The 130,053-nt window shown below is 37.4% G+C and overlaps 1 protein-coding gene and 1 pseudogene across 1 annotated transcript; both read right to left on the reverse strand.

Moving 5' to 3' along the window:
• Positions 1–32,276: 32,276 nt before the first annotated feature.
• Positions 32,277–35,206, reverse strand: LOC120234425 (annotated as a pseudogene).
• Positions 35,207–53,016: 17,810 nt separating this feature from the next.
• Positions 53,017–120,845, reverse strand: SDHAF3 (succinate dehydrogenase complex assembly factor 3). Its single transcript, XM_039236265.1, has 2 exons — positions 120,532–120,845; positions 53,017–53,910 (listed from the first exon to the last, which is right to left on the reverse strand). The coding sequence occupies exons 1-2, from the start codon at positions 120,703–120,705 to the stop codon at positions 53,707–53,709; spliced, it is 378 nt and encodes a 125-aa protein (XP_039092196.1). The 5' UTR covers positions 120,706–120,845; the 3' UTR covers positions 53,017–53,706.
• Positions 120,846–130,053: the final 9,208 nt, after the last annotated feature.

A 130,053-nucleotide genomic window follows, 5' to 3' on the forward strand; every position in this document is an offset into this window, starting at 1 on the left:
AGATTCCCTCCTTCTTCTGAATTTTACAAATTATGTTTGAAGCAAAAAGTATACTACACTCTGATGTGGTTCTAAATGTATGTAAAGAAAATATTTAAGACAATTACATTTAAATGGGGGAGAGAAAGAGAACCTAAAAGGAAGTAAGCTTTTTGCATTGCACGCCAATTGGTAAAATGATTTCATTAGTAGATTGCAGTAGTTATGTATATATAATACCTAAAGCAACCACTTAAAAAGCTATACAAAGAGATGCACTCAGAAAGAAAGGCAATTCTGTAGGAGATAATCTTTTCCATACATAATGCTGGAGCAACCAGACGTCCAGGGGGCGGGGGGGGGGAGGGGAAGGGGCGAGGCCTTCACCTAAATTTGATACCTTATACAAAAATTACCTCAACGTGGATTATAGACTCAAATGTAAAATGTAAAGCTATAAAACATTTAAGGGAAAAAAGCATAGACAATCTTTGGGACATAGGGCGAAGCAGAGTTCTTAGACACAAAAGCACAGTCCATAAAAGGAAAAGTGGGTAAATTAGACTTCATCTAAATTTAAGACATCTGCTTTGTGAAATACCCAATGAAGGCACAAAAAAAAGGGTAAGCTGCAGAGTGAGAGATAATATTTACAAAACACTTATCTGTCAAGGACTATATAAGAACTTTCAAACTCAACAGTAAACTAAAACAAATAATCTAATTAGATAACAAGCAAAAGATATAAACAGACGTTTTCCTCAAGAGGATATAGGAATGGCCCAAAAAAGCACAGGAAAAGATATTCACCATTAGCCATTAAGGAAATGCAATTTAAAGCCACAGTGTGAGGTATCACGACCTAACTCAGAATGACTAAAATAAAAAATGCTGACAACCCCAAATGGTGGTGGGAAGCAGAGAAACTAGAGCACGTACACATTGTTCTTGGGCATTAAAGCAGCATAGCCAGTCTGGAAAATAGCTTAACAATTCTTAAAAATTGAAAATGCTGCTATCATCCAACATCCAACATCCAACATTTGCACCCTGGACGTTAATTCCGAGAAATAAAAACATATGTTCACACAAAACTCTTCTCACAAATGTCCTCAGCATCTTCATTTGTGATAGCCCCCAACTAGAAACTACCCAGGTGTCCTGCAGTGGCTAATTAAACAAGTGTGGCACATCCACACCATGGAGTAATACTCGTCAACAGCAAGGAACAAACTATTGACACAACAAGCTGGATGAATCTACAGAGAGTCATGCTTAAGTAGCAAAGTTAATCCTAAAAGGTAACCTATTATAGGATTCCATTCATACACCATTGTCAACATCGCAATAGATGAGTAGTTTCCAGGGGTCGAGAAAGAAGTGACTTGAGAGAAAAGTGGATCTGACCGTGAAAAGGCAACATGAGAGATCTTGTGGTGACAAGATTGTTAGGCATCTTGACTGTATCAATGTCAGTTTCCTGGTTGTGATACTCTTCTGTGGCTTCGCAAAGTGTCACAACAGAGTGCAGGGCACATGGGATCTCTATTGTTTCTTAGAACTGCAAGTGAATCTATAACTATCTCCCCCAAAAATGTTTAACTTCAAAAACTTATGCCAAGGGAATAACTGGCCAGAAATGAAAAATTCCAGAGGAAGCCTTGCCTTCTTACAGTCAGATCATTTTCCTCATTATTTTGGTGAATTTTTACGAAAGTATTCAAAAGCATTCCATACTTCACCAAAGAGTTTGAGTATTTTGAGAGCTATTTCAGGAGGTCACACCACTGCCTTTCAAAGTAAAGTTGTAGCCTTCTCAAAGAAGACTTTCAGTGGCAGTCCAAGTAGGATAGCACTTCTGGTAAATGGGACCTTCTTATTTTAGTCTATTTTGCTGACACAAATGGTGTCCCCCTTCTTTCTTGAGAAAGGAGCCCTCATTCATTTACCTTACTAGTACATTTTTCCCTTGCTAATTATTAAAAAGACCCTCCCAAGTGGACACCATCATGTCTTAGCAATTAGTAATCTTGGGTTACATCCAGGAGGCTTTAAACAGTTTAATCCTCATTCTTAGAGAGGAGGCATCTTCCTCAATTATTATTCTTTTCCGCGGGCTTCTACCCTCTACTTAAGTTTCTTTTTAACTCCCATTCACCTTCCAAATGACAATGAGCTACTCTTATTGGTGAAAGGAGTAGGGAGCAGGCCCTGGTTATTCATGAGAAAAATAAGTGCAGCCCGGAAACAGTGACAGATCCTGTTTGTCATGTCCCTTCATCCCTTTGAGAGCTTGACATGTTTTTTCCCATGACTCTCTGCCCGGACCCTTTCACTTGCAGAGAAGTCTCATAGTCTCAGCCTCTGAATTTTATCTCACTGTATTTCTTTTGATGCTTTGCTCCCTACTCTCCCCTTCCCCTTTATTTGAACATTCATTATCTCACACTGCCCGGAAGCTACTCAGAAGCTCTGGGCTTCTGTGTGGAAACATAGCTTCAAAGCCCTTTGAAATCTGGAAAAAGTTGTCCATAAATTCAGGCAGAAGTGAAGTTCTTATGGGGTCCCTGCAGCAACATTTCGTATGATGAAGAGTATTTCCACCGATACTTCATGGGCAACACGCATGCTAATAGTTCCAGTAGGAAATATCTTTGCCTTGTGCCATGAAATAACAGGTAAACTACTAAGTACAAGTAACAGAAGGAAGGGGCTTAGTCTTGAAAATGAATGTAGTCCTGGGGCGCCTGGGTGGCTTAGTCGGTTAAGCGTCCGACTTTCTCTTGGGTCATGATCTCGCGGTTCGTGGGTTCGAGCCCCGCGTCGGGCTCTGTGCTGACTGCCAGCTCAGAGCCTGGAGCCTATTTCAGAGTCTGTGTCTCCCTCTCTCTCTGACCCTCCCCTGCTCACGCTGTCTCTCTCTCTCTCCTAGAAATAAATTTTTAAAAAAAATTAGAAAATGAATGTAGTCTTAAAATGAATAACAGTTTCTTTCACAGATTGATTCTCATTAGTGCTTAATTGGTACAAACTACACTTCATAGGAAATAAATTTCGAGTTCTTTACCACCTCGCCGCTGATCCACACTTCCTCCTCCAGTACCAAACACACTGTCTGTTTATATTTTTCCTTTCAAAAGAATTGTGGTTTTGCTCTAATAATAAAAATATTATCCAGTCCTTGTAATAATTTAGTGGTACAAAGGTATATAACATAAAACTAAGTCTTCTTTTGACTTCAGTTCCTTTTGCTATGTTAAGTTGACTTCATTCCTTCCTCTATGTTTAGGTAAAAACGTGTATATACACAAATACATGGGTTTTTGCATTTCTATCATTAGCATACTGTTGGACAAATTTCTTTTTCACGTAATACACAGGAGATGATTTTCCAAGTCAATCTTTGGACCATATATCATATATCACATATACTATCTACAGCGTTCCTTTTAAAAGATGAGAAGAATCCTCACTCTGCTAGAAGAAGGCAGAATAGGTCGGTTTGAGGGCTGCTGTGTGCCTGCCAGAAATCTAAACCTATAGGATTCATATTTTCAGTTATAGATGCTTCTCTGCCTTTGGTGATGATGATGAAATACAGCTTATGAAGCAAAGCTCTTAGCTCCCTGAGAGGTGCTGAGGACAATGAGAAGGAGTAGGCCCTAAAAACTGGAATAAAATTTATAACTTTTAACGTATAATCATAAAAATAGTGGCCACGATGCACTGAACATTTACTATCTCATAAGCACTGTGGTCTGCAATTTACATAATATTCTTGAATCAACCCTATGAGAGGGCTGCTGTTATTTCTTCTCTCATTTATAGATGTGGGGATGGGACTTTGATCAAGGTTAACTGGCTGGTAACTGGTAACACAGAGGTTTTTCACTGGTTAAAAAAATGTAATCATACAGAGAATTCAGAGTTCAAGAGAAAAAACACCTATCCTCTTCATTCCAACTACAGTTGTATCCACCAGAGGTAATTATTTGTTTTTCTCCCTTTTTTTGGTAATTTTATTTACTATTTTGTTTTGTTTTTTAATTTTTTTTAAAAATTTATTTCTAGGAGAGAGAGAGAGAGAGACAGCTTGAGCAGGGGAAGGTCAGAGAGAGAGGGAGACACAGAATCTGAAACAGGCTCCAGGCTCTGAGCTGGCTGTCAGCACAGAGCCCGACGCCAGGCTTGAATCCATGAACCGTGAGACCATGACCTGAGCCAAAGTCAGACACTTAACTGACTGAGCCACCCAGGTGCTCCTACTATTTTGTTTTTAAACAACTTTATTGAGGTATGGTTGACATGTAAAATGCTGTGTACATTTATTATATACAACTAGATAAATTTGAAGAGAAGTACACAGCCATGAAGCCATCATCATCGTCAAGGCTATAAATATAGCCATCACCTCCCAGTGTTGTCTCTCATCTATTTATTACTATTAATTTTTTTTTAGTGGTAACACTTAATATAAGATCGACTTTCATAGGAACTTTTTATTGGGTAGAGTTGACACACAAAGTTAAATTAGTTTTAGGTGTACAACATAACGATTAAACAAACCTGTCTGTTCTGCTATGCTCACCGTGAGTGTGTAGTTACCATCTGTCATCATAAAATGTTATTACATTACCATTGACCGTATTCCCTAATCTGTACCTTTATATCACTGTGATGTGATTTATTCCATAACTGGAAGCCTATATCTCCCACTCCCCTTCATCTATATTGCCCATCTTCCCACCCCTCTCCGACATGACAACCATAAGTTTGTTCTCTGTATTTATGGGTCTGTTTCTGCTTTTTGTCTTTTTTTTTTTTTAAATCATTTGTTTTGTGTTTTAGATTCCACATATAAGTAAAATGCTGTGATAGTTATCTTCTCTGACTTACTTCATTTAGCGTAATATCCTCTAGGTCCATCTATTTGTTGAAAACAGCAAGGTCTCTCTTTTATTTTAATATCTGAGTAATACTTCATTGTACATATATTAATAGACACGGGTTGCTTCCATAATTTGGCTATTATAAATAATGATGCAATAAACATAGGGGTACATATATCTTTTCGAGTTGTATTTTTGTTTTCTTTGGGTAAATCGTCAGTAACAGAGTTACTTGGTTATATAGTAACTGCATTTTTAATTTTTTGAGAAACCACCATACTGTTTTCCACAGAAACATGAAGGTTCCTTTTTCTCCACATCTTCACCAATGCTTGTTATGTCTTCTTTTTGATTCTAGGCATTCTGACTAGTATGTGATATTTCATTGTGGTTTTAATTTGCTTTTCCCTGATGGCTGGTGATGCTGAGCATCTTTTCATGCATCTGTTGGCCACCGTATATCGACTTTGGAAAAACGTCTATTCAGATCCTCTGCTCATTTTAATCAGATTTGTTTGTTTGTTTTATTGGTGTTAAGTTGTAGGAATTCTTTATATGTTTTGGATATTTGCCCCTTATCAGATATATCATTTACAAACATATTTTCTCCCATTCAGTAGGTTGCCTTTTTGTTTTGGCAATTGTTTCTTTCAAAGCTTTTTACTTTGGTGTAGTTTTAACAGTTTATTTTCATTTTTGATTCCCTTGCCTAAGAGGACATAACCATAAATAAGTGGCTGAGACTGAAAGAGTTTGCTGCTTATGTTTTCTTGTCAGAATTTTATGGTTTCAGGTATTACATGTAAGTCTTTCATCCATTTTGAGTTTAGTTTTGTGTATGGTGTAATAAAGTAGTCTAGTTTCATTCTTTTGCATGTAGCTGTCCAGTTTTCTGAAGACTATTGGTTGAAGAGACTGTCTTTTCCCTATTGTATATTCTTTGTCATACATTTATTGAACATATAAGCATGGCTTTGTTTGGGGCCTCTCTATTCTTCTCCATTGATCTTTGTATCTATTTTTGTTCCAGGACTCTACTGTTTTGATTACTACAGATTTATAGTATATCTTGACATCTGATATTGTGATTCTTCCAGCTTTGTTCTTCTTTCTCAAGATTGCTTTGGCTGTTCAGGGTCTTTGTGGCTCCACATAAATTTTAGTAATATTTTCTAGTTCTGAGAAAAATGCTGTTGGTACATTTTTAGGGATTGCATTAAATCTGTAGATTACTTTGGATAGTATGGACATTTTAACAATATTTGTTTTCACAATTCATGAACATGGAATATCTTTCCACTTGTTTTTGTCCTTTTCAATTGCTTTCATTAGTGTTTTTATAGTTTTGAGTACTGGACTATTCCCTCCTTGGTTAAGTTTATTCCTAGGTATTTTATTCTTTTTGGTACAATTGTAAAAGGAATTGTTTTCTTAATTTCTCTTTTTTATACTTAATTATCAGTGTATAAAACACAACTGATTTTTTAAGTATTTTATATCCTATAATTTTACCAAATTCATTTATTACTTCTAGTAGTTTTTGTGGTGGAGTCTTTAGGGTTTTCTATGTATAATATAAATATTATACATAAAAAATATGTATATGTTTGCAAATCTGCAAGTAGTGACAGTTCAACTTCTCTCTTAACAATTTGGATGCCCTTTATTTCTTATCTGATTGCTATGGCTAAGAATTGCCACATTGTATCAAATAAAAGTGGTGAGAATAAATATCTTTGTCTTGTTCCTGATCTTAGAGAAAAAGCTTTCAGTTTTTCCCAATTGAGTATGATGTTAACTGTGGGTTTTTCATATACGGCCTTTATTATGTTGAGGCGTGCTTCCTCCAAATCTGCTTTGTTAATGTTTTTGTATGAATGGAGGTTGAACTTTGTCAAATGGTTTTCTGCATCTATTGAGATGATCATATAATTTTTATCTTTCCTTTTGATGATGAGGTCTATCACACTGATTGGTGTAAGAATATTGAACCATCTATGCATCCCTGAATAAATCCCACTTGATCATGGTGAATGAAGCTTTTAATGTGTTGTTAAAAGTTGCTTGCTAATATTTTGTTGAGAATTTTTGTGTCTATATTCATGAGGGATATTAGCTTGTAGTTTTCTCTTTTTACAGTTTTGTAGTGTCTTTTTCTGGTTTTGATATCAGGGTAATGCTGGCCTCATCGAATATATTTGGAAGCTTCCCTTCCTCTTCAGTTCTTTTGGAATAGTTTGAGGAGAATAGGTATTAACTCTTCTTTGAATGCTTGGTAGAATTCACCGGTGAAGCCATCTGGCCCTGGAGTCTTGTTTGGTGGGAGTTTTTTGATTACTGATGATTTTGTTACTGGCATTCTCTCTTTCAAGATAAATAAGCATTTAGTGGCACCTGAGTAGCTCAGTCATTTGAGTGCCCCATTCTTGGTTTTGGCTCAGGTCATGATCTCATGGTTCAGGGGTTCAGACCCTGCATGGGGCTTTGCACTGATGATGTGGAGTCTGCTTGGGATTGATTCGCTCCTTCTCCCTCTGCCCCTCATACTCTCTCAAAAATAAACAAACACATTAAGTTTAAGAAATAAAAAAAATAAAATAAAGTAAAATATTAATAAAAAATCTGAACAGACCAATAATGGATAAGGAGTTTGAATTAGTAATAAAAAACCTCCCCACAAAGAAAAGTCCAGGACCAGATGGTTTCATGAGTGAATTCTACAAACATTTAAGGAATTAACACCAGTCCCTCTCATTCTCTTTAAAAAAAAAAAAAATTGAAGAGGGGGAGCCTGGGTGGCTCAGTCAGTTTAGCATCTGACTTTGGCACCGATCGGGTCATGATCTTGGGGTTTGTGAGTTTGAGCCCGCGTTGGGCTCTGTGCTGACAGCTAGCTCAGAGCCTGGAGCCTGCTTCAGATTCTGTCTCCCTCTCTCTCTGACCCTCCCCTGTTCACACTGTCTGTCTGGCTGTCTGTCTCTCTCTCTCTCTCAGAAATAAATAAAACATTTTAAAAAATTGAAGAGAAGGAAGTACTTCCAAGCTTATTGTAGGAGGCCAGCATTACTCTCATACCAAAGCGAGATAAGGAGACTTCAAGAAAAGAAAGTGACAAACCAATATTGTAATTTGGTCTTTTTTTCTGTGACTATAGATGTAAAAACCCTCAACAAAGTACTAGGAAACTGAATTCAACCGCACATTAAAAATATCATATAAAGTGACCAAGTGGAATTTACTTCTGAAATGCAAAAATGGTTCAACATATGTAATCAATAAGCGTGATACACCACATTAACAGAATGAAAGAAAAATTATGTAATCATCTCAGGAGGTGCAGGAAAAAAAGGTATTTGATAAATGGTTGCTATTAATAATGAAACAGTTTCCATTTCTGTCTGTGAATGATGTTACTGTAGAGAAGAGTTATGGAATTTTGTATATGCACTTTATATTCAGTCACTTTAATAAATATCCCTTGATTTATATAGTTCTTGTGTAAAGTCTCTACAACTTCACAGAGATATAGTTTTGATTAGCAAAAGAAAGCATTTATCTCTTCTTTTTCAAAAATTATACCAATGATTTCATCTTCTTATTGTACTTTCTCTATCCTCCAGTGATATGATAAATTATAATGCTAATAGTATTTTCTTATTTACATGAGAATCTTGAGTCTTATTAAATGTGTTTGGCATCTTTTGGTATAATTACATAATCTCCTTTTTTTTCATGTTGACAGATATTTTAATTTTAGACCAATTCTACTGAGTAGTGTTATGTAGAATTTTTGCACATCTGAATGAAATTCATCTATAATTTGCTTTTCTGAACTATTTTCATCAGCTTTTCTATTAAACTTAAATGATAACCTCATGAGATTGTTGATATTTCATGCTTAGTCTGGAATGATTTAAATCACATTGAAATTGGCTATGAAACCATCTGATTCTGGCACCTTTATTTATTTATTTAATGTTTATTTTTGAGAGAGAGACAGTGAGCAGGTGGGGTGGAGAGAGAGACAGACTGACTGACTGACTCTGAAGCAGGCTCTAGGCTATGAGCTGTCAGTACAGAGTCTGACACAGGGCTCAAACTCACTAATCATGAGATCATGACCTGAGCCACCTCCTGACATCTTTTACAATGAAAAATCTTTATTCTCTTTTCCATTTCTTTTATTATGATTGATTCATTCAAATTTTTAACTTATTTTTGGAATAAGTTATTCTAACTTATACTTTTTAGCAAATCATTATTTTATTCCACATTTTCACATCTGTTGCCACAAAGTTTCAGGTAGTACAGTGGTATTTTAATCCCTTTGATTCCTGTGCTTATTTCCTTAGTTTCATACTTACGATCTTGTATGATTTTGTTTTCTCTGTGCTATTTTTCCTTCTCAGGTTTTTGGGAATATTATCTATTTCATTTTTTAAAGTCTTTATATTTATTTTCAATTCCTCCTTTTGTTCTATTCCTGTGAATTTCAGCTTTTATTTCTTATTACCATCTCTTTTAGTTGTAGAATTACTTTATTGTCATTTTTATTTTTCTAAGATGGATACAAAGTTTTTTTATTTTGGTATTATTTTTTAATACTCAAGGCTTTTCAAGCTACAAATTTTCCTCTAAACTACTATAGCTAGGTCATATTGATTTGAGTATGAGATGTTCTCCTTTCCACTGCTTTCTAAATATCTTGTTATTCCAGTTTTAATGTCCTCTTTCATTCAAGAATTATTTAAAGGATTTTTCTTTAATTTTATGAAAGTTTTTGTTATCCTTTTTTAATTTCTAATTTCATCATGTGAGGATCAGATCATACAACATGCAGAACTCTCAATTTTATTTTAAAAATATTGTTAAGACCTTCCATGTGGTCAAGTGGAAATTTTATTGTACAAAGAATTTATGCTATATTGAATTAAAAATTCTATTCCTATCTATTAAAATTTTTTATTTTTCTACATCCCTGCTTATTTTTTGTCTAGTAGATATATTTTATGCTGAAAAAAATACATTAAAATTTCTCACCGTTACTGTGCTTTCATCATCTTAACCCTGCATAGCTAATAGTGGATACTTTATATATTTAGCTGCTTTGTCATTTAATGGATACAATTCATCGGTGTTAAATCATTTTCATAAACTACTTGTAATGATGCCACAATGTCTCACCTTTCCTGATATTAATATAAGTACTCTTGTGTGGGGAACATATTAAGTCTGGGACGTTTGATGAAACTATGGCATATTAACACACAAATTATAAGACTTCTCATTTTCCCAGAAGATTCATTCAATTTCTTTAGAGTAAGTCTCTCATTTTTGACCTGGCTATATATTTCTTTCTCATTTACACTTCAAGAGTTTGGGAATAGGGTTATAGGAAGATATCTTTATTGGTAAATTGTTCACTTTGTCAGCCTCACTTTTCATTTCTAATCGGTTACACCTATTAAACCTGAACCAGAATCAATATGATGTTCTGAAGGGCAGAGAGGAAGGGAGGGAAGAAGGAAGGAAATCAGTCTGAGGCCATTGGTTTGCTTAGGAAAGTTCAAGATCTGGTGTATTTTGTATTCCTAAGGGCACCAGGTTGACAGAAGGCCAACAGGGGAAGATGGAGGGTTTGGGTGAAGGGTCAGAAAGATATTTGCTCTCCATAGGACCCTCATTAGAAGACTTCCATGGAGATTATCAGTTGTCCCAACCCTGTTTTCTGAGACCTATCTGTTCATAATGCAATACGGAGGCAATCAACAATGAGACATAAAGGCATATTGATTTCTATCAAGTTGTAACAATGGAAAGATGGAGTCTTCTTATGGTTCCATTATTGGCTGTGGGTTCCTATTCAGAAATAGAACCTAGGGGTTAAAAGCATGAATTTTGACGTAGACTTCTTTGACTCAAATCCCATTGTCATCATTTAGCAATTGTATTAACTTGGGCAAGTTGCTTAACCTTTCTAAACCCCATTCCTCAATTTACAGAGAAAGGCTATAATCATTCTTCTCAGAATTTTCATGAGTAGTGAATGATATAATGTTCTGTGTGTAATACAGCACCTGCTATCCAGAAACCTCTTAATAAATAGTAGCTGTAATTGCTGCTGTTATTAATATTGCTGCATAACATCATCGTGCTCCTGTTTTCTCATCTCAAAATACAGTGGGTAGGAGTTAATTTAATTGTTATCTCCTTGGAAATGTGTGCATGTAGATTTACTCTGTCAGCCTTCCTGGCTTAGGTTTATTTAAATCTATATTAATTGTTAAGATTGCATAGTTCTCGTCATCTGACCTGGTATTAGTTTCATCCTACTACCAGTTCCCTGCCGTGCCCCATGCTTAGCACTTACTAATTAACCCACCCAACACTGAGAACACCACTCCCAGAGCTCTACTTCCTCAGCAGGAATAGTGTGCTACACTTTTGTGAAGAGCTTACACCGTGCTCTGACTCTCAAGGAACAAGAAAGTGCTGGGGGACCCATTGTTTTAGAATTACAAGTGAACTCTGAACTTTTATAAACCCCACACCAAGCACATTAAAATGTTGACGGCCTTCCCTAAGAAGGTGAAAACATTAGGGGCGCCTGGGTGACTTAGTCGGTCAGCGCCGACTTTGGCTCAGGTCATGATCTCACAGTTCGTGGGTTTGAGCCCTGCGTCAGGCTCTGTGCTGACAGCTCAGAGCCTGGAGTCTGTTTCAGATTCTGTGTTTCCCTCTCTCTCTGCCCCTCCCCTGCTCACTCTCTGTCTCTGTCTCTCTAAATAAAATAAAGACATAAATTTTTAAAAGGTGAAAAAATTAGATTTAATTATTTATGAGATGACCATGAAATATTTTAAATACTAATAGCGAGCACTTAACTGAAGTTTGTGAAGAAAGGAATGAGATTCAAATAAGTTTAAGAAAAGTTATAGCAGGGGCGCCTGGGTGGCTTAGTCAGTTAAGCGTCCGACTTTTGCTTAGGTCATGATCTCGCGGTTTGTGGGTTCGAGCCCCGCATGGGGCTCTGTGCTGACTGCCAGCTCAGAGCCTGGAGCCTGTTTCAGAGTCTGTGACTCCCTCTCTCTCTGACCCTCCCCTGCTCACGCTGTCTCTCTCTCTCTCTCTCTCTCTCCTAGAAATAAATTTTAAAAAAAACATTAAAAAAAAGAAAAGTATTAGCAAAAATTACAGAGATATGAACTTTGTATCATACTCATGCTATTTGGATTAACACATCAATTACTCTTTTCTTTTTAAAAATGCTCATATGCGTGTGAGTAATATAAATATGAAGACTGATCCAAAAAATATGCATATCTAATCAGAGTTTATTGTAGTAGGCAATAGTCATCAGTCTTGTCTATACTTTCAGAGCCCAGGGCTCATGCTTCCATCACATAGTAAAACCAGCACCTTATGGGAGTCCATGCAACCAAATAAAAAGAAAATTGGCTTTCGTGTCATGGCCAAATATGACTCTATGACTTATTACCTTGGTGACTTTTAGGCATGTTTATATTTCTTCTCTATAAAACATCCCTAGTTACTTCATCTATAAAATATCCTAATGCCTTAAAATATCACTGCGGTGATTGGAAGTAATGTTTAGAAATGGCCTGGAATATGTAAGACACTTAAATGTTAGCTACTACACCCAAAGAGTAGCATCATGTCAATACTGATGTGAAGTATATTTACATTATTACTTACATGTATGTATTGTAAAGAATTAACCTAGTGCAAAGACATCTGGAAAATATCCTATGTAACAAAAGTGTGTTTGTTTACCTGGGGGCTTTGGTACACAAAGAAGTCCAACAGTGTGACTTAGAATAGGGACTTTTGCGCACACAATATTAGCTCAGCCTTCCAATGAGGTGGAAAATAAGATTGGCCATGTGGACAGTCAGCCAGGTCTGTGTGATCAATAAAACCTCAGGACACTGCAGTTGGGGTGACCTTCCCTGGTTAGCAGTACATACATTGTTTGCCAGGAAAGTTAAAGCCATCTGAGACCTCGGAGAGCAAGCAGAAGCCCAGATTTTGAACTTTCCTGGACGCTGCTCTATGTGTCTCTTCCCTTGGCTGATTTTAATGTTTCCTTTTGCTGTAATAAACTGTAGCTGAGAGTGTAACAGATTTCAGTGAGTTTTATGAGTCCTTCCAGTGAATTATCGAAACACAGAGTGGTCTTAGGCATGTCTGAACTTGCAACTGAACTTGTAAGAAGTGAAGCGATTCCATGTAATGTTTCCTAACTTTGCAAATTGCTTTGCAAATTCTCTATAAATACAAGTTATTCCAAATAAAAGTTTATTTAAAAACAAAACAAAGGAACAGAAAACCCCTAGCATTACAGAACCTGCTCTGTTGTAAGAAGTGAAGCGATTCCATGTAATGTTTCCTAACTTTGCAAATTGCTTTGCAAATTCTCTATAAATACAAGTTATTCCAAATAAAAGTTTATTTAAAAACAAAACAAAGGAACAGAAAACCCCTAGCATTACAGAACCTGCTCTGTTGTAAGAAGTGAAGCGATTCCATGTAATGTTTCCTAACTTTGCAAATTGCTTTGCAAATTCTCTATAAATACAAGTTATTCCAAATAAAAGTTTATTTAAAAACAAAACAAAGGAACAGAAAACCCCTAGCATTACAGAACCTGCTCTGTCTAGATAAAGCAGAAAGGATAATACCTAAATCACCTTAACATAGGATATTACGTGAAGGATTCTTAAAGCTAAGGAACAAAGCCTCAAACCACCTCATGAAATTTTACTGCACCCACGGGCAACTTTACCACTGGGGCTGCTTCTGCCTCAGAAACTCAACCTTGTAGAAAGTTAAATACATACATACATACATACATACATACATACATAGTAAATAGACTAAAAAATAGAAGTCCCATTTACAGCATCCCAATCAGATATAGTAAGTCAGTTGCAAAGGAAGCTTGGGAATTGAGTTCTGACATCTCCCTTCGGAGACGGATGACTGCTTTTGTGAAAATGAAAAGATGTATAACCAAGTTGACGACAGACTAATAATACCAAAGAGAAAAAAGAGACTGTGACTCTAACTTATTCCTTCATGGCTAGAAAGATATTAAATCAGTGGAGAGGTCCAATCAGCAAATATAAAAGTAATAAGCACTATTATTAGTTTAGCATCTCTTATGTACCAGACACTTTATATAAACCAACTCTAAACTTTCTAACAGCCCTGGATGGCAAGTATTATTATCCTCATGCTATGAAAGATTAAACTGGAGTCAGAGAAGTTAAACATGACCAATATCACACAGTAGCAGCTCTGACTGACTCCTTACTCTCTCCATGCTGTTACTTTCAGAAGTTCCCCAGACCGCCTGAAGCAAAGGAAACATTTCTACATGAATTGTTATACCCAGATCGCAGTATCCTCAACGACCAGAGACCACCGGGGAGACAGAGTCATGCATGCAAAGGCAAAGGGCTTTATTACGGGCTGGAGCTCGGGCTCCCAGACCTCACCAACGCAGTGGATCCATGCTGAGAGCCCTGAACAAGGGCAGAGTAGGGTTTTTATGGGGTTTGTGACGGGGCAGTTACAGAAGTTGTGGCATGGGAACAGTGATCCAATCATAATTATACAACATCATTGACAGTGGGTTTGACCATACACATTGTCTAGAGTATTCGTTACTTTTGGCGGGATCCAATTACAACGTTTAGAATCCCTTTAAATTCAACCAATCACAGAGCGAGCCTAGGGTCTTGTTCGGCGACTAACGGGTTAACTTTAACATTAGGTTGAACAGGGTCCTATCTATAGTTTCTATCTCCAGGCCTCTCCCTTAGTAATGCGGAGGGTGGGTCGCTGGCCTTTCCTGATTGGGTGTTGCAAGGGTGGTTTCTCCTGCCTTGGGCAATGTGTCACTGCCTGATAGTTTCGGGGAAGCTGGAACTTACGCCTTCTAGTTTAGAGGGGAAACTTAAAACCTGTCATGGAGTCAGTTTGGTTTAGACGTTTAGACTTGTGTCCTTACAGAATAATGTCGTAAAGTATATTTAAGGTTTAACCGTGTTCAGTTTTCCTTGAAGAATGATTTTCATCCTGAAATCCCAGTCAGTGCCATGTTCCAGGCATCGTAGTAGATGCCTGACGCCAGGCATAGAAATATAGGTAGAAATAGAAATAGAATAGAAAAAAAATAGAAATGCCTTACGCCATGTAAATGCTAATGAACAAGGGGTCAAGAAAAGTTTCCACTCAGAGATGGTTGCAGAAGTGGGGAGTGTGAGACAGGGGACTTCAGACATGGGGGATCAAGAGGGTCTGTGTGGCTTCAGAGACACTGTAGAGGTTCACCTTCCTGAGGATGGGATGGCTGAATCACGCCAACGGTCTGTTATTAATATCTCATCTCGTGGAGACTGCCAGAGGGTCTGATGATACACAGTAAAAAACGCTGCTCATTTTTTAAACTTCCAATAAGTTTATCATTAGGACGTTGTATACCTTGGGAATTGCCATTAGGTTTTCTGCCAGAGATTTAAAAGACCTACGTCTGTGTTCTCACCGAAATATTATTTGGGAAGGTTATACATTCCCAATAGAAAATTCACATATGGGAGAATAAGAAGGTAGCAGGGTAATTTCTTTGTCTGACTTGCCACATTTAAATTTCACTTTCTAATCATCCTTGAAGATTTCAATGATGTGGACTTGTTTTTGCATAATGTGTGTGGCATAAATGGTTCAGTACCCATGAACAATGCTTTCTTTAGTATCCAAATGAAAGCGTACCGAGTGACAGATTTAAAATGCAAATTGGGTCATGTGACTCCTCTTTTTAAATCCCTTCAATGGCTTTCCTTTTAGAATAAAATTCACTCTTTACCACAATGGAAAAGAAAAAACTGTGCTTGCCTTTATTATTTCTTTTGACCTTGGCCTTAGAAGTCTGGATGAATTTATCTACACAGCTCTACAGCAGTATAGCTCATTACAGACAGCCAGGAAATACAGTTCAATTTAGTTAAATAATCATTAAGTATCTATCATTTGTTAAATTTGCGGTAGATGATGGGGATATAAATTTATATAAAATATGGACAATTCTGCAGTCTGGTGGGGTCATGTGTGTGTAATTTGGCTCCCTTTCCTTCCCTATCTCCTTCACCCCTCACCACGCTTCCTCTGATCACCTCCCCCCCCCCAAACAATCCTTGTCTCAGGGTCTGGGATATTAATCTATGTATTCTAGAAAAGTTAGGAGGAAAGAGTTAAAATCCTCATTTCATGTTTCAGAAAATGAATTTTTTCCCTTTTTCACATATGTAAAATTATAGGTGGTAAGAATCTCGATTTGTAGATATTGGGACAGAAAACTATAATATAACAACCAGAACACAACTCTGGGCATCCATCAGCACGATGTGGTCTTTGGGCAAAATTGCCTTCTTTTCTCTCGCCGGAGCCTTCTTCCCCACTTCTGAGACAAGGGAACTGCAGCTTCAGGAAACACATGACCGTCTTTCTGTCCTTGGCCTCTTGTGAGTGTCAGAGCAAGCTCTTCCCCAAGCTAAGTACATGCCCCTCTTGGCTCCCATTCTCTCTGCTTATCATGTTGTCCTAACTGGAGCAAAAACAGATTTTTTTTTGATCAAAGTTTTGATCAAAACTTTGCACTGGGATCCATGAAGGATTCGTGGTCACAAGTTTCTGATCACCTACTAGCTATAAGTAACAGTGTCATCCTTGAATGGTTTTAAGCGGGGGATGGCACTTGAATCTTATTTTACAAAGATCACTCTCGAAGCCAGACTGGAACATGGAATGAAGGAGGGTGAGAATCGGGATAATAAGCAAGGAGGCCACATGTAATATACCAGGTTAGAAATTTGGGGCGCCTGGATGGCTCAGTCGGTTGAGTGTCCGACTTCGGCTCAGGTCATGATCTCACGGTTTGTGGGTTAGAGCCCTGCATCAGGTTCTGTGCAGGCAACTCAGAGCCTGGAGCCTGCTTCAGATTCTGTGTCTCCCTGTCTCTCTGCCCCTCCCCGCTCATGCTCTGTCTCTCTCTGTTTCAAAAATAAACAAAAAAACTATTAAAAAAATTTTTTAAAGAAAGAAATTAGAAAAGGCCTGAATTCAGGGAATGAAGCTGGAGACTAAGAGATAGACTAAAGCAAAATAATAGTACAGGATTCTTGGAGCAGTGGCAGCAAATACAGTTGCCTCTAGGTACCACAGGCATTTGGTTAAGTCAAGTTTTTGTTTTGCAATTGAGACTGAGTTCTACAAATGAGAAGACTATTACAACATACAGGCATCTGTAACTACTTCAAATGATCTCTGGAGCTGGGCTATGAATGAGTTTTGTAGAACCCAGGAACGACTGAATATATTGACGTTACTGTGTGTGCGCACTTGTGTGGGGAGACAGTTGATAGTTTTACAAATAGTCAAATAGTTTCCAGAGCCAAAAGACAAAGTTTTAGCCTAAGAAAGGCAAAGAGAAAGACTTCATGCCATTCCCTCTCAGAGAAGCTTGTGAGTGAGCGGGGAGTGAATGTTACAAAGAAAGCTCTTTGCAGGCTTATTGAGAATGAGGAATGACTGAGCCCTGAACAGGCAAGATGCTGTGAAGATTTTGGTCAATGCAGAAAGCAAAGCCTGGAGATGAAGGCAGGAAAAGTATTCAGCAGTAACTGATGGGGAGAGTTCAAGAGGAGAGGCAGCATAAAGCTTTCTCAAGTCTGTGTCATGGCTTCTGTCAGAGCTGACTGAGAAAATTGACCCAGGCCCCAGACTTTACAGAATGGGTTGTTTCCAAATGGGGAGGTAAACAGAAGAAAAAGCATTAGTGGCTCAGGTGTCAAAATGACCAGAGAAAGTGTTATTTTTCGGGGCTACACCTGTCCCCGAGGTGCTTTATGAAGTTTACAAAGCCTCCCTGCTTCATCCAAGGGGGCGCCATCTTGAGGTAGGGCCCACAGCTGGGTGGATTCTAAACCCCACACATGCCCTCAGCCGGCTTCCCTTGTAAGAGCCCCACCTGAACAACTGTACACATCCCCCCCCCCCACACACACATACACAGACATTCGGGACAGCATGTCAGCAGCTCTCCTGCCTCATGCTTGTCACCTTCCCTAGCCACCCCATCACCCCACACCAGCTGCCCCCAGGCCCCTTCCCCTCCCCCACCATTCCACCCTCACAGAGCCACCCAGGTATTCCCCACACCCTTTCCAATTTCTGGAAAAAAAGCTTATCCACCCATCTTTCCCTCTGTGTGACATGCTGCATAGAAAGCTTAAGACATCTTCCCAGCCTCACCCTCTCTCAGCACCATTCCTGTTACGCTGTTCTCTGTTGTCCAGGTCATCCGTCACTAAGGCTTCCTGATCTCTCTGGGGCTTCTCTTCCCTTTTTTTTTTCTTTTTTAGATGTTTTATTTATTTCTAGGAGAGAGAGACAGCGTGAGCAGGGGAGGGTCAGAGAGAACGGGAGTCACAGACTGAAACAGGCTCCAGGCTCTGAGCTGGCAGTCAGCACAGAGCCCGACGCGGGGCTCGAACCCACGAACCGCGAGATCATGACCTGAGCGAAAGTCGGACGCTTAACCGACTAAGCCACCCAGGCGCCCCTTCTCTTCCCTTTTCTTAGTCTACCATCTTCCTCCCTTACATCACCTCTCTCTCTCTTTTGCCCTCACGAGGTTTACTTTCTTGCTCTGTCAGGACTTTTTGTTTATATTTGTTGCTTTCTCTGTAGAATCAGGAGCTTAAAGTCAGACAAGTCTGGAGATAAAGTCACGTCACTGTGAATGTCACCGCTCCACAGTTGTCTGGCTCTGCCTCATGCTGTTCTGCCAAAACTACAGAAATGATTCCAAATGATTCCAGGACCTGAAGAGAGTAGCTGAGGTGTGTCATGGCAAGGCCCCTTTGCTACCTGTTGAAAGCTGCCATTGTCTTCCTCAGCTGTCCCAACTTAGCCAGGTGTTATTTTCCACCATTGCTGGGACCCCCATAGCAGCGTTTGCATCATGGCCCCTACCTAGGGTAAGGCTGACAATGACTAAATGTCACAGGTACTGATGTCTGCCCAGAGGATGCCATCTGCCATCAATGCCAACACAATGCTGCAAACACCTTAGACTTTCAACATCTCCTCATCCTTTTTATTATATTCCCATACTGTCCTCAGGAATTAACTTGCTCTTCTCTTGTTATTTACTAAAGTTATTAGAATGCAAGCTGCTAACATTTTGGTAAATTGTCAAATTAATTTTACTTAATATGAAATAACAGTGAATATTTATTATTCTAATATCTGGATCAGACCTGTGTAAAGAGTAAATGCTATTTCATTCCACTGACAATTATAAAGATGTCTGCCAATTAATTTTCATTCATTTAACAAATGTTAGAGTTCTAGGTGAGAGATACTTTGATATCACTTTAGATAATAATGAATTTCCATCTATAGGGTTTTTTTTTACATTGTTTCTGTAAGATTCAACTTACAACTGCTATTTATTAGAGTTATCTGTGATCTTAATTCTAAATCAGAATTCACCTATAAAAAGATGGCATGAAGGACAGACTACATCCTCTGTGGAGTTTCCCATAAGATCTCTACTATCTGTTAGGGGTTGAATTTGTGTCACTCACAAAACAAATGTTGAATTCCTAAGCCCTGGTACTTCAGAATGTGGCCTTATTTAGGAACGGAGTTGGTGGTGGTGTTATTAGTTAAGATGAGGTCGTAATGAAATAGGGTGGGTACTTAATCTAGTATGACTGGTGACCTTTTTTTTTTTTAAGTTTATTTATTTATTTTGAAAGACAGAGACAGCACAAGTGGGGGGGGGGGAGGAGCAGAGAGAGAGAGAGGGAGGGAGGGAATCCCAAGCAGTTTCCATGCCATCAGTGCAAAGCCTGACATGGGGCTCAAACTCACAAAACTGTGAGATCATGACCTGAGCCGAAATCAAGAGTTGGACACTTAGCCAACTGAGCCACCCAGGTGCCCCACTGGTGTCCTTTCAACAAGAGAGAAATTTGGACACAGACATGGAAGGAAGAGGGCTGTATGAACACTGAAGCAGGAATGGAACTTTGCTGTCATAAGACAGGCAATGCCTGAGGCTACCAGAAGCTGAAAGAGGCAAGAATGGAATTTTCTCCAGAAGTTTTGGAGCAAGCATGGTCTTCCTGACGCCTCCTTCAGACTTCTAGCCTCCAGACTGAAAGAGAATAAGCTTCTCTCATTTTAAGTCACAGTTTGGGGAACTTCATTACAGCAGCCCTCGCAACCTGATATACCATCCAAGAAATAGTTCTGCTCATTCATTTAGTCAACAACCACTCATTAGGTGTCCACTACTGTCCTTCCATGCTGAGGGCTAGGAATGTGGAGATGAATGGCATGATCTCCACTTTCCAGGAACTCACAATGCCAGGGAAGCACGGTTGGGGGGGGGCGGGGGGAGGGAGAAGCAGACCCACCAACCACCAGCACTAGACTAGGGGATTCATGGAATAAGATAGGGATAAGGGCCAAATAGAAGAGTAAACATGTGAACTATGGCTAAGGTGATTGAAGAAGACTGCACAGAAAAGGGGCTTTGTGGCTAAATCTGAGGAACAAGTAGGTATTCTATAGAAATGGGAGGAACTAGCTTTTCAAATGGAAGGAATAGTATTAGGAAAGGATACCATCATTATATTTTATTGCCATGGCCAGTTAAATTATTGTCTACACTCAAATCCACAGAAATAACCTTCTATCCATCATATGCTCTTTGACTTTTGATATTACAGGCAGTTACTCTAAGGTGGCCATTTCTTGGCTCAAAACTGATTACTCTTCTGTCAAACAGAGTTTTACTCTGAGTCATCTGTAAAACACCTTTAAAAATACTATTTTAAAAATGTAGGGGTGCCTGGATGGCTCCGTGGGTTAAGCATCTGACTCTTGATTTTGGCTCAAGTCATGATCTCACCAGTTCATGAAACTGATCTCCGTGTTGAGCATGCTGACAGTGTAGAGCCTGCTTAGAATTCTCTGTTTCCCTCTCTTTCTGCCCCTCCTCCACCTGCATGTACTTGTGCATCTTCTCTCTCTCTCAATCTCTCTCTCTCTCTCTCAAAATAAATAAATAAACTTTAAAATAAAATAATAAAACATTGATGTTACTCAGGTATTGTGAAGCAAACAGAACAAGAGGCAATTGGTGAATACATGCATAGTTTTTTACACTTCCCAAGAAGAGGGGGCTTGCTGCAGGGGCCACATAGGGAATCCCCAGTGTAGGTCAAGAGGCTGAGAGAGCCAGAGAAAAACATAAGCAAGGACCTTAGTTATGGTTTCCATGGGAGAAACAAGCAAGGCCAGGTAAGCAGGTTTAGGGTTGGCTGGTTTGGATAATGTCATCGGGCTCTGTGGTGTACGGGCTGTCCCTGGTCATCTGGCACCTGGCTGTGGGGTGGTTAGGGCAGGTAGATAAAGGTCCAGAGGGAGAGCCAGAGAGAGGAGATGATGTGTGGGAGCCTCTGGATTAGTTTGCACCCTCCTGGATTTACTGAGTTTACTGTTAGTAGGAACTGGCTAGCCCTGAAAGGGCTAGACTCCCCAGGATCAACGAGTCCTCAAAATGTCGAAGCATCAGAAATACAGAACATAAAAAGGCATGATTAATACAAATAGCTCTCTTACAACTGAGTCCTGTTTAGATAAGGTGCAATTCTGCTTCCCAAACTTTCCACTTGAAAGAAATTATTTTAGCATTAAATGTCTTCTAGAAATAATAGGATCCCAAAGAGAGATGAGTGCCAGCCAACAGTTTTCATTGCTGAGACACACTGAGCCTTCGTGCGCTAATAGGACTAGAAGGGGACCCTCGCGTTTCCTTCTGTGTAAAAGGCAAGTCACAATGAGTAGCTAACGAGTCACTTGGACTAAATGAGTTCATTTATGTCATGTCACTCCGGCAGATTGATTCATTGGCTTTTCATGCGGAGCTCCAAGAGAACAATGCAAATTATTTCCACAAATAGAAAGGCACAATCCAGCTATCTGAGGAGTGTCTTTAGCAAGCTTATTCCTTCAAGGAATAAGACATTTTTTCTTTCTTTCCTTTATTCCACTCCCTTCTTCCTTACTTTCTTAGGGGGGAAAAGTGTCTTGAAAGTTAAAAAGGCAAAACTCTAACGTAAGTTCAGATTCTTCCTAGGTGTTTGCAACCATTGACATTGTTGGGGATATTGATCCTTAATCTTTATCAGCTACTTTTGATTTGCCAAGCACCATGGTAAGAGCTTCATAAACGGGACCTCATTTTTTTCCATTAATATCTCTTTGGGTTAGGCACTCTCACTCACTCTCTGGTGTTGGAAATTTTAAGAAACCCTAGGTTTAAAGATGTTAGGTAACTTGCCCACAGGGACCCAGTTAGAAGAAAGCGTGTGATAGAATTCGAAACTAAGTCCATCTGACATCATAATCCAGGTTTCTCACAGCTGTGCTGCTTTCTTAAACTTAACGTTCATAGAAACCACTCAAAGATCTTGAAATGCAGATTCTGATTCAGCATGCTTCAGTAGGGACCTGTGATTCTGCATTTCCAAAAAGCTCCAGCCGATTTCCAGCACAAAACTCATTTTTAAAAATGAATACGCTTTACATTTTAGAGCAGTTTTTCAGTTAACAGAATAATTTCACAAAAAAGTATAGAGTCCCTTATATGCCCTCTCCCCCAACACATAGTTTTTCCCCTTATGATTAATATCTTGTATTCGTGTGGTATATTTGTTACAATCAAGGAGTCAATATTGATTATCATTAAGTAAAAGTCAATAGTTTGCATTAGGGTCACTTTTTGTGTCGGACATCCTATGTATGGGAGATGATACCATCACCTTCAGACCAGACTCCTATGCTGGAGATCCCCAGAGTCCTCACCAGATCTTCTGTCTCCCCAGCATCTGCCATTTATCTTCATGTGAGCTCCTTTGTTTTTCTTCTGAAAATAAATTTTTTTTGTTCCTCATGTCTATGTCAAAAGGGAGAAAATGGTGGATGGAAAAATGGATGACAGTAATCAGTTCCACAGGTGTTTGTTAACCTCGCAGTTCCACTCGATATTTTTAGTTTGAGATGTTTCATATAGAACTCCTTTCTCCTGAAGCTTTGTCCTTTATGTGTCCAGCCAGGTGGGACAGCTGCCATAAAGGAGGACAGGACACTTCAGGATTACAGGAAACCTAGCATTTTCCAGGGCATCTAATTCTAGCTCCTCCCCTTACCCCTTTTCAGCTGCTGCTCCCCTCCTTGCTAAAAATAGCACCATAATGTCCAGTTCCTCCTGCACAGTCTGGTTTTGCTTCCATGCTCTCCTGGGGCTGGCCTGGCTCGCTCTGGTAGAAAATACAGCAAACCCCATTAAATTTGAATTCTGTATATTCATTGGATTCATTTAGTATGTCCTTTGGGGCTGACTAAAAATAACACACACACACACACACACACACACACAGAGAGACAAATATTTTTATGTGAAAATCAAATTTGACTTACTATCCTGTGTGGGGTTTTTTGGTGCTGTATGTTTTGGTTTTTTGTTTTTTCTTTGTTTTTTTTACCTAAATCTGGCAACACTACCTCTAAGATATCTTCCCACCTGCTCAACTATCACCCCACAGACCAAGTGTTTCATCTTTTGCTATGACCTGCTCAGCATTCCTTCCCAGATGGACCCACTCTCTTGAGTTACTGTCCCTATTTTCACTCTAATTCCAGAGTTGACGAATGAAATGTTCTGTCCACTTTTTTTCTGATAAAACAGTAATCGTAGACCTCTATTAATTTTACCCCTGTCCTTTTCATGTCACCAAGGTACACATCAGGACAATCCTTAAACAGAAATAACTTAGTGGAGGAATGTTCTTCCTACTTAGTTTTAGAACAATGTGATGATAGAAGCACCATCATCTTCCGGGACACAACCTCACCTTTTAACAGCTATACTTAGAAATCTTTCTCCAACTTTTTTTATTTTGCCACTTTAATTTGCTTCAATTTACCTCACTCTTTTTATATTGTAGAGAAAGCACGAACCAGGAAGAGGAGTAGAAGGAGAGAGAGAGAGAGAGAGAGAGAATATTAAGCAGGTTCTATGCTCAGTACAGAGCCTGATGCAGGGCTCAATCCCTTGACCCCGGGATCATGACCTTAGCCAGAATCAAGAGTCAGTCACTCAACCAACCGAGCCACCCAGATGCCCTAAGTCTTTTGATTTGATGCAATCTGGAAGCACTCTTTTTTGGGTCCTTTCTTTAATTCATTAGAAACAAGACACTCTGGGGGCATCTGGGTGGCCCATTCGGTTAAGCATCTGACTTTGGCTCAGGTCATGATCTCACTCTTCATGAGTTCAGGTCCCACATCGGGGTGTGTGCTGACAGCTCAGAGCCTGAATCCTGCTTCGGATTCTGTGTCTCCCTCTCTCTCTGCCCCTCCCCCATTCATGCTCTGTCTGTCTCTCTCTCTCTCAAAAATAAATAAGCATTTAAAAAATTAAAAACAAAAAAGATACAAGACACTCTGTGATGACAAACTTACTATCTTTTCTATATTAGAATTTTTGTTACAGCACTTTTCAAGCTAAAATAATAAAATACAAAATATTTGCTCAGCCTCAGGCTTGATGAGGCCATCATCGTCCAACCTCAGGTCCTTTTCTGAGTGTAACAAGAATAGGCCTGTGGACCTCTGGAAGGTTTGGAATTTGTTTTTATGTCCTGGAGGTTGACATATGAAGAGATGGTTTTTGTAATTGTTTTCCCCAGAGGTTGCTAAGGTTTCACCGGGCTTTTCTGGCTTCCCCACATCTTTTCCATCCCCTGACAATAATGGCTCTCAGACCTTTTCAGGTAAAGGCATGTACTGGTCTCTTCTATCATCACATTGTTCTAAAACTAAAAGGAAAAAGCCAAAAGAGCTGGTGGTCATATTGAGAACTAAATAATTCAAGACCTGTAACCTATATTAGTTTCACAACTATGACGGTTGGGAATTAGGGGGGGACATGAAGAACTGTGAAAGCAAACACTGGACTACAAAATCCTGAATGTACAAGCTTTATCAGCTGTGTGTCCAACTACCCAACGGAACTGGGTTTCAACTGCACAGAAGGGAGGCAATTTATCATGAATGTCTTGTATAATAGCTGTGTGCTGTCAGATTAATCATCCACTGTGTTTGCTACACCCATTTTCCAAATTCAATCCCATCCTCAAAGGCAGAAGGTAAACTGCCTCTGAGAAATATCCTAAGGAACTTGCCAAAGTTTTTAATCTCAGCCCTGTAACCTGGACTAAATGACTTGACACAACATGATCCCAATGCATTAAGGTTGTAAAAAATGTGCTAAACCAACTTTAGGGTTTTTTGGGAGCCACCGCAGTGAGGTGAATATCACCTGTCAGAGGATTTTTCATTTCTACATTAATCATAGAACTTCTCTCAGTTCTGCTTCTGTAATCATTATGCTCTTTCAATGTCTTTCTAAAGTTTATATCATTCTAAAGAAGTAATGAAATGAATAGAGCTTTACCATTCTTCCGGCAAGGATTTAAACAAATTTATGAGAAAAGCCAAGCCAGATAGAGAGATTCCAAGGTAGTTCCTTTAAAGGTTTTGACTTAGCAGGTAATAAAATGGCGTTTCTCTTTACTATGACTTTAGGTCACATTGAGGCAGTTTCATTTTTACCTCAATAGTTAATGAATGCCACCTGACACAATATATTGTGTGTGTAAAGTATACACACAATAGTATGTAGTGCTGTTTTGTTTATAAAAAATATTCTTTTTCTGGAAATCCAATGTGTCCAAAACAATTAAAGATCGAGATTTTAACGTTGTGAAATTGAAGGTTATGAATGTGAATTAAAGCCAACTGACATTTATATAAGTCCCATTAGCATAAGAGCAGGAAAACTACTTTAAAAATCTGAAAATAGCACAATGATGCATAAGAGCTAAGGTTCTGACGTGGGATGGATTTTTCATTTAAAGGCCTTAATTATGCACGGCCTATTTATGTGTCCTCCATGGTGCTAAAGCTCAGTGAATCTGGAATAGATTTGCCCCAAATTATGGAATTGTATAATGTTACAGCAGGACTAATTGCAAAAGCAATACAGTCTCCAAAAGTCTCTTGTGGCAGAGAAGAAAGTTGAAAACCTCACGGGGTATGTGACTTGTCCAGAGTCACAACTTGGGTCAGATGGTTTAGAGGCCAGGCACTAGACCCCCAGGCCTTTAGCACTCAGGCAGTATGTGCACTTCTGTGCTCTGGTCCAGGCAACGTCCACCCCAACTGTCTTCTTGCTTGGATTCCTGGGCCATAGATCATGGGAAAGCTGTTTCCCAAGCTTCCTTTCAGTCAGGATTCTACACATGACCTGGTGAAAGGAAGTAATTAACAGCTGGACTGAAAATCTTCCTCCGGCCTCAGAGATACTTGAGTATGGTTAGATCTTCCGTTAAACTTCTTGAAATATCCATTGTGGTCCGTTGAGGGAGCCAAAAATGTTCCTAAGTATGTTGTACTTAGCTGTGAAAATTATCTGTTCTAGAACTTGTACTTTATGGACATGGACTGTAGCTGCAATAAACAGTGGGAGCTCAGCACACGACCTTTGGGGCTCTAGGTGACTAGCAAAGTGTTTAGGCTCAGGGATTCCGAACTCTGTGGCTTCCCTAATATTGAGCCTTTACTATATGCCAAGTATCACGCTAGGCTCTGGTAATTCAACAAAGAGCAAGACAGCTTTTGCCTTGGTGGGGTTGGAGACTTTGGACCAGGCATTTTCATGAGGGAAGATGGGGGAAAGGAAGAGGTAACATCACCTACAAGGGGATGCAAATTGGTTCTTGGCAGAGTGAAAAAATTATGTTTTTAAGCCTGTAAAGCACAGATATACATGCAGTAAATAAACAGATACACACCGTATATGTGGTATTAAAACTTTATGGGAGAGTAGAGTGCTTCTGAACAAAATGCCTAGAAAGGTGCTTTGGGGGAGGTGGTATTAATAATGGGTCAAGAGGGGCACCTGGGTGGCTTAGTCGGTTAAGCGTCCGACTTTCGCTTAGGTCATGATCTCGCGGTTTGTCGGTTCGAGCCCCGTGTCGGGCTCTGTGCTGACTGCCAGCTCAGAGCCTGGAGCCTATTTCAGAGTCTGTGTCTCCCTCTCTCTCTGACCCTCTCCTGCTCATGCTGTCTCTCTCTCTCTCTCTCTCCTAGAAATAAATAAAAATATAAAAAAAAAAAAACAGGTCAAGAAACACTAATATAGACAATTTATCAAGCAGTTTCAACACAATGTGATAAATGCTGTAATGAACCAAATGGTCCATGAGAATGCAAAATAGAGACACCTAACCTGGGCTCAAGGAGACAGGAGGACTGCCCTGCAGGCAGCATCTCTGCTGGGGCCCAAATGGCAAGTGAGGGCCAGAAAAGGGGTAGCAAGGCATTCCAGAGTTGAGAAAGAAAGCCTGCCACATTCATGTAACTGCATGATGTTCACAAACCTCACCAGAGAGTTAAAGTTGGAAAATGGAAAGGCTAAGATGAGGTTTCTACTCTTACCCACACCAAGTAACTCATATTACTGCTACTTCTGAGTGTGGCCCAAAGCAATAGAAGGCTCTGCAGCAAGTCAACACTGCGATGCAAGCTGCTCTTGGGCCTTACGACTTGGCAGATCCAATGAGACACAAGATACCTGTGACAAATAGGCATGGCGTGTGAGTCTGTGGTAGGCGACGAAAGAAGAATCACAGCAGAGAGCTAGGGGAAGTTGAAGCAAACCCACACCCTCTTCTGCAGAAAACTGTCCTTTTGAGAAACAGTTTTTGGCTTGCTACAGGTACTGATAGGTTAAATGCCTAACCATGAGATATCAAGTGACCCTGTGAACTGAGCTGCCAATACAAAACTGGGTGCTGACTCATTGAGCCATAAATTGAGTGTATTCAACAGCAGTCTATCAGCAAATTCCATGAGTAGATGGTTCAGACTTCTTTGACACCTACTTTTATTGCACTACCTCTTTTCCCCCAGTCCATACGTAAGGCAGCATGAGAATTCTTATGACAGTTGAGAGAAAAACTCAGCCATGGTTTACGGGTGTTGCTGCACAATATTCTAGCACCAACCAGAGGTAAATGGCTGCAGCATCACAATCCTTCTCAGGGCTGGCAATGAAGGGAAGCATTAAGGGAAAAAATGTCCCAGTGGGCAGTTTATTTGATTATTCACTGTGCACCAGATGATGGACCAATGTAGGTATCTACATTGATTTATGGGCAGTTGTTAACCGTTGATCTCAAAGATGATCAAGGACTTGGAAAGGGCAGACAATATTGGAAGACACCCGACAGTGAGGTCTGGGGAAGAAATATGAGGATTAACTTTTGAGAATGGGCAGAGAATGTGAAAATATTTTTATGCCATGTTATTGGTCGTCAGAAAACATCTATTGGAGGGGAGGTTCTCAGTAATCAGGTGAAATGTCGTGGAATGTAGATGTCAGTCAATCCCCTCCCCCAGTCATCCCAGGGCTTGCTCAACGGGTCCATTTGCAAAGTGGCCATGGTGGCAGGAACAGAAGCTAGACATGAGCTCAGTGACACTGACTTCCCCTCACCAAAGCTGACCTGGCTCTCACTGCTGTTGAGTGTCTAATATGCCAACATCAGAGACGGATGGTTTGCCAGTATTGCCAGGTATTCCCCAGAGGGACCAGATAGACACCAGTGGCAGATTAATTACATTGGTTATATGGAGGAGACAGGAGTTTATTCTCATTCAAATGGACATGATTATGGACAAGAATTGACCATCCCTGTTTATAATGTCCTGCCAGCAATACAATTTGTGAACCTCTGAAATGCTTCATTCACCATCATGATATTATGCAAATATCCTTTCTAATCAGGGGGCTCATTTCAGACCAAAAGAGTTACACAATGGGCTCATGGGTGTCCCAGTACCTGTCATGTGGAAACAGTTAACCCAGCTGAAGACTCAGCTATGGTGCTATTTGGGAAATGATATCTGGAAAGGACAGGATTCTATTTTACAAGATGCCATTCATATTTTGAATCAGAGACCAATAAGTAAAACAGTCTCTCCCACAGTTAGAGAACATGGGTCCAGGAATCAATATATGGAATGTGTTCCCCTCACTATTAATTATCCACATGGAGGGGCGCCTGGGTGGCTCAGTTGGTTAAGCATCTGACTTTCAGGTCATGATTTCATGGTTCATGGGTTTGAGCCCTATGTCAGGCTCTGTGCTGACAGACACTTGGATAGTCTGCAATAGTCTTCCCATCTCCAGACCTATATAACCTCAATATTAGCAAAGTACATTTTGCCATGTAAGGATATCCTTCCGTCCTGGGGATTAAAGTGTGGACATTATTGTGGGCCATAATTCTGCTTATCACAAAATATCTACTAGATATTTATTAGACTACTGCTGCTATTCCCTTTCTATTTTCTTCATTGTGGGTGGTATGTATAACATAGTTTATTAATTTATACTTATTTACTGTAGTCTTGGGAGGAAAAGGAGGTAAATGGATGAGTTTAATTTGACATCTAGAATCAAAAGTCTTGGGGCGCCTGGGTTGCTCAGTCAGTTAAGCGTCCGACTTTAGCTCAGGACATGATCTCACAGGTTTGTGAGTTTGAGCCCCACATCAGGCTCTGTGCTGACAGCTAGCTCAGAGTCTGGAGCCTGTTTCAGATTCTGTGTCTCCCTCTCTATCTGACCCTCCCCTGCTCACTCTGTCTGTCTCTCTCTCTCAAAAATAAATAAAACATTAAAAAAATTTTAATTATTCACATGCAGAATTTCTGCTTTCTGTCCATACAACTTTAGGTTTTCCAGTTTAGGAGGGGAAAATGTTTCCATTAGGAGACACAATGACGGTTCTGTTGAATTAGAAATTAAGACTCCCACTTGACCATTTAGAGCTCCTCAGGCTACCAATTCAATAGGTGAAGGTGGGTTTAAACTGCTGGCTGAGATGATTATCCCTGATTACTAGAAGGAAACTGGTTTGCTGCTATACATTAAAACAGGGGAGACTACATGTGAAATCCAGGTATTTGCCCAAAAATGACAGGTCCTTTGGAGAAGCAGTTCCATCAGGAGTGAGGATTTAGAACCTGTCACCAATTAAACTACTTTGACCTACTGAAGTTATGGCTGTCAGCACGGGAAATGTGGGATGTGTAGAAGAAGAAGGAAGTTATAATATAAACAATAGTCCTGTGACTAGATATAGAAACAATGACTAATGGCTATATAAATTTTCTTCTTTGCTGATTATATGAATGGAGGTATGTATATTTGTAAATACAAATTTATCCTTCTCTTACATTCCTTTTATTTATGCAAGTTTTGTTGGCAGTTAAGTTTACAATTTAGTCTTTAGGCAATTAAATGTCCAAATGGAATTGTGACTGAATTTGAGGAATAAGTATTACAGCCCAGAGATAAAAGGTGTGATTACTAATTAAATTGGATGCATTTATTTATTTTTATTTTTTTAACGTTTATTTATTTTTGAGAGAAAGAGAGAGAGACAGAGCATGAAGGGGGGAGGAGCGGAAAGAGAGGGAGACACTGAATCCAAAGCAGGCTCCAGGCTCTAAGCCATCAGCACAGAGCTCAATGCGGGGCCCGGACCCATGAACCGTGAGATCATGACGTGAGCTGAAGTGGGACACTTAAGCAGCTGAGCCACTTAGGTGCCCCTGGATGCATTTATTGTTGAGGTTTTGGATTCTCATTTAGAGAAAAGGATGAGAACGTCTTCATTTGTACAAAGGATGGTTACCTTGTTGGATGAAAACAGAGAGCTGTTTTTGTTGTTGTTTGGGAGACAAATAGGCACAGAAAGGACATGTGTGTACTGATTACCCAAAGGGATGGGTTTTGCCGGTTATTAAGTTACTGTCTGTTAGCTTCAAACCCGCTTCTCTATACCGTTTGTGATATTGAGGCTGGGGCTCTACAAATCACATTTCTGCTTTGCCAGAGGCTTCGTTAGGTTCTGCCAATAGGGGGTGCCAGGAAACTACATAGGAGGGAGAAGAGGCTGGTCCTTCCTGTCTCTTACTGTTTGCTTCTTACTTGCTCTCTGTTCCTGTCAGTGACACCCCAGCCTCACCTCTTCCCTCCAGAAGTAGCAGCCCCGTGTCCAACGATTGCAAACTATCCACCTCACACACTCTATCTCAGAGACACCAGCACCAGCTGCCCGCTGCCTTCTCTGCAGCGGTCTTCGCTTCAGCCGCTCAGGTACCACCTCTAAATTTCTCAAGTTTGATCACTTTAACTTCTTCCCTTGTTCCTCCAGCCCTCGGATTAATAGCTGCTTCTTTCATTCTCTGCTCTGCACTCTCTTGGCATTCTCTTTTTGCTTTGACAGCTGTTCAATAACTAGTTAACAATTTTTTTTCCTACATAACTTATTTTTTACTGAAAGTAGCTTACATTCGTGATGGAGGCTTTCTAGGTTTTGCCAGACATTTTAATGTTAAAGGTTAAATGATTTTTACATGCAAACAGTGTGACATTTCCCCCACATGGAATCACTGATTTTAAAAAGATCACATATCACATAGGTTATTTGTCCTTTGTAATTGAAAAGCTAACAGACCCTCTAGTTATATTTCCCCCCAAACCACAAACTGAGAGTATCTGAGTCTCTAGCCAACACACTCAAAGTTGAGGATTAAAAATGCAAAACTAAGTCCTTAGATCTAATTAAGGGACCCCTGCTACATCCAGGCTCATCAATACCAGTGGTACTCCTTGACTCCAGGAAGCTGGAAGACATCCTAATAATCCCACTCAAAAGTTTTACCTCAAGTAGCCTTTTTCCAGATTCCAAGTCATGAATAAAGATAATACGTTGTTAATTATATTTCAGGAAACTTTTTGCAACTTGTTTTATTTACAATGCCAACTTTTAAAAGGTCATTAAACTAAAGTTACCTGGCAATAAACTAAGAGGAAATCATTTTTCAAAGAGAGGGAAATCCCAAAATGTCACCTTCTATAGAGAACCCACAGTTGAGTTTTATTCAGAGTAGAGAAAAAAGAAACTTTTGATCATACTAGAAGACACTCAGCCATAAGTTTGGAATCTGTACTCAAACTACGTACGCAAGGGGCACAATATTCTGCTAAAACAACCAATTTGCTGCTACATTTGTCTACAGTTTGTCTAATATTAACAATTGTAAATGAAGCAGTGCGACTAGTATTTGGAACGATCCTTACAGTAGTACAACGTCAGGCATAACATTTCACTGATCTCCACACCACTGGTTCTCTTTGCGTACCTGGGCTTCCTAGTCTTCAGTAAAGTCATTTTTGATATTGAAGGTCTTGCGAATCTCCTCAGGAGTTTTCCCCTTGATCATATAGGCAACTGTCTTGCAATTATCATCAAGCAAACCTTTAGTGTCTACGTAGTTCGCGGCCAGAACAAGTTCAAAAAGTGTTCCTTGATCAACTTTCAGGAGTTCTTGGTCCCAAAGAGGGATATCATCTGTTCCCTTTTTTTTTTTTTTTTTTGTTCTCATCATCCACAGGAGGAGGGGAGTCATCCTTGAATGACCATTTTTAATACTGCTGCGTTAGCATTTGGTAGAGGAACTGGGTCATCACCCCCTTCATTATCCATTCCCAAATCTTCCAGCCTGGTCTTGAGAGTCACAGGCCGTTTGGCAATTTCTAAATCTTGCTGAGGTGAGAAATTAACAGAAGTTACAATTGCAAAGTGCCTAAATTTACATCGTTCATCATCCCTTTCCCTTTGTTTTAAATAAAACTTCGAAAGGGGAAACATTATTTTCATTTTGTATCATCTGTTCCCTTTTTTTTTTTTTTTTTTTGTTCTCATCATCCACAGGAGGAGGGGAGTCATCCTTGAATGACCATTTTTAATACTGCTGCGTTAGCATTTGGTAGAGGAACTGGGTCATCACCCCCTTCATTATCCATTCCCAAATCTTCCAGCCTGGTCTTGAGAGTCACAGGCCGTTTGGCAATTTCTACATCAACTTCAAATATCTCTTCCATCATAACTCTGCAACTTAACTGAAGGCACGGTGCTCGACCTCAAGGAGACTGCGGGCCCGAGGCTAACAAGAGCAGGGCGGCCTCAACTACGAGAAGAGAAAGGCAGAAAACAAGACCACTCAATTAACAATTCTTTATATTCAGTTCTTTTAGTGATGATGATTGGTGTGGTTTCAGTCCCCTGACTGGCCCCTAACTAATACAAAAATAAATAAATAAATAAATACACACACGAGCACGCGCGCACATACACACACACGCTGGCTCACAAAGCCTCTTACAATAACCGTTAAGAAATTTGGACCTATTCTCAATAAAATGGCATTGAAAAGTTTTAAAACCAAGAACAGTCAGGTTTGGACTTGAGAAAAATTACCCTGGCTGCACTCTGGGGGATACACTGGAGAGGTCAATACTAGAGGCATTTAGGAACGGATCACAGCAATCCAGATGAGATGGTGGCTTGAAGTGAAGAAGTGAAATTGATTTTAAAAATGAAATAGGAGCTGTTAGATAGGACCAACAGAACTTGGTGCTGGATTGGATAAAGCTAGAGAAGCAGGGCAAGAAGTATATTTCGTTTGAAATTGACGAAGAGGAAGTCAGCAAGGTTGATAGTCTCTGTTAATGACAGCTGGGTAATTCGATTCATAGAAAAGAAGCCCAAACACTGAGGGTAAATCAGGTTTAAGGCAATCAAATGAATTTGGTTTTGAATTGTGGTCTTTGGCTCTTAGGACACGTAGGGGTGGTTAGATTCACAGATCTGTAGATCAAGAGAAATAGATTGACCTGGAGACAGAGATTTGGGAATTAGCAAAATCCATGGTACAGAGGAGAGCCAAAGGAGTTGATGGAGCACCCAGAGAGAAAATGGAGCAAAAAGACATCTAAGGCTAAAATCTTTGAACAAAATGTGAGGATGTTTCATGTGGTCCTTAGAGTAAACAGGTGTATTTCTCTCCATTCCTGAATTTGAAAGCTCTGTTCAGCTTTAGGGCCCATTTGTGTGACCTCAGGACCTCAGGAAATTCACTGTATAGTCTCTGCCTTTTGAGATAGCTGCTATCATCTCATGTTCATGCCAAGCCATCAGTGTCTCCCTGCCTTGGGGACTCTAGTGAGGACGCCCTGTTTGTTGGCATAACTACTAGGTGGCCAGTGTGGGGCACTCTTCTAGGAGGAATTGATGCAGAGGTGCCTCAAAGCATGATGAGAATCTTGTGAGCAAACTAAGACCCTCTAAGAGAGTAAGACCACTGAAAAGCAAGTGGCTAAAGTGTCACTTGATGAGGACATGACCAATAACTGCTGACCCAACGGGGGACCCGTCTATCACCTTTACCAGTTCAATTACATTTGCCTTTGGGAGGAAGTGTAACAGTATGGTGTGTACATGCACAGGTGCTAGCAAACTAAAACAGTTGATCCCAGCTCTTGCACTTAGCAGCTATCTGACCTCAAGCTAGTTATTTCACTTCTAGAATTTCAGATTATTCACCTATAAAATAGAGAAAATAATACCAGCCTAAATCACAGGAGAGTTGACGTTTAAATGAGAGAATCCATATAAAGCCCAGTGCCTGGAATAAAATAAACACTGTGTGTTAGCTGTATGTGCTAGATATCAGTTTATTGCCTCTCCTTTCCAAAGTCATCCTGAATACTGGCTCTGTGCTAATAGAGATTTAAAGACTTCTTTGCAGTGAGCACAGTATTAAGCTTTGTCGATGGAGGGTTATTGCAAGAGGAGGGATTTTGCTCCCTGGTACCAGTGTGCCATTTTTTGCTTCTTGCTCCTGCTGCATAGATGTCAGCGGGACAGGGTTAGGGATATCCAGGGGTACCCTGTCCCAGCTGCACACCCAGGATATATTGTCTCTTGTCAAGCTTGCAGCCTGGCCGGGACCCGTGAAACTTCACATGGCCCTCCTGCCATAGACCCTGGGCATCCCAGGCCTCATGGCACCTTGCCCACAGATCGGCTTTTGATGCCTTGACTCACTCTGTGTGCTGCTGTCAGCCTCGACCCTCCTGCGCTCTCTGTGTTGTTTCCCCACATCCTCCAGATCTGTATAGCGCATACCCCAGGCCGCTCACTGCCCTGCTGGTGACCGGGATCCAAATACCCCAACTTTCTCTGCAAGCCCATCTACCGGCCTCAGCACACCCACCAGAGGGGAGCTTCCTGCTTCCCAGCAAATAGACTACTCCTAGCCTAGGATAAACAACAGGCATCTCTGCTGTCCCAGCAGCTACAACCATACCTTTTCCAATGAGTTCTGAATACCAACCTTGGGGAGGGCCCCCCATTCCAACTCAGTCTTTCCTTGGATACTCTCCATCAGCCCTAGTGTTTCCTGTAGAGTTTTCCTTAGATCTTTTCAGTTACTTTGCGATTGTGTTTAATATTTTTTTTTAATTTATTAGTTTTTATTTTTTATTTTTGAGAGTCAGAGAGAGACAGTGTGAGCAGGGGAGGGTCAGAGAGAGAAGGAGACACAGTATCTGAAGACAGGCTCCAGGCTCTGAGCTAGCTGTCAGCACAGAGCCCGACGCGGGGCTCGAACCCACAAACCGTGAGATCATGACCTGAGCCGAAGTCAGACACTCAACCGACTGAGCCACCCAGGCGCCCCTAATACTTTTTTACATTAAGCCTTCTATATTCAAATTAATTGTGATTTTGGTTTCCAGAATAGATCTTGACTGAGGCACTATTTTTACCTGTTATTATTTTATTCAACAAATGTTTACTGAATTCTTGCAATGTGGTTGGTGCTGTTCTAAATTCTGATGAAACATAGGGCACCTGGGTGGCTCAGTCGGTTCAGCATCCACCTTCGGCTCAGGTCATGATAACATGGTTGGTGGATTCGAGCCTCCTCACATCACATCGGGCCCTGTGCTGACAGCTCAGAGCCTTGAGCCTGCTTCAGATTCTGTGTCTCCCTCTCTCTCTGTGCTCTCACCCCCGCCCCGTCGCTTGTACACTCTCTTTGTCTCTCTCTCTCTCTCTCCCCAAAATAAATAAACGTTTAAAAATTTTTAATAATAAATAAATCCTGTGAAACGGTAATGAATAAGACAAAATCCCTACACTTATGGAAATTGCATTCTTTTTAGAAAGCCAGATTGGGGCAACAGTTAAATGATGTGAGATGTTTCTTTGTCTCTAGAAGACATAAGAGGACCCTCACATGCTTCATGAAGCCTTGAGATCAAATTCACATCTCCTCCCTACTTTAGAGAAGGTGGTGTAAAATATCAACTAATATAAATCTAGTCCATTCAAATGTTTTTAACATAATCTTTTTTTTAACCATTTAAAAATCACATGGCTATTGAGTGAGCTTGTGTTACAGGTTCATTGTAATATCCATTTTAAATTTACATTTTTACTATTCTTATATCTTGGTGCTTGTTTCTCTTTTTAGTCATCTAGTGTGAGGGGCAGCATTCAGTAGATAGCCTGTGACTATAAGGACACAAGTCTAAACGTCTAAACCAAACTGACTCCATGACAGATTTTAAGATTCCCCTCTAAACTAGAAGGCCTAAGTTTCAGCTTCCCTGAAACTATCAGGCAGTGACACATTGCCCAAGGCAGGAGAAACCACCCTTGCAACACCCAATCAGGAAAGGCCAGCGACCACCCTCCACATTGTTAAGGGAGAGGACTATAGATAGAAACTATAGATAGGACCCTGTTCAACCTAATGTTAAAGTTAACCCGTTAGTCGCCGAACAAGACCCTAGGCTCGCTCTGTGATTGGTTGAATTTAAAGGGATTCTAAACGTTGTAATTGGATCCCGCCAAAAGTAACGAATACTCTAGACAATGTGTATGGTTAAACCCGCTGTCAATGATGTTGAATAATTATGATTGGATCACTGTTCCCATGCCACAACTTCTGTAACTGCCCCGTCACAAACCCCATAAAAACCCTACTCTGCCTTTGCTTGGGGCTCTCAGCACGGATCCACTGTGCGGGTAAAGTCTGTGAGCCCGAGCTCGAGCCCATAATAAAGCCTTTTGCCTTTGCATGCATGACTCAGTCTCCCCGGTGGTCTCTGGTCGTTGAGGATACTGCGATCTGGGTATAACATGACTTTGCAGATCGTTATTATTTTAAAGTTGCCCAGAAACAATTATTTAACATTCATCTCCTATCAACTTTTACACTGAAATGTTTTGAAACCCTGAAAAGGGTGTGCTATTTCAGATATTTAGCATTGAACTCCATTATTTCTTTGCCAAAATAGTACAGTCTTAAAGTTTATATAGAAATTATACATATATTAAAGCCCACAATGATTGCTAATTGAGCCAGCATTTCTACATGTTTCTATCAGAATTAGAGGTATTCAAGGCACAAAACTAGTTGAAATAAGTAGATCTGTGTTTCAAACCCACTAATCTTGAGAGTTAAGATGCATTTCTTGATCAAATAAATTCTAAAAATGAAAAGGTAAAAAATGTGGTTAGACTAAACTTATCAACCCCTTCAAATTCAATAGTTGTAGATGAATCTAGTTGACATTACAAAGGTCCCATAATCTTTTCTCTATCAGAGCTCTTACTAAAGAACAAATTAAAGACCAAAGAGAAAATGCAAACAATCTTCAAGTGTTTACTGCAAAACTAAGTTTACTTGAAACACATCAACATAAAATAGTGCCAAAGTCTAAAAAGTAAAGAGCTTTAAAAAAATGAAAGCAAGAAGTGCAAATACAAACATAACCCTTATCTTTATTTTCCTTCTCAAACCAGTGTGTTCCTGCCTTATGTCTCGAACACATTTATAGAAATGTTATGAAAAAATTGAAACTGTAGAGAGTTGGATTATGCTAAAAGAAAGAGGGAAGCTACTCATATTAGATGAAAGGAAACCTGTGGTTGAGCCTTACTAAAATAAAATGATTATTTTCTTTATTGAATAATTAGGGTGGGCACCAGATGTATTCTGTAAAATCTAACATCATAGTTAGTAGTGAAATGCTCTGTTGTTGTTTTTTTTAAACAAGGCCCAATATGCCATATGTTAGGGGCAGAGAGGTCAAGAATAATGGTAAACATTCAAATAAACCTTACCCAATCAAAATATAAAACATTGTCACCCAGGATCCCTAAAGACCCGATGTATCCATTCCCATTCCTAACCTTTTTCACTCTGCTAGAGGGAACCATCCTAATTTTTGTGACTATTATTTTCCTGCTTTTCTTTATAGTTTTACCACCAATATCAGTATCCGTTACAGTATTGTTTCACTGTGCCTGGTTTTGAACTTGGTACCAATGGATTCATGCTATGCATGTTTGGATTTGACTTATTTCTTTCCATTGGTATTATAGTTATGAAGAGCTATAGTTCATTCAGTTTCATTGCTGTATGTTTATACCATAACATTTTATCCATTCACTATTCATTGCTGTATGTTTATACCATAACATTTTATCCATTCACTATTTGAGGGACACTGGGTTTGTTTCTAGTTTGGGGCTGCTAAAATAATTCTTATATGAGCATTCTTGTATAGTAACCTAATCTACAAATGCACAAGACGATCTAGTGTACATATGTTGGAGTGTTTTGTGGGTTGTAAAATAATATTAATAACAGTAATAGCAATAACAAAGGTAGAAAACACTTTATATTATTTATTAGGTTCTGGATATTGTTCTGAGCATTTCAGATAGATTAACTCATGTAATCCTCACAAAATAAATCCCTTGAGGGCAAAACTTAGTTCTTGGAGCAAGAGATAAGAGAGAAAAAGTCTTACTCTTTTTATTTATTAAGTCACATGCTCAAGGTCATAGAAGTAAAAAGATTGGATTCAAATCCATGTGCATGGCAAGCAGAGTGTGTACTCAACCACTACATCATAATGCAGTGTATTTATACAATATAAACATCTTCAAATTTGTTAGAGAATGTCGACCTGTTTTCCAAAGAAGTTATACTAATTTAAACTCTCATTAGCAGGATAAGAGAGTTTCCATTACTTCCAATCTGTCTCAATACCTGTTATTGTCAGCCTCCTTAGTTTAGTCAATCTAACACTTGTGTGATGCAACCTCATTGTGATTTATACTTGCATTTCTCTCTTGAATTTTCGTATTTGTGAATTTCTTGTTCAAGGATTTCCCCCATTTTCTATTGTATTTTATAACTTTCTTATTGCTATATAGAGTTCTTGAGATGTTCTGTATACTATTTCTTTGAGCATTATCTGTGATGCAACAGTCTCTTCATACTCTGAGGTTTACATTTGCACTCTTTATTGCTTTTGATGGAAAAAAGTAACTTGTTTAGATATGTTCACTTTTTTCCTTTATAGCTAGAGCTGGTTGTATCTTTAAAAAATCCTCTTCAATATTCTTTATATTGTGTTCTTATAGTGTTGTAATTTTGTCTTCAAGATTTTGATCTTTAAGAAACCTACAACCAATTTTAGGTCCCAAAGAAATTTTCCCTGCTCAATGTCCCACAGCCATTTGTTGAAAAGCAGGCCTTTCCACCCTTTAGGATGGCACCACCATTGCCATAAGCTAAGCCTCCATATAATAAAATACTGCATTATCTTCATAACTATAGTTATAATGTATTTCAACATCTGGCAGGCAGGGTAAGTTCTGTTACGTTCTTCCTTTTAGACAGTGCATTGGCTATTCTTGGTCCTATGCACTTCCATATACATTTTAAAACATGCTTTTCAATTATAAAACCATTTGGGGGCTCCTGGGTGGCTTAGTCAGTTAAGGATCTGACTCTTGGTTTTGGCTCCGGTTATGATCTCATGGTTTGTGAGATCGTGCCCCACATAGGGCTTTGTGCTGCCAATGTGGACCCTGCTTGCGATTCTCTCTCTCCTTCTCTCTCTGCCCCTCTCCCATTCTCGCTCACTTGTTCTCTCTCTCTCAAAATAACTAAATCTTAAAAAAAAATTGGAATTTTGATGAAGATTGCATTGAAACTATAAAGCATTTGGGAATAATTATGAGGTTTACGATTCAAAATCTTCTAATCTTTGAGCATGGAGTACCACTTTTTTAATGTTTCTTTATTCATAAACATGATGCAAGTTTACAAAATTTACTGTATATTTCTAAATAAATCTTTAATGAAATTTAAAAAAATGAAGTATGCCAAACGTGAAGATGTTGATCTGCTAGCCATCAGGATATTAGTGAATTTAATAATGTACTCAGGATTTAGCCTTAGGAAAAAGGAACTTTAATATTTTAAAGAATTCTGCCTGTCACTTATTACTTGAGAACCTGGCAATCAGAACTTTATACAAATGTAACAAAGTGAGCAAGAGAATGCCACCTCTTCAGAGTCTATAAGTTAAATTTCAGAATTTTCTATATAGAGTTTTGAACATCTTTTGTGAAATGGCTATGTAAGTGTTTAATAATTGTTGGTATTATTTTGATAATATTTTAATAATTTTCCACTTTCTGTTGCTGCTATATAGAAATGCAATTGATTTTTGTATAGCAATTTTGGCATCCAACAAACTTGTTAAATTCTTACTCATTTTAATTATTTGTAATATCTTTTGATGTTCAACATATATATTAATATTGTCTCCAACATAACAGTTTTGCCTTGAAAAGCAGTGATGACACACATTCTTGTCTTTTTCCTAATCTCAAAGAGAAAGCTTTCAAGGATTCATCATTTATGTTTTCTGCAGATGTTTGGCAGAAACACTTTAATTGGATTGACAAAGTGCCCTTTGTATCTTGTTTGTTAAGAGCATTTTTATCATGAATAGATGTTGAATGCTTGGCAAACGCCTTTTTAAAAAGTTTACTTATTTTGAGAGAGAGAGAGAGACGGAGCAGGGGAAGGGCAGAGAGAGGGAGAGAATCCCAGGCAGGCTCTGCACTTCAGCCTAGAGCTGGATGCAGGCCTTGAACTCCAAAACTGCAAGAAATGACCTGAGCCAAAATCGAGAGTTGGTCGCTTAACTGACAGAGCCACCCTGGCACCCAGCAAATGTTTTTATGCATCTAATGAGATGATCACACTTAAATCTCCTTATACTCGATTATGTGGTGGATCATATTTTTAAATGTAAAAACAACTTTGTATTTCTAAAATAAACCTGACCAAGTCATAATGAGTCGTCCTTTGCTATATTTGTTTTACTAATGCGTAGTTTACAATTGTGCATCTATATCATAAGTGAAAATGGCCTGTAATTTCCGTTTCTTGTAGCATCGTTTGGTGTCAGTTATTCAGTGGTCTCAGAGGTCACAAATTATCCCTCTCTTTCTCTTCTTTGGAAAAGCTTGTTTAGGTCCTTGAATATTTGGCAGTATTCACCAAAGAATTATGTATTTCCTGAGTATTTGTCTATACTTACCAAAAAAGGTGTTCAGGCCTGGAATTTTCTTTCTATAAATATTGACACAATTAATTTAAAAGCTATAGAACCATTTGTTGGGGTCTATTTTGGTAAATTACATATTTCTAAAAATTAGCCCATTTCTTCTATGTTACAAATGTATTGGCTTTGAGTTGTTCAAAATGCCATATCTATTTAATGTCACAAAAGAAATGGTTATGTCCTCTTTTTCACATCTGGTATCACTCCTCTCTTTCTCTTAATCTGCTTTGCCAGAGATTTATTTGTCACTGAAAAAAGTTTTTCTCAAAGAATAAACTTTTGATTTGTTACTTTCTGCTATAATCTTTATTTCATTTGAGGCTATTTTGTGCTCTCTAATTTATTAAATAGATGCTAGATGCTTCTTGTTAATATTCAGTCTTTCTTTCTGCTAGACACATTTAAAGCTATCACTCTTCTGCAACTTCTGTTTCTACTACAGCCTGTAAGATTATCAAGTATTTCACTAGTGTTCAGTTCCACATATATTTTAGGATCTATTAGAATTTCTCTTATTTATTTATTTATTTAAATGGTGGTTAGTTAACATACAGTTCAATATTGGTTTCAGGAGTGGACTGTAGAGATTCATCACTTCCATTCAACACCCACAGCTCATCATAACAAGTGCCCTCCTTAATGCCCATCACCCATCTAGCTCACCCCCCCAGCCTCCCTCTGTCAATCCTCAGTTTGTTGTCTATTATTAAGAGTCTCTTGTGGTTTGTTTCCCTCTCCTCTCTGTTTCCCCCATTCTTCCCATATGTTCATGTTTTGTTTCTTATATTTCACATATGAGTGAAATCATATGGTATTTGTCTTTCTCTAATTGACTTATTTCACTTAGCATAATACATTCTAGCTCCATCCACTTCATTGCAAATGGCAAGATTTCATTCTTTTATATGGCTGAATAATATTCCATTATACATATTATTCTAGTTCTGTGAAAAATATTGATATGTTGATAGGGATTACATTGAATCTGTAGATTACTTTGGGTAGTATGTATCTTTCTACTTATTTATTTCATTTATTTGTGTTGTGTTTAGTTTATTTAATCAATGTCTTACAGTCTTCAGAATACAGGTCTTTCACCTCCTTGGTTAAATTTATTTCAAGGTATTTTATTTTTTCTGATGTGATTGTAAATGGGATTGGTTTCTTAATTTCACTTCTGCTAGCTCATTTTTAGTGTATAGAAATGCAACAGATTTCTGTCTATGGATTTTGTATCCTGCAGCTTTTATTCATTTTTTAGTTCATTTAGTAGTTCTAATAGTTTTTGTTGGCATCCTTAGGGATTTCTATATATAAAATGGATGACTTTTTTTTTCTTGCCCAAAAAGTCCCCTGTCTGGGACTTTTAGTTCTATATTGACTAAAAGTGGTGAGAATGGACATCCTTATTTTGATCCTGCTCTTAGAAGAAAAGCTTTCAGCTTTTCACCATTGAGTATGATGTTAGCTATGGATTTTTTATACATGGCCTTTATTATGTTGACGTATGTTCCCTCTAAACCCGCTTTGTTGAGAATTTTATCATGAATAAATGTTGAATTTTGTCACATGCTTTTTCTGCATCTATTGAAATAATATGATTTTTATCCTTCCTTTTGTCCGTGTGATATATTATGTTGATTGATTTGTGGATATTCAACTATCCTGCATTCCTGAAATAAATCCCACTTTATCATGGTGAATGATCCTCTTAATGTATTTTTCAATTGGTTTGCTAATATTTTGTTGAGGATTATTACATCTGTGTTCATCTGGGATATTGGTCTGTAATTTGGGGGGGTGGGTAGTATTTTTGTCTGGCTTGGGTGTCAGGGTAATCCTGACCTCTTAGAATGAATTTGGAAGCATTCCTATCACTTCTATTTTTGGAATAATTTGAGGTTATGTATTAACCCTTCTTTAAGGTAAAATTTACCAGAAAAGCTATTTGGTCCTGGCCTTTTGTTTCTTGGGAGTTGATTGATTCAATTTTGTTACTGGTAGTTGATCTATTTGGGTTTGCTATTTTTTCCTGATTTAGTTTTGGAAGACTGTATATTTTTAGGAATTTATCCATTTCTTCTAGATTGTTCATTTTGTTGGCATATCATTGTTTTTTTACTTTTTGTAGTGGTCTCTTATAATCAGTTGTATTTTTGTGGTTTCTGTTGTAACCTCCCTTTTATTTTTCATTTTATTTGAGTCCTCTCTTTTTTCTTAATGACTCTAGCAAATGTTTATCAATTTGTTGATCTTTTCAAAGAACCAGCTTTTGGTTTCATTTATCCTTTCTATTGATTTTGTTAATCTGTCATTGATAGCCACTATGATCTTTATAATTTCCTTCCTTCTAACTTTGGGCTTTGTTTCTTTTACTTTTTCTAGTTCCTTTAGGTGTAAGGTAAGATTGTTTATTTGAGATTTTTCTTTCTTGAGGTAGGCCTGTATTACTATAAACTTCCTTCTAAAACCACTTTTATTGTGTCCAAAAGTTTTTGGACTGTTGTGTTTCCATTTTCCTTTGTCTACGGTTATTTTTTATATTCTCCTTGTTTTCTTCATTGACCATTGGTTGTTTTATAGAATATTGTTTAGCCTCCATGTATTTTTATTTTTTCCAGTTTTCCCCTTGAAATTTATTTTTAGTTATACACCATGGTGGTTGGGAAAAAATGCATATGATTTCAGTCTTCTAAAATTTACTGAGATTTGTTTTGTGGCCTAACATGTGCTCTGTCCTCCAAAATGTCCCACGTGCCCTTACAAAGAGGTATTCTGCTGGTTTGGGGGAGGAATATTCTGTGTATATTGGTTAAGTCCATCTAGTGTAACAAAGCATTCAAAGCCATTGTTTTCTTACTGACTTCTGTCTGCATGATGTATCCATTGACGTAAGTAGGGTGTTGAAGTCCTCTACTATAATTGTATTGTTCTCAATTTGTCCCTTGATGTCTTTAAGTATTTGCTTTATATATTTAGGTGCTCTTATTTTGTGTGCATATTTATGATGGTTAGATCCTGCTGTTGGATGATCGTTTTATCATTACGTGGTGCCCTTCTTTGTCTCTTATTATAGTCTCGGCTTTAAAGTCCATTTTTTCTAACATAATTATTGCTACCTCAGCCTTTTGTTTTTGTGGATTGTTTTTGTTTTTGTTTTCTTTGCTTTTGTGTGGAGTATCTTTTTCTATCCTTTCACTCTCAATCCTTATGTGTCTTCAGCTCTAAATGAGTCTCTTGTAGGCAGCATATAGACAGGTCTTGTTTTTTTAACCAATCATCCTATGTCTTTTAGTGCATTTAGAACATTTACATTTTAATTTCTAATAGGTGTTTGCCATTTTGTTAACAATTTTCTGGTTGTTTTTGTAGATTTTCTCTTTCTTCTTTTGCTCTCTTCTCTTTTGATTTGATGACTACTTAGTGTTGTGCTTGGCTTCCCCTTTCTCCTTATTTTTTTGTGTATCAATTATAGGTTTTAGTCTGCTATCAGGAAGTTTATGCAAAACCTCCCATGTTATAGCAGCCCATATTAAGTCGATGGCTGCTCAAGTTGGAACACATTCTGAAAGCACTACATTTTTACTCCCCCTTCTACTTTTTATGCAGATGATGTCATGCATTACATCTTTTTATTTTGTATATTCCCTGATTTTTATAGATGAAATTGATTTTCTATTTTTGTGTTTTAACTTTCAGGCTAGCTTTATAACTGATTGATCTACTACATTTACTGTAAGTCTACTTTTACAGTAAAAACTTTTCCTTTCTTAATTTTCTTGCTTCTTGTTACAGCCTTTTACTTTCCTCTTAAAGACGGTTCTTTACCATTTTGTTTAAAGCCAGTTTAGTGGTGATGAACTTCTTAAACTTTTGCTTGTCCTGGAAACTCTATCTCTTCTTCAATTCTTCTTTTTAAATTTTTTTTCATGTTTTATTAATTTCTGAGAGAGACAGAGACAGAGACAGAGACAGAGACAGAGACAGAGACAGAATCTGAAGCAGGCTCCAGGTTCCAAGCTGGCTGTCAGCACAGAGCCCGCCATGGGGCTGGAACTCTCGAACGGTGAGATCATGACCTGAGCCGAAGTTGGATGCTTAACTGACTGAGCCACCCAGGCGGCCCCTCTTCTTTAATTCTTAATGATAATCTTGCTGGGTAGAGTATTCTTGATTGCAAGTTTTTCTCTTTCAGCACTTCCCTCTGGTCTGCAAAGTTTCTGCTGACAAATGGGGTTCCCCTTATATTTAACTGTTTGCTTTTCTCTTGCTGTTTTTAAGATTCTCTCTTTATCTTTAATTTTGCCAATTTAATTGTTATGTGCCTTGTTGTGGACCACCATGGGTTCATCTAGCTTGGGATTCTTTTTGCTTCCTAGACATAAATGTCTATCCTTCCCTTTTTCTCAAAAAAGGGAAGCTTTTTTGACTGTTATTTCTTCAGATAAGTTTTCTGCCCCTTTCTCTTTTTCTTCTCCTTGTGGGGTGTCTGTAATGCATATATTATTACACTTGATGCAGTTGTAGAGGTTCCTTAACCTGTACTCATTTGTATGTATATATGTATGTGTATATGTATGTATGTTTGTGTCTTGTAGTTACTTACTTATTATTTTGCTGCTCAGTGTGGTTGCTTTCCACTATCCTGTCTTACAGACTAGTGATCCATTCTTTGTCCTCTAATGTGCTGTTGATTCCCTCTGGCATCTTCTTAATTTCAGTTGTATTTTTATTTAAAAAAACTTTTTAATGTTTATTTACTTTTGAGAGAGAGACAGAAAGAGAGAGAGAGACAGCACAAGTGGGGGAGGGTCAGAGAGAGAGAGGGAGACACAGAATATGAAGCAGGCTCCAGGCTCTGAGCTGTCAGCACATAGTCCCAAAGCAGGGCTTGAACTCACGAGCCGTGAGATTATGACCTGAGCCAAAGTCTGATACTTAACTTACTGAGCCACTCAGACGCCCCAGTTATTGTATTTTCAAACTCTGACTTGTTCATTTTAATATGTCCTCTTTGTTGAAGTTCTCATAGAATTCATCTACTCTTAAGTTCACTGAGTATCTTTATGACCATTACTTTGGACTCTTTATCAGGTAGACATCTCCATTCATCATCTTTTTCTAGAGTTTTGTCTTGTTATTTCGTTTGGGTTACATTCCTCTTTATCCTCACTGTGTCTGACTTACTGTGTTTGTCACTACATATTAGGTAGATCAGCTACATCTCCTGGTCTTGAAAGCAGTAATCTCATGTAGAAACCATCCTGAGGCATCCAGGCTTGCAATCCCACCCTGTTCACCAGAGCCACGCATTCCAGGGGTGTCCTCTGTATCGGCTGTGTGTGCCTTCCTATTGTGGCTGGGCCTAGACTGCTGCAGGTGGCAGTGGACAAGGCTGGCCTTCAGCCCAGCTGTTAGTAACAAGCTATGACTGCTGTTCATGTACTTGTGGGCAGGGCTTACCCTGGCGTGGCTGACTGAGGGGTCCAACTGCATCAACTTCCGGCTTGCCGATGGGGAGGAAGGCTAGCTCCTGGCACAGCTCAGGGAGAGGTCCAGCTGTACCTACTGCATGTACAGATTGGTGGGGCTAGCTCTCCCCTCCCTGGAGCAGGAGGCACTTTAGAGCGGTGCTTGTCTCCCCAGTGGGGCTGCGTGCCGGGTGTGGCGGCATGCCAGTTGCTCGGGGAGAACATGGCTCCCGACTGTAGCTGCCCACTGGGTGTGGCGGGGGCGGGGAAGCTGCTTTGGAGAGGTTGCTGCCAGGCTGGGAAGGTTGGGTGTGGTGGATCCTCAGTGAATTGCTGGTGTGGGGCAAGTGGCGCTAACAAGATTGACAGTGTTAGAATTGGTTTCTGCAAATATGCTGCTAGCTAGCTAAAGGAGAGCAAGAAAAATGGTGCCAGCTGTCAGAATTGCTGAATAATGAGGAGGAGGCCACTAGAGAAATGGTGAAATCTAGGCTGAATTACAGAATTTTGAAGTGGTAAACTAGTTATTTATTAATGTTCATTCACTGATAAGGGAAGAAAGTTTGTTTTCTTTTAAATGTTTATTTTTGAAACAGAGAGCATGTGCGCAGGGGAAGGACACAGGTGGAGGTGGGGGTGAGGCAGAAATCCCAAGCACTGACAGTGCCGAACCCAACGTGGGGTATGATCTCATGAAGCAAGAGACCATGACCTAAGCTGAAACCAGGAGCTGAACATTAAACCTACTGAGCCATCCATGATCCCTGAAAGTAAGTTTGTTTTTAAATAAGTTGGAAATGCCAACTCGGATTTCAAATAGAGATCTGAAGTTCAAAAATGAGATTTAGGTTGGTGTTACAGATGTAAGAGCACAGTTAATATTTGTAGCAATGGATGTGTAAAGAGTCCTAAAGATAAAATCTCAGAGAACACCATTATTTTAATGTTTATTTATTTTTAAGAGAGACAGAAAGTGAGCGGGGGTGGGGCAGAGAGAGAGGGAGACACAGAATCCAAAGTAGGCTCCAGGCTCTGAGCTGCCAGCACAGAGCCAGATGCGGGACTCGAACTCACAAACTGTGAGATATGAACCTGAGCTGAAGTCAGATGTTTAACCGACTGAGCCACCCAGGCGCCCTGAGAACAGCATTATTAACAACAACAACAAAAAAAAAGTAAGAAAAATTACAGCTATAAAGGAAAGTTAGGCAGTACACAAACCAAGCAGGAGTGGCTTATTAAGTTTTTACATTTCAGTACAGTTAACATGTAAGATTATTTCAGGTGTACAATATAGTGATTCAACAACTCTATATATTACTCAGTGCTCATCGGAAGTGTACTCTTTAATCCCTATCATCTATTTTACCCATCCCCACACTCACCTCTCCTCTAGTAGCAATCAGTTTATTCTCCATAGTTGAGTCTTTGTGGGGTTTTTTCCTTTGCTCTTTTGTTTTCTTTCTTAAATGCTACATAGAAGTGAAATCATATGGTATTTGTCTTCCTTATTTGCATAGCATTGTACTCTCTGATAAGGTTTTTGGGGGTGATAGTGGGACTTGCGGGGTCTGGAGCCAACGACCAAGAAAGAATTCTTGAAGAAGTCTGTGGTGCTAAAAGGTGATTTTATTGAAGCAAGGGGACAGGACAGGACAGGAAGTGCTGCCCCAGGACCATGAGGAGAGATTGATTTTCTACTATGGAGTTGGGGGAGGTAAAGTCCAGGGGACGTTTCCAGTGGGATTTTCATACGCTAAAGAAGACTCACAGGATACTGGAGGCCTAGCTATTGTCAAGCTAGGGTTGTTTTTCCTTCTAGCAAAGTATTAGCATTAAAACAGTAGGCGATCCTGGAGAAATGTTTTACTTCGCCAGCCTCAAATATTTGCCAATGGGCTGCAAGTTATAAGGAACTTTAGTTCTATCTGCCATTTCTTTCTGCCTTTGTTTCCCACATCACTATGGAGGGCGATGGAAACTTAGGTCCTGCAGGACTATGGTCTCTATCTGTTAACCATTTGATTTTCCCCATCTCTTTGTTCTTGGGCAGCCAGGAGAGCCCAAGGAATATCTCACATATCCCACCTGGTGGGGGGTGGGGAGTTGCAACCTGTCAGCTTATGCTTCCTCATCACTCTCTAGCTCCACCTATGTTGTTGCAAGAGGCAAGATTGCATTCCTTTTTATGGCTGCATAATATTCCTGTGTGTATAACAACTACATCTTTATCATTCATCTATCAATGGACCCTTTGGCTGCTTCAGTTTGGCTGTTGTAAACAGTGCTGGAATAAACACAGGGGTGCATGTATCCCTTTGAATTAGTGTTTTTGTATGGAGGGAGTGTAAATACCCAGTAGTGGGATTACTGTATCATGATCATAGGATCATAATATCTCATTGTAGTTCTGATTTTCCTGATGATCAGTGATGTTAAGCATCTTTTCATGTGTCTGTTTGCCATCTGGATGTCCTCTTGGAGGAATGTCTGTTCAGGTCTTCTGCCCATTTTATAACTGGATTATTCATTTTGGGGGAGTTGAGTTTTATCAGTTCTTTATACATTTAGATCCTAGCCCTTTATCAGATATTTCATTTGCAAATAGTTTCTCCCATTCAGTAGGATGCCTGTTAGTTTTGTTATTCCCTTCACTGTGCAGAAGTTGGGGTTTTTTAAAAAAAATGTAGTCTCAATTGTTTATTCTTGCCTTTGTTTCCCTTACCTCAAGAGACACATCTAGGAATATGTTGCTACAGCCAATGTCAGAAATTACTGCCTGTGCTCGCCTTAAAAGATTTTTATGGCTTCAGGTCTTACATATTGGTCTTTAATCCATTTTGTTTATTGTTGTGTATGGAGTAAGAAAGTGGTCCAGTTTCATGTACCTGTCTTTTGCATGTAGCTGTACAGTTTCCTCCCACCAGCTGTTGAAAAGACTATCTTTTTCCCACTGCATATTCTTTCCTCCTTTGTTGTAGATTGACAATATGATCATGGGGTTTCTTCTGGGTTTTCTGTTGCATTGATCTGTGTCTTATTTTTGTGCCAGAGTACACGTCTTTCACCTCCTTGCATATGGTTTTGATTACTATAGCTATGTAATACCACTTGAAGTCTAGAATTGTGATATCTATGGTTTTGTTTTTCAAGATTGCTTTGGCTATTCAGAGTCTTCTGTCTTACATTACAAATCTGAGGATTTTTTTAATTCTATGAAAAATGCTGTTGATATTTTGATAAAGATTGAATTAAACCTATAGCTTGCTTTGGGTAGTATGGGCATTTTAACAATATTCCAATCTGAGCATGAAATGTTTTTGCATGTCTTTGTGTCATCTTCAATTACTTTTATCAGTATTTTATAGTTTTCAGAGTACAGGTCTTTCACCTCTTTGCGTAGGCTTATTCCTAAGTATTTTAATAGTTTTTGGTGCAGTTGTAGGTGGGATTGTTAATTTCTTTTTTAACAGGGTGAAATTTCTAATTTCACCCTGATGATGAGTGATGTTAAGCACTTTTTCATGTGTCAATTGGCCATCTGGATGTCTTCTTTGGAGAAGTGTCTATTCGTGTCTTTTGCCTATTTCTTCACTGGATTATTTGTGTTTTGGGTGCGGAGTTTCAGAAGTTCTTTATAGATTTTGGATACTAACTCTTTATCTGATATGTTGTTTGCAAATATCTTCTCCCATTTCATTGGTTGCCCTTTAGTTTTGCTGATTGTTTTCTTCGCTGTGCAGAAGCTTTTTATTTTGATGAGGTCCCAGCAGTTCATTTTTGCTTTTGTCTCCCTTGCCTCTGGAGATGTGCTGAGTTAAGAAGTTGCTGCAGCTAAGTCCAAAGAGATTTTTGCCTGCTTTCTCCTGTAGGATTTGGATGGCTTCCTGTCTCACATTTAGGTCTTTTCATCCATTTTGAGTTTATTTTGTGTATTGTGTAAGAAAGTGACCCAGGTTCATTTTTCTGCATATTGCTGTCCAGTTTTCCCAACACAACTTACTGAAGAGACTGTCTTGTTTCTGTTGGATATTCTTTCCTGCTTTGTCAAAGATTAGTTGGCCATATGTTTGTGGGTCCTTTTCTGGGTTCTTTATTCTGTTCCGTTGATCTGTTTTTGTGCCAGTACCATACTGTCTTAATGATTACAGTTTTGTAATACAGCCTGAAGTCTGGGATTGTGATGCCTCCAGCTTGTTTTCTTTTTCAAGACTGCTTTGTCTGTTTGGGGTCTTTTCTGGTTCCATACAAATTTTAGGATTGTTGTTCTAGCTCTGTGAAGAATGCTAGTGTTTTGTTTCTGTTTGTTTTTTTTTGACAGGGATTGCTTAATTTCTCTTTCTGCTGCTTCATTATTAGTGTACAGAAATGCAATAGATTTCTGTACATTGATTTTATATCCTGAAACTTTACTGAATTCACTTATCAGCTCTCATAATTTTTTGGTGGAGTCCTTACAGTTTTCTATATACAGTATCATATCATCCAAGCAGGAGTGATTTAAAAGCTGTGAGGAATAGTTAATACTATCAAGACTCAAGATAACATATCAGTCTTGCACTGATTAGTAGCCTACTGATTTTGGCAAGTGAGTGGCTACACTTGAGCATTAGAAGAGGTTAAAGAAAAAGGTTACAATGACATTGAGGGTATTTGCTAAGTGGCTGAAGGAAGTGAAAGATCACAGAAAGGAGGGCACACTGAGATAGGAATGAAGACAGTGAAGGAACAACACTGAACAAACTGATGGTCAGAACACTAATGAGTTCACAGTTAACACTGTTTCTTGCAGTGCTTCCCAGACTTTCTCAGTTTATACACTTAGTGTCTCGGTATTTACACAGCATACCTACAGCAAAACTAACAAAAACAAACAAACTCTAGTTTATTACACAGCCCAACAATTTAGTAAGTTTTTATGGTCTAAAAATTTAGCACCTGCAAGACACAATGCAGCTTTTTAAACTCTGTAATAATATTGAGTATTTACATACTGATTTTTGTGTGATACTTTTATCACAGTAATCACTAAAAGCACAGCTTCTCAAAGATATGTCACCAAAATGAATGGTGCAATACAGTAGTAAAACTGTGAAATACCTCAAGCTAGTAATTTGTATGATGTCCAATAAATATGGCTGTGATTTCCCAAAAAAATTTTCTATGGGTGGTGAATAATGCATCAGAGAACAAATAGTTACTAGATATGTCAGCCATATGGATTATAGTGTTAAGGTAACCAAAATGATAGCAAAACTTGAGATGGAGAAGTATGAGCCAGTTGCCTAAGAAAATGAATAGGGAAGTATAATTAGAAAACACTAAAAGTTAAAGAGGATTCTTATATGAGGGTGGCCCAGTGATAGGTTGAAAGAGACAACAGGAGTGGACCATACATTACTGTGTATGTAAAAGGATCCATAGCTCCCACTTCACAAAACACAGATTTCTATAAACTAGGAAGGCGAAAATATTGTAAAGAGTTTGAGGATGTGATATATTTGTTCATGATGAAATGGTTCCTAAATGCATAGCTAGATTTTAAACTCCTTGGAGGGCAAGAGCTTTTATCTTATTAATTTCTTGTATTCCTGGAGCCTAGATTGATTACTGACTGACCACCTATCTTTCGGTAAAAGACCAGCATCAACCTCCAGATTGACTCAGTGAGGAATATTAAAAAGGACTGAGGAGTCTGGCAGCCATACACAAAGAAAAAGCCCAACCCAGCAAGAGAGAGTAAGTATGAATCAATTTTTAAATAGTTGAATAAACACAATAGTATCTGAAAAATGATCACTTCTGAATCTCAAAGTAGACATACATACCTAAACTTACAAGTGTGTAATTTTTATTTTATTTTTAAACATTTATTTTGTTGTTTATTTTTGAGAGACAGAGTGTAAGTAAGGGAGGGGCAGAAAGAGAGAGAGAGAGAGGGAGGCACAGAGTCCGATGCAAAGCCTGAACCCATGAACTGTGGGAACCCATGACCTGAGCCGAAGTTGGATGCTTAACTGACTGAGCCACCCAGGTGCCCCACAATGTGTAATTTCTAAAAAATTAAACATTTAAAACACGTGAATGGGATTACCACTTGATTTTTTCCGTTTATAACAATACAAATTTATGAAAGTGTTTTTATCTCCCCAACAGTGAGGCAATAAATGAGATTCTAAAGGTAACTACAAATTACATAATTTAAGGGGTCACTTGTTATTAATAAACACTGCACAATGTATAATACTGACTCTTAAAACTTCTTTTTAACCTTTCATTGTATATAAACAATGACTCAGGGAGAAGGCATATTTACATGAATTATCTATACATGTATTATTAAGACAGAAATGAAGAAACTTACAGGATGACAGTCCATGTAGGTAAATAATAACCTTGCTGGAATTCCACATCTGTCGTTTTCATAACATACTTGTCTGTTGAAGCCAAAGCCATAAGGCTAATGCTTGAACAAGAACAGCATGAAATTTTTTAAAAAATGGACAACTCTGTCCATTTTTGAGTCATTCTTTCTTGTTTAGTCAAAAAATCAAGTCCCATCCAGCAAGTACTGTTACCTCAATCATATGAAGTTTGTCTACTAGTCACATTGACCTACAGATTGTAGACAGCATTAATAAGATCCCCAAATTAAAGAATATTTTATGAACAGTAGGCATTCCAAAGCCTAAAAGCTGAAAAATACATTTTTAGAAACCCTAGGAGTTAAAATAAGGGGTTCTGAACTTAAAATGCTGAAGCTTTATTGTATAGACTAAAATTCTGGTTTCCTAGATTCAGTGACACTAAATTGTCTGTTAGGTTTAGTAGCTTCTTGCATCAGCTCCTGCAGCTGTCCAATCTGTTCATCACGAAAGTCATTAAGTTTTTCTTCCGGTAGGGCAGCTCCAAAACATACTCTTTCTGCTGAATTTTGTTGGTTTTCATTAGTTTGTTGCCATAGTACTGCTGCATATACCTAACAAAAGACCAAGAAAAATGAAGGTTATAGATATAAAATTAAGACACATATTCACTCTTTTAATGTTAGAGGACTTGAAAAATTCTAATTCCAAGTCAGCTATTTTACTCCATCAATGAAGATGCAAGCAATATAGATGTCTTTACTACTCAAAGATAATTTCAAACATATCTTATTTTTAGCACTTTAAGAGTATTCATAGATTTTTAGCAAAGTTCTTAACCTGGAAATCTGGGGACTGGGAGTGGCCCATAGATAGATTTCAAGAACATGCAGAGACCACCCAAAAGTCATACACTACATTGTATTCACACAAGCAATGCAGATAGTTCTGGGCTATAACTCTTCAGACTTATAGCTTTGAAATCTGGGGCTATCAAATTTTCAAAAGTGAGTCTTAAAGACTTAAAAGTGGGTTGCAAAATTCATTGCTAATTTCCTTGCTCTCAATTAAAACACTAATTTTTTTAAATGTTTATTTCTGAGAGGGGGAGGGGCAAAGATAGAGGAAGAGGGAGAGAGAGAATCAGTGCAGGGCCTCACACTATGCTCAAACCCATGAACCATGAGATCATGACCTGAGGCAAAATCGAGAGTCAGATGCTGAACCTACTGAACTACCCAGGCATCCCAAAACATTAATTTAAATCACACTAGAGATAAGGGCACCTGGGTGGCTCAATTGAGCATCCAACTTCCGCTTGGGTCATGATCTCATAGTCTGTGAGTTCAAGCCCCGTGTCAGGCTGTGCTGACAGCTCGGAGCCTGGAGCCTGCTTCCGATTCTGTGTCTCCCTCCCTCTCTCGCTCGCACTCTCTCTCTCCCTCAAAAGTAAACATTAAAAAAAATTTAAAATCATACTAGAGAGAAAGCTTTCAAACCTTTAACTTTTCTGTATTTAATAATAATCTTCGTCAGGAAAAAAATTCTACATTTTTCATGCTCTAATTTTTCTTTCATTCAATTAGCATCTTCAGCCTAAATAGTCCAGCTACTATTATCTCACACAAACGATACCTTTTTAAAGCAGACTTTTACTCTATATTTTAATCAGATGGTAACAATGTATTTTAGTTCATGACATTAAAAGATTATATGCACCTTCTGGGTGGGTAGATAATGTAGTTAACGCTATATAATGCCACTACCTCTGATTTAAGATAATTAAATTGCTTATAACTGCTAGATTGCTATCATCACCAAAGAAACCAATCCAAAACACTCCAAAGCTTTACCTGTACTGAAAATATTTTCTTCATGTTTTACAGAACTCTATTTCATATAATAACTGAAAAAACTTGCACATACCCCAAGCTTTATCAATCCCACCTCTAAGTATATGCCTTAGAGCAGTGTTTCTCAACCTTCACAGTATTAACAAATTGGCTAATTTGGACAATACTTTGTAGTGGGGTGGATGGGAGTCTGTTCTTGCACTGTAGGTAGGATGTTTTAGCAGTATCTCTAGTCTCTACCCGATTCCAGTAGCATTTTTTAGTATAAAGACTGAGGGGAGGTATGTCTCCAAACATTGCCAAATGTTCCCTGGAAGGCAAAACTGACCCAGGTTGAGAACTATGGTCCTAAAGAAACTTTCAAACCTGTGAATGAGTAGCATAAGAAGTGTGGTGTTACTCGTTAAAGCTAAATTTGGAAACAATCTCATTGCACTTTTCAGTAGGAGAAAGGACAAATACACTAAGGTTTGTTCAGATACGTATCTTTTCAAGAATCAGCTCTTGGTTTCACTGATTTTTTCCATTGTTTTTTAAACCTCTATTTGATCTATTTCTGCTCTATTTCCTTCCTTCTACTAGGTTTGGGTTTTATCTGTTCTTTTTCTTGCTACCATCGCTGTATGGTTAAGTTCCTTTAGATTTTTCTTGTTTCTTGAGGTAGGCCTGTATGACTATAAATTTCCCTCTTAAATTGCTTTCATTGCATCTCAAAGATTTTGGACTGTTGTGCTCTCATTTTCATTTGTCTCCATGTATTTTTTAAATTTCCTCTTGATTTCTTTGTTGACTCACTGGCTGTTTAGTAGCATGTTGTTTTGTCTCTATGTGTTTGTGTTTCTTCCAGTTTTTTCTTGTGACTGATTTCTAGTTTCATACCCTTGTGGTCAGAAAAGATGCACGATATGATTTCAAGCTTCTGAAAATTTTTGAGACTTGTTTTATGGCCTAACATGTAAATTATCCTGGAGAATATTCCATGTCCACTTGAAAAGAATATACATTCTGTTGTTTTGGATAGAATGTTGTATATAAAAGTCCCTCTGGTCTTGAATGCAAAGCTACTGTTTCCTTATTAATTTTCTGCCTGAATGATCCAGCCACTGATGTAAGTGGGGTGCTAAAGTCCCCTACTATTATTGTATTATTCTCAATTTCTCTCTTTATAACTCTTGTTATTTGCTTTATTGTATTTATGTTTCCAATGTTGGGTGTGTATTTATAATGGCTGGGTCTTCTCACTGGATGATCCTTCTATCGTTACATGGTACCTTTGTCTCTTGTTACAGTCTTTGTTTTAAAATCTATTTTATCTGATATGAGTATTGCTACCCCAGTTTTTTTCTTCCCTTTTACATGGAATGTCTTTTTCCATTCTTTCACTTTCAGCCTATGTGTCTTTAGCTCTGAAGTGAGTCTCTTGTAGACAGCATACAGATAGGTCTTGTTTTTTTTTTTTTTTTTTTTTAATCCATTCAGTCATCTAATGTCTTTTGAGTGGAGCATTTAGACCATTCACATTTGAAGTAATGATTGATAGGTATGTATTTATTGTCATTTTGTTAAACTGTTTTCTGGTTGCTTTTGTAGTTCTCTGTTCATTTCTTCTCTTGCTCTTTTCCCTTGTGATTGGTGACTTTCTGTGGCGATCTGCTTGGCTTCTTTTCTCTTTATTTTCTGTGTGTTTCTCTTATAACTATTTAGTTTGTGGATACCATGACATTTATATATAACATCCCAAGTATAAAGCAATCTATATTAAAATGGTGGCCACTTAGGTTCAAACACATTCTGAAAGAACTTTTTTACTCTCACCTCCCCAGTTCATGTAAATGTTGTTATACTGTACATCTTTTTATTCATAATTTCCCTACTTGCAATTAGGACCTTTTTTTTTTTTTTTTTTTTCCCCTACTTAAAGAAGTCCCTCTAACATTTCTTGTAAGGTTGGTTTAGTTTAGCTTTTTGGGGGGAAGCTCTTTCTCTCTCTCCTTGCCAGATAGATTATTCTTGCTTGTAGGGTTTTTTCCTTTCAGCTCTTTGCAGGCCCAAAGGGAGTGACATGATACAAAGTTTCTGCTGAAAAAATAAGCAGAGGTTTTATGGGGTTTCACTTGTATATACCTTTTGCTTCTCTGTTGCTGCTTTAAAATTCTCTATCTTTAACACTTGACATTTCAGTTATCGTGTGTCAAGTAATATGGACCTCTCTGGGTTTATCTTGTTTGGAACTCTCTGTGATTGCCTGTTTCTTCCCCCTTTTTCCTTCTGGGATCTCTATAATGTGAACCTGCACCTGATATTGTCCAAGACATCCTTTGATCTATCCTTATCCTTTTTTACAGTTCTTTTTGCTGTTCAGCTTGGGTGCTTTCCATTACCTTATCTTCTGCAACATTTCCTCTGCATCCATGAATCTGTTGATTTCCTCTAGTGTATTTTTCATTTCAGTTACTGTATTCAACTCTGATTGGTTCTTCTTAGTATTTTCTCTTTGTTGAAGTTCTTACTGAGTTATTCCACTCTCCAGTCCATCTTTATGATCATTAAATTCTATCAGACATATTGCTTCTCTCCATTTCATTTGGAGCATATTCCTCTGTCTCATTTTGCTTGATATTTGTGGTTTGTTTACATGAATTAAAATTCTCCCAAACCTGAAGAAATGGTCTTGTGTATGATCATCCCCAATGGAAGCTATGTATGCCTGATGACTTTGGCTGACGCGGGCTGGGAGTCCCAAAGCTCCCTGTGCACAGGGTACCGTGGCAGGACAGCTAAAGTGAAAGAAAACAGGGGTGTCCTGGTAGGCCAGGGGCTGGTCATGTAGGTGGTGGCTAGAGCCAAGGTGGGGCACACTGGGTGGGTCCCTGGGTGCTCAGTGCAGCAAGTGGGGGCTGGGAAGTCCAGAAGCACTCCGAGCTAGGAGTGCCCTAGCAAGCCCTCTGGACCCAAAGTGGTACAGGCCTAGAGTGTTCCAGGGTGTTTTCCACCTGTGTCACCTTGGCACAATGGCTGTAACTGCAGGAAGAGCTGACCATGAGCATCCTGGTTTATGTTGCTCTGAGGCTGGGTTGATGGGATGGCTAGGGCTGGTGTAGGCTAGGGTCCTGGGGTTCACCGGGGTGATAGGTCAGCTTAAGGTACACAGACCTTTCTCCTGTGCATGGTATCAAGGTGGAAGGAAAACAAACATGGCTCTTGCTAGTCCCTCTTACCTCGGGAGAACTTCAGCAATTTTCTTCTTGTTTGGATCTATTATAGTTTCTCCTTACATTTTTCTTTGCTTTTATTTCCCATAATAAGTGTACTCTTTAATCTTCTTCACTTACTTCACCATTCTCCTACCTACCTTCCCTCTGGTAACCATGAGTTTGTTCCCTATAGTTAAAAATCTGTTTCCTGATTTGTCTGTCTTTGCCCCCACATCTTTGCTCACTTGTTTTGTCTCTTAAATTCCACACAAGTGAAATCATATGGTATTGTCTTTCTTATTTGTCTGTCTCTTATTGTCTTGTCTATCTCTTATTGTCTAACTTATTTCACATAGCATTATTTTCTGTAGCCTTATCCATACTGTTACAAATGGAGAGATTTTATTCTTTTTTTCTGGCTGAGTAATATTCCACTGTATATATATACTATACTCTATCCACTTAGTATTGATGGACACTTGCGTTGCTTCCATAGTTTGGCTATTATAAATAATTCAACAAACATAGGAGTGCACATATTCCTTTGAATTAGTGTTTTTGTATTTCTGGGGTAAATACCCAATAGTGGGACTGCAGATATTTCGATTTTTAACTTTTTGAGGGGGCGCCATACTGTTTTCCGCAATAGCTACACCAGTTGCATTCCTACCAACAGTGCAAGAGTGTTCCTTTTTCTTCAGATCCTCGCCAACACTTGTTATTTCTTGTGTTTTTTATTTTAGCCATTCTGACAGGTGTGACCAAATATCTCATTGTAGTTTTGATTTGTAGTTCCCTGATGATGAGTGATGCTGAGCATCTTTTCATGTGTCTGTTGGCCATCTGGATGTCCTCCTTGCAGGAATGTCTGCTCATGTGTTCTGCCCACTTTTTAATTGATTACTTGGGTGTTGAGTTTTATCAGTTCTTTACATATTTTGGATACAAGTCTTTTTTCAGGTATATTATTTGCAAATATCTTCTCCCATTCAGTAGGTTGCTTTTTGTTTTGTGGATTGTTTCCTTTACTGTGTAAAAGTTTTTTATTTTGCTATAATCCCAGTAGCTTATTTTATTTCCTTTGCCTCAGGAGACATATCTAGAAAAATGTTGCTACAGCCAATGTTAGAGAAATTACTGTGTTATCTTCAAGGAGTTTTATGGTTCCAGGTCTTACATTTAGATCTTTAATCCGTCTTCAGTTCATTTTTGTGTATGGTGAAAGAAAGTGGTCCAAGTTTCATTCTTTTGCATGTGGCTGTCCAGTTTTCCTCACACCAGTTGTTGAAGAAATTTTCCTATTGCAAACTCATTTCTCCTTTGTCAACAATTAGTTAACCATATAATCAGGGGTTCACTTCTGGGTTTCCTGTTCCATTGATTTATGTTTCTATTTTTATGTCAATACCATATTGTTTTAAAGTCTAGACTTGTGATACCTCCAGTTTTGGTTTTCTTATAGTTCTTTAAATGGCAGCCTTTTTTTTTTTTTTTTTTTTACTGTGCCCCAGGGCAGCTGGCACTGGTGTGTGCTAGATGGCGGGCAGCTCACTGAGGCAGCAGACCTGCCAGGGTACCCAGCCTCTGCTCTGATCTATACTTTACTTTCAAAATGGAGAGGGAGCATGAAGTCTGGTGCTCACCAATAGCTCTCCTGCCATTTGGCAAGGTTCTAGGGCTCATTCTTTTACATTCTAGTTGTCCTTTATTTATTTCTGAGACAGAGGCAAAGTGCAGGTAGGGGAGGGATGAAAGAAAGGGAGTCACAGAATTGGAAGCACACTCCAGGTTCTGAGCTGTCAGTGGCTGGCACTACAGCCTTTGGTTCCCTTTGTTACCACATAGCGAACAGCAAAAGAGAAGGAAATTGTATAGAAACTGTTCAGTCATCCCTTTTTTTTTTTTTTTTTTTTTTTTGCTCCAGGAGTAATTGGTCTATAAATAGTTGTAGATTTGGTATGTCTAGGTTGGAGGTAAGGTCTTAGTGCCTCACCATCTTGGACTGGAATTTCAGGTACTACTTTATAACCCATTAATAGCAGATGAACTAAATGTGTATGTATCAGCATGGAGGAATGTCCAAAATAGAATCTAAAGAAAAGTGAATTTTAGAAAGTTATTCATTTGTAGAAATGGGAAAATTGACACTCAACTTCACATGGAAATGTTAGAGGCCATGAATAGCCAAAACAATCATAAAAAAGAACAAATCTGGAGCATTCACAGCATTCAACTTCAAAACTGACAAAGCTACATTAAATAAGCTTTACACATATGGCCAACTGATTTTCAACAAGAGTGTCAAGTTCACTCAATGAGGGGAAAGTTCGGGGAAAACTAGATCCCTGTCTTCCCATCATACACAAAAATTAACAGAAAAATCCATGAAATTTCAGACCCAAATATAAAAAACAAAATCATAAAACTCTTAGATATTCATGACCTTGGGTTGTCTATGGACTTTTAAATAGGACCCCCAAAATATGAGCAACAAAATAAACTGAGCTTTGATAAAATTAAAAGCTTCTGTGCACCAGAAAACATTATTAAGAAAATGAAAAACTACAGAATAGGAGAAAGTATTCACAAACTATATCATTGATAAAAACACCAAGACTATATAAAAAACTCATACAACTCACCAACAAAAAGACAACAACCTAATTTAAAAAGTAGTCAAAGACTTAAGTAGAACATTTCTCCAACGATGATATATAAATGGTCTGCAAGCACACTAAAAGATACTCAACATAAGGGAAATGCAAATCAAAGCCCTGTTGTGTCAGCAAGAACCTGAAGAAAATGGAACACTTGGACATTGCTAATGGGAATACAAAATGGTATAGCCACTGTGGAAAACAATATGACAGGTCTCACAAGGTTAAAGAGTTACCATATGATCCAGCAATTCCACTCATATACTCAAAATAAATAAAAGCTTGAATTCAGATACTTCTACACCTCTGTTGATAGCAGCATCATTCACAATAGGTAATATATGGAAACAACCAAGTGTCCATTATGAGATGAATGGATAAACAAAATGTGATCTAGATATATAATGAAATAATATTTATCCTTAAAAAGGAATGAAGCTGTGGTAATTCTACAACATGGACAAACCTTGAAAATATTATGGCAAGTGAAATAAGCAAGACACAAAAGAACATTTTAGGATTCTACTTATAGGAAATAAGCAAATACAGAGAGACAGAAAATAGAATAGAGGCTACCAAGGGTTCAGAAAATGGGATTTATTGTTTAACATGCATAATGTTTCTGTTTGGGTAAAAAAGAGTAAAAACAGATAGTGGTAAATGATGCACAACACTGTAAAGGCAATTAATGTTCATGAATTATATGTGTAAAAAAGGTTGAAAGGGCAAATTTTATATTTCTTTTTACCACATCTAAAAAAGGTTATGCAAGAAGTTCTGGTTCAATTAATGGTGAGGTAGCTTCTACCAGATCCACCCCACAAGATAACCTTGTAAACTCTGGACAAATATAATCAAACAACAACCCCAAGGCACTGTAGAACAACTGAAGCCATGCAGAAAATAGGAAAGAGTTGACTCCATTAAATGACAGAGAAATACTGGGTTAGGCTCCCATTTTTATGGCTTTTTGTCTAAGATCCCAGATGGGACTGAGAGGTAAGTGAAGAATCAGAGGACCCTGGGGGAAATCACAGCAAGTGAAAAGCGACAAGGGGGAAACCTCAGGAAAAAAAAGAGCTACAGAAAGGGAAGCCCAAACCCTGTAAATTAACTGCAAAAATCTCTGGCTAATCCCTTAATTATGAATCTCAAGACTGACTCAAACAAACAGCCCAGTTAAGGTGAAAAAAGAAATAGGTATTTTAGCATATTCTTGTTAAAGAAGACACGGAGTTGAGAATCTGAGTTCTGCCAAGTAACTGCCTGATAAAATCAATGTGCTTTTGAAGAAAATAGTAGAATAATGTCTCTATATAATGTATCTTTCATCAATGTCCAGAAAAAAAAAAGATTATTAGAACCATGAAGAAACAGAAAGATGTGATCTATAATCAAGAGAAAGACAATGTCTGAAATGATTCAGACATTATCTGAAAAGGATTTTTTTTTCCTCTACCCCCAACGTGGGGCTCCACCTCACAACCCTAACATCAAGAGTTGCATGGTCTACTGACAGCCAGCCAGGCGCCCCTGGTGGAAAAGGATTTTAAAGCAACTATTACAACTATGTGCAAAGAAGTAAAAGAAAATTTTGTCATAATAAATGCGTACATGAGAAATCTCAAAACAAAATGAGGAATTGTTAGAACCAAATGAAAGCTCTAGAACTCAAAAATGCAATATCTGAAATGCAAAAAACCTCACTGAATGGGCTTGATAGCATACTGGAGTTGAAAGAAGAAAGATTCAAAGAACTTAAAAACAACAGAAGGTATCCAATCTGAAAGAAAAAAAAAACATTAAATAAATTTAAGATCAATGTTATGTGGGGCAGTATCAAAACTTTTACATATTTAGGGACACTAGGTGGCCCAGCTTGTTGAACATCCAACTTCAGCTCAGGTCACTGTCTCACTGTCCATGGGTTCAAGTCCCACAAAAGACTCTGTGCTGACAGCTCAGAGGCTGGAGCCTGCTTCAGATTCTTTATCTCCTCCTCTCTCTGCCCCTCCCCACTCACACTCATAAACAAACATCAAAAAGGATAAAAATATAAATTCAAAAAATATCTTGAGAAAAAGGAAATACAATACACCCAAAACTTAGGGGATGCAGAAAGCCCAGTTTTAAGAGGGAAGTTCACAGTGATAAACAACTACACTAAGAAACATCTCAAATAATAAATAAATAAACCTAACTTTACACCTGAAGGAACCAAAGAAAATACTAGGCAAAAAGTTCAGTGTAACTAAGAATTGGGTTTTTTTTTTTAAAGATAAACAAAACATTACAACCAATACCGTGGAAAATATGAAAGATAAAGGAGACTACTATGAACACTTATATGCCAACAAATTGGGACAATCTAGAAGATATGGATAAATTTTTAGAAACATACAACTTACAAAAACTGAATCATGAATAGAAAATGTGAACGGACCAATTATTAGTACGGAAACAGAATCAGTAAAGTCCAAGACCCAATGGCCTCACTAGTAAATTCAACCAAACATTTAAAAACATCAATCTATCCCAAACTCTTCTAAAAATTAGAAGAGGAGAGATTATTTCCTGTTTTACTCATTTTACAAAACAGTGTTACCCTGATACCAAAAACAGACAAAGACACTGCACCAGAAAATTGGAGGTCAGTATCGCTGATGAACACGGCTGCAAAAATCCTCGACAAAATATTATGAAGCCCAATTCAACAATACATTAAAAGGATCATACACCATAATCAAGTGGGTGTAGGATGGTTCAATATCCACAAATCAGTGTGATACACCACATTAACAAAATAAAGGATAAAAATCGTATCTCAGTAGATACAGAAAAAGCATTTGACAAACTACAATGCCCTTTTATGATAAAAACTCTCAATCTGAGAATATAAGGAATGTGCTTCACTCTAATAAAGGCCATGTAGGACAAACCCACAGATAATATCAGACTCAATGATAAAAACCTGAAAGCCTTTCCACTAAAAACAAGAAAGAGGACAAGGATGCCCATTCTCACCACTTTTATTCAACACTACTGACAGTCCTAGACAGAGCAATCAGGCAGGAAAAATAAAAGCATCTAAATAGGAAAGAAAGAAGTAAAACTGTCTCTACTGGCAGGTGATGCAGCATTATAATAAATATAATAAAGACTCCAGCAAAAAACTGTTAGTACTAATAAATACTGTAGAGTTGCAGGATACAAAACCCATATACAAAAATTAGTTGTGTCTCTATACACTAATAATGGACTATCAGAAAGAGAAAGAAGACAATCCTATTTACAAATGCATCAAAAGGAATAAAACTCTCAAGAATAAGTTTAACCAAAGATGTGAAAGACCTGTACCCTGACAACTATAAGACCTTGATGATAGAAACCAAAGACACAAATAAATGGAGAGGTATGCCATGCTCATGGACAAGAATATTGCTAACATGTTCATACTCTCCAAAGAAATCTATGTTTTCAATGCAATCTCTATCAAAATTCCTGTGGCACTTTCAGAGAAATGTGTATAAAACCATAAAGTACCCCAAAGAGCTCAAACAATCTTGAGAAAAAACAACAAAGAAGGAGGCATTACACTTTCTGATTTCAAATTATACTACAAAGCTATAGTAATCAAAACAATACAGTATTGGGGGTGGGAGGGAAAGATACAAAGATCAAAAGAACAAAATAGCCCAGAAATAAACCCATGCCTTTATGGTCAATTAATTTACAAGGGAGCCAAGGCCATACAATGGAGAAAGGACAGTCTCTTCAATAAGTGGTGCTGAGAAAAACCGTACTCCTACCTTATTCCATACACAAAGATCAACTCAAAATGGATTAAAACTTCAATGTAAGGTCAGAAACCGTAAAACTCTTTGACATCAGTCACAGCAATGATTTTTTGGATTTGATACCAAAAGCAAAGGCAACCAAAGCAAAAACAAAGAAGTGGGACTGTAGCAAAACAAAAAAAGCTTCTGCATGGTAAAGGAAACCATCATCCAAATGGAAAGGCCACCTACAGAAAAAGAAAATATTTACAAATCATATCTACTTAGGTGTTAATATCCAAAATATATAAAGGAGTAATACAACACAATAGAAAAAAAAACTGATTAAAAATGTGCAGAGGACCTAAATAAACATTGTTCCAAATAAGACATACAACTGACCAACAGGTTCGTGAAAAGGTATTCAGCATCACTAATCACCAGGGAAATGCAAGACAAAACTGCAGTGAGATATTCACTGTAGAGAGATATTCACCTGATAGCTTTTCGTTGACAGCTGTTCTAAGTGTTGGCGAGGATGCAGAAAAAAGGGAACTCTACTGCACTGCTGGTGGGAATGTAAACTGGTGCAGCACTGTGGAAGATAGTATCAATTTCTTTAAAAAGTTAAAAATAGAACTGCCATATGATCCAGCAATTTCACAACTAGATATTTATTCAGAGATCGAGAAAACACTAACTTGAAAAGATATCTGTACTCCAGGTTCATTCAAACACTATTTACAGTAGTTAAGACAAGGAAATAACCTTGTTATTGTCCATGGACAGATAAATGGATAAAGAAAATGCACTACATATTCAAATCTGTTGTACATATAAAACTAATACAATGTTGTATGTCAATTATATCTCCTTTTTAAAAAATCTTATGACTCAAACTCATGTTTCTTTAGTGAAATGAAAACAAAAAACTTGAGGAATGATCAATACACATTTTGGGTGGAAAAATGATCACAAACAAAACAGAACACCTTTTCCCCTTACCCCACCATTGCTTACTAGTCTGCCTCATTTTCAACATTCCTTTACAAGAAGAAAGTAAAAAATATACACATACAGACATACCAACTTCAGGACCATAATATGGGGTATCCAGATACAGGAAGCAGCAGCAATAAGAATTTTCTGACTAGGTCCCCTGCCAAGGAAATCTACCTCCAGGGAAGGAGGAAACTCATTAGAATAATATACCATATGAGCTACATACAGCATTCCTTACTTTCAAATTTGGTCATGTTAGCCTCTAAAAATAAGAGTATCCCAGAATTTTCCATAAACTAGAAGACTATAATCTCTTGACGAAAGAAAAGTACAGGAAGGAAGAAAAGAAATGTACTGTGTTTCCTCAGGTTAAGTAGCTGCTTCAAGTAGCAGAAAGGCATTAAAAGGAGAGAACTTCATTATGGGGAGAACAGATGTCGTGGGCTTCAGGGTGTCCTTAAAGACCTGTGAGCGTTATCCTATACAATTTGCAGCTGTATTTAAAAGCTAAGGATGTTGAGATGAGAAAATTATCCTGTTGGGCTCTAAATACCATCAAAAATGTTCATACAGGAGAGAGGTAGAGAGAAATTAGACACTCCAGAAGGGAAGGTCATGTGAAAATAGAGACAGTTTGGAGTGATGTGGCCACAAGTCAGGAAGTGCCTGCATCTACCAGCAGCTAGAAGCAAGGGTCAGGTTCTCCTCTAGAGCCCCAACATCTTGCTTTGGACATGGGGCCAGAACTGTGATAGAATAAACTTCTGTTGTGTTAGGCCGTCTGGTTGTGCTGTTACAGCAGCCCCAGGAAACTAATCCAGCAGTAAACTACTGAAACACTTTGGGAAAAGTCTTCCACAGGAAAAACTACCCTTCATACCATGATAACAACTTAGGGTGTAACCAAAAGGAGAATTTAGTACAGTTTGCTAATTCCGTTTCTCACTAGAGTTTTTGAAAAGGGCAAAGAATCTATAGTACCAGTTTTTCAGCGATGAAACAACGTTTTCGGAGACTAGTTCTGCTATAGTCTCCGAAAGTATAGAAAGACTATACTTTCTAATTCTCTACCTACGTATTAAACTTGAATCCAGTTGATACCACTAAATACTGGTAACAAAGTCGATAGAGTCTGTTAGATTATGACTTAACTGTATATAAAAGATAAAAATAATACACTATTAGCTTAATAAAATTATCTCTAAAGTATTTTAGAAAACTGACTTCTATTGCACAGGTTTTTTTTTTTAAAGAATAAAAGTGAAATGCATGAGATTTTATCAGTTTTTGAAATTAATAAAACTAAAAGGATAACCTAAGAAGAGAAACCACCAGGTAAGATGTACCTCTTGATGGAAATACTTATCACCTATACCAAAAATCAACCTATACCTAATAAGCCTATACAGCTAATCCAACTTACAGAATAATGTGTTAAACATCACTATTGAAATACAATCGGCAAAATGCAGACAACAAAAAACTACAAAAAACCACCCCAGTATAAGAGCAAACAAAGGAAAAATAATTTTAAAGAGGGAAACCAAGAAGACACCACCTTAATCAAATGATCAAGGTTAATATCACCAGTGATGGGTGATACTGACAGCTTGGTACCCCTTGAAAATACTGCCCTGAGAAGGGGATACCACCTCCACAGTTACTGTTCCCATTAATGTACAACCTCAACATAATTTTAAGAAAGCATCAAACCACAATTAAGGGACTTGTCACAAAATAACTACCGGTAGTTTTCAAACATTTTAATGTCATGAAAGCAAAGACTAAAGAACTGTCACAGATCAGAGGAAACCAAGGCAACATGAAAGCCAAATGCAGTGTGGAAGACTGGATTAGGCCCTGGACAGAAAAAGAACATTAGTATAAAAACTTCTGAAGCAGAATATACTAAATAGTTAATGATACTGTACCAATGTTAATTTTTTAGCTCTTATAATTACACTAAAATTATGCCAGATGTTAACATACAGGGAAGCTGTCCTATTTTTGCCACTCCCACGTCTCCCAAGCGAACTCAAAATAAAAAGCTAAAAACTTTTTTTAACTTCAAAAAAAGGGAGATTTAACAGATATATCAATTATGATATATCAATTTATTTGGATTCTTATTCAAACAAAAACATTAACAAAGAGAGACAATCGAGAAATTTTAAAACCTGACTGGATGTTTGAGGATACTAAGAATTACTGCTAATTTTGGAGGTATAATAATGGTATTAACACAATTTTAGAGTTTTTTACGAGATATATATTTATAAATAAATTGATATACTTGCGATTTGCTTTCAAATAATCTGAGGGTGAGGGAAGAAAGTCGATGAACGTACAAATGAGACAGGATTAGCCATCGTTGATAAATGCTGACAGGTACATGGTGGTTTGTTATATTCTCTCTATATGTGTATATGTTTGAAATTCTTTTCATTAACTGAAAATAATGTGTGTGTGCACACACACACACACATACACACACATAATTTAAAAGAAATAAACTCAGAAGCAAATTTAAATAAACAGAATTATGTATAAATACCATTCAACTAAAACTTTTTTTTTTTTTTTACAAATAGTTTATTGTCAAATTAGTTTCTACATAACACTCAGTGCTCATCCCCAAAGTGCCCTCCTCCATGCCCATCCCCCCCTCCCCCCCACATCCATCAGTCCTCAGTTTTTGTCAGCATTCAAGAGTCTCTCATGGTTTGCCTCTCTCCCTTTCCCCCACCATTTCCGCCCTTCTTCTCCCCCTTGATCCTCCGTCAAGTTCCTCCTAATCCTCCTATACGTGCAAACATATGGTATTTGTCCTTCTCTGCCTGACTTAGTTCGCTCAGCATAACACCCTCAAGGTCCATCCATGTTGCTACACATGGCCAGATTTCATTGTTTCTCATTGCCATGTAGTATTCCATGGTATAGATAAACCACATCTTCTTGAACGTGAGACAGGAAACTATCAACACCCTAGAGGAGAAAGCAGGAAACAACCTCCTTGACCTCCACCGCAGCAACTTCTTACTTGACACATCCCCAAAAGCAAGGGAATCGAGAGCAAAAATAAACTGTTGGGACCTCATCAAGATTAAAAGCTTCTGCACAGCCAAGGAAACAACCCAGAAAATTAATAGGCAACCAACGGAATGGGAAAAGATAGTTGCAAATGACATATCAACTAAAACTATTTCAATCACTCCTAAATTTCAATTATGCATTTGAAGTTCAACCTCGCTACAAAGCTTCCTAAGCACTGGAAAGCTACCTTTGGCCCAATCAGAGCACAAGCCTGTGACTCTAGAGTCTCCTCTCATATTGCTTCAGTTAATCTAACCAGAAATCAGAGCTCTCAATTCTTTTTGTTTCAATGAGGGACACTGTGTCTTTAATGCTAACTTTACATTAATTTTTGTAAATCAGCAAAGAAAAAAGCAAACTTTTTCAGATTCAATACTATCTCTTCTTTGCCATGTCAGCTTCTAAAATAATCTTTTTTTTTTTTCTCATAGCATCATCAGGGTTCAAACAAGAAAACGAGTTTGCTTTGACACTATCCTTTTTTAATCCTGAGATATTTCTAATGAGGTCATGATGATTACCTAGGTAACAAAGTTTTGTCCCTTTTAATTCCTAATTGTTAATTAAACCTGTTTGATCCTCTCTCTCCTGCTTCCAATTAACCATTTCTTTAAGTTTCTCCTGCCTCACTAGTAAGTGTTCATTAGAGAATACACTAAGGTTCTTTAATGAAAAAAAAAAAAAAATACCCAACAAACTACATTTACCAGCAGGTTTTCTTCTTTCTATTTCTGGAAATATTTCTTACATACCTTACCATTACAATAATTTTTAACCATAGTTTTAAAAATCTAAGTATAACATACTGAAATAATTTTTAAATAGATTCCACAGTTTCCTTACCAAAAGGATTTCAACTTGATACTTTAGCACATGCTTGTGAACCCACATTAAATTCACTTCGTGTACCATTAAATTACCACTTGTATTTACAACGTGAATCACTGGATTTGCACCACCTGCCCCACAAGCTAGCATCAAAGCGGAGTAAGATTCCTTTTACACCTGGCATACAAAAATTAAGACTGATTGGTTCTTATGAATAAACCTGGGCCACAATTTTATGATGCCAATAACAGACACTTTTGGTAAGACAGTTAAGATTTGACACGGGACAGAGAGAGAGTCCCAGAAAGCCAGGAATCAAGTAAATAAATCTATGGACTTCGACAGCCGAGACTACATTTGTGAGTGATGGGAATACCAGGACAGAAAAGCTACTAGACACATTCATATCTTTAAGAAGTCTCACAGGTATATAGACTGAGATATTAAGGATCGGTCAAATTAAATATGCTACCCCTATACTATAGTATGCAACAGTTAAAAAGAGCCCCCCAAGAAGCACCTGGGTGGCTCAGTTGGTTAGGAGTCTGACTCTTGGTATCTGCTCAGGTCATGATCTCACCGTTCCTGGGACTGAGCCCCACACTGGGCTCTCTGCTGACAGCATGGAGCCTGCTTGGGATTCTCTCTCTCTGTTCCTCCCCTGCACGTTCTCCCCTTCTTAAAATAAATAAACTTAAAAAAAAAAAAAAGAGCTCCCCAAGACATGTGAAAAAAGCAACTTGCAGAGTATTATGTAAATGTCATTTGTATATGTTTTTAAATACGTACAAATTTATATATGTAATAGAATATTTATATATTTATACAGGTAAATGTAACTGAAAGGATGCCCATAAAAGTTTGGGGGTGGTCTTTCATATTTTGTTCTGAACATTTCACCTCTATAATGTTTTGATCTTTTATAATATATATTAAATGATAATTAAATGGAAGGAAAACAAAGCAAAGAGAAGCTTTATAGGAGACATTTTGGAAGGGAGGAAATTATAGTTCTGGTTTTTCATGATTTGTCCTAATAGCAGACACCAATTTGGCATAAACATTAACAAAAGAAAACTCAAATTCTCACATTTTATTTAATCACAGATCTATTTGGCCCTTGTTCTTTAAAACAGAATTGCAACTCAACAACCCAAAAGATAGAAATGTTTTTAATTCTATAAGAAATCATGATATGATAATCCAAATGTCAAACTCTAAGTAAAAAAACTGCTTCACAAAAGTATATTCATATTTAGAAAAGCATTTATCATTGCCCCCTTCTAAAAGTGATAACAGGTGGTTTAAGAAGCCTATCTTTCTTTTGAACTACATATTATCATCTGTGTTATTATTAATTCCCTTTATAAAATAGGCATATATATGGTGCTGCCATGCCCACAATTTCCTGGAAAGCTAAAATGAGTAATTTTTCAGAGTTCTGCTAAATTAAATTATTTGTACTCCTTCAACGTAAACTCCAAAAGAGATACCTACTACGTCCCTCCCAAAAATTATTTAATTACTGTAAGGTTTTATTTAGCAACACTGAACCAACAAAGTTTAGAACATTTCATCAAGCTTTCCCTGGAGAACTGATTAAAAATGCCATGCCTCCTGAAGGAACAAAAACAACAAAAACATCCCCCTCTGTAAGAAACCTGGAAGTTACCTGAATTACAATAATTCAAAGAAACCGTAGAGATTTGAAGCACAGCTGCCCAAGTCATTAATACAAATATTTTATATTACAGAAAAAAGGGAATCTGTGTTGTCAATAATAAATTTTATTTTTTGGCTCTCTGACAGATTTTATGATTTTCGTATCAGTGATGACAGATCATTTTTATAGCACAAAACATATCAAATGCCACCTATGTTATTTCCTAACACCAAAATAGTTATAATCATCACAAAGATTCACAGAATACAAACAATAAGAAAACAAAGTAGCACCAGTGTCAGGAATCAGTATTTCTCAGGTGGCCATGAAACTGGGCCCCTCTGGAATCAAGTTCCCCAGATTTCTCTGCCTAGTGAAGGGAAATAGACTCAGGATTCACCTGTGACTCCAGGGATTAGCAAAAAAAGCTGTTAGCTGCTACTCACAGAGAAAAAGAGAGAGAGAGAGAGAGAGAAGGGAGGGAGAAAGGGAGGGAGAGAGGAAACACATGGAAGGTTCCTGGCTAAGGATGTAGTAAGGAAATGTAGAGAAGGTCTGGTTCACAAATGCTCTTTATGCTTGTTTACTATAAATTCTGTATGTCCTTGACATTAGACACACACAAATCAAATGTTTCATAATAGCAGAAATGAGAAGTCAGTAAAATATAAGTATATTTCTGTTTATGTTTCATTCAAAAGTTCCTGGAAGTTTAATACTAGCATCATACTTAAGGTTAATATTTTTTACTATGATCCATTAACAGAGGACATTTTAAAATAGTAAAAACTATTAATCAGAACTACCAAATATGTATAGTACATGATTATTGTGAGAATTAAATGATTAACAAGATTTTTAAAAGGTATTGTATTTACTCTATAAAATACTGCAGAATTCTCTTTGTTGGTTATGGGCTTTTGTGAGCACTCTTGCCTGGATGTTCTTCTCATAGCTGGCTTCTTACCCTCAGATCACACCATAAATGTCTCTTTCTCAGAAAGGCCTTCCTGACCCCTTCCTATATAACCCTGGTACTCTACATTTCCTGCTCAGTACTTATCTTTTCATTTCCCCCACTAGAATGAAGAGTCCGTGAAAACAGGGACACATCTGTCTTTTTCACTACTATGTTCTCTTCATCTCACATGGTGCCGGTGCCTAAATCAAAGAAAGTGTTCAGTCATTACCATATTCAAAATGAATAAATGAATGTTGTCCAAATATCTACCAGAAATTGCTCTTCCAGGGTATTACAGGTACAAAGTTAATGCCTAATCTTCAAATACACCTACTTTAGTTTTTTTTTTAAAGATTCATAATTTAAGATTTGATATTTTCACTTTATGGAAACATCCATACTCACCCCAATATCTTATTTCTTACTGATGACATTTTCAAAGGGTATCTTTGCTCCATGGTTGTTAAACATTTTGGTCTCAGAACTTTATATTCTTAAATACAAAGAAAGAGTTTTTGCTTATTTAGATAATATATCCACCAATATTCACATTAGAAATTTAAAAATTTTTAAATTATTCATTAAAATAATGCATTATCAATAAACTCATAAAGTAACAGCACATTTTTATGGAAAATAACTTCAGAAACAAAACTTCTTAGAAGAGTGATGCTGTTTTAGATTTCTGCAAATCTGATGACTAGTTTACTAAAAATACAGCTAGATTCTCTTTACTGTTGTGCTATGTAATTTTGGTTGAAGTATATGAAGAAAATCTAACCTCATATTGATTAATAGTTGGAAGAGGAAGATATTTTTGGTATTTTTTCTGATAGTTGTGGATACTATCCTTTGTTACTATACCAAAACTAAACAAGTGGTGGTTTCTGAAAGGTTGTAATCCACCATATATCAATGAATTTTTCCTATTTTATTACATTAAAATTCATCACTCCACTTCACCCTTTGAATGAAGTTTTTATCCATATGTAATTCTGTAATACCATGCATTGGTCATTTGTAAAATAGTGCTAAGTTATGCCAATCTCCCAAATACTGACATTTTGCTACACAGTATTTTTAAATTACATTTCTTAATATCACCACTGATAAAATGAAAATAAAATAAAATTTTTATAAAATAAAAATCTTTGTCTTAGGAATTGTCAAGCTTACAGTGGTAGATACAAGTTTTTCAAAATCCTAATTTTTTCCTTAAAATCTCAAATTTTATCTTTGGCAATCAATATCAGTAATTTTCCATGAATAGGCTCACTCCACTCATTTTTGAGAAAAATGTCTGCAAATACCCAACTCCAAGTAATAACCACCTGTCAGTTGTTCTTTTAGGTAAAAATTGTATACAATTTTAAAAATGAGTAACTTAACTTGCAATTCAAATATCTTTCTTTGTAAGTGCTTTGACTCAAGGTAATCATCATACTTTGGTATGAAGCCAAAGTGTTTCATAAGTACTTCCTGTTTCTTCACACAATATTAAAAGGACATGTACTCAAAGGTAAAGGTTTAATAAAATAACATTTACTATTTCATTAGGGACATTCTTTTTTTTTTTTTTAATGTTTTATTTATTTCTAGGAGAGAGAGAGAGAGAGACAGCATGAGCAGGGGAGGGTCAGAGAGAGAGGGAGTCACAGACTGAAACAGGCTCCAGGCTCTGAGCTGGCAGTCAGCACAGAGCCCGATGCGGGGCTCGAACCCACGAACTGCGAGATCATGACCTAAGTGAAAGCCGGACGCTTAACCGACTAAGCCACCCAGGCGCCCCACATTAGGGACATTCTTAAACAAAATTCACTTTTTTAAAAAATGCAATCTTCAGGGAAGATCCAGAAGAGGATTCTGAGCTCCTTTCATCCCAGACAAAGATAACAGCTACATTAGGCAACTGGTTCTGAAAATGACCTGAAGACTAGCAGAGGAGACCTTCCCCAAGTAATCATAGACAGGAGGCCACACTGAAAAGACAGAAGGGGTGGAGACTCCAGCAAGGCTAGTCACAAATGGGAGGACACCCCAAGCACAGAGAAGCCTGAAGATCAGACGCCACACTAGCAATGGTGACCCACATTGAAAGGATCAGTCCCCGTAACATCTGGCTTCAAGAACAAGTGGGAATTAACTTCAGGAGCTTTTAAAATAAGCGGGACTTAATTCCAGGTACTTTAGAACACATTGGGCTTAACACCAGGGAAGGCCAACGTTGAAGGAAACTGAGTCCCTGACCTTAAAGAGCCAGATTGATAATAAACTGGGCTGGAAACACAGCACAGAAGTTGCACTTTGAAAAGTGCCTAGGATATATAGATGGATGAAGTTTATTTACTATTCTCAGAACCTGTGCTGGTAGGGCAGGGAGCTTCAGGAAATTTCTCAAAAAACCTTTGGTAGCAGGTCCCAACCTAGATAGCCAGACATTTGCAAGAAGCCAGCATTAACAGTATCTACCTTGCTAGTACCACGTGCCTGGCCTCTACATTTCCCTGAGGACCCGCATCCAACCTGCCTGCCGTGGCTGACTGTCCTCCAAAGCAGCTCCAGCCTCACCACACCCTGCAAGCAGCCTCAGCAGGGGCCATTGCTCCAAAGTGACTACTGCTCTGAGGAGAGAGGGAAGATAAACACACACACCACCGTCCCCGCAGTTCTTGTGTAGCGGGGCCTCTCAGCTGGTCTGGCTGCACAGGGAGAAAGCCCTGCCTTTCCATGCACCCTGCAAGTGTGGCTGAGAGGTTACATGCAGACATCTAGTCTGACTGCTGGCCCCACCCACCTACAAGTTTGTGATGGCCTCAGAGAAGCCTCTCAATAGCACAGGGACAAACCCTGCCAGGTACACCCACAGCAAGCTAAACAGACCATTGCAGCTGGCTAGGCTGAAAGCAAACACAATCACAATGCGTGCAGTCCACACAAAAGACACCCTGGAGCACCTGGTTCTGGTGACCAAAGGGGACTGAGCTGGAGGGCACCACAGGATCTACTTGTACACAAAGCCGCTACTCTCAAGATCAGGGATGGAACCGACTTCTCTAATACATAGGAACAAACACAAGAGATAGGCAAAATCAGGAGACAGAGGAATATGTCCTAAATTAAAAACAAAAAACAAAAAACAGGACAAATGACAAAAAACTGAATGAAATGAAACAGAGATAAGCAAAATGTCTGATAATAATGCAAAGTAATAACCATAGATACTCACTGGACTGGAGAACTCAGAGAATATAAAAAAATCCATAGAGCTGAAGAATTCAAGAACTGAAAAAATACACTAGAGGGAATCCACAGATTAGAGGATGCAGAAAAATGGATTGACAATCTGGAAGACTGGATGATGGAAATCAACTAAGATGACCAGCAAAAAGAAAAAAATAGTAATAAAAAATGAGAATAGGTTAAGGGAAGTCAGTGATACTACCAAGTGTAATAATATTTGTATTATAGGTATCCCTAAAAGAGAAGTGTGAGACAAGGGGACAGAAATGTGTTTGAAGAAATAATAGCTGTGAAAACCTCCCTAATCTGGGGAAGAAAACAGACATCCAGATTTGGGAAGCACAGAAAGCCCCTAAACCAAGATTAACCCCAGGAGGTTCATACCAAGACATATAATAATTAAAATGGCAAAAAGTAATGATAGAGAATTAAATTAGCAGCAAGAGAATAGAAAAAAGTTACACAGAAGGGAAACTTCATAACACTATCATTAGACTATCAGCTGATTTTATCAGCAGAAACTTTGCTGATATATTCAAACTCCTAAGAGGAAAAAACCTGCAACAAAGAATACTCTACCCAGCAAGGTTATCACTAAGACCAAACAAGAACTAAAGAAGTTCATCACCAGTAAACCAGCCTAAGAAATGTTAGAGGGACTTAAAGTGAAAAGTCTACAACCAAAAGAAAATTATAAAAGCAAATACGTAGTAAAGGTAGTAGACTAATCACTTATAAAACTGGTATGGAGATTAAAATACATAATACATAAAATGAATTATTTCTATAACTAGTCAAGAGACACTAAATAAAAATATGCAAAATATGCAATCATATACATAAAATGTGGAGGGGGAGGTAAAAATGGAGCACTTTTAGAATGTGTTCAAACATAAGTGACCATCAATGTAATATAGACAGATATACACATGTATATCACCCCAATGTAACAACAAATAAAAAACCTATTATACACACATACAAAGCCATCAAACACAGGGCAAAGAGAGCCAGAAAAGAGGAACAGAAAAGAACTATAAAAACAACCAGAAAACAGTTAACAAAATGGCAATAAGTACATAACTATGAAAAATTACTTTAAGTGTAAATGGACTATGCTCCAATCACAAGACATATGTGACTGAATAGATCTTAAAAAAAAAGAAAAAGAAAAACAAGATCCATCTGTATGCTGCCGGTAAGAGACGTGCTTCAGACCTGAAGATATATATAGGTGAAAAGGGGGAAAAATGGAAAAACATTTTTCATATAAATGGAAATTTTTTTTAAAAAGCTGGGGTAGCAGTAATTATATCAGACAAAATAGATTTTATTTTAATGTTTATTTTTGAGAGAGACAGGCAGTGCAAATGGGGAAGGGGCAGAGAGAGACACACAAAATCTGAAGCAGACTCCAGGCTCTGAACTGTCAGCACAGAGCCCAATGTGGGGCTTGAGCTCATGAACCACAGATCATGACCTGAGCTGAGGTCAGACGCTTAACCAACTGAGCCACCCAGGTGCCCCAGACAAAATGGATTTTAAAACAAAAACTATAAAAAGTCAAAGAAGTGTACTACACAATAGAGGGGTCTATCCAGCCAAAGGATATAACAAGCGTCAGTATCTCAGCACCCAACAGTGCAACACCTAGATAAAGCAAACATTAACACAGAGGGAGAAATTGACAGTAACAGTACGGAATTTTAACATCCACTTATATCAATGGATAGATAATCCAGACAGACAGTCAGAAGAAAACAATGGCTTCGAACAACACAACAGACCAGATGAACCAGATATATACAGAACATTCCATCCAAAAACAGAATATACATTATTTTCAAGTGCACATGGGCCATTCTCCAGGATAGATCACATGTTAGGCCACAAAATAACTCTCAATAAATTACTCAAGAGACACAAAAAGATGTAAAATATGAAGTCATATACATAAAATGTGGAGGGGAAAGTAGAGTTAAGAAGATTGAAATGTCATGCATCTTTTCCAACCAAAACAATATAAAATTATAAGTTTGAAACAAATTTAGAAAGGACACAAATGCATAAAGGGCAAGCAACATGCTACTAAACACTGAATGGGTTAACCAAGAAATCAAAGAATAAATAAATACATGGAGACAAGTAAAAATAAAAACATACAATTCAAAATCTTTGGGATGCACCAAAAGCAGTTCATAGCAATAGAGACCACCTCAACAAAATAAAAAATCTTAAGTGAATTAAACTTACAGAAAAAGAAAAAACAAAGCCTAAACTAGAAGAAAGGAATTTATAATAGAGATTAAAGCATAAATAAGTGAAAGACTGACACACATATACATGAAAAGATTAATAAAACTAAGAGCTGGTTCTTTGAAAAGATAAAATTGATAAACATTTAGCCAGACTCATCAAGAAAGAGAGGACTCAAAATCAGAAATGAAGAGAAATAGTAGTTTACACCATAGAAATACAAAGAATTACAAGAGAATATTATGAAAACAAATATGCCAACAAATTGGACAATCTGGGAAAAATGGATAAATTCCTAGAAATATATATCCTTCAAAAACTGAATGAGGAAAATATTAAATCTGAACAAACCAATTACTAGTAACAAAACTGAATCAGCAATCACAAAACTCCAAACAAAAGTCTAGGACCAGATGGTTTCACAGATGAATTCTACCAAACATTTAAAGAACAGTTAATACCTACTCTTCTCAAACTATTCCAAAAAATAAAAAGAGGGGGCACCTGGGTGGCTTAGTCAGTTAAGTGTCCAAGTTTGGCTTGGTCATGATCTTATAGTTTGTGAGTTCGAGCCCTGCGTCAGGCTCTGCACTGACAGCTCAGAGCCTGGAGCCTGCTTTAGATTCTGTGTTCCCTCTCTCTCTCTCTGCCCCTCCCCTGCTTGCAAACTCTCTCTCTCTCAAAAATAAAAACATTAAAAAATTTTTTAATAATAAAAAAATAAAAAGAGGAAGGAAAACTACAAGACCAGCATTACCCTGTAACAAAACCCGACAAAGACACTCTAAAAAAAGAAAACTGCAGGCCAATACCCCTGGTGTGTATAGATGCAGAAATCCTCAACTAAACAAACCAAAGTCAAAAATATATTTAAAATATAATTCACCGTGATCAAGTGGGATTTATTCCAGGGATACAAAGGTGGTTCAATATTCACAACCAGTGTGAACACCAAATTCACAAGGGAAAGGATAAAAACCATATGATCATCTCAACTGATGCAGAAAAAGCATTTAACAACAGGAAAAGCATAATATCCACTCATGATAAAAACCCTCAACAAAGTGATTTCAAGGGAACATACCTCAACATTATAAAAGTCATATATGAAAAACACACAGCTAACAGCATACTCAATGGTGAAAAACAGAAAGCTTTTCCTTTACGATCAGAAACAAGGCAAGAATGTCCACTCTCACCTTTATTCAACATAGTATTGGAAGTCCTGGCTATAGCAATCAGGAATCAGCAAATAAGAAAAAGAAATAAAAGGCATCCAAGTTGGTTAGGAAGAAGCAAAACTGTCACTATTTGCAGACGACATAGTACATAAACCCTAAAGACTTCACCAAAAAAGTTATCAGAATGAATGAATTCAGTAAAGTCGCATACAAAATTAACATACAGAAACCAGTTGCATTTCTATACAGTAATAATCAAGTAGCAGAAAGGGAAAATAAGAAAACAATCCTAACTGCACCAAAAAGAGTAAAATAACTAGAAATAAATTTAACTGAAGAGTTAAAGACCTATATTCTGAAAATTATAAGACATTGATAAAAGAAATTGAAGATGACAAATGGAAATGTATACCATGTTCATAGTTTGAAGGAATATTGTTAAAATGTCCAAACTACCCAAAGTAACCTATAGATTCAATGCAATCCCTATAAAAATGCCAGTGTTTTCAAAATACCAATGTTCTTCACAGAACTAGGTCAAATAACACTAAAACTTGTATGGAACCACAGAAGACCATGAATAGTCATGGTAATCTTGAAAAAGAAAAACACTGCAAGATTTCATGATATACTACAAACTACTATAAGCAAAACCGTGTTACTGCCAAAAAAAAAAAAAACCCAAACAAAAACAAAACAGAACAAAAAAACCACACAGGTCAACAGAGCAGTATAGAGAGCCCAGAAAAAAATCCACAGCTATATCATCAATTAATCTATGACAAAACAGTCAAGATTATACAGTGGAAAAGAGACAGTATTTTCAATTAACGGTACTGGGAAAACTGGACAGCTATATGGAAAAAAAAATGAAACGAAACCCCTTTCTTATACCATACACAAAAATAAACTCAAAATGGATTAAAGACCTAAATGAGAGACAGTAGGCAGTAAAGAGACAGTAATCTCTTGGACATTACTCTTAACAATATATTTATGGAGAGGTCTCCTCAGGCAAGGAAGAGACACACTTATTCAAAAACATACATAACCCCGTATTTACAACAGCCAATATATGGAAGCAACCCAAGTGTCCACTGATAGATGAAAGGAAACAAAGCAAAAAATAAGCCACTGGAACTACACTAAAAAACTTTTGCAGAGCAAAGGAAACCATCAACAAAATAAAAAAGCAATCCAGTGAATGGGAGAAGTCATATTGCAAATTACCTATCTGATAAGGGTCTAATATCCAAAATATACTTAAAAATCCCTACCACTCAACACTAAAAAACAAAACAAACAAACAAAAAAAAACACAGAAAAACCCAACCAACACCAACCCAATTTAAAAATGGGCAGAGGACCTGAACAGACATTTTTCCAAAGAAGGCATACAGATGGCCAACAGGCACATGAAAAAAATACTCAATATCACTAATCATCAGGGAAACGCAAACCCAAATCACAGTGAAATGTCACTTCATATCAGAATGGCTAGTATGAAAAAATAAAAAGTGTTAGTGAAAATGTGGAGAAAGGGAATATACGTGCACTCTTGGTGGGAATGTAAACTCGTGCAACCGCTGTGGAAAACAGTATGGAGGCTCCTAAAAAATTTAAAAATCGAAATACCATGTGATTCAATAATTCCACTACTGGGTATTTATCCAAAGAAAATGAAAACACTAATACAAAAGCATACATAACCCCATATTTACAAAAGCCAATATATGGAAGCAACCCAAGTGTGTCCACTGATAGATGAAAGGATAGAGGAGACAGGATACACACACACACACACAGGAATACTGCTGGGCCAAAAAAAAAAAAAAAATGAGATCTTGTCATTTGCAACAACATAGAGGGACAGAGAGGGTATTACGCTAAGTGAGATAAGTCATACAGGGAAAGACAAATACCATGATTTCACTTTTATTTGGAATGTAAAGAACAAAATGAACAAAGAAAAACTGACTCTCAAATACAAGGAACAAATCTGTAGCTGCCAAATGGGAGATGGGGGCCGGGGATGGAAATAGGTGAAACTGGTAAAGGGGATTAAGAGGGACAAACTTACAGTTATGAAATAATTAAATAATGGGGATTAAAAGCAGAGTCTAGGGAATATAGTCAATAATATTGTAATAATGTTGCACGGTGACAGTGACTACACTTACAGTGGTAAGTGCTAAGTAAGGCATATAACTGTCAAATGAGTGCTGCACACCGAAAGCCAATAGGACATTATAGATTAACTATATACTTCAATAAAAAAGAAAACTGCAGGAGGGCCTGGGTGGCTTAGTTAAGTATCAACTCGATTTCAGCTCAGGTCATGATCTCATGGTTTAGTTCTTGAGCTCAAACCCTGTGTCAGGCTCTGCTTTGACAATGCAGAGCCTGCTTGGGATTCTCTCCCTCTCCCCTGCTCACTTGCGTGCCTCTCTCTCTCTCTCTCTCTCTCTCTCTCAGAATGTTTTTTAAAGTGAAGAAATGAAACCTGCAAGTGCAAAGCAGTGAGTAATACAATTCCACCTGTGCCATGGCCTCAATTTGTGCTCAAGCACCAGAAGTTTTACCCATCACTAGTTCTGAACCATCAGTTGCACTTTTATTTTCATTAAAAAAAATTTTTAATGTTTATTTTTTAAAGAGAGAGCATGAGTGGGCGAGGGGCAGAGAGAGAGAGAGAGAGAGAGAGAGAGAGATTGAGAAACAGACAAACAGAATCTGAACCAGGCTCCAGACTCTGAGCTGTCAGCACAGAGCCCATTGCAGGACTCAAACTCAAACCAAGAGATCGTGACCTGAGCTGAAGTCGGACGCTCAACCAACTGAGCCATCCAGGTGCCCCTAAACTTTATTCTAATAAACCAGATGAGAAAATGTAAAGTGTAGCATTATCATTGTCACAATATTATATGAACTATCCAGAAACCACTTATCTATAACCAAAAAAAACCCCAAAAAACAAAAATAACTCAATCACTAGGAGACACCATATAATTAAGCATATAAAAAAATGAACTCAGGATATTTACTGCTAGGTTCGAAAAGAAATAACAGGAAGAGAAAGCAAAAATTAGTTTATAAAACAAGACAATAAAAAAACTAAATGGCATAACGAAAACACAAAGCTGAGGTGTATAACCATCCTTAACACTCCTCTTTAACTGCCTTGGCATGAAAAATGGCAGTACATTTTATAAAATGTTATCAAGCATTTTCCAGTGACAGAGTAACGGGATCAAATGAGTATTCTGATCCTCTAAGCGTGACCTAATGGTGGAGAAAGTTCTACCATATAAAAGCTTAGTCATAAAAGCCCATATAGGTCATTCTGAGTAAGCTTAATAATTTTCAGACTTGCCATTTCTTCAAATTCCAAGGATGATGACTATCATTTCTACTATTCTACAAGATCCTTCATCATCTGGCTCCCGCTCCTGTCACCAGCCTCATTACAAACTACCTATAGTTCCCAAATACATCCCATTCTCATTCCTGCATCAACAACAGGCACACATTGCCTCTATGTGGAATGTCCTTACTCATTTCACGCCAGAAGACTTCAAGACTCAGCTCATGTGTCACCTTCTTCTCCATTACATCTGTATCCCGACCGCCTCTGCCTGTGGTGCTCCCCTGGGACTCTGTATACATTTCTTACAGCACACGTCTTACAGCAGGTTATTTATGTCATGTTCTTCATGTTAGACTTTGAAGGCAAAGACCTGTAGGCAAAGGAGAGTGCCTAGACACTCATACCTTCAGAGTCCAGCATTACAAAGCTTAGTATGTGTTTATTAAAGAAAACAAGCAGAGAAAAGGATAAAATGTGCTGGCCAACTAAAACCCACATTCTCAATTCACCTGACAAATTTTGTCTCCCAAGGGAAATCGCCTATTTAGCATTACAGTTTATATATTACCTCTTGCATTTCACAAAACACACAGAATTTGACAAATCTGAATGGATGAGCTTGCAGATTTAAGTACCAGAATTCAGACCCTGATTTGTCCCAATGAAATAAAAGAGACTCGGTGTTCATAAAAATGCAATTATCTGGGGATGGTTTTCATTTCTTTCACAGAATCTTCTCTAAAATCTTTTTTAGTTTTTTTTAATAAAAAATAGTAAAATGGCAGGAAAGTCTCTTTACCCCTATATTTAAATCAAATGTTAACTTCTAAATAAATATTTTAAAAACCATCTCAAAAATATGAAACAGTAACAAAAATGAAGAAAAAGAAGCAAAAAACAAAAACAAAAATAAAAAATTTATTTCAGATATGCTAATTTGAAGTCCAGAAACTTATTTTACCATTATAGAAGGACAAGTATAGTCTGGTCTCTTAAAACTAAACTTCAAAGCAGTTCTAAGGATGTTCGTGTCTTCCTCTCTTCCCTCAATATGTAAAACCTGCATCACTAAACATGAATAGTCTCAGTAAATAATCACATCAGTTTCCTTTAGTTTTTAATTTTTATTTAAAAGATAAAATGTAACTATTTTATAGATGTATAAGCTTTCTCAAATGATGATAAATTAGAAACTGTATAACAAAAAACACTGTTTTCAGGGGATAATTCTCATTGAGATACCATCTCTTTGCTTTTCAGCCAGCTACAGTTTAATCTTTTAAAAAGTGAGTTACTCCTTCACTGATCAAAGAACTCCAAGCTACTCTTTTCCATTAGTTTCCTCATAGGCATGATAACATTTCAACTATGCCCCTAATATATTTATTTTTCCACCTCTCTTATAGTTTAAGTTCACTACACCACTGTTTTATAGGACAATAGTATATAGCAAGAGTGTGTGGAAAATTATGAGAAATTATGTTAGTCTGTGCTCTCTCTATCCCCAAATTGAAAGACTGGTTTTACTCCAAAACTTCATTATTAGTTAATTCAAACAATTCATCAAGAGGACTAGCAGCATAACTGTCACAGCTATGTAACAGAACCATGAGTCAACACACCTCAAGTTTAGTTTGGGGATAATTATTACCTTGACACTATACATTCAGAAACAGTGACATTAAATACACTCATTCTCTTACATTAGAAACCACATTGGTGTCCTATTTCCCGCTGGATCAAATTTAAATTCTATTGACCAACCCCTAAATTATTTTCAATTTAACTAGGTATTTCCTACTCATGTAGGTGTATCCTAATGCGTGCGTGTGTGTGTGTGTGTGTACACATCTATCTATACACACACATATATATCTCCAACTCTACACTGGCATGTAGCACAATTTTCTTAATTTTTATTTATATATCATAGCCACTAAATCTAAAGCTGCTATTTGGAAGGAAGATGTTTTATTCTATAATAATAGACAATGAAAGATCAATGAATTAAGAAGATAAAATCTAATCACCTTTCTCATTAGATCCATCTCTACATCTGCTTTTTCCTGCTTCTAAACTTCTATCCATCTATTCTTTCCATCTGAAATGCTCTCCCTTTTCTCAATTATCAGTCTAAAACCTTGCAGGGAAAATAAGTAGACCAACATTGAAACTATAGCTACAGAAGCTCTTTATATCTTAAGATTCACATTAAAAAAAATACTAGACAGCAGATTGAGTAAAGTCAATATCAATGATATTTTACGTATCAATATAGTTTACTCAATTCTACTTATCTGCATATTAGAAATGTTTATACTTTCCCTTTTCTGCACTTCAAGTAGATGCTTATAAATTTGTTTTGTATAGGTAGTATGCATACCCTAAAAAGGTAGGTTTGTGTGAGATCAGTTGAATATCAAATCATGTGACTTAAGAATAAGTGATTGTCTTGGTGTGCCTGGGTGGCTCAATCCATTAAGCATCCAACTCTTGATTTCGGCTCAGATCATCATCTCATGATGGTGAGATCAAGCCCCTCATCAGCTCGGGGGTCTGCCCTAACAGCACTGAGCCTGGGATTCTCTCTCTCCCTCCTTCTCTGCCTCTCCCCTCCCTCTCAAAAAAAACCAAACAAACAAACAAAAAAAAAAACAGGCAAGGATGGGATAGGCCAGTAATGTTTTTATTATAAATGTTTTGGTGCCACTTGACTTTTGAAACTATGTAAACTTATAGCTTTGAAAAAATAAAAAGAATGGCGACTATGTCCTTTTAGCAGGTGATGTAGGTGTTGCTTCACTAGATCCAATTTTTCCATGACCCTATACCCTAATTGCTTCTTAGATTTCCAATCTGCCTTCATTTCCCAAAGTGAAGTCTTTCTTATGATTTTTCTGTCAGCCTCATTGGTCTTAAATCTCTAACATGGAAAGAGTCAGCATTAGCATCACCTCGAAACTTGTTAAATATGTAAATTTCTGTTCTCATCTCAGATCTACAGAATCAGAAACTTCAAGTGGGATCCAACAATCTGTTTTAAGAAGCCCTCTAGATGATTCTTACATACCCTGAAGTTTGAGAACCACTACTATACTGGTTTAACATTCTCTTTTCCTGATTCCTTCCTTCACAAAGGCTGCACGTGCGCACGTGCGCACACACACGCACAGCCCATGCAAAAGATTGGTTCTATTTAACATAAATACCTGGGGAAAAGGGGCCAATTATCATAAACACTGCTTTTTATTCTGCTCTCTAATATCCAGAAGCTGAGAGCTGTTTAATAACAAATGTGAAATGTTTTAAGTGTTTAATGAAAGGAAATAGTATGGAAGAGATGCCTTGAAGACTTTTTCACCAAAAAAATGTATCTTTCTTAACTATAAATTACAACAAAACAAGTACTATAACATTAAAAAAACAAAAACAAAAACAGATGTCCTGGGGCATCAGGGTGGCTCAGTTGGCTGAACATCTGACTCTGATTTCGGCTCAGGTCATGATCTCACAGTTGGAGAGGTCAAGCCCCACATGGGGTTCCCCACTGACAGCATGGAGCCTGCTTGGGATTCTCTCTCTTCATTTCTGCTGCTACCCGACTCATGCTCTCCCTCTCTTCCTCCCTCCCCCCCCTCAAAATAAATAACTTAAAAAATGTACTTTACAATATCACACTTTTTACCACTTTGATCCTCTCTTAATTCTTAAAACCACAGAATGTGTTCTGTAGTACATGTCCGTAAATGCTAACAAACCAAAACAAAGCTTCTAAGGATTATTCTTATATTAAATTTTAAACAATGCTTTAATAGCCAGGAAGACAGCTTAAGATTTAATAAAGAATTAAAAAAAAAACCTAGTATTTTTAAATGTTATATAATGTGTTAAATTCTTCACAGCAATATATAAATCACAAATGTTATTGTGATTCTAATGATGAAAAGCTAACATGGACCCTAGAACAAAACTGAAATCAATTGAATGTCTGTTGGAGAAGAAAGTAACATGGTTAAATGGACCTTAGCTTAGTACCAAAGTAAATTTCAATAGAAACAATCATAATTTGTAGCTCGTTTTAGTTTCTAAAAATTAATCAGTATTAAAGTTAAAGTGACTATAAAGGTCAGAGCCTTAGCAAGATTTCTTATAATTTTCTTCTACTTTGGTATATCTTAAATTTCAATCACTTTTAAATAAACACAAATGATATATTCAGGTCATATGAGCTCGGAGGAGGGTTACTTTCCTCAATAAAACCTTTATTCATTATATTAAAATGGAAATTTACTGTATTCAGTATGATCTCAGGATGAAAATAACAGATCAATAATTGATTAACTTAAAAATATTATGCAAACACACACACACATATATATGTATATATTTATATATATATCACATATTTAACAAAGTAAGGTTTCTGGAAAATTTCATCTACCTAAAAATGTTAAGCCTATATTTACTAGAAACAAGAGATCCGTACTGTGTATATAGCAAATAACTTCACCTTAAGTACGAATTCTAGACTTTAATCAAAATAAAGAAAACTTGGACACATTTCTATGATGGCCTATCCCTAAAATGACTCAAAATGCAAACCATGAAGATATAATTTCGGATCACTTATAATGCATCTGACTACACAGTATGTCCAACTCTAAACTCTGGCATATTTCTCATGAATATTATACCATATTGTAGTAAGCCCAACTGTAAACTCTGGCTTATTTCTCAATGTTACACCATACTATAGTAGAATCACCTTAAGAAAAATAATTCTCCTTTACAAAACAAATTATTCATTTCAAATACTGTCTTACCCATTCTTTTTAAATAAAATAACTTCTCAAACAGAAATAGGACTCTAGTTTTAAAAGTCTCTTAAATACAATGCAACCACAAAATCTCAAAAAAGTGAAAAATATTATTAGTTTCCACAAATAGTTCTCAACTATCAATAAGAATGAAGAGATACAATAATGAAGATAATACAAGTCACACATAGTTAAATTTGATGTATACTCCACTCAGCTGAACTGGACCTTAGACAATTTGACAAGCTGAGATCAGACACTGAGGTTACTAAGAACTTTAATCACTGAAGGTTTCCAAGAATGAGACAGTGACTGAGTAGGCTGGACCGGTCTCCCATGCTGCCTACTGAGTAAAGGGGAACACAGCCAGCACACTCTACTTCTCACCTTTCTCAGTTCCCAGTTTGGTAAGGTCATATTCGAACAGTCAGAAAATGCAGAGAAATGGAGACGCTGCACTTCGTAGGATTGATGCTCCTATCTCTCTCTTAACAAGTTTCCTCATGTCACGGAGCTAGGCCCTGGCTTTATAATGAGACCAGCTTCCAAAGCATGTACATAATCTCCTGCGTACAAAAATAAGTTTTTATACTAAACTTCGTACAATGATAGAACAAGAATATTTTAAAGAATACATTTTCACAAAATTGAATATTCAACCCTAAACAGAATTTCCTTAAAATCTCTACACTTCATTAGTAGATATACAAATTGTTATCTAAACCACTATGCTAGGGAAAATGCTTCTGAGGTTTCCACTTTCAGTAACACGGTGCGTAGTATACTGTCCTCCCTTTCTAATTAAAAAAATGTTATTACTTTGGTAAAATACACTTAGGGAGCAATTAAAACTTTCGTGATAGATTCTTCCCTTTCCAGTCTAATTATGGAATCATTTTTGAAAGACAAATAACTTACAAGTCACTAGAGACAAATTATTTTGAAATTCCCGAGACACTATGATTCAGTCAATATTGTATTTATGACCCACACTTTTGAAATTTAATGGGTTTTTTTTTTCTGGCAGCTTCAAATAATTAAAACCTCTGGTATTTATTCCACCCTGAAAATTGGCAAAGTATACTGGAATTTTTGATAGATTTCATCTCATTGCCTTTTCTTAAATGCCTGCAGGCTTGTAACAGTGTTAAATATGAGAGAAGGAGAAGAAAAAAACAGGATAAGATCAGTTTGATTACTTGAAAGGCAGGATAGTAGAAAGTAGTTGTTAAATTGGTTGTTCAAATAGTTTCAGCAGAAATTTAAAAACCCTTGTATCAATAGTAATTAGAAATAAGCTTCCTGAATTTTGGAAGGAAGAAGGAATTGGCAAATTGAAAAAAAAAGTAACAAAAAAAAAAGGCATTGAGCATTTAGGTCTTTCTTATTTAGTACAAATTAGTGACTCTCTGATTAAACACTAAGCAGAGAAATACTGCTAATGTAATGATTCCTTCTTCTAATCCCAAACAGCAGCAGCTAATTATTAAGTAGAGCCCACATACTAGTTCTTTTTTTAAGAAATGACAAGGCCCTACATTCACTACAGCATTATTTACAGTAGCCAAGATGTGGAAGCAACTTAAACGCTCAACGATAGATGAATGGACAAAGAAGATGTGGGGTGTGTGTGATAATGAAATATTACTCAGCCATTAAAAAATAATGAAATCCTGCCATTTGTGACAACATGAATCCACCTAGAGAGTACTGTGCTAAGTGAAATAAGTCAAAGACATATTATATGATTCCATGTAGATATGGAATCTAAAACACACACACACACCCCAAACCAAATAGAAACAGACTCGCAAATACGAGAAACAAACTATTGGTTACCAGAGTGAGGAGGGCTTGGGAGGGCCAAATCAGCTGAAGGGGGTTAAGAGATAATAAACTTCAAGTTATAAAATAAGTAAGTCATGGGGATGTAATGTAAAGCATAGGGAATATAGTCAATACTGTAATAACTATGTATGGTAACAGATGGTAACTAGACTTATTGTGGGGTTCATTTCATAATGTATAAGAACATTGAAGCACTGTAATGTTGAACCTGAAATTAATAGGATACTGAATAAATGACACCACAATAAATAAATAAATTTGAAAAATAAATAATAAAGAGATGACAAAGAAACTGGCATAATGTGTTACTTTACACCAAATTCCAAAAATAATTTTCCCATTAAAAAAAAGTTCTACCACACCAATTTCACAGGTTTCCTTTTACACAATGACTGCATATTGTTCTCCAAACCAAAGGCCTCAGCAGCCCTTGGATATTTTTTCTACAAATTCACTTCTAAATTCCAGAGGTTCATCTCCATTTTGATACTCTTCCATCAGCATTCAGTGGGTAACATGTCCTGTCTTTCCCAATGTCCTCAGAGTAGAACCATTCACAAACATAAATCATAAAGAGATGTCACCAAACCTGGCAAAGTAGGAAACTCCAATAGTTCATCTCTCCACAAAAGCAATAAATATACTGGCAAAAATTGCCAAAGCCAACTTTTTCAGAACTCTGGAAATTAATGGAAACCTTTCAGCAATCAAGTAAATGGTTAGCCAAGAAAAAAATAGTCAAATCTTGGTCAGAGAGCTCTGTGATATTTTAACTTATTCTGGCCCCATCCAGAACTCATGTTCTGCAGCTGGATGGTGGCTAAAGACAAAAGTTCATGTCCCCCGTACAGGTATCCAGGATCCGAGGAACAGAATAGACATTATTCTCAAACAACTGGGATTTTTCTTTTTTCTTTTTTTTTTTTTTTTTGGTTAGATCTGTTTGGTGACTCCTTAAAGGAACAGCTCAAAGCCCTTGCTTTCATTCCTCCTCTCAGAACTCCCTGAGTGCTGGGGGACCACCCAAGGACATTTGTCAAAAACCTGTAAGGCAAATGTACTAGTTATTGATGCCTGGGGCAGGAGAGGACAGTTGAGGCAAACAACAGACTAACCAAAAAACCTGGAATAAAGGCTAATGAATTGCCGGGAGCCGCACTGGCCTCTCTGGATGGCAGTCACAGCAAGGAAATGGCAATGTTTGCACAGCTTCTGCCATGAGAAATGAAGACTAGTATCTCCTTCTGCTACTACTGGCTCATGTTGGAAATGAGCCTGCTGGTATTGACCAGGCCTCACAATATTCCATATCAAACCCATATTCTGAACACAGTTACCTCATAGGAAAAGCATATTCCTGCCTTTACAAAAGAGATTTTAGATAAGAGCTCTGTGGATCATTGTCAAAAGGTTCTTCCTATGGGCCTTGCAGATCCAAGACTTAGATAATAAAGGGGGTTAAGAACACAAGAGTTACTTTTGAGCCTGGTCCCATATCAGAAGAGCCTAATTTATAGTTAAGGTACAGACAAGTACCAAACATAACTTACTAATTGGTGATGTATGGCAGTCCCTTCCTCAGGGCCTACATTCCACAGACATCCTCCCTTACACTGGCAGCTGGGATGAGGATAGATAAGAGTAATTAAAACATAAACCCAGATGCAAAGACTGATACATATAGAGCCCCCTTGGTAGTTTCCACTAACTAACCAATTCAGAATCATTCATCCTCTTGAGAGCCAGACAGAATGACTCCTAACTTATCTATATACAATGTAACCTATATGTTATCCTGTCTTTCACTAAGAGCATCCTGTTATTTCCTTGGTTGTAAATTCACCATGACTGGGATAATTCTGCAACTGATATCACAAAAGACCTCTCACTGTAAGAAATTCCTTTTCTCTGACCTCATATGGTTGTTGAACCTTTAAATAAAGACACCAAAACCGACAGGACAGAGATGCCTGCCTGGTGATCAGAAAGAATCTCGGGGCTCTCTCATTCTCTTTCGCTGACACCATCCACCCTTCAGGGACCCCTGGACCTGTCGGAGCCGGCGCGGCCTCCGACAATGAATGAGATGCTTTGCAAAGTAAAGGTGGGTGCAAAAAGAGCACCCACATAATTCTGGGAATTTAAAAGGTCACATGCAGGGCCACATATCTAAAATGTTGCCAGAGTTTAGATTCTGCGCCACTGCTTAGAGGAAAGCCCTTGGGGAGGGCTGCCTGAACAGGTACATCCACACACACTTTTCAAGAGCAAGACATAAATTTTTATCATAAGCTACTGAGACTTTGGGATTATTTGTTACAGAAGTTGGCATTAATTATATGAATAATACAGACCTACAATCTAAGGAACCTAGAAGATACGTGTGTTATTTTGCTGTAAAGTGAAGAATTTGTTTAAAGAAAAGTGAGTGACTTTTTTATACTATGTTCTGTTCACTTAGGTTCTCAACAAATACGTTTTCTTTATATTGATGAGTCATTAACAAAAACATTAAAAAGAAAAACATAAAAATAGGCTGTTTTCCTATGTATATATAGGTGTATTTTTCTATTAGTGCATGGTAGCCACCCCCCAACATATCTTAAATTACATAAAACATATTGTTAGGTAAATGGAATTACATACATTCAAATTTAACTTTACTAGAATACATCTTATAAGGTGAGTTTCACCTGAAACAGAGTGTTTTAGTATTAACATCTGGGACCAGTAACTGAAAATAACAACTATGAACTAGTTTCAAGCTAAAAATGGAGAGTAACACAGTCAATACAAATCTATTCAAATTGTATTCAAATCAATGCAATTATTCTTCTGAATAATAATGCTTCAGCTGAGAAATATATGACAAAGAATTGGTGTGCATAATAAAAAGAGAATCACTTGAGGCAGTGGGAAGGCAAAGAAACAAATGAAATACATGCAACTGCGCAGTTTATCTGGAATGACCAAAGCCCTAAACCCAGATTCATGTTGAATTCCTACTTTTAACAAAATAATTAACAATAGTTTTAAGATGTTTCAAAATTACACAGAAAAAATTTCAGAAATCACATCTCAAAAAATGCCAAATACACACAAAATATTAACTTCCTTGAGCATACTACCATATGCCATATTTAAAAGGACCATGAATTTCTTTTCCTAACAGTAGCATCAAAATGCCAGTTACTGAGTTTTCCAATTTACCACTCCTATTTGAGGATTTAGCATTTGGTATTATTTAATTAATATGCATTCAATTTTCTGATGATTATAGAGTCCATAAATGCTAAAATGAGTAAAAGTAACAAAAATATTAATATATATAGTATAATATTGCTCATAGTATAATATTGTATAAAGTAAAAGATTATAGACTAAATGCATACATATTTTCCTTAAAAAGATTGCAGCGAGAGGCACCTGGGTGGCTCAGTCAGTTAAGTGTCCGACTTCGGCTCAGGTCATGATCTCACAGTTTGTGGGTTCAAGCCCCATGCTGGGCTCTGTGCTGACAGCCAGGAGCCTGCTTCAGATTCTGTGTCTCCCACTTTCTGCCCCTCCCATGCTCACATGCTGTCTCTGTCTGTCTCTCTCTCTGTCTCTCTCAAAAATAAATAAATGTTAAAAAAATTTTTTTAAATCCCTCTGGAAATAAAATCATCAGTCCTAATTAATCACAGCTTAAGTTCATATTTTGTACACTGGGTTTCCTTAAAATGATCCTGGTCTATAATATTTCCTAATTACTTTTTTCCTAACATTACAGCACATGTATCTTCCCATTTCAAAGACATATTTATAAATACAAAAACTAGGAAAGTAGCTAGAAGATTAAAAGAAATGCAGATTTTTAAAAGAGGAAAAAGAAAAAAAGGAAAAAGAGTGAAAGCATTCAAATTCTACATTCCTAGAGAAAATAAATGCCAGCCTCCTACAAATAATCTCCTAAATAATCCACCTTGCAAAAGAAGATAAGGATTCTAGCAATGGCTGTGATTTCTATAGGGGTTCCCAGGCTCTAACTAACTGGAATGTAGAAATCAAAACATTCAGTCTTGTTATCAGGAAATAGAAGGAAATTGTCTTAACAAGGATATCAAGCACAAAGGAATAATAACTTGAGGAAGTCTAGAGAATATAGAAAAGAATCAATTTAGGGAAAAGTAAAATGATTTTTAACATTCTTTTAGTTCTCTAGCCCATTGGCCTCCAGAGTGAGATGTGAGCACCAATCTACCTGGGTAACGGAAGAAAATAATCAGAATTTCTGTAAGGTCCTTATTTAAAAAATAAGGGAAATTTTGTTTTATTAGTATTTAAATTATAGGTCATCAGTGGCACCCTCCTGTGTAACAGAATCATATAGGATTCAGGCAGTAAATGAGGTTAGTTCTCCAGTAACTCCATGAGGCCCAAATTGACAGAGACCTCTCCCTATAACCTCTACATCTGCTTCTGGCGTACGGTATTTGGATGTGCCAGCTTGGTAAGCCAGTTAAATGGGGTTTCAATTTATATTATCAAGTTTAATTAAACTAACTCACAAAATGGACAGGTGCCATTAAAAGATCCCTATATAGAATCTTCTGGATGAACACAGTATTAGTAACACAAGTACCACCAAGAAGGATAACAGAATAGACACTCTTCCTACTGCTATATCACATTCCAAATGTATACTTCAAACACATTACAGAATACAATATATGTATAGAAATTCTCATTTTCTTCCCTAGTGGATTGCCTTGCTATAATCATGCTTGTACATCATGCTAATAGTACCTGTACTACTAGTACATCAACCAGATTAGTGAAGTCAAAATAATGGCAAAAATGTACCCTTGATACGTGATGAGAATCGAATTTACTTCTGTGGTCTTCCTTCCCCAAAACTCACAACTCCAGTTTATTCATGAGGAAAACATCAGACAATTCTCAGTTGGAGGACATTCTATAAAAATACCCAACTTGCACTCCTCAAAACTGTTAAGAACATCAAAAACTGGGAAAATCTGAGAACCTCTCCTACTCTATGAGAGACTAAGAAAACATGACAACTAAATGCAATGTGGTCTCCTAGGTGGAATCCTGAAACAAAAAAAGGTCATTATGTAAAAACCAAGCAAATATGATTAAGAATGAACTTTAGTTAATAACAGTGTAAAAAGATTGGTTCACTGATTGTGACAAATATGACATACTTTTTGAAAAATGGCAATATAATCAAATCTAAAAAACTCAGCCTAAAATTTTCAAAAGCATCAAGACTACCTGAAATACAAACTTACATTCACTACTGTTAATGAACACTTTAAATATTAGTTAATAAGACATACTCAGAATTTATAAAATAGTAAGTATACATAAATCTAAGCCCCCGAAGCATAAAAACCACAATTCTAGAAAATGAGTAGATTAATTAGATGTGATACAACTGTTAATACATCACCAATTATTTATTGAGTACACATTAAATGTCAGGTGCTAGAGATACAAGGATAATCATACAATTTGATTCAAAGCAGCTTATAATTTAGTGATCAAACAGACAAGTAAAAAGGTAATTAGCACACAATGTAATAATAAAGAGCAGTAAGAGAATAGCTGCCAAAAATAGAAATGAATACAGAGTTCAATGGGAGCACTTGAGCTGAAAAGGAGACATGAGGCAGAGAATGTGCCTGGAACAAGGTTCCATGTAAGCTGACGCTCAAGGGATATGAGGGTGGTCAGCTAAATAGGAGGAAGATGTTCCAGAAAAAGGGACGAGCATGTACCGGGGTCTAGAGTTATGCTGTCTAAGAGCATAACCATTAGCCAACACGACTATTGAACACTTGAAATAGGACTACTGAGAACATGAATTCTTAATTTTATTTAAGACTGAAGCAGTTCAACATAATAAAGATATCAATTCTCCCCCAAGTTTAACACAATTCCTATCATAATCGCAGAAATGCTTTTGGTAGGCATAGACAAGCTTATCTGAAAATGCAGGTATGGGGAAAAACGGTCTTAGAATAGTTAAAACAATTTTGGAAAAGAAAAATAAAGTGGGAAGAGTCACCCTTCTTGATGTTGGAACTTACTATATGGCTACAGCAAACAAGACAGTGTGGTGGAGGAATAGCCACACAGATCAATGGAGTAAATCAGAGAACCAAGGAACAAACTCACACTGATTTTTTAACAATGCAAAAGCAAATCAATGCAAGAAAAACAGTCTGTTCTACAAGTGGTGCTGAAGCAACTAGACATCCACAGGCCAAAACAAAAAAAGAACCTTAAGCTAAATCTTACATGGTATGTATAAGTTAATTTAAGATGGATCATTGGGTTAAATGTTAAACATATAACTATAAAACTTCCAGAAAACAAACATAGGAGCAAATCTTCATTCAGGACCCAGGAGTAGGCAAAGACTTTTTGACTTGACTCCAAAAACATGATTCATAAAAAGAAAAATGATAAACTAGACTTCAAAACTTAAAACCTCTGCTCTGGGGGTACCTGGATGGCTCTGTTGGTTAAGTGGCCACCTCTTGATTTCAGCTGAGGTCATGATCTCACAGGTTTGTGAGTTTCAGCCCCACATCAGGCTCTGCGCTGACAGCTCCAGAGCCTGCTTCAGATCCTCTGTCTCCCTCTCTCTGCCCCTCCCCAACTCACACGCATGCACGCTCTCTCTCAAAAATATATGGTAAACAAATTAAAAACAAAAAACCAAAAATAACAACCTCTGCTCTGAAAAAGACTGTTAAGAGAAGGAACAACAAATTATAGGCTAGAAGAAATTTGTGCAAACCACATATCTGACAAAAGATTGGTATCTAGAATACATATAAAAAATTCTCAAAACTCAACAGAAAAAAATCCAATTGGAAAATGGGCAAAAGGCATGCACAGTCATTTCAAGGACAATTACAGGTGGCAAATAAGCACACGAGAAGATGTTCACCATCATAAGTCACTGGGAAAATGCAAATTAAAGCACCATGAGAGATCACTACACAGCTATCAAAATGGCCATACACAAAAAAGTAACAATAGTGCTGGTAAGGATGTAGAAAAACTAGCCAATTATGCAGTACAGGTAGGTATATAAAATGGTACAGTCACTCTGGAATATTGTTGGACAATTTCTTTTGAATGGATTTGCACTGCAAGTCCAGCAACTGCACTCTTGGGGATTTATCCCAGAAAAATTACAACATTTTCATACAGGGGCTGATATGCAAATGTTCACAACAGTTTTATTCATAATAGCCAAGAAATGCAAATTACCCAAAGGTCCTTCAACGGACAATGGTATCCCAATGGTTAAGCCATCTGTGATATATGTACACCGTAGACTCCTACTCAGCAATTAAAAACAACAAACTATTGATACACAAAGCAATTTGGATGAACCTCAAGGGAATTATGCTATGTGAAAAAGCAAATCTCAAAAGTTCCACACTATGATTCTGTTTATATAATATTCCTGAATAACAAAATTAAACAGGTGAAGAGATTAGGATTCCCCAGGGGTTAGGGATGGCGAAGGGATGAGGTGAGTGTGGCTACAAAGGGGTGGCCCAAGAGAGCCCTGTGGTGACAGCACAGATCTGTATCATCACTGCAGTGGTGCTTACACCAACTACCCATATAAAATTGCACAGAGCAACGTACACACCCACCAATGCATTTTATAACTACAGAAATAAAAATAAGCTATCTGGGTCATAAACAATGCCAATGAGATCTGATAATGTACTACAGTTATGCAAATGTTAACATTGGGCAAAGATAGGTTAACAACGCCTGGTACATTTTTTGCAACTTCTTATGAATCCATAATGAATTCGAAATAAAGGTAAAAAAAAAAAACAAAACCCTGAACAAGTATAAAATATTTTCCTAGTAATTACAACCTTCTTGTTTTGACAGGAAACATTTTACGTTAACAGCTGCACTGTGTAAGATATTATTGTGTTGTACTATGGGAAGAAAGTGCAAGCATTACTTCTAGCACTACACACAGGCACACAGATAACTAGTTAATGTCCAAGGACTGATTCAGCTCAAGTGATATCTAAAGTCATGCACATTAGAATACTTTATGCAAGTCAGCGTGATTTACAGTGTATCTACCAAATGGTAATTAAAGCAAAATACCTCTTAAAAATTATATGTCATTAAATTTGTTTCAGCTTAAAACTATAGTATGGACAACTTTAAATTTAAAAGAAAGGCATATTGGGGCGCCCGGGTGGCGTAGTTGGTTGAGCGTCCGACTTTCGCTCGGGTCATGATCTCGCGGTTCGTGGGTTCGAGCCCCGCGTCGGGCTCTGTGCTGACTGCCAGCTCAGAGCCTGGAGCCTGTTTCAGTCTGTGACTCCCTCTCTCTCTAACCCTCCCCTGCTCACGCTGTCTCTCTCTCTCTCTCCTAGAAATAAAAATAAAACATTTAAAAAAAAATAAATAAATAAAAGAAAGGCATATTGATTCAGAATTATACAGAATTGAGTGGATCCAAAAAGCTAGAAGAACTGGAAGAAGCTATTACAAATTTCACGATGAATGGCAAATGTAATTTACCAGAGCAGAGTAAAATGAGAAAGCTGTTTGGTTTGTGCCAATTATCAGTTTATAGCCGCTCTGCTCCAAATTCACCAAAAGCCTACTTTGGGAAATGGACGTGGGCCCTTTAAATACTTTTCTTCTGCCAGTTGGCACAGTGCTACACTTTGTCAGTAGAGGGCACAGGGGAGACACTGGAGGAGTAAAGGGCTTTGCCTCCTGGTGCTTGCTCCAGCAGGGCGCCTCCAGAACTCAGCTCACCCAGTGTCCAGTGGCCAAACAACCAGTAGCCAACAGCGCCCCTCTTCAGTGACACATCTCCCTGTAAACACCTTGGGTGCGCATTTCCGGCAAGTTCCAAACAGCAGATTTCTAGCAAGATCTGCCAGCATGGCACCACAACAACTTCTCTGTCATCCAGTGAGTTATAGGTGTGCCCCTCCAGCAAGGTCTGGCTCTAAGCTCTTAGGCTTAGTGGAACATTTTCATTGTTTTTCTTAGGAGTGCTACTGTTGGCGGCCCTAACTTTTCACCTTATGTGGCCAATAATTCTTTTAGGTTTAGATTTATTTCCATAAGATCCAAAAGTCTTGCCAGGTCTAATTTGTACTTTCTAGCAAAATGTGTCTAAAGCAAATATTCTTTTTTATTTGGAAGATGGACAAAGTAAAGAACAAATAAACTGAAACATAACAAAGGTGATAGAGCAAATCAGTGGACAGACTCCAAAACTAAAAAATCTTGACTAAATTCAGTATTTTATTCATAAAACCATAGTATACCACTTTCCTACGAAATCTACTGCCTGATAAACTTTAAGTGGATAAAGTCTAACAACCACACATTCTGGTTGCTTAGAGGATCATCCTGGTTTATTACCATGTTTTCACATTTCATCCAGTTTAAAACCTGTCCTGAATTTTTTCACTTTTTGCCAAAATATGCACAGTTGCATTAAGATAGCTGGGATGGTATTGGCATACTTCCACTTTGTACTTCCAACTTTAGCCAGCTGAGTCTAGTAGTGTCAGAGATGCAACAAAAACAAGCTCTCAGTTTAAGTGGTTAAATCTGGATGATGACTATTAATAATCCTCATTTCTTGCCTGATCCCTTCCTGATGCAGTATAACTAACATGTTCTTTTTGAGACAGCATGCAAGGCCTTACTGATAAGCAAGTGCACTCAGACACAGAGGCTCCAGATTCGTAACTTCCTGGCCTAGGGTACACCGAAATTCACTCTCTCGGAGGTAAAATATCAGACATTATTGTCAGTGCTACTGCAAATTCTGTTAAAGAGTTCAACATCATTTTTACAGTGATAATATGAATAGGTTTTGGTGTAGTGCCAAAGAAACAGTTACTATTAAATTTAGAGACTCTCAGAGAAGGAATAGTAATTAGCTGTGGTGCGTATGTAATTTATAACTGTGCCCAAACTGTGATATTCTAATCAAATCAGTATCTATTGTCAAAACTGAGACTTCTTAAAGATCAGTAGTTTCGCAGGAAGAGTAATCCACAAAATTTTGTAACAAGGCTAACATGAATGCAACGTATTAGCATGATTGCTTCAATTTTCTCTTTGTGCTATTATCTGCAGATTTAAAAAATATTGGAGCTTTAAGAAAAAACTAATTTATAGATCAACGTAAGTGTTCTACAATAATATTGAACGTTTTTGTAAGCAAGTTTTTAAATTGTGGTTGCATTTTATTCAAATCAGTAGGAATCTTAATGTATGAGACAAAGAAGAAAAACATTTAAGCTTTTAGGACAAATGGCATTTTTAGAAAACAAAGCTTGTAATCAATAAGACTGAAATTTGCTGCTACTAAAAGAAACATTAAATTTTAAAAGCACAAACAGCATATAAGAATTAATTCTGAAATTCCATCATTACGTATCTATCTCAACTTTTGACAGCCATCTTTTAAAGGAGCTATTTATAATTGGATATATTTATATTCATACTGAAATGGATAAAAATTGAAAAGGCCTATAATTTTCGAGCAGGTAAATTTGGCAAAATATTCATAATCATAAAGACAAGGTCTGTCTTGTAAAAATATTTGTCAAAGAAAGCTACTCTAAATGGAGATTAAAAGACAGTAGCTGTTAAAATTTTGGGTCTTAAATAGCGATACATTTAAGGACAAAAATGTTAATTTGAGAATATTCTCCATTGAGCAGAATTAATTAAACTTTAGCTCTTTTGATATCTCAATACCTATAGAAAGATGGTTTTATCAATTAAAGAAGTCAACAATTCAAATATGTTAATCATAAAATACAACTTCGAAAAGACTTGCAGGCAATTTTAAGGAAAAAAATTTAAATAACAAAACCATATTGCCAAAATTGTATTCTTCAGGGAAAAAGTGACACAGTATTATGGACAGAAATAGCTAAAAAGAAAGGACATTAATATATCCCAAGAGTTATTATCCTATTTATGTTCTTTTTGTATTGTTCATATAGTCACTATAAAGGGGGAGTGCTGATACATATAATTTTTATATTTTGAAAATGTATTTTTGGAAAGTTTTCATAAAGAACTATTTTATAGTTCCATCAGTAAAAGGCAAATTTATAGATCAATAAATATACATTTTATATATGTGTATGTGTGTTGTACAATTTTATTTTAATGCTTTACTCCCAGGTGTCCCAGTTTTGACAAATTATATAAATAATATAAAAAAGATTTACACATTGAAAAAGGCCATAATGTTACTAGCTATAGGTAAAAACTGTCCTGCTATTCTCCTTTTATTAAAACTGCATAATCATCTAATGTTCAAATCAAACAAAACAAAATTTCTGCAAAATTTCCAAATTTCCACAAAATTTCCAAATCTTTACTTTGACCTTTTTCAGGTCATTTGAATAATTCATAATTTTACAATTAATCTGCTGTACCTATGTAAAAACTGTATGGTCTTTAAAATTCTATTAAAAGTATACTGTTTTAATAAGAATCACAAATATTAACTCAAACTCAATCATGTATTTGGGTAGCTACCTGCCTTGCAAGACTGTGAACTCCAGAAAACAAAGATGATATCTGGTGAAATTTTTTATAATTATGAATTATCAGTGTCTACAGTGGTATATGAAACACGGTAAGCATTAATATTTACAGAATTACAGAATGAATGATTTTTTTCTTTTTTTCTTTTTTTACATTTATTTATTTTTGAGAGACAGAGAGATAGAGCACAAGTGGGGGAGGGGCAGAGAGAGAGACAGACACAGACAGACAGACAGACAGACAGAGCCCGACGCGGGGCTTGAACTCAGAAACCAGGAGATCATGACCTGAGCCAAAGTCGGACACTTAACCAACTGAGCCACCCAGGCGCCCCATGAGTTTCTTAAATTAAGACAAGGGCACTTTCACAGAAGACGTGACAATGATAGAGAAAACAGTCAAGAGAGCAGGAAGCCTGACACAGCCATTCAAAATTCTAAGCAAGTGAACATAAAAGAATGTATGTTGCATCAATTCCTTAATTTCTAAAATAAAGTCAAATAAAAGTCCACATATCAGGTTTCATACATTTATAAATAGTAAATAACCATACTAAATTTCCCCTAAACCGATCAAGAAAAAGTACACTTACCAAAACAATTATTTTAAACGCTATTGAGGGGAATCCCATGAAACCTTCAAAAATGGATTAAAACTGTATACGAGAAAATAGAAAAAAGTTCTACTTTAAAACTAGTGAAAACATTTAAAATACTTTAAATGGCAAGAACATTTGATACAGATATGCATATCTGTTATCAGACAATACAAACATGAAAATTACCAGCTACAATATGGAAAGACAAAACACTTTCAAATAAAATTGAAACCAACTTTTCTGAAATTCATTCAACAGCCTTTCCAGATATAAGGACCTTCTGCCATCATGTGGAAACATCTGAAATTACACTTATGCAAAAAATTCCAGGATTTTCAGATACTGGAAAATTCCAGAATTTCAATAGAGTATTTGTTTCCCAATATTGGAATCCAACTATAAACAAGATACATATTCTCAGAAGAACTTAGTGAAAATGATCATGCATAGTTGCTCTTAGCTCCTCTCTTCTTCCTGAGAGAAGCTGGTGTTCATTGCAACTTAAGGAAACAGATCGGACACTCAATCTTTTTGCTTCCAAGACTCTTAGCAACTATGGCTATCCTAGGTCTCTTGCAGTTCATCATCTTAAATTCCTTCAATATTCATTCCTTACCTCTTCCCCACTTTTGGCACTTAAAAAACAATCTTCAATGGAAAAGGAAAACAGGAACATAAAGCTACTTTAACTTGTCCTGAGTAACTAAGAACCTTAGAATTAAGATGTTGGTTATAAATTTTATAAAGACCGAAAGCTTAGTAACAGCTACACAACAACAACAAATTATAAACTGAACCTACATTCATATGCCTAGTGACTTGTCAATATATCTAGATAAAAATATGAATTAAAGTGCTTGGACTAAGCCTAGTACCCTATGAAATTTAACACTGAATTCTTGTGTATTTATGAAATAAATAATAATAATACATGGTATTAAATAATACAGGGTAAAAGCCTTTGGATCACTATTAATCTTTATAAAGATCACAACTCACATATTCAATTGATTATTTCTTTAGTCTTTCTTTCTTTCTTATGGCCATTAGCATGTTTGGTCTTCATGTGAAATAGAATCACACACATTTTCTTTTGGGGAAAAAAAGGCAAGATTTACTAAGCATCTTTTATAAAGCAAAACAATGTCATAGGAGTCTTAAAGTATACAAAGATAGGTAATACAGAATTTTTGTCCTCAAGGGATTTACCATCTACTAGTGCCAAAAGAATGTGTACAAAAAAACTATGATACAATGCTGAAAACATTAAGTACTGAAAAAAAATACCAAAAAAAGTTTTAGGAGATTAGAAGATAGAGTTTTGCTATTTACTGGAAGAATTAATCAAGAAAGAGTAGATACAAAAGTACTGAAGTTGTTGAAAAAGACATTTTAGGATTTGGCCATATGGAAAAAGGAAAACATTTAGGCCAAATGAATAGTGAAAGCCAAAATAACTTCAGGCCACATTTAGATTATAACACTCAAGTCAAATATGACTGGATCATAGGCTACATGGTACAGAATATTGAGATGGAAGGTAGGAAAGATATATTCAAGGCAGATTTCACAGAGTTTTAAACTCTAGGTTAAAGAGAGGTCAATGGGCAAACAGTAATGATTTTGACAGTGGCAATAATATGGTCAAAGTTGTGTTTTATAAATAACTGACAATTAAAAGAGAGGAGGCAAGACTATGAGATTGCTATAAACAGCTAAAGGTAATGAGAATGGATACAATAGGTCAGGGTTCTGATATGGTAAAAAGAACAGAATAAACAGGATTTAGCAACTAACTGGATATAGAAGAGAGAAAGAAGAATTAAGAATAATGAAATCATAAAATTTGTTTTCAGCACACTCAACAAATCTTGCCTCCTTCCTTTTACTCTCTGTCCTACCCCAAGCTAGAGGCAAAATAGCTAGCATTTATTGAGAACTAAGTATGGTGCAAGTCAACTGTTGTGAATATATTATCTTACTGATTCCTTACCCTTAGAGGTAACTACTGCTAGTATTCCCATTTTACTGATGAGGAAACACACTTGGAGTGGTTGATCAAATTAACCAAAGTCTCAGGGTACATGACTGGACGTCAGTCAATGTCAGATAATCATAAAAGTGTTACTGATAATAGTTTATGATGGAATCTCCCATAAGGAGATTTTTAATGTTTATTTGTGGGAGAGAGACAGAGAGCAAGCAGGGGAAGGGCAGAGAGAGGGAGACACAGAACCCGAAGCAGGCATCAGTCTCTAAACTGTGAGAACAGAGCCCAACGCAGGGCTCTACCTCACGGACCAGGAGATCATGACCTGAGCGAAGTCGGACACTTAACTGACTGAGCCACCCAGGTACCCTGGGGTAAAAAACAAACAAAACAAAGCAACCCTCAAAGATAAAAAAAGATCTTCAGAATACAATGGAATGGATTCACAAGAAGGCACAGCAAGTAACAAGGTAGATACATTGAGTAGAAAACTGCCTGGGGCACCTGGGTGGCTCGGCTGGTTAGGCAACCGGCTTTGGCTCAGGTCATGGTCTCACGGTCGGTGGGTTTGAGCCCCGCAGTGTCAGACTCTGTGCTGACAGCTAGCTCAAAGCCTGGAGGCTGTTTCAGATTCTGTGTCTCCCTCTCTCTCTGACCCTCCCCTGCTCACGCTGCCTCTCTCTCTCAGAAATAAAACATTTAAAAAAATTAAAAAAAGAAAACTGCTTAATCATGAATTCAGTTCGCTAAAGGAAAGAGTTTTCCTCCTGTACTCATTTAGGTTTTTGCCCTACTGCCCAAAGACCAACATTCTCAGCTGCTATCCTTTAAGGTACAATGTGTCTCAGACTAGCTTATATAGACTTGTAGCCAACTTAATAAACTCCCTAAAGATAGTGATCATGTATTATTCTCTGAATCCCCTGAAAAAGAGCAGGCACTGAATGAATGAGTGAACAAATAAACTCAGCTGGGCTGCTTCCATCTAGTCCTCCCTGGCATAGTGTGACCAACACCCTCACACAATTCAAGGCCCACGTTTGGAACAATTTCTGACTCTTTAATCCCTTTCCAGATTTTGACTTTAATAATGTCTTCAGGATTATCCCTCAATACACTCAATTTGTGAAGACCAGGAAAAAACAAATGGCTAGCCCTATTTATGTAACAAAAGGCTTTCCTCCTAAATCCCAGGACATTTCCAAAGGTTCCCTAACCCACGGACTTCTCCGTCAGTTGTCAAGGAAAGGCTTTACTTTCCATGGGAGCCGACAGTACCCATGTTCAATCATGAGAATTCTCCTTTGACAGACTATCCAGTTGGCTGTGCAAAGGATCTGAAAGATAGAGCCAAGTTCCCAATGTTCTCAGCTTTAATTTGTATATAACTTTCCCAGAGAAACAACACAACAAATAGCAGGCTCCCAGACAGCCTTGCAGAAGCAGTCTATTTAACCACAGTGCAGAATATTACACAGTAGCAAATACATTTTATGTTTCATTATAAATGTACCATATTTACGCTGTATAAGAGACTAAAGAGATGTTTATGACTAATTCTGGTTAACGCCATTTCAATATCCATTACAGGAGGACACATTATCATTAATATCTTCCAAGTATTAAGCAGAGCAATAAACTGCTGGGAACCAAACTACTGAGAGTAGAAAGCAAACAAACATAATTAACGTCTACTTCTATAACTACTTCTATAACTACAAAGATAAAACAAGAACAAGTCATTAGGATTTGGGATGCAGTTTGCTTTTAAGATAAAAAACAAACTATGAAACTTTTTAAACTTTGGATAACTTCACACTAGCCCAGCGAATATTTAAGAAAATACAGTTTTAAAAAATATATAGTTTAAAAATATACTGTAGTTCAATCTTAATATATGAACACTGCCACCTCCTTAATTTAGGGTGTAGAGCACATTTTGATAGCATTTAGTTGAAAAGAATAGAACTAAAATAATCTGGTGTGTCTCACTCATCAAAGGTGCCAAATCTGAATTTGTTCTTCACATCAAACAGAAATTAAATTTTATTCTTTTTAGACACACGCCATCGACATGTGTAGACACACCCTATTTAAAACAAATTTGATGTATGCAAATGCAAGTTTACACAAAGAAACAAATTATGGGCTGATTATTCACTTCACAAAAGGATTCACAAAAGAATTCCCCTTAATAGTAAGTTTGCCAGTATACTTAAAATATAGTTACATTTAAAAAAAAATCAATTTATAAACAACTTTTCAAAAATATAGTATAAAAGTAGTTATGAAATATCAAGCTTCAGAAACTCTTTTTTTTAATGTTATTTATTTCTGAGAGAAGACAGCATGAGCAGCGGAGGGTCAGAGAGAGAGAGGGAGACACAGAATCTGAAACAGGCTCCAGGCTCTGAGCTAGCTGTCAGCACAGAGCCCGATGCGGGGCTCGAACCCATGAACCGTGAGATCATGACCTGAGCTGAAGTACGACGCTTAACCGACTGAGCCACCCAGGTGCCCCAAAGCTTCAGACATTTCTATCACTACAATCTTGGTCTCCAAAGCTTGATAAATCTAGAAAGTGAAACTCAGATTAAATACAATAGCTGAAAATGGCATAGAAGTATAGTTTTTATGTAGTTCTTAAATATATACTTTTGTAACTATCCTAATAATAATCATTAAACTACCAAATTCTTCTTTAAAATTATATACAGAGGCTGGCATAGTGAATATGGGTAAAGGTGACCCTAGCAACCAGAGCAAAGAGTCTATCTGCCTTCTTTATGCAGATAAGGCCAGAAATCTGTATAAAAGAAGAAAAATCCAGAGATTCCAATCAGCACTGCAGTGTCGGCTGTTTTTCCTTTGAGTGTTCTAAGTGCCCTCAGATATAGAAGACAATATCTGGGGAAAGGAAATCCAAATTTGATGATCCAAATATGGAGCATTTTGGACTAACTCAGGGAAGCAGGCATTACTGGCTAGTTTCTTGTTTTCTGTTCCTAGTGCCACCCTAAGATAAAGCCCAAAGCCCTAGCATCTCTGCTGAAGACAAAACAGGTGTGGAGTAATCTGACAATAAGGTAGTGAGGCTAGATAAAGAAAAAGGATTTAGCCAGCAGGGAAAACTTGATGGTACAAAGGAGAGTGCTTCTTGCCTGAAAAAGAAAAAAAGAGGAAGAGGATGACAGATAGGAGGGGAGATGGGGGGGAGGGGGTTTGAGGATGAGAGGTGGATAGAGAAAACTGAATATCTATTTCCACATGAATTCCAGAGTAAAGAAAACATGGTTATAAACCTCTTTGAGGTGTCTCTCCCCTCATTAGATTTATTTACAAAATTAGAATAGAATCAAACTGCACTTTCTAAAAGCATCCTAGAAGTATTAAGTGATTTACATGAATGAAGTAGCCAAGGGTGTTAGAGCACTCAGACACTATCTTCAAAGTCATACAGGTTTTCAAATTTTTTAAAACAAGAAGTTTTTCTCACTCTGCACATCTTGCTCTTAGCCTTGTAAAAGGCTTAATTTAAAGATGTCCGTGATATTTTTTATAAGCTGTATTAACTGGGTCATTGGCTAGAAATCCTGAGTTATCAACCGTATATATCCATTGCTTATGAAATGAATGAGTAACATACACAAACTATCAAGGCCCACGCTGGGAAGTGTAGGCCCATGCTGGGAAGTGTGAGGTAGTGAACAAAGGCCTTTTCGAGGAGTCATGGTTTGGAATATGTGGTATGAAACTAGGCCCACTCATGTTCCATGCTGATGTTGCTGTAGTTGTTTTTGGATAAATGTATGTTATGTATTTGCCATGCCATTCACCCCCAGTATTAGTTTGGAAGGGGGAAAGTTTCTATGAGAAGAGTATGTATTTTTTAATGCAACGGGATAGTTTTTAAACAAGCTATAGATCTCCTTCCCTTCAGCAAAATGAAGAGTCACTGCATCAAAGTCCGGAAACCTTTGTTAAACATACAATATGCAATATTCTGCTATTTTTTATTTACTTATAACAATGAAATCTTTTTGAAAGAAAATAAAACATTTATGTGTGTATTTAAAATCTATTCAAATAAACTATAAATACTTAATGTTTGAGAGCATAGAAGTCAAAATGCAGTTTATTTTGGAAAGGCTTCCAAGCTCTAGTGATTCAGGAGTTGAGAAGAGCAAAAACTTGTAAATAAGACAAATATGATCCTCCCTTGGGAAACAAGCTAATTAAATCAACACGCAACGGGAAATATCTGAATTCTCTCAGGCCCAAATGACAAATTAGGAAGCTGAAACTATTTACACATTAATAGCAATAATAAGAATAAAGCTTTGACAGAGAAAGTGCTTACAATGAAAATAATAAAATAATAAACTATTCAGAGGGGGCAAAGTTGCAGATATGTGTTCAGCACTTTCCAGGAAGAAAAAGCAGTGAAGCAGTAAAACCCATGATGTTTTCTGCTGCAGATACAGCGAGGTCTGATGAAAAATCTCTCATGCCTACCCACGTCCCATTATTTTAATTCTATGTTTACCAAACAACCTTCTAAATACTAATTAAGTTTCCCAGAAAGCTTAATAGGGGTCCATAATCCCTCACTTCTAATTCTGATGTCAAAAAAGTTTCAAAAGAAAAAAAAAAGCTCTTTCAGAACTTATCTGGCAACAAATCTTAACGTAAAAGAACATGAACTCTTTATTTATTCCATTTAATATTAACAGTCAAATATTTTACTACAGAAATATTAACATATTTCATTACAAGTGCAACCCCAGATTCTACTGGGGTATTTCGTAAAATTCAGTCATAGTTATTACCTTTCTAAAAATCTAAAAACTTCTGAATTGAGACACATCTGTAAAAGAGTTCCCTGGATCTAAATATAAATATTCTGACTCTTGGAAAAGAAGAGCCTCCTTCACCAGCCCCTATTCCACCACCCACAGAAATGGTGTTCTGGTCTATACTTCAATCATCATTTTGATGTATACTTCGATATTTATAAATTTAGTCAGTGTGAGTCTGATGCCAACATCTGATCATTTCTGGGTATAGTGGTGTATTGGTACATAAAGTCCAATTCCAGACCTACAAGATCACCAGGAATTATTATCACAACCTTGGGTGGCACATACCTACCTGGAATCTCTGTCCTAAAACTACTGGCTTCCAAGCAACCACCACGCCCACCCACTCACCAGTCTTCATCCTCTCTGACTGCCCTACTAGAGGACAGACCAGTAGTTAACCAATCTCCCCTCCCAGTCCTGCCTGTCAGCCTGATACAACTTCTACAATACTTAGAAAAAAGAAAAAAGAAAGAAGAAAATGTGAAAAATTAAAGTACAATAGATTTTTAACAGTTACCAAGTAGCAGCTTAATTTCAATCAAATTAAGTTACTGGAGAATCAATGAATATTTAAGTACGACCTCTAGGAAATCTAAGCAGGAGAAGATTCTTCATGTTGTTTAAAAAAACTTTATGCCAGAAAATGGTCCTGATGATTCTTTTCTGATCTCAGTTTAGAGCACTAAAGATTCTAAAATAGGTCTTCTAATGGTTAGTAACTAAAGTTTAATTTTGAGCGTACACATTTTTTTCAGCAATACTTCATAGTTTTCAGTGTATAGGTTTGTACATCCTTTGTCTGACTTATCCCTGAGTATTTAATATTTTTGGTGGTAAGTAAATTTTTAAATTTTAATTTCCAAGTTTGCTTTTGCTAGTATATAAAAATAGTTAATTTTTGTATCTTGATCATGTATCATACAACCTTGTTAAACTAACTTATTCTAGATTTTTTATAGATTCCATCAGATTTTCTACACACATAATCATATTGTCTATGAATAAAGACAGTTTTCTTTCTTTCCAATCCAGATACCTTTTATTTCTTCTATCTTATTTCAACGGCCATTTACAATGTTAAACAGATGTCTATGTGTTTTTTCATTGCACTTACGAAACTCAGTAAGAAATCACAAAATACACAGCTGACATTTTTATTAAACATCAAGAAGTTTAAGTTTAACCTACAAAATTTAAAGGACAAAATTAGGAAATATATTTAGAAGGTGCTGGTATTTAACTCATTAAAGGTGTTTGCTTGAAGTGCTTTATGATACAAGACTGGTAACAAAAATATTGAGTATATCCAACTGAATTTTTTAAAGTTACATTTATTGGCTTTCTTGTAACTACTAAAGTAGCTGTGATCTTTGCGGAGAATCTGGAAAACAGGAAGTTCAAGGAAGAAAATTACAATCATCCATGTCACCCAAAGATAAACACGGTTTCTGTTTACTTATAACATGAACAGGTTTCCATGCCATTAATTCTTCTGAAATGCTATTGCTAGCTGCATACTAACCCATCCGTCATACGGCTGCACTACCATTTCATTCTTCCTCCACCACTGGATATCTACATGGCTTTAGATTTTTCATTATTACCATATACATGCAGCATAATTAACAGCCTTGTATGTAAATCATAGAATGATCTCTTATTAAAGTCACTTTTAACCATTCTTTTATTAAAGCTGTTAGTGTTTTCACTATCCAAGCTAGTGTTTTATATTAATGCTATTAATCATATACCGCATTAATTCCAAATATATTCCATTTGTCTTTTTAACTTTCTAAAATTCAGAAGTTATTAACTTTATATTAATTGTAACTGTATTACAAAAACAAGTACAATGTGCCATTTCCAACTACGTGGATGGAACTAGAGGGTATTATGCTAAGTAAAATTAGTCAGAGAAAGACAAATATCATATGACTTCATTCATATGAGGAATTTGAGATACAAAACAGATGAACATAAGGGAAAGGAAGCAAAAATAATATAAAAACAGGGAGGGGGACAAAACATAAGTGTCTTAAATATAGAGAACAAACAGCCGGTTGCTGGAGGGGTTGGAGGGAGGGGGATGGGCTAAATGGGTAAGGGGCATTAAGGAATCTACTCCTTAAGCCATTGTTGCACTGTATGCTAACTTGGATGTAAATTTAAAAATAAATTTAAAAAAATAAAATCTTAAAAAAAACAGAATGATTTTTTACCCATTCTATTTACTATAAAAACATTTCACCCTAAAACCAATAGAAAAAATTAGAGAGAAAAACCAGTGTTACCATAAAAGTGTAAAATAGATTAAGCCAATTTGATATAGTTTTAACTCATCTAATATAAGCATATCTTAGAGGTAAAAAAAAAAAAAAAGTATTGGTCCATTCCTGTCTTCAAGGATAAAATACTATTTTCTTACTGAGACTACCGAGGCCTAAATAAACCTTCCAAAAATTATACAGAAATGTATGTGCCCAACTTTAACAATAGCTAACAGTTTTATCGTGGCAACTTACATTCTCATTTCATTACTGAAAAAAAATTTTGAGAAAGAAACTTGCGACAATTAGCATCTTGGGCTAATAAACATAAGAATAAATCATTATTTAAGTAATAATTAAACTTTTACTTATTATACTAGAGGTGTAGAAGATAAGAATATGATTAAGAAGCCGCTCTCTCCCTTAGGAAAAATACAAAAACTGGAAGAAGAATCAAATACAAAAATTATTGCAAGCAGACAAGCAAAATTCAAAGCAAACACTATAAACATTTATATTGCAAATTTTTTTTGTTGCATAATGTTTTCTCGGAACATTAATTTCATGAGGTAAGAGGGCAAGATTTTTGTCCTGTCTAGCTGTGTGATACCAAATAAGTCACTTTACCTCTTTAAGCCTCAGTTACTTTTTCTTTTAAAATGAAAAAACAGAGGTTCCAGGTTAAGATGGCAGACTGGAGAAACCATAGCACCAGAGTATTTCTTATTTCCTCCCCTTGAAAACCTCCTTGAACTGATGGTAAAGAATTTCTAAAAGGAGTAATCCATAATGACTAAGAGAACAATGGAGCCATTAGCAGCCAAGAGATTTCAATACATTTCTCAAGACAGAAAGCAGGTAGAAGACTATGGCTCATAAAACAGTGCAGATAGAGGGAGCCAAAGCTTAGAATACACAACTGAGAATATAGCTGAAGATAAAGCCAAACTACCAGGACCAACTCAACACAAATACCAGGTGGGTAAGGAAATTAGGAGTGAGAAGCAAATCTAAGGGAGATTAATTGAAACTCTGTAGCCCTAAAAGTAAGTTTCCAATCAACAAGCCTATATATACGCAGAGTTCTGTTTCTTACTGCTTTATTTGTAAATAAGGACAGATGACCAAAATTCACAAGACATTTGAGACATAATGAAATAAAATGAAAAACATTCATTAAAGAGATATAAATAAGGAATAAAAAGTATTGCTTTTTATTATAAGCCCTGTTCTACTAATGAATTTTTAACTATGTGCATCCATTACCTTGACTTTTTTAAACTGCATTAACTGAAAATTAAAAATGAATTTATTTTAGCAATCTGATGCTCCCTTTCAATTCTAACACTGTGTAAAATTTCAGACATTTGTTCTTCTTAAGCAAGTGTAAAATAGCTTTTCAAAAAAAAAAACCAGTATGTTAAACCAGTAAACCTATGCACATACAATCCTTATCTTCTTAAATTCTGTGCAAACACTTATCTCAAAATTTTAAGACTGTGTGTTATATATACATGCACACATACAAATCTACTTTCTTTATTTTTTTAGGGTGACTGGCTCAGTCAGTAAAGCATATGACTCTTGATCTCAAGGTCATGAGCACAAGCTCCACGTTGGGTGTAGAGATGGATTTTAGAACCATAACCACTAGCATATTAATATTATTATACTACCACCATATTTTAAATCTGTAAATTCAAATAAATTTTAAATCATTTAAATAAAAGAAACATACCTCTATGTTTCAGTAACGTCAATACAAGCAATATGATCAAATTAGGATTTTAAAAATACCTTTAGCTGTTTATAACACAAGCATTGTTATAACACATCTCATGACATCAATAAAAGTTAAATATTCCTAAATAAAAACAATATTTTAAAAGCATTTGGCTACAAAGCCAAATATTTCAGAGAGGAAAAAAAATTTTATGTTCCAAGGATAGACAGTTTTATATCTTGTCCTTTTCTCCCGTTCAACAGTTAGATAAGGACCACAGTATGTCTAAAATTTTTTTTTAAAAAGTAAAGCTTAATGAAGAAAACATACATCACCATCCAATAAACCACCACCATCCAATAAACCATCACAAAAACACTACATTGAGGAACTTGCTGAATAAACAGCACGACTGAGAGGTTCACAAATGACTCCCTCACACTTGATAGATACATCCCCCAACATCTATGATCCATCTATGGAACAGACAGGGAATTCCTTTTCTTCTGCAAGCTCAAACACAAACTACAAATCAGGATGTTCAAAAGCAACAAAATGAGGTCCCCAAATTAGGTAAGAAAGGCATACAATTATAAAAACTGCAAAATACCCATTTAAGCCTAATTATCCCAAGTTAAGGAAACTCTAAATATAGGTGACATGCAACTTAATCATATATTTTATCTGATGATCTACTTCAAAGTCATAAGTAAGACAAAGATATCCCTTGTGAGTTACAAATGGATGGTTACATAAACTCTGAAGCACATCCCCTTTGCAAATACAACAAAATAAAACAAGCAATGTTACATATAATATCTAGACTATCATACAAATCTAAAGAATTAAGCATAAGAAAAAGTATGTTCCTTTGCAGAAGTAGCTAGAAACCAACCAAATACAGTAGAAAAGAATAAAACAGTTCTAGCAATACACTCTACTTTCTTTCTCTTAACTTCTAAAAGTTGGTGGTCTTTTTCTGCCTACCTTCCTCCAAGTTATACCCAACCTGGGCACTTTCAACCATACCTTTGAACACCAACTAACTACAGATAATGAATTCCAATTCTCTATCTCCAGCCACGATCTGTCTCCTGAGTATGAGACACCAGACTGTCCCACCGGAATGCTTAACACAAAATGTCCCATAGTATACTCATTCTTCACCTGCCCTTTCTATAGACCCTAGTCTGGTTACTGGCATCATGTTCAAACCCCTGAGAGTTATCCATTCTATTTCCTCCTCTTTTACTAATCTTCCATCAGTCACCAAGTCAAGACCCATTCTACCTTAAAAAGGGTAACACTTGTGGCACCTGCGTGGCTTAGTCGGTTAAGCGTCTGACTTTCACTTAGGTCATGATCTCGCGGTTCGTGGGTTCGAGCCCCGTATCGGGCTCTGTGCTGACTGCCAGCTCAGAGCCTGGAGCCTGTTTCAGTCTGTGACTCCCTCTCTCTCTGACCCTCCCCTGCTCATGCTGTCTCTCTCTCTCTCTCCTAGAAATTTAAAAAANGGACGCTTAACCGACTAAGCCACCCAGGCGCCCCTCCAATTATATTTTTTAAAAAGCAGGAAACTCACAGACCTTGTTCTCTGACCAACACACATTAAATTAGAAAATCATAACAGAAGTTTACATTAGAAAAATACAAACATTTGGAAGTTTTAAAATATTCTCTTATGTAAATGTTGAGCAAAGGAAAGGAACATAACAGAGTATCAAGAAATATCAAGAAGAGGCACTGAAGAACTGGGAAGGACATGAAACAACATGCATTTCATTTTACATATCATTTTCATGATACATATACTCAGCTGCTCTTCTAAGAAGAGATTATAGAGGAGTAGAATTTAAGCTGGGCCTGGAATGACAAATACAATATGGACAGGTTAAAGACTGCAGGGTCTTTGAAAGAGAAAAACAACACGAGAAGCAACATTGAACTTGTGTCATTAAAACAGTGAAGAAGCCAAGCTGATTAGAATTGTGGATAGTCTGGACAGTAGAAGAAAATTGTCTTAAAAAGAAAATGTTTGGAGCTAAAAAGAATATACATATGTTTTAATATATACCTATATATATTTTATATATAATTATAATTATATATATATGTATACATATTTCTTAATGTCTCATTCTAAACAATTGGTGAAACTGGAACCAAAGAAGTAACTTTGCAATTGAAGAGATTTACAGTATGGAGAGGGGCTCCTGGGTGGCTCAGTTGGTGAAGTGTCTGACTTTGGCTCATGGCTGTGAGTTCAAGCCCTGCATTAGGCTCTATGCTGACAGCTCAGAGCCTGGAGCCTGCTTTGGATTCTGTCTCTTCCTGTCTCTCTGCCCCTACCCCGCTCATGCTCTGTTTCTCTCTCCTTCAAAAATAAATAAACATTAAAAAATTTAAAAAATAAAATGTTTAGAATATGGAGAGCCTTAAAAGGCATGCAACACAGTTCACCATTTTTTTCAAGTAAGCTCTATGCCCAAAGTGGGGCTTGAACCCCAAACCTAAGATCAAGAGTCACGTGCTCTACCAACTGAGCCAGCCAGATGCCCCCACAGTTTACCATTTAGAGGGTAAGAAATAAAGAGTTACTGGAAATTTTGAGCCAGGAGGACATGGTGAGAGCAGTGCTTTAAAAAGAAAAATATGGCAGCCATGCACAAAATAGTCTGCTAAAAGAATAAATGAGGGGTGCTCATGTGGCTCAGTCAGTTAAGTGTCTGACTCTTCATTTCAGCCCAGGTCATGATCTCATAGTTCGTGAGATGGAGCCCTGCCTCAGCTTCTGCACTGATAATGGCGAGCTTTCTTGGGGTTCTCTCTCTCGCTGTCTCTCTCTGCCCTTCCTCTGCTTGTGCATGCTTGCTCTTTTTCTCTCTCTCACTCAAATAAACATCTATAATACATACATACATACATACTTTCATTCAAATGAGAAAAAGGCCTTGTATTGAACCCATCACTACAACATGCCACTCACACAAGAATATGATGAACTCAACTGTCTACACTTGAGTCTGTGCTTGAGATTGCCAGGGGTCAGTGACCTGAGGGAGGAAGAGCGTTAAGAGTACAGTCATGGGGCGGGGGGGGGCGCCTAGGTGGCTTAGTCGGTTGAGTGTCCAACTTCGGCTCAGGTCATGATCTTACGGTTTGTGGGTTTGAGCCCCGCGTTGGGCTCTGTGCTAACAGCCAGCTCAGAGCCTGGAACCTGTTTTAGATTCTGTGTCTGCCTCTCTCTCTGACCTTCCCCTTCTCATGCTGTCTCTCTTTCTCTCTCTCAGAAATAAATTTTTAAAAAACATTAAAAAAAAGAGTACAGTCATAGGACTCTGAATTCTTAATCTAGGGGCAAACCAGATGGGGGAAATGGGACAACTGGCTGAATGAAAGAGTATCTCTGGTTTCCCTTGGGTGGTACAACTGACAAAGACAGAAAAGTCAAGAGGGAAAACTGCTCTCAGGAATGCATTGTACTTTAGTCACACTGAGTTTGAAGAGACAGCTTATGCTACAGGATGCATTGAAAAGTTGCTAATAGTATCAGTGGAATTTACTTTTGGTCTGTCAGTGGTTCTCAATTTTGGCTATAAGTACAATTACCTGGGAAATCAGTTTATAAAAGATATTAATAATTGAGCCCACTCCAAATCACTTGAATTAGCATCTCTGAGAGTGGGATGAGGCATTGAAATTGCTTAGAAGCTCCTCCAATGATTCTAATGTGCAGGCAGGCTTGAGAACCAACGGTCTAAATTTCCAACTTGGAGATTCTTAGGTTCTGGGAAAAGTGTCTAGGATATTAGACACTATTAAAAAACTGGTTACTAAATATCCAATACTTCAATGCTAAGGAGTTTCTGCAATCATGGGTTTAGAGATTGTATATAGCTAACAATATTCTAAACCATAAAAGCAAAATTGTCTCTAAGGAAGAGAATGTAAAAAGAGAGTGATACAACTCTGGGTTGCATCCACAGTTACAGAGCAGGAGGTGATTTATAACCTCAGGGCTGCCTGAAGAGCTCACTCTAGAATTGTCCCGCTTCCCACACGGCACACCAGAGTGTTTCTCTCATGACACGGTGTAAGCTTTCCAAGTAAATAATGAATGTTCAGAACATAGCTTACATGGGGCTCCTGGGTGGCTCAGTCAATTAAGCGTCCGACTCTTGATCTCGGTGCAGGTCATGATCTCAGAGTTTGAGTTCAAGTCCAAAGTCAGGCTGTATGCTGGCAGCTTGGAGTCTGCTTGGGATTCTGTCTCTCCCTTTCTCTGCCCTTCTCCTGCTTCCGCGTGTGCATGTGTGCTCTAAATAAATAAATAAATAAACAAAAAAAAAAAAAAGAAAAAGAACACAGCTTACTTACACAAAGTTGGCACAGTTACCAAAGATCTACAAAAATCTCCATTACTATATCTTCTTCCTTCCCACTCTTCTCCAACCCAAGACTTCCACCGGTGTTCTTGATCATATCCTAATCCTTCTGAGATGTGGCTTCATAATTATCCACTCACTTTTTTCTCTCACTGACATCTACAATTCTTCTCTTCATAAGACTGTTGCATTCAGCTCGTAAACATTTACAAGAATACTTAACATAAAAAACAAAAAGAGGGGCGCCTGGGTGGCTTAGTCGGTTAAGCGTCCGACTTTCGCTTAGGTCATGATCTCGCGGTTTGTGGGTTCGAGCCCCGTGTCGGGCTCTGTGCTGACTGCCAGCTCAGAGCCTGGAGCCTGTTTCAGTCTGTGACTCCCTCTCTCTCTGACCCTCCCCTGCTCACGCTGTCTCTCTCTCTCCTAGAAATAAAGAAAACATTTAAAAAAAAAAAAGAAAGAAAAAAAAGAAAAGGAAAAATTAAACACATGGAATCCGTTTAGAGTGGGTCCCAAGAGCTGTTTTTCACTCTTCATCTCACATTCTGTCACAAGCATGTTTTGCTTGCTATTTAATCTTCCACACTTATTCTGATTTCCCAGAAAATAAGGGGTGAATAGTTCTCACCACAACAGGGCAGGCAGAGAGGGGGGAAAAAAAAAAGAAAGTATGACCTAAATCAGCTATTCTTCAAAACTGAGCAGTTAAAACTTTTTAAATGCAATAATAAGACCCCTGATCTACCCAGCCCCAATTCCACTAACAGCTACTTCCTAAAAGATCTGAGGTAAGATTACAATAAACATCTTACCAACCAGATATTGAACATTCTCCCTAACAGATTCCCAGCATCTCTTCCTGAACCTACATTTTTTTCCTCTTATGGTAAGATATATAAATTCACTATTTTCTCTGTATGTAAGCATATACATTTTTATCCTTAAGATAAAATGAAATACTTTCCTCTTACCTTCCCCTAAGTGGTCCTTGAACAGAAAAGTTCCCCAGATGAATTCCGTCCATCATTTGCCACAGTTTTCCCTGATTACAAATGAAAGGAACTGAGAACTTCCCTTCTAATGCTGGGACCTCTAAAATGCCTGGATCTTTCCCTTCTCTTTTCCCCAGTGGTACCCATACCCAAATTTACCCTTTAGAGTAAAACAAATTCAGGATCCATTCAAGTTCTTAAGTAATTTTAGAAGTATATGAGAGAATATCAAAATCCAAAGTCCACAAAAAACAGTAAGTCTACAACTTTATTACTCTCAATTAATTAGCTTGTCATAAACAGAAGTAGCAAGCTAGTAATACTCACGTGTGCCAAATATATAATCATTATTAACCAAAACAACAGAAATCCATGCCATAACTAGTAGCGACAGATATAACAATCATAAATTGGATGTTTCGAATAACACATAAGAGAAAAACCCAGAAGACTGAAAGATATCACTTGCCAGTATCGCTGTGCTAGCCAAGTTCTGGTCCCCTCCAAGTCATTAGAATCTTCTCTAGCCTTCATCCTTGGAATAGAAAAACTAGCTCTCTTGGCAGAATCCACCCTACCCCCCTTCTAACTCCCAGGCTTGAGAAAGACTGAGCTGCCTTGAAACTGTGAGAATTATTACTTTATTCAAATAGAACACTAGGTTTAAACTAATCTTTACCCAGCTGCTAACTCATTAATTACAGGGTCCTAGCCCCACAGAATACACTTTTATTCATTACAAAAAAATAAATGAAAATACTACATCAATAATAGGGAAGAAGGGACAAGGCTTACCTACAGAAATATTCCAAGATATAAATTCAGAGAGAATGAGAGAAATAGAAAATCACCACAAGAACTCAACTGCAAGATCCATCGATGAATGCTAAACTGGTTGGCAAAGTTTAAGGAGAAACAAAATACTTGTATATCATCAGAGTATGCTCCCAAAAGATACACTAATTTCAAAAGGGAAAATAATAACTTTACAGTGGAGAAACTTGGCAGATATCACCTTAACCAAGTGATCACAGTTAATATCACAAACAGTAAGTCATGTTATCACGTGCCCTCTGATATGATGTGTTGAGAAACATCACTATCGTGGTATCCCTCCCACTAATGCACACCATCAGTCTAATCATGAGGGGAAGAAAAGATCAGGCAAACCCAGACTGAGAGATATTCTACAAAACAACTTACCAGTATTTTTCAAAAGAGTGTCAAACACATGAAAGATAAGAAAAGATCGAAGAACTGTCATAGGCTAGAGAAAAATAAGGAGGCAGGATGACTAAATGCAATGTGGGATCCTGGATTGGATCCTGCAACTGATTAAGAACTTTAGTGGATATACTGGCAAAATGTGAATAAGGCCTGGAGATAACGTCCCTGTAACAATGTTAACTTCCTTATTTTTTAATGTTATATTATTTTTGAGAACTGCACCATGGTTATGTATGACGTTAATTTAACATTAAGGAGAAGATGGATGTAGAATATATGGGAAATCAGCACTGCCTCTGAAAATCTTCTATAAGCCTAAAATTACTTTGACAGGTTTAAAAAAAGGGGGGAGGTGAATTCCTGATACCAAGCCTCCTAGGTTGATCAACACATTTTTTAATTTACCTGGTTGCTTCTACTTTTGTCTCTCCTCCAGCCTATTATCAATTCATTCTGAGTTTCTACGCTTGCTAGAAAGCTTCCAAGTTCTTATACTTTAGGACCTCTCCAAGTGCCCTTATTATCTTCTCAACACAGAGCTAGAGTCTCCTTCCTGTCCTGCCACAAACTGACCTAGCTTTAAAAAATGTCACTTAAACACCCTAATTTCTTACAGATTCACTGCAATTACCAATTTACAAAGTGCTTATAAATAAATTTACATACACTAATTTAGAGGTGCATAGATACTGCTATTATTTTTGCAGATAAGAAAATAAGACTAGGAAAAATTAAGTGATGTGAAATTTAATAAATTCCAGAACCTAAAGCCGAATCCAGTTCTTCTGGCTCCAAGACCAAGTTACCATATTAAAAGAAAGCAATTTGCATTTAAGATTCAACTTCCCTGGCTCCATGCAGTCTAATTACCTCCAACACACATGATTTTTATAAAAGTTCTAAATTTCACCATTGTCCTAAATAACCGTCTTGCAAGCTACAATCAAGAATTCTGAGATTCAGTGTTCACTCTAACCATAATCTTTATAATTTAAAAAAAGAACGACATCAATCTAGCCATCAACTTTTTAAGCTTTCAAAGAATCACTTACCTCTGCTCTTTTTCTAACACTGCTTCATGCTTTCAAATACATGAGATGACGCTCTAATTTCCAATTCCATGCATTTATTGACATTTGCAAATCATAACTAAGGGCAATTCGGCAAAACTCTATTTACATGCCCTCACTCTACAAAGGGATGGGTAGTCAAAGAGCTAATCCCTAACGCTGTGTCTGAGAGTTAATGCAATGATACAGGGCAATGCAACAAACTAACGGAACTTGAAATTCCCGAGAAACCAACTTCCACCTGACTTTGAGCAGTTTTCTCCTCCACCGCTTGCAGTCGTATCTGATATCTGTATCAGTCAACTGAGAACATTATTGAGACCCACGGAAGAGCACGGGAATTTAAAAAACAGTATGGAAACAAGCCTCTAAGTCTGAAAACTCGGTTACGAGAAAATCATTAATTTACTGATAGGCGCTTGCTACGTGCAAGGCACTGGCGAGGCAGAAAGCTGCTTGACGGTGATTTATTCAGTTTTGTAACCTCCCATCCTCACCCCTCCAGAGCCTAGCACGAGTTCAAGATGAATTGTTTTGGAGACGCTGATGCAACGAGATCTGCTCCCGCCAGGAACCGGTGGCAGAAACGGACCCGCACGGGATGTAACTTTGGGAAGTACTGTTTGAACAGCTTTGTGCTGTTGAATTCAAACGGAACAGGCTGCCGCTGTTGGACCCTGCGTGGAGCCCGGGGGAAACCAGCAGAGACAGGCGGTCTCGCACAGGGACAAACGGGACACCTTTGAGGGTCTGGGGCAAAGAAAAGGTGGCATTCACTTGCCTCCCATTCCTGCAAGAAACGCCGGGCCTCGTCAGAACCAACGGTCTTATGTCTCCTAAACTCGTCCTTCACGTAATGGTCACCAAGGGCTTTGAGGTCTGGGGGCAGACCCCGGTGCAGCAGCAAGATGCGCCGATACAAGGCGCGGACCCGCGAGACGTGCCCGGCGGGCATAGCAGCGAGCGTGGACCGCACACCGCGCCTGCGCCAAAGGACGACGCGTACCCACCGCACTCAGAAGCGGGGTCTCAGTGAACCGGAACACGGGCGGAAGAGGGCACCCGACCTCCATCCGGTTTGGTCCGCTCTAAAATCAGGACCTTCCGGAAACCCGAGCTGCTGTGGCGGACGGGGAAATGGGCGGTCCTTCCCTGGAGGGGGCGTGGCCTTAGTGGAGCTACGCCTGAGGCGCGGCTACTGAAGTCCGGGGAATGGCAAACAGCCGGAGTTCTGGCGTGTGCCGTTCGTCACACCTCAGCCACGCCGCATTCTCTTTTCCATTCCTCTTACCCTCCTGGTACAGGTCTGAGAAAGCCTTTTTCAAAATCCGCCTCCTCCAGGAAGCCTTCCGTGCTTGGTTTGACCTACCTCAGGTGTCTTTGAGTGTTTCTCTTCTCCGAGAGGGATCGGAGGGAATTAGGATTGATCTGTACATTCACGAGATCACCTACCCACATACTTTGCACAGCGCTGTGCTCGCAATTTGTACCCTCAATGTGTGTAGCCTCTTTCATGGAACTCAAGTGAGCCCGAAGCCAGCAGGTTTCATTAGCTCCAGTCAAACTGGCTGAAGAATCACAGAGAAACATTTTAAGTGTATTGTTTCCAGGGCCACGATCCTGGAGATACTGAATAAACAGTCGGAGATGAAAACGTAAAACCAGGACGTTTAAAAATCTCCACCTTTTGCAAAGATGCTGCTGAGAATGTGACCGGTTTCCAAAGCTGGCAGCAAGTGGGCCTCATTCCTTCTCTCCCATCACACCTTTGATTCTTCAGCAAATCCTGATGACTTCACTAACAAAATGTTTGCCCAATTCGACCATTTCTCACCATACTCTCCATTACGACCGTCTCTCTCTCTCTCTCTGTCTCTCTCTCTCTCCAGTCAGTACCTCCTGATATTGTGATAGCTTCTTGTATTCCTGCTTCTGGCTATTATCAGCTTTGGCCATGATCCACCTAAACTGTAAATTAGATCATGTTACTCCTATGCTCAACAAAATCCTCCAGTAAAACCCAAAGTCTCTCCACTTCTTAACTCTCTAAATTTTCTCCTACTGCTGTCTCCCTAGTTGACCAGTTCCAGCCACACTTGTATTTTAGCTCCTAGTTCATCTTTGAAGAGGCCAGGCACACACCCAACTGAGGGCCTTCACTTGGTGTTCTCTGTGCTTGGAATGCCCTGCAATAAACATGTCTTCTTGTCTCACATCTTCATTTCACCCAGCTCAGTACTTCAGGTCCCCTTCTAAGACCCTCCTTGGCGACTGTATTTGAAATTGCAACATCACCATGCCAAGAACTTCCTAAGGCTCCTCTTTTTTTTCTCTAACACAAATGTTGCTTATTTGCTTATTGTCTCTCCCACACACACACTCCAGGAGGGCAGGCATTTCTGACCTTGAGGGTGTCAAATGACTCCTATGACCTAGTGATGAAGGGGCAGTGTAGGAATTTGTGTGATTCCCTCACAGACTTCTTTCTGTGCAAAGACTTTGTGAAAGACAAATACACACCAGGCTAATAAGGGCAGGGGCTTACTCATTTTAGAACCCTTTTCAGGGCCGACCACAGTGCCTGACAAATACTAAGTACTCTAATACTGATTACCTTGAATGGACTTTTTCCTTCTGCTTAAAATTTAGAAAAAAAATTTTGTTTAAAAGAGCACAGAACTTTTTTTTTAATTTTTTTAAATGTTTTATTTATTTCTAGGAGAGAGAGAGAGAGAGACAGCGTGAGCAGGGGAGGGTCAGAGAGAGAGGGAGTCACAGACTGAAACAGGCTCCAGGCTCTGAGCTGGCAGTCAGCACAGAGCCCGACGCGGGGCTCGAACCCACGAACCGCGAGATCATGACCTAAGCGAAAGTCGGACGCTTAATCGACTAAGCCACCCAGGCACCCCGAGCACAGAACATTTTTAAAAATGGATTTAATTTGATATTATGACAAACCACATTAATGGCAAGGATTGAATGGCAGTGTGGTTATTTTACTTCAGGACATTTTTTTAACCATACTTCATCTGTTAATATCCCTATAAATTGAAAATTAATTTCTCGTTCCAGTTTGCTTTTTTTCTAGTTTCCTTTGGAGCTAAATTATATGTATAATAAATACTTCTTTCAGAGCCAAAGCTCTTATTAAAATGTGGAAAAAACATTCTGCCAATGAATTAATAAAAAATAACAATAAAAGATTCAATTCAGCCTAAAGGGAGCAGAAAAGGTCCACAGAACATTGATTGGGCAATCAATACTCAGAAATGGCAAAGGATGGGTGAAAAAGAAGCCAAGACATAGTGGTTAGGCCTTGGGAAGAGGAATCAAGCAATAACATCTATAATGATAGATGACCTTTATTTATTTATTTATTTTTTTACAATGAGCTGGACAATGAGGTATATTTTGAGGACAAAACTTTCTCTGTTTACTTGACCTTCCTTCCAATTCAGGCTGACCAGTTTTCCTCTTGTGGTCAAAATAGCCATGAATTAAAAATAAGATCTGAGTTATATTCCTGGTCACTAATTCAGATCAGAACACATGCAAGCCTTTCCTTTATTCTTCCTCCATGTGTTTCTTTTTCCCATGTGCTTTTAAGCAAGTCACTCAACCGCTCTGTGCCTATCTGTGCTGGGTTAGACAATTGTCAGTACTTCCCAAATCTATAATCTAATCATGATGTCTCCCAGAGTCCCTTCAAAATTTTCTTGTGTAGTTTGAAGCAAACACATATCCATTCTGAAATAATTGCTTTGAAAATACTTTTAAGAGAAAGGGCTCCTCAAAACTCTATGTGGAACAAACCCCCAAGCCTTTCAGGGTACACAAAATATAACAACCACAGTATACCCAGCAATTGAAGTATGCCGTGTGGAATTTGTGCAGACCAACTCCACACAAATAGAGATAGAAGAGGCTGCTAGAGAAGGTTTCTGACAAGCAGACAGAGAACTGTGAGGGCAAAGGAGGTAGAGAAAAATCAATGAATAAGAAAAAATAAACTGAAAGGAGAAAGGAGACACCCGTGAGGAGCATACTGTATTGTTACTTTGTTGTGTGCCCTAGTCTTTGCATGGACATGTTGAAAATAATTCTTACTTGCAAATAATATTAGTTAAAGCCTTTTCCTCTACAGCAGAATGAGAAATGGTTAGTGAATCGGAGAGGCTGGAGGGGAAAGTCTTGGAAACTGCTTCATGCCGGTAGGTATGGAAACACGACCTCAGGCTTGGATTTGGTTGCACATGTGGCTCATTTTTTAATTTATGGCTACTAAATGCCAAATTTTCAATCTTTGAAAATAATGAAAAGTTAAATGCCTGGAACAAGATACAACTTTGATCCATACAGCTTTCATATGCTTAGAGGCCTGGAAAGATGAATAAATTGGATTTAACCATGTTAATCACCTATAGTCCCCCAAACAAAACCAGAAATGGTCTCTCATTTTCTACTTTACCTTCGAGTCCCAAATAGGAACATTACTATGTGGAGGTGAATATGTAAGAGGAAAGACTTCTTTAAACATTTTTACTTGGTAGCCGAGTATCTCTAAGTACCGAAATGCAGTGGTAAGGAAGCAGATCATCTTGAAAGCCCAAATTTCAAACTTAAAACATAACAGTTCAGGAATGAGAGAAGCAAATAAATTCATGGGAAATCTATTCTTTGAAAGTCACTTTGGAAAACATATTAGTCTTCGTTTGGTATATTTCTAAGTTTCTGAAACACGTTACACAAGAAATACCAAAGAGGAACTAGATGTGTTTCTACCTGGAGAGGAAGATCTAACTATAAGGAATGTTTTAAATGTTTACAATTGTTGATAAATGAGGATGGAAAATCAACCAAAGTTGAGATACATTGTCATGTATAATAATTTAAGATACTAAAGATACTAATTTTTTCTAAGGGAAAAAAAAACCTGACCATTGCCACAGAAGCTGAAAACATCTGACAAAGTCAACACCCATTTCTGATTTTAAAATAATAAGAAATCAATGAATTTCTCAACACAAAATCTAATATCTTAGTTAACAGGAGAACATCTGATACAGTAGGCAAGATTTTGCATAAAAGAGAATGGAAAAAGAACTTATGTAGTATTTCCCTCATTGTGTAAAAAGATAAACCAAAGACTGATTTTTTTTTTTTAAGTTACCTATAGGGATGAGTTTGGCCAGGCAGAGAGGATAAGGATGGAAGAATATACTTTTCTGTAGTTTTTGAGCAGTGAAAATATCTTACACTGAGGGAAAAAACACATTAAATTTTTTAAAAGTTAATGCTGATATAGAAAAGCAAACCTTAAGAATGATTGCTGACTCCTGCTTTGGCCATGCACTGTGAGTTTCATGTGAAATAGTTCATCACTTACACTTATTTCCTCCTTTCCCAAATGTTATTTAGTTGGTGTAAAAATTGACTTTTGCCTCTCTTTCATAACTCTTGTCTAATTTTACTGCATTATAATCAATGAATCAGTTGTAATTTATCAACTTATAGGGAAAAGGAATTTCTTCAAATTTCCTTTGGGGCCTTCCACACAATTTTTTGAGGTTCTGAGTATGCTTAAAGGAATATGTTGTTTTCACAAGAAATACTAAGTGTTGGTGAGGATGTGGAGATAAATGAACCCTCACGCACTGTTGGTGGGAATGCAAAGTGATGTAGTCACTGTGGAAAACAGTATGGAGATTTCTCAAAAAATTGAAAATAGATCTACCCTACAATCCAGTAGTCCCACTACTGGGTATTTACCCAAAGAATATAAAAACACTAATTCAAAGGGATATGCACACCCCTGTTTATTGCAGCCTTGTTTTACAAGAGCCAAATTATGGAAGCAGCCCAAGTGTCTACCAATAGATTAATAAAGAAGATGTGGCACAAACACACCCACACCCACACCCACACACACACACACACACACACACACACACACACACACACTGGAATATTACCTAGCCATTAAAAAAGAATGAAATCTTGGGGCACCTGGATGGCTCAGTCAATTGAATGTCCAGCTCTTGATTTTGTTCAGGTCATGATCTCACAGTTTGTGAGTTCAAGCCTGGCATCAGGCTCTGCACTGACAGTGGATTCTCTTGCTCTCTCTCTTTCACTCTCTCAAAATAAATAAATAAACTTAAAAAAAAAAGAATGAAATTTTGCCATTTGCAACAAAATGGATGGACCTAGAAAGTAAAATGCTAAGCAAAATAAGACAGTCAGAGAAAGACAAATATCATATGATGTCACTCATACGTAGGATTTAAGAAACAAAACAAATGAGGGGCACCTGGGTGGTTCAGTCGGTTAATCATCCGATTTCAGCTCAGGTCATTATCTCACGGTTCCTTGGTTCGAGCCCCGTGTCAGGCTCTGTGCTGACAGCTAGCTCAGATCCTGGAGCCTGTCTTCAGATTCTGTATCTCCCTCTCTCTCCAACCTTCCCCTTCTCATGCTGTCTCTATGTCTCTCTCAAAAATAAATAAAAAACACTAAAAAATTTTTTTAACTACCTAAATTTAAAAAAAAGAAACAAAACAAATGAGCAAAGGAAAGGAAGAGAGGGAGAGACAAACCAAGAAACAAACTCTTAACTATAGAGAATAAACGGGTGGTTACCAGAAGTGGGGGAGGGGGATATGGGATGGGTGAAATAGGAGTAAGGGACTAAAGAGTACACTTATGATGAGCACTGAGAAATATATAGAATCGCTGAGTCTCTTTATTGTACTCCTGAAGCTAATATAACACTGTATGTTAACTATACTGGAATTAAAATTAAAAACTTACTACAAAAATAAAAAGTAAATTGAAAAAAGAATATGTTGTTTCTATTTTGCAGGTACAAAATGTGTATGTGAAATATATTTCAGATCAAGCTTAATTATATTACTCAAATTCTCCATTTTTTAAGTTTTTGCCTACTTCATCTTTCAGGCTCAAAAACAGAGCACTGGAGTTGCCCAGTGTGATCGTGGATTTGTCGGTTTCTCTATGTAGTTATATCTGTTTTTGCCTTCTATATTTTAGAAGTTAGATTACATATGAAAGCTAGTTTGAGGGGCACCTGGGTGGCTCAGTTGATTAAGTGTCCGACTCTTGATTTTGGGTCAGATCACGATCTTATGGTTCATGGGATCGACCCCGGTGTTGGACTCCACACTGTCAGGGCAGAGCCTGCTTGGGATTCACTCTCTGTCTCTCTGCCTCTCTCTCTGCCCCTTCTCCACTCTCACTCTCTGTCAAAATAAATAAATAAACTTTAAAAAAATTTAGTTTGAAAGTCAATTATGTTAGACATAGTAAGATTTATGATTGTTATATCTTCTTGTACCTTTTAGAAATGAGTTCTTCTTTAACCTTTAAATGTTTTTGTCTTAATTCTATTTTGTCTGATATTAATGTATAGTTACAATTGCTTTCTTTTTGTTAGCATTTGCTTCAGGTACCTTTTCATTGTCAACCATAGTCTGTCACTTTCTTTTGTCCTGTCTTCATTATTCATAGCTAGATTTTACTTTTATTATGCACTCTGTAAGTAGATGAGTTTAGCCTATTCATATTGATTGTGTTTAACGGTCTTTTTGGAATAGTCCCTGCTGTCATATTTTGTTTTCTACTTACCATAATTCCAAGATTATTTCTACTGTATTTCCTTTTATTGAACTACTAATTGGAAAGTTTTAAATTCTATTTCTGTGTTTCTGGTTATAACTCTTGGATTTTTAACATGTACCCATAAAGTTACACTGTTCAAACAATATGTAAAGTTAGTCAGTAATTATGTCCTCCTCTAAATGAGAGAAGAACATTAGCACGATTCTATGTCTCTCCCTGCCTGCCTTCTGCAAAGTCTCCTGTTGTTATCAGTTGGAATTTTGAATTCAACTTATTGCTTTAAAAGTACTTTTAGCAATCAATACATATTTAAAGTTAACATTAATTTTTATTAGTTTCTTGCCTCACCACTACTTTTGTACTTGATTCCTTCTTCCTCAGTACCTTTTAAGATCTGGGAATAAGCTTTTGGTAGTTTGGGTTTATTTGGTTTGCTTTGGTTTGTTTTAATTCTGATTAAGTTCAAACTGAGGGCTCATGACTTTTTTTTAAGTCTGGGACAGTCTACTCTATTGTTTTTCTTTAAAATTTACCTTCTGAGAGAAGAAGGGCACCTGAGTGGCTCAGACGGTTAAGCTTCTGACTTCAGCTCAGGTCATGATCTCACAGTTCGTGAGTCTGAGTCCTGCATCGGCTCTGTGCTGACAGCTCAGAGCCTGGAGCCTGTTTCAGATTCTGTGTCTCCCTCTCTCTCTGCCCTTCCCCCGCTTGCACTCCGTCTCTCAAAAATAAATAAAATGTTAAAAATTTAAAAAATAAACTTTAAAATTCACCTTCCCTCTCTTATCTCCACTGATGCCTTCTGGAATTTATACTGGATGGATGTCAAAATGCTACAGTAGTCACTAATATCTCTACTTTCCGTATTTGTAGCCCTGGATGTTCTGTTATGAAAGAATATCTGGACTTTCCAGATGTGTTCATCTGCCTTCGGCTCACTCATTCTTTTTTTTTTGTCTCATTCACTATTCTTAGTTAATGGTGCACTATCCTCTATTATCTTCTTGAATACTTCTATCCAAAAGTCCATGTCTACTTATTCTAAAGCTCTGCTCTGCTTGTCTGTTAACTATTTCCTGAGGTGTCAGTCCTTCGATTAAAGTTCATTATCTTTCCCGATATTGGTTCTCCTCAAATGTGGGTGATTCTGACTGAGGATTTACTTTTGTATTCAGACACCTTATTAGTGCTCCTCTTCCCTCTGCTTTATTCCAGGGAAAGGCCAGATAAGCAACTAAGGACTGCACGCCCAACTCTTTTCAGGCGGAGTCAGGGCGTGGGAAGGATGTGCCTTTTGTAGGCTGTCATGCCAGTTTGTGTATCTCGGTGGGTGGTTTCCCACTTTTAGAAATTCCTTTCTCCTTGGGTAATTGTCAAGCCAACGAAGGGCACTCACCTCTCTCTGTGATCCAAGCTCTGGTACTCACTGCCCTCACCTGCAGACCGACACCTGGCTGCTCCTGCCGTAGCACCCTAGCCAATCACCCCCTGAGCTGCCAGCCCTTCCTGCGCCTCCTTGTATCTCACCTTTGCTGGCGCTACTCCTCTGCTTACCTTTTGGGCTGAATTTTCTTTTTAAAGGAGATTCCATCTACTCTTCCTTTCCCAGGGATTCCTCACGGTTTCTAGAACATCATGCATTCCCTTTATTTTTCTAATCCAGTTGCAGCTTTTTAAAATATATCTTTTATCACATTTCTAAGGATTAGCAGGAAGGGATGACTCTACTGTCTTTCCAGTCTTTACCTTAACCTTTGAAGTACAAAGCATTATTTATAACTGGAAAAAACAGAATCAAATCTAAATGTCCAACGTCAGGGAACTGATTAAGTAAATTATGATATACTTATGCAATGGAATATTTAATATGCTTTTTAAAACAATGCCCATTGTTGATATTTAGTGTGAGAAAGTACATCTTAATTATTGTTAGGATCAAAAGCAGGAGATTAGATAGATGGATGGATGGATGGATGGATGGATACATAGATAGATAGACAGACAGATACACAGATAGATAAGACAGGGATAGTAATTTTTAACTAAAAAGAAGCCAGAAATTAATATTTAAAATATTAACAGTGCTGTTGTGTCTGGTTGGATTATTGATGTACTTTCCAATTTTGGAAAGTTCCATCTCTTTTAGATATAAAATATATTTTATATCACTATTTTAAAAACTTTTGAGAGGCACTTGAGTGGGTTGGTCAGCTAAGCATCTAACTTTTGATTTTGGTTCAGGTCATAATCTTGCAGTAGTGGGATAGAACACTGCATCAGGCTCTGCACTGACAGTGCAGACCCTACTTGGGATTCTCTCTATCCCTTCCTCTCTCTCTGTCCCCTCCCCCATCCATGCACTCTCTCTATCTCTCTCTCAAAATAAATAAACATTTAAAAATAATAATAAATAATCAAAGCAGTTGGGAAAGAGTTTATATTCAAGCTTGCATGAAATCTTTACAAAAACTGATCAAAAGCTAGATCAAGAAGAAAATCTCCAATTATATTTTTTATTTTTTTTATTTTTTATTTATTTCTAGGAGAGAGAGAGAGACAGCGTGAGCAGGGGAGGGTCAGAGAGAGAGGGAGTCACAGACTGAAACAGGCTCCAGGCTCTGAGCTGGCAGTCAGCACAGAGCCCGATGCGGGGCTCGAACCCACG

The sequence above is a fragment of the Hyaena hyaena genome, unplaced genomic scaffold (assembly GCF_003009895.1).
Source record: "Hyaena hyaena isolate Hyena2069 unplaced genomic scaffold, ASM300989v1 scaffold_109, whole genome shotgun sequence".
Lineage (NCBI taxonomy): Eukaryota > Metazoa > Chordata > Mammalia > Carnivora > Hyaenidae > Hyaena > Hyaena hyaena.

What these genes read in the sequence shown, in the direction of transcription:
- SDHAF3 (XM_039236265.1), bottom strand. Translation starts at nt 120,705, where the DNA reads ATGCCCGCCGGGCACGTCTCGCGGGTCCGCGCCTTGTATCGGCGCATC. An exon ending in GTTTCTTGCAGGAATGGGAG is followed by an intron (nt 53,911 to 120,531) that starts GCAAGTGAATGC and finishes GTCTTTTGTTAG; the next exon opens with GTATATGCAGCAGTACTATG.